We start from the raw sequence: 144,179 nt of genomic DNA, 5'->3' as shown, positions 1-144,179 counted from the left end.
CTGGCATCCAACCCTTGATTTCAGCTCAGGTCATGAACTCACAATTCAAGCCCCCGCATTGGGCTCTGCAGTGACAGCATGGAGACTGCTTGGGATTATCTTTCTCCTCTCTGCTCCTTTCCCACTCACGCTCCTCTCCCCTCTCTCTCAAAATAAATAAAAACAATTTAGAGGAAAAAAAAATAAAACACATTGATGGGTTAAAACATGGATGGTCAATATTTTGTATTAAAATATTTTTTAGTAGGAAAGGAATCCCAGAAAGTAAAGATTAATTGGGAAATCTACCAAGTAACAAAGCTAATAAAGACAAGACTAAAAGGAAACCATAGAGAAAAAAAAACAACATTAAAATGAAACAGGTAAGAAAAACATGTCAGAAAGACAATGGAAACATCTAAAACATCTAAAGAATGAAACCAAAAAAACCCTGCATAAAGATTCTCACCATTCGTGAAATTACTTGGACTCAGCGATTGAGTTATGGATCAATGACTATATAAAAAATAGAAAAGAAAAAAACTCATATAATTCTGCTATTTTATCGAGAATCCAGGAGAATGTGAATCTGCATCTAGACCAGCATTTTAAAGCAGACCACACTCTCTAAGAGGTCTGCAGCCCATCTGATGGGTATGTAGTCTGACCTGCCAGGCAAGTTCAGCCACAGGGTCACTGGCTAAAGAAGGATCAATAGTCCCATCCTCGGGGCCAGGGAGAGAGAGATGGTGGAGGGCTGGGGGTGGACAGGTACCCAAAAGTGCACGGTCTAAGGACACTGAAGAAAACACACATGCATAAGCTCATGGCCACCAGAGGGTCCTGAGTCCTTGACTACGGCTCCCTTCAGACACTGCAGTGCACTGGCTGCGGGTCAAGTTTGAGGTACAAAGAATAGGCTTCTTCCTTGAGACCTCCCGGGCAGAAAGCCTTTGTAATTGCAGATGGCCCAGCCTGAAAGAGCTCACGTAGGTTTTACGGCCGGGAGCTGGACCTTTACTCCAAAGTATAACTTTTATATTCTAGAATTTTGCGGAAGTTCACAACGTTATCATGTTTGTTATCATACTGAATCCACACAACAAGATGTAACTCCAACCAGTTTTCATACAAAGAAATCCTTGAGGTTAAATAACTTATGGCCACAGTGCTAGGGGACAGTCAAAATACGTCTAAAGTGAAATGATTTTGACAACCAAGTCAACGCTTTTCTGAGAATCTTCCGCAACATGCAGGTGCAATTTCTTCTCTGGTTCAAGACAGCATATAATAGTCAGGAAATAAATCTCATGAAGAAAAAGGCTTCAGATTCTGGTTCATGAAGTAAAATTCGGATTGAATATTTTTTGGCCTTTTCCATTACTTTTAGAGTCTTTTGAGTTTTATTAAGGTTGAGTCCCACCTGCTAAGAACAACTCTTTCACTTCTTGTATGGAACAGGAAGTTCTGAGAGTCTCAAGTGGCTTTCTGGGGGCCCCCAGCAAGATGACATCACACATGAGGCATTATTAGGAATTCTTCCTATGTGAATTAACAGGCTGATTCTTAGTACCTGCGCCTTTTGGGGAAAATCATGACATTGGACTTGAACTATGGAGGGTAAACTGACCTATATGTCTACTATCCAAGCTTTCAGTTTCTCGCTTTCAAATACTGGATTTCAAGACATATCAACCAGGCTTTAACCTACGGTGAGATTTGGTATGTGTCAAAGCTAGCTGGTCTGTTGCTGGAACTCATATTCCCAAGAGGAATCGGGATTGGGGACCGATGCTGTCAGCACATTAGTCGCAAGTGAGAGAACACTGAATTTCATTCCAAGTCGGAGGAAGTAATCCTGGTACCTCCTTATCCATTTTACTCATAAAACCAGGCAACAAGACTAACATGAGTAAATGTAAGTCATGGCTAATTCCAGATGTCTCCATGTTCTTCATAAAGATTACATTTGGAGGATAAAGTGGATTGCTATCATTAAATAAATGAATGAAAACAAGTTTTGGCCAATCGGGAAGAAATGATTAAGATCAGTTTTAAAATTCATCGATTATAAAAAATTATCCCCAAAAAGTAATAAATATATCTATTCCTTTGATTAAATAATTTAATTTCCTAAGATCTTATAATGAAATGATTAAAATGAGCACAAAATTTATGAACATGGATTTTTAATTCCATGTGATTTGTAATATCAAAGAAATGGAAACAACTTAAAGCTCCAGTAAAAGGAGAGTAATTAAACAGCTTATGCTATGTTTATAGAAAGAAATGTTAAAACCATTAAAATGACCTATTCAAATAATTTCCAAGGCATGAACAAATTGTATATGTGTAAAGTTACGTGATAAAACCATTTTTATTACATACGCATGTGTGTGCAATAGATTGTGAGTAATGATGGTTTTCTTGCTTAAATTCCATATTTTCTACAAGGGCTCCTTGTCACTTTCATCATCAGAAAAAATATAAATACTGTAATTAAAATATCTAAGAATTGCTGTCTGGGTTGCACATTACTTTTTCTTTGCACTTCATCTTCATTATTTCAGTGAGAGATTGCAATTACGAAACAAAAATTTTTTTTTCCCGCAGAAAATCATTCCTCAAACATCTCTTATCTGAAGACTAACCAAAACCTATTTTCCCTGTTTATTGATCTGGTCTTCTCTGTGTTTTCCTCCCTCCTCCCTTCTCTCTCTCTCTCTCTCTCTCTCTCTCTCTCTCTCTGTCTCTCTCCACCATGCTGAAGTTTTTCACCCACACTGCTGAAATCACTGCATGTGATGTAAACCTCTTTTTCATACCAGAAAATCTGAGGAAAGTCTGGTAAAAGAGCATCAAGTCAACTTCTTGGTTAGAACCTTTCTGCAAATCAGGATGTCAGTAAGACAACCTCATTTTGTGCTTTAGCTATTTCTACCCGAATCGTTTATGACACATGTAGTTACTGCCCTATTAGTTTGTTTTCATCTTCTCTATAATTTTTCTCTTCCACCATTATGAAAAGGTAGTCAGAACCTTTTTATTTCCTTTCCTCGGTGTCCATCACAGAACAAAATGGAACCTGATTCAAAAGGACGGAATACTTAAAGAGATGTGGGAGTTCTAAGGTAGAGAATTTAGGGTGGTATCTTTTAGAAGTCTGGGGAGGAAGAGGGTGTTAGTTCTGGTAAAAAGTTGGGAAATCGTAGAGATCAATGGACCTGGGCATCCTGCTGGGAGATGTTAAGACCTGTTGGGGTTAACTGCCTGGTGGATCTAGGACAATGAGGTCCAAGAAGCTTAGATTTTCAGGTATCTCACAGAATCTTGTCCCTCAAGCCTGACAGGGAGACAGTATGGCCCCCTGACCTATCTCACAGCGGTGGGACAGAAGGTACTTGAGTGCTGTAAACCCAGATAGATCAATCATGAGAGAGACCGCTCTAATATTTACGCATGTCTCAAGGCTTTGCCCTTTTGTATATCCTACCCATCTGGAGGGAGGAGGGGCAGATTTGAACTGAAATCATTTTAAAGAAAACAGAGACACCTTAAATGTTCCATATGTAAGTTTCTTGTTGGAGGTTCATACCTTCACAGAGAGAGCATAATATTCGTTGTGGCTTCATTTTTTAAAAATTATTATTAGCAGTAAGCCATTGTCACTGATTGCTCTGAGGAGGTCTATGGTAATGATAATTATAGGAGCCGATATATCCTTACATAGAGCTTTACAAAGCAAAGAAAAAAAAATACTCACTTTCACAGACCATTTGCTCCTCATAATAGCTTTGTCAGAAAATGAGGGATTGTTATCAACATTTTCTATCAGGAGAATGAGAACCAGAGCGGCTAATATGACTTGCAAATGGTAAGACTCTGGAAGATGCCAAAAAAGTGACAGCAACCCAAGGCTTTGGAACCCCATCTCGCCCAGCAGATCCAGGCCCGGGAACCATGGCTCTGTCTTGTCTTTCTAACTCTGAGGATAAACAGACCTTATGGAAACCGAGAGCTACACTTTTTCTTTACTTGCTTTGTGTCTGCTTTTCTGTCGAACTCACTTTGAGGACCAAAGACTTGGGATGCGGTTCCAGAAGCTAAGTGCAAATAGGAGACACAGAAATAGTCCAACCGCAAAGTTTCAGAAGGCGAGCTGAAGAAACAGATGGGCCGAATGAAGTATCTATCTAAAGAGATTGTGCCAGGAGGCACTAGGAAGAGGAAAGTTAGACCCAAAAGAAAAAAAAAAAAAAAAAAAAATCGAGGGGGCTAGGACATAAATGAGGACTTCAAGTCTGGGTGAACCAGCACATTCCATGACCAGACCCACAGCTTTCCAAAGATCCCATTTTTTCATCTGGAACACAGACTAATAGTAACTCATCCTGTGATTGTTCTCCATAGTTAGCAAGAGAAAAAGGATATAAACAACAAAACACCAAATTGTAAATTCTAAAACACTTGACAAATGAGAGTTAATTATTTCCTATCTGTTCATATACAAAATTCCAGAAAGACTGCAAACACTTTAGGTAGGGCAAGCATAACCTAAGGGAGAGAAAGCATCAAAATGCTAATCCCCAAATTGAAATTTTTAGAGCTGTGTATTTGCATATAGCCTAAAATCCCTTCGAAAATAGCTGGAATGTATTTAGTTACTTTTAAAAACCACATATTGAGTTGTTATTAATTTATTATAGATGAGGCAATGTTTTCCTTTCAAAAAGTTCTCTTCGCCACTGTGCCAAAGGCACCAGTAGAGAATTTAGAGTGTTTTATATTCCATAGAATATGCATAGCGGAATCAATAATAAATAGAATTTTCCACAGTATAGAGTGTGAGGCACTCACTCAGAGACGCTTACTCCTGCGGAGCTAAAAATACCTCAGTGACAAATTTCAGGAAAGAAAGGAAAAGAAGAGAATTCTGTGTTCATTACCCAAGGGTAGAACCCTGCCTGAATGGTCCACCGTGGCTCGATACTCCCTCTCAATAATGCTGAGCGTTAAAACCCCGACCTATTCCAGGGTACATCGCTATGACGCCCCTTCCCCAGTGCAGTGCATGGTTCATTTTCATGAATGATTCCTCCACGCTGAGGACTTCCACTTATTTCTCGAACAGTCCCGGTAACCAAAGACACATAAGTTTATTAATAAGATGAAAGGCTTATTGTACGAACAAATGTATTGCGTTTTTGAAAATCTTGGTGATGGGGCGCCTGGGTGGCGCAGTCGGTTAAGCGTCCGACTTCAGCCAGGTCACGATCTCGCGGTCCGGGAGTTCGAGCCCCGCGTCGGGCTCTGGGCTGATGGCTCAGAGCCTGGAGCCTGTTTCCGATTCTGTGTCTCCCTCTCTCTCTGCCCCTCCCCGTTCATACTCTGTCTCTCTCTGTCCCAAAAATAAATAAACGTTGAAAAAAAAAAATTAAAAAAAAAAAAAGAAAATCTTGGTGAGTAACTGCATGTGGATAACATCTCTATAATCAGTGAGCTGAGGGTCTGCTCCCATAAGGCTTGTCGGAGCATGGAAAAAAAAGCTGAACAGATTACAGTCCCAATGGCATCTTTTCATAGCATTTTGGCCTTTCCACATGAATAACCAAAGAAAAAGGAAATTAAAAGGAGACCACAGGACATTAAATCACGAAGCTAAAGAAACCTAACCGATGAAGCAATCAGGAAATTTTTTTTTTTTTGGTCTGTCAACATGAGGTAGACAGCATTTAAGGATTCTAAGATATGGCGAATACAGAATTGCAGCTTCTTTATAATCATTTGCGTAACCTATGTGGCCCTGATGATTTACAATGAAGACTGTCAAAATAAACTAAATGCTGCAGATTTTTTAATTTTTTTTATGTTTTTATTTATTTTTGAGACAGAGAGAGACAGAGCGTGAGCAGGGGAGGGACAGAGAGAGAGGGAGACACAGAATCCGAAGCAGGCTCCAGGCTCGGAGCTGTCAGCACAGGGCCCCACGGGGGGCTCGAACTCAGGGACCGTGAGATCATGACCTGAGCTGAAGTCGGACGCTTAACCCACTGAGCCACCCAGGTGCCCCCAAATGCTGCAGATTTTAATCTGACTGTGAAGTGTTAGCATATGAGGGGTTGATAGCAGGTAATGGCAAAAATACCTTCAGGACAATAAAAATCCAAGTGCTTATCCACCATAAGCCTCCAATCCTGAATGAAAATCTGCTGGTCAAGCGTGGCCACTGGAGCAGACAAAAACAACACAATGAAGAGCTTCCAGGTAGGTTTTAAATATCTGAGCTACGAAAAGAGAGGAACAAATTCATGAGGGTGTTAACAAAAAGAATTAGAGGTTATATAATTTATACATCGGGGAGACGTCTGGAGATGTGACGGTAGGAAAAAATTAGCCTCTAAAACTTTGGGGTTCAAGTCTTTCCTCAGCAGCACACTTAACGGGTGGCCTTGGAAAAGTCCTTTTATTTAGCTTTGATTTCCAACTATACCAAAGGAAGCTGATAAAATCTGCACTATCTATTTAAACCTGTTATTGACAACGTGACTTCAGAAAAGACACAGGGCATTTTACTGCACACAGATAATTCTCTTTAAGTAATTTTTTAAATTTATTTTGAGAGAGAGAGAGAGAACAAGCAGGGGAGGGGCAAAGAGAGAGAGAGAGAAGGAGAGAGAGAATCCCAAGCAGGCTCGATACTGTCAGCGCACAACTTGACATGGTGCTCAATCTCACAAACCTTGAGATCATGACCTGAGCCCAAATCAAGAGTCAGCCACCTTACCGACGGAGCCACCCAGGTGTCCCACAAATAAATAGTTCTATACTGTGTGTGTGTGTGTGTGCACAAATTATTAAATGCTGATCTCATGCTTAGGTCATTTTGTGTGTAGTATGACCCAATTTTGTAATTTCCAAGTATATTCCTATATCCGAAATGATTTAATTCTATTCATGCCTTGTGAAATTTCCAAGAATTAAATAAGAGGTTTTATATATGCACTGAGCTATCACTCTGGGAAAGAAAGACCTTCAAACCAAGTTAACTTCTTGCCTTAGGTCCAATCAGTTTAAAATTACATGTGCAGGTTGCCCTGTTGAAAAATGAGACCACAACTCTTCTACTTGGTAACACATGCTGAATTTAAAAAAAAAAAGGAAAAAATCCTAAATATTGGTGGATGAAGAGTGTATACTGGCAAATAGGGCTAAAAAAAAAGCACCTGAAATAATTTTCTAATTAACCTTAGAAGTCTTTGCTGTCATGAATATAAAACTAGATAGTACTCGTCTTCATCAACATGTAACTTTTATGTTATCTTCTAGAAAACTATTTGCCTTTCTAGGCCATTCTGTCTGAACCTGAATCCAGTTGGTTCATTTACTCATCAAAAATTCATTTACTCATTTTCCAAAGGTTATTTCTGTTATTCCTTTATACACATGCTTTTCTATTATTTTTCTCGTTTACCTGCTAATGCCCAACATTTGATATCATCCTTATTTTTTCTGGTTCTAATGTACCGTATACTACCCATCAACAAATAATGCTTGTTCTCTGCGCAAAGTAGATCCAGAATTAACCCTTGTCATCTCTCCATCTTGGAGATTATCATCATCTCTCACTTGGAGTTTGCAGCAGCCCCATCTGAAAGACTGTCCTTCTTGTCCCTGTACAGTATGTTCTCCATTCACAGTCAGAATGATCATTTCAAATTGAAGTCCTGTCACTCCTATGCTCTAAACCTTCCAGTGGGTTCCCATTTAAGCCACCCTTACTCTTGCCCTCGATCATTCTGCTGTAGCCACACCAGACTACCCGCTATGCCAAAACCTCACAAACACGCTCCCATGTGTCCCCCTCTGCCTGAAATGCTCTTTGCCAGCTACTTCTGTATCTCTATCCTTCATTTTCTTCGGGTCTTTGCTCAAAGTCACCTCCCCGATGGTATGTAAACTGATCAACAGATTTCAAATGACACCCTCCATTATTCTCTCTTCTCATTCTCTTCCTTATTTTTTTATTTTTCTCCTTAACACTTACCACTGCGTGATCTGTTGCGTGTCTTACTTATTTGCTAATTGTCATTCACCTCCTTCCCTTTTAGGGAAGTGAGGAAAAGGGTGTTTGTCTAATTGTTTTCATTGGTGTACCTCCTTCCCCCCGGTAGCTAGAAAACACCAGGCACCCAGGGCCAAGGATTCAAGGAACAAGCATTGAAAGAATGAATTTGTTTCAGACAACGGAAGGGAAAAATAAAGAGTCTAATTTCCTAGATCTAGGAACACAGGGACTGTTGTATGTGAAACAAAGATTCTATGGGGAGACTTGAGTAATTTACTTTCGGGGAAAAGTTTAGAGAAGTAGAAAGCACATTCATTTCTAATATTTAGCTTTTAAATCTTAGTGCATATCTGGCAGTAGATATGGATTTAGCAGGGGTCACATAGTGACATGTGCAGTGCTATTTTATAGTTGTTTGCTTCCAATATGACCCACCTTCATAGGGCAAGTAATGGGATTTGGCAGGCAGATGCGGAACCCTCAGACGGCATCGAGATCGTGTTGACGGTGAATGTGGGGTTTCTTACCCATACAACGGGAATGATCTCAGATTGCTTCTCAGTAAAATGAAGATCACATAACCAACGTTGCCACCTAGCATCGGTAGTGCAAATGTGAATCTATATACCATTTCAACAGATGCCACATCTCAGAAAAAGAAAATGACCGTAGGTTTGTCTTCCGGTTAGAACAGCAGGTGTTGGTCATAGCACCTCACAGTGTCACCGGAAGGATCGGGGAGGTTGATACGTATAAAGGGTCTAGAGCAGACAATACATAACGTAGACTCCAGCAACTTCGGATGCTAACTTTATTTGAGACATGTTAGAGTTTTAAAGGCTGATTTCTGTCTATAACGGAGAAAATGGAAGCAAAACATTAGAGCCCCCATCTCAAACAGTTTGAATCCCACAGCACAAGACCATCCTCTCCTCCTCATCGGGGGGAATTATTCTTAAGTGTAATTGTAATGATGTTGTAATCAAAGCAACTGAGGAGAGTTTGAAATAGAAAGGGATGGGTCCAGAAGATACTGCTCCATGAATATAGGATTCAGTAGAGAAAACAACAACAACAACAACAACAACAACAACAACAAACCAACACATGCCCGGTAACTGTGTCTGGGAAGGACATTATTAACTCTGACCAAGAAAACCCATACTCACATTTTGTATTCTAGAAACATAATTGGCATAGCTGGCAAAATGGGATGAAAAAGAACGATCCTGCTGGAGGCTTATTTTTACTTTCGCTGTAAAATCATACGGCATCACAGAATCTCTGCGCCATCTCATTATATAAGCAACTTGAACTATTTGATGTGAAGGACACACAGAGCAAGCAAGGGCCGAAGAACACAGCCTCTTCGTATTTTATCGAAAGGTGATTTGTAAATTGTCGAATCGGTAAGTATGAGCCTGAACTACACCTTCTCAAAAGCCCAGGTACTAGACAAGTCTGATTAAATGTGCCACTTCACAGATTTTGAAAGAAGTGGCTGGGTATTTTCCTTTTAATCTTGAGCGCTAGGCAATTTGGCAATTCTGTTTTAAAGTCCTTGGTTTAAAAGTCCAGTGAGTACTTTATTTCAGGTTTGGAAATACTCTTCTGTTGCAAATCCTGCGGTTTTCATAGATCTCACAGAAAACACAGCAAGAGTCCTGAGGTTGAAGGCATAAAAGCACAGCAACGTAGCTGAATTCACGGCCGTGTTTAAGAAAAATCAGGCCAGAATATCCATGAGATTGTTTTGAACCAGTAGGAAAGAATCTAACACTCTTACGGGGGGATTCATCGCAATTAGAGAGTCAATCACCACTTCCCGAAAGATTAGTGAGGAAAGATTCTGCTCAAAAAGGGACGGTGACTCTGCTTTTCTGAACAGATCTGATTTTGCCATTCTTCTGCTTAAAATCCTTTAGTGAGCTCCATTGATCACAGAGTAGTTTCCCTCCTTAGCCTGGACCCTTGTCTTCACACACTCCCGTCTGGTTTTTCCAGGGCCTCTTGGCCCAGATGTCAGAGGCACTCTACACTTACCACCCGGAGTACTTGTTACTAACCTACTGTGGCACATCCTTCCCATGTAACTTTGAAACGCTCACTTCCTCTGCCCGAAAGACATTGGGGTCCACTCTCTTGACCGGCAAACTGTATCACCATATGTGTTTTTGCCCGATTACATCCTTGCACATCCTCATATACAAAGTTCAGTCATTGCTCTTTCTAGAACATCTTCTCAAAGCTACATCTCCTTACCTCTGTAGGTTCTGTAGGATCTGCCAGGACCCTGCACCTCCTTCTAACTGGGTGCCCAAATGGAACAGTAAATGTTCATTTACCTGCCACCCTTGGGAGTACATCTCCTTTACGAAAAGTACTTTGTTTCTAGTCTTATTTGCAGTTTCAGTCTATAAATGCTTGATGCATCGTAAGTGCTCGAAATTGTTTGTTCCCCACCTGAGAAAAGAATACTTTTTGAATCACAAAAAGAAAGGTTTATATATGAAAACCATATTGCTTTTTGTAAAAAAATGTTTCTCCTTGCTAGAGACAGAGAGGTATTTTAATTATGGTCCTCCTTTCAATGATTTTCATAATCAAGCATTTGGGTATAATTTTGTGAAAGTACCAATGAGTCCACTGGACTTACTTAATTGTAATATAATAGTTCATCCTACTGAAGGCACCTTACTTTTCGCTGATGTGATAATGATGGTCTATTATGAGTCCATTAGGGTATTCCTTATGGAGCCAACACAGAAAACAAACGCTGTAATTTGCAGATTAATGTTTGGTTATGAAACAAAAGACTTATTCTTTCTTCCAAATGATCCTATCCTGTTTGGTATCTGTCATGGAGAATGGGACAATAGGGGAAGGACAAATATTACATGAAAGCCTAAAAGTGCCATCATAAGCAACACGGAATGCAGTCAGAAGCTCGACTGGGAGCCATTTCAAGTCTAGCTGATATTGGCTCCCTCTACTTCTTTGTGCCATGCCCTCTTCTAGATGAAATTTCTAGAGCTTCCCAGGACCTCATACCCGATATGGATGCTCACGGAAACAGCACAGGAAACTCATTTTTCCATTGAGTGCTAAAATTTGGCAGGAGGAAATTATTACCTGAAGGATCTAGTCTTCTGAGAATTAACCCCTAAGTTTGTTTTTCAAGGTGAAACTAAAACCAAAGTTAGTTTGAACTTTGAGTCCTGCAGTATGTGAAGATGGCCTGAGGAAGATCTTTGATGCACACAATAATCTTACAAAAAAAAAAAAAAAACAACACCCAAAAAGTCATTATTTGAACTAGAATAGCAGAGTATGGTCTGTCAGAGGCAGCCGTAGGAGGAAGGCTCAGTTCCTCAGATCACTAGAAATTCACTAGATACATTCACCTTCGTGTCCACACTGTCAAACAAACAGCACATAGACTGTTTTCCTTAAGTGGTTTCAGCTACGAAGAATATCTTCTACCTATCTGAATTCGATTTTATTTTCTTCATGGCCAAACTGAATTCTTCCCTGCCCTGTGGAAGTTTCCCTGACAAGCCCAGACCTTCAAAATATTTCTGTATTTAGAGATTATATCATGTAACTTGACACCTAATTACATTTATCATATTGTCATCTGAGGCCCCTTGAAAGCAAGGCCTAAATCTCAGTTTATTGCCAACTCTCCCATAATATTTCAAACACTATAAATAACATAGTTCTTAATAATATATATATACATATATATGTATGTGTATATATAGGTGTGTGTATATATATATATATATATATACACACACGATGACTGTTTTCTGAGTATTTGGAATTCAGTTAGTGGGTAGGAATCTACACTGCCACATCTATACCACATCTACACTGCCAATTTATACCCCTGGGATATTTTCATTAGCTTTCAAAAGTGAGTTGAAACAGATTATATAATTAACTAAATATTAAAGCAGAGTAAAGTTGTGAAATAGACATCAGCAACCACATGGAAGAATTTGGTTACTGAACTTGACGTTGAATACAGATCCTGAGTATCTGAAAAATAAAGAATACCGATTTAGCTTTAAGGAATCTCAAGCTTATCTGGAGAATAAAAATGTTTCATCATGCTAAGTGCTGTAAAAATATGACATGTGGGTACTTACATAGTTTTTAAAAAAATGTAAAATGCTTTCAGTTGCATTTTCAGATGATGCATATTTATTCTCCAAAAGGCTGTGCCTTATTGTAAACTGTTATTATTGATATCTAAAAGAATTCATGTCAATTGGATATTACTTATACCAAAATGGTGACTGAATGCCAATCCTCAGGAAGCCAGGAGAATATGGTTAATGCCTGCTGGTTTCTAATAACCTATTTTAATACAAGGCTTGAACGTAAAGGACAAACAGGGATAGATAATACATCTACCTTGGATTTGTTTTTCCTTCAATTACCTCCAATGAGCCTTCAAAAAGAACAAAATTACAGTCAACTCACGAATTAATTCTCTAAGGAACGTTTGAATGCTTTGTCCTATTGATTAATAGGGAATCATAAAATTCTCCATAACAATAGTTTAGAAGGAGTTCTTTGAGAAAGGTTAAGAGTATGACTTGGATGTTTACTCAAATAAAAAGGAAGAACGCATTCTAAATATACATTTAAAAATAAAAAAAAAGAGAGCGGTAAATGGAATGCAAAATATTAAAGTAGAATGTACCATGAGAACATAGAAAGTATTTCAAGAATGCTTAGAAAGACAGACATTAAGAAGTCAATCAATGTAATTCTTCTAACAAATAGCAAAGAAAATAAAGTCATTCCAACAAATGTAAAAAAAGAAGATTTTTTGCATAATTGAATATATACACACATACTTGTGTACATAAATGTGTATATTATAATAGGAATCAAATATTTCTTTTATATGTTTTAAAATATTTACCACTTTCATATATAATCATTAAAATGTAGAAAAGTCCCCACTAAATTCAGAAATAAAGATTTCCCACTCTCACTGAAGAAAAGTAAATTAGAAGTGCAAATGTTACAAAAAAAGGGAAAATAAGAAAACCCACAAAAAATGTTGTGAATGTTTAAGATAGTCAACTGAAAAACAAAGGAAATATATATAAAGATATATGATGTGGTTATATTAAAATCTTACATTTTGCCATCAAATATAAAAATGATAAAATACAAATATTTTAAATAAAATGTAAACATTTTAAATTAAACTAACTTTAAAAAATTAAGTTAAACTAGTGAAATTAAAATATTGTAAAATAAAGGATTTTAGAAAGCATACCTAAATGTGTTATAAATTAAAAAAAAACAACACATTAACATCTTCTCTACATATATGGAACAAAGAGGAAAATTCATCATATTAACTTTCATACCATGGATATATAGTCTGGTACCTTGTAATATTCAAAGTAAAAATTGTGAAGAAAGTTATAAGATTCATATATTTTAATAAAAAAGAAGCCAAAGATTAACTTATTATATCAGATATTAAGCTCAAGAGATGAGAAATGCATTGTCCCAGAATGTTGCTGGTAAAATATATCAAATGAGCAGAATACTAATACCCCCAAAAAAGCTCAGATGGCTTTAACATTTTTAATAAATTGAAGGTGACATTTCAATTCATTGGTGAAAGATGCTGTGTTTATTAAATGAGATTGGGAAATCTGGTTTACCATTTTGAAAAAGAAAAGTTAATTTTCAAGCCATTATTCACACCAAATTAAACCCTGCAATGGTTTTCTGCTTAAATGGGGAAAAATTAAGCACAATTACTTAAAGAATAATTTTAATTTGGCACTAGCTTTAAGACAGATAACGGGTGGAGGTTACAATCAACATTTTCCATGAAAGATCTGATATTTCTCCTTCTTGATGTTGAGTGATAATTATCAAAAAGGAAATCTATTATACTAAATGATGAAATGGATTTACTTTGGTAGACCTCTAAACCACACAGCCAGTAAGTTTAGGGAAGCACATAACAGATCCCCAAAGTATTATGGGGATTCCGAGACTGTGTAACGTCTATTTTCATTACAGTAAGTACAAGTGTGAAATGAGCCAAGTACAACCAGATTATGATATTACAGAGGGAAAGGAAATAGAACATAAAAAAATAATAACCTGAAATAGAGCAAAACAGGAGCCAACTCAGTCTTCCTTGGGGGGGGGGGCAGAAATCTGGAGAGGAATTTGTGGGGAATGGGGGTAGCTCACACACAAGGAGGAGACCACCACCAGGGAATGAACTTGGTTGGGGCCTAGGAGAGAAAACAAATATAGATGCGGAAACTTCTTGGGTCCTGCAGAGCCATTTTTCCGTGCCCTGCATTTGGTCATAGGCAATGTGGACCGCCTTATTACAGTGGGCGGGGCCGTGGCTGCTGCATGGAAATCCCAGCTGTGGGACTCACCATCATACGTTCTGGTCCAGCGTTAGAACTGGAAAGAGAAGAATGTGACTACCATAAAAGCCTATGTTTGCAAGCTGTGAAGCATAGCGTTTGTATTAGACAAATAGATACAGAGTGGTTTTAGAAAGGTTAAAGGGGATGGGACGTCTGGGTGGCCCAGCCGGTTAGGTGTCCGACTCTTGATTTCAGCTCAGGTCATGATCTCCCTCCCAGTTTGTCAGACCCAGGTGCCCCTCCCCTGCTCGTGCTCTCTCTCCCTCCCTCTCTCTCTCTCTCTCAAAATAAATAAATATTTTATTTTTATTTTTATTTATTTATTTATTTATTTTATTTATTTTTACTTATTTATTTATCAATCCAAAGATGGATTGATATTGAACTTTAGAAAAGACGTTCTAGCTTCCCTGTGGCGAAGGAGGCAAGGGATAAGAGATAGCAAGATCATGAAAGAAAAGAGAGCAATTAAGAGATGACCGCCATTATGTAAGTGAGAGTAAACATCACCTCTGCTGATGAAGGTGGAAACGCCATGAGAGGTAGAGATACATGTGGAAGATACAGATGTAGGTGTGGATACAGACAGGGATACGGATATACAGACACAGGTATCTGAAGGTCGTCTTTATTTTACTCGGTCCCTCAATTGGGTTCCACAGGAACAATCCCACCTTCTCTCCTTGAAACATTTTCTTTGTTTGGCTTCTCTTCATTATCCTACTTCACAAGCCATTCCTTTCCAATGTCTAGCTGCCCCCCCCTCCTCAACCGGACCTCTAAAACTTGGAGGACCTCGAGACTCAGTCCTTGCTTCTTTTCTTTTGTCAATCTCTGTTTCATCCCAAAACATCACACAAAGGCCCTTAGAGTTCAATAGCATCCGTGCGAGTGCTTATTTAACTCTGAGATGAAACTTTTTTCTTTTCTCATTGTTTCCCCCAATCTATCACAAACTGATACAACTGTATCACAAGCACCACACCTGACTACTATGTGATCTTGCTAGAGCCCAACAACACAAAGTTTAAGCAGTTACTGCCTTGGAGTGGCACTTGATATTTATAACAACAATCCCCTTATTGACAGCCCCACTCTGGATCTTTGCATGGACTGTACCTTCCACATAGGTCCTGACTCCGACCTCTCGTCACTGCCCCACCACTATGAACAGTCGAGGACACCTCCTTTGTTCGTAAGAACTGGGGCGATGACACGAAACTGACCCCCACCAATCCTTTGTCTTTCTCTGTCTCTTCTCCACAGAGCAATCCAGGAATATGTTGAGGACATAAATTATGCCATTCATCTGACTCACTCAAAACTTTCATGGCTGCCATCCTGCATGGAACCAAATCTAGAATCATTACCATGGCCAATAATTCCCTATATTATCTGACCCTTCGTTATGTCTGGCATCATTTTCTCACATTCAATTTCATAGCTTACTGTGCCTCAACCATCCCAAGCATATTCCCTGACGGACATTACACTTCCTATTTCCTTTATCTGGAATAGTTGTGCGTTTTACCGGTCTCATTTCTTCAACCACGTCAAATCTCTCCTAAAAAGTGACCTCCTTAGAGACAATTTCTAACCATCCTTCCTGTAAACTTTTTTTTAATGGTTATGAATTTTTGAGAGTGAGAGAGACAGAGTGAGCAGGGGACAGACAGAGAGAGAGGCGGGGAGACAGAATCCAAAGCTGGCTCCAGGCTCTGAGCTGTCAGCACAGACCCCAGCATGGGGCTTGAACCCATGAACCATGAGATCACTACCTGAGCTGAAGTCAGACCCTTAACCGACTGAGCTACCCAGGCACCCCTCTTACTAACCTTTCTAATAGTGAACCTTCACCATCTCTTTCCTTATCCACATTTCTTTTCCTCTCTAGCACTAACCAAGGCTTTGTTGTACATTCTGGTGTATGTAACTTCTTTAAAAAATTAACTGTTTCCTCCTACTGGAATATAAATTATTTGATAGGGTGACTATGCCTTACACACTGGTGCACTGTCATGCCAGAAAGAGTGTCTGGAGCAGTGCTAAATACGTGTTTGTTGAACCCTGACACATATTTTTAACACACAATGAGCTTAAGCACGTTTACATTGAAATCCCTGATGAAAAGGGGGACTAGATGGGGAAATGTTGGATCAAATTCATAAATAAGAATGAGAGCGTCGGGAACACGTGAGGGTTTAGGATCCAGAGCACAAAACTATTAGCTTCAGATGTAAACAGAAGGTGTAGAATATAGCAAGTGGGTAAGTGCTATAGGAGAAGGCTGCAAGAATCCTAGTCTGATAATTCATCAAGGTAGCAACTTATGTTTTTGTCAAAATTTTCTCCAAGTCCAGCCAGAGGTGGAAAGCTGGATTCATACAGCGTTAGAATTTTTCCAGCTCATGATGAGAGCAAGGAAGTGGAGCACAGCTGTGCAGAAACTGGAGGAAAAATGGTGACGTGAGAGACCAAATGTTGCGTAATTGTTGGGGAAAGGCTTGGTAGTGTTAGGGGCTGATTTTTTATCCCCTTCACCACCAAATTCATGTGTTGGAAGCCTAACCCCCAGGACCACAGAATGTGACTGTAGGTGTGGACAAGGTCTTTAAAGAACTGCTTAGGTTAGAATGATGTCACTATCATGGCGCCTGGGTGGCTTAGTCAGCTAAGTGTCTGACTCTTGATTTCAGCTCAGGTGATGATCTCAAGGTTCAGGAGTTCAAGCCCCATTGTCTGTGCTGACAGCACAGAGACTGCTTGGGATTCCCTCTCTCCCTGTCTCTCTGCCCCTCCCCCCACCCTCTCAAAAATAAATACACTCAAAAAAATGATGTCGTTTAGGACTGGCCCTAATCCAACATGACTGGTGTCCTCTTAAGAAGAGGACATTTGGACACAGACACACACAGGACAAAACCACACGCAGACACAGGAAGACAGTTATCTATACAGGCCTCAGAAAGAAAAGCCACCCTGCTAACACCATGATCTCAGAATTCTAGTTTCCAGAACTATGAGAAGGTAGATTTCTGTTGTTTAAACTACTTTGTTATAACAGCCCTAGCAAACTAAGACAAGTGGACTTATAAAACAAAACAAAACACAAACAGGAGGGTCAATGAACTGGGGATCCCTACATACTGGAGATCTATCATACTGGAAGTCAGTGAGAAAAGGAAATTCAGAGGTTATGAAAAGGAAGCTTTTTATCAGGATAACTGAAATAATCTCCTTGTAAGAATAAGGATAAAGATGTTTATTGGCTTTGATTTGCATTTGCATTTGCATTTCCCTGGTGATTACTGATGTTTAGCATCTTTTCATGTGTCTGTTGGCCATCTGTATGTCTTCTTTGAAAAATGTCGGTTCATGTCTTCTGCCCATTTTAATTGGATTATTTGAGGGATTTCTTTGGTGTTGAGTTGTGTAAGTTCTTCGTATGTTTTCAATACTAAGCCCTTACCAGATATGTTATTTGCAAATATCTTCTCTCATTTGGTGGGTTGTCTTTTTTGTTTTGTTGATAGTTTCCTTCACCGTGCAAAAGTTTTTCTCTTTGGTATAGCCTCAATAGTTTGGTTTTGCTTTTGTTTCCCTTGCCAAAGGAGACATATCTAGAAAAATGTTTCCATGGCTGATGTCAAAGTGATTACTCCCTATGTTTCCTTGTGGGAATTCCATTGTTTTGGGTTTCACATGCAGGTCTTTAATCCATTTTGAGTTTATTCTTGTGTACGTTGCAAGAAGGTGGTCCACTTTCACTTTCTTTTTTTCAATGTAACTATCGAGTTTTGCCAGCACCTATTTGTTGAATAGGCTGTCTTTTTCCCGTTGTATATTTTTTTCCTTCTTTGTGGTAGATTAATTGAGCATGTAATTGTAGGTTTATTTACGAGCTCTCTATTCTGTTCTATTGATCTATTTTTGTGTCAGCACCATGCAGTTTTGATTACTACAAGCCTGTAGTATATCTTGAAAATCTGGGATTGTGATACCTCCAGTTTTGTTCTTTTTCCAGGTTGCTTTGGGTATTCGGGCTTTTCGTGGTTCCACACAAATTTTAGGATTATTTAGGATTATTATTGGTTTTGTGAAAAATGCTGCTGGTATTTTGATAAGAATTGTATTAAATCTGGAGGTTACTTTGTGTAGTATGGACATTTTAACAATACTTAACATGCCAATCCATGAGCATGGGATAGCTTTCCATTGGTTTGGATCATCTTCAGTGTCTTTCATTAATGTTTTGTAGTTTTTGAAGTACAGGTCTTTCACCTCCTTGGTTAAGTTTATTTCTAGATATTTTATTATTTTTGGTGCCATTGTAAATGGGATTATTTCCTTAATTTCTCTTTCTGCAACTTTATTATTAGTGTATAGAAAGGCAACAGGTTCCTATATGTTGGGTAATGCATAAAATGACTGGATCACTATATTATACACCTGGAAGAAATAGAACGTTGTATTTAATTCTACTGGAATTAAATAAATAAAAATATTTTTAAATATATATGCTTATTGGGATGGCTATAGATAACAATACAAGGAACTGCCCACATGAACCCTAGTAACACAAAGGTGATGAAGGTACTCAGGAGAGAGAAATTCAGAGTAAGTTGTCAAGTTCTTCACTAAGAATTTGCTAAAAAGCTATTAAAAGGGGTGACATTAAGTGATATAAGCATTGTAAACATGACTATAATGTTTGCAACTGTTGAGTATTCACAAAGAACTTAAAGAAATTCAAGCGACAAATAAAACCCAGGTAAATAGTACAGACAATGAGAAACAAATAAAGTTTTGAATATTTAAAAAATCTCTTCAAATGTAGTTTTAAAAGTAGAAAATAGGGGCGCCTGGGTGGCGCAGTCGGTTAAGCGTCCGACTTCAGCCAGGTCACAATCTCACGGTCCGTGAGTTCGAGCCCCGCGTCGGGCTCTGGGCTGATGGCTGGGAGCCTGGAGCCTGTTTCCGATTCTGTGTCTCCCTCTCTCTCTGCCCCTCCCCCGTTCATGCTCTGTCTCTCTCTATCCCCAAAATAAATAAATGTTGGGGGCGCCTGGGTGGCGCAGTCGGTTAGGCGTCCGACTTCAGCCAGGTCACGATCTCGCGGTCCGTGAGTTCGAGCCCCGCGTCAGGCTCTGGGCTGATGGCTCGGAGCCTGGAGCCTGTTTCCGATTCTGTGTCTCCCTCTCTCTCTGCCCCTCCCCCGTTCATGCTCTGTCTCTCTCTGTCCCAAAAATAAATAAAAAACGTTGATAAATGTTGAAAAAAAAAAGTAGAAAATAAAAGATAGAAAAACAAAAAAGATTGTAAACAGAAATTCTAGAAAAAAAACCACAAAGAGCCAATAATCGTAGGGAGGTTCAAAAATCACTAGTAAAAGTTAAAATGATAAATTAAAATTATTAAATTATTAAAATTAAAATAATGAACTTATTCATTTATTTATTTATGTTTGTTTAATTATTTATGTTTAAATACCAGGGCTTGGAAGAAGAGGCACTTAACTTGACCTTTACTATTGATTTACTTTCCTCAATGCGGTCAGTTTGTTTTCTTACACAGAAATTACATTAACCAAATTATGACAAATGTATTTTAAAAGTAAACTGAGTTGGAAAAAAATTCATCCACTTATTTTTTTTTTTCAACATTTATTTATTTTTGCGACAGAGAGAGACAGAGCATGAACGGGGGAGGGGCAGAGAGAGAGGGAGACACAGAATCGGAAACAGGCTCCAGGCTCTGAGCCATCAGCCCAGAGCCCGACGCGGGGCTCGAACTCACGGACCGCGAGATCGTGACCTGGCTGAAGTCGGACGCTTAACCGACTGCGCCACCCAGGCGCCCCTTCATCCACTTATTTTTAATTCATAGGTCATGTAAGTTCATAGTTATTGGAATCTAGTTTCTTTTGAAAATAGTTTTCTTTTCAATATAGTGGTTGGTCCTGAAATATCAGCTTCCTTAAGTATCCCCTGGGGCACATACTTAAATTCCTGGAGCCAGTCCCCCTGTTCCTGATTGTATGGTTTTTAGATGGAACATTGTAAGAAGGACCACATTTTGAGCAACACAGAGGAATAGGAAATGATGCAACTTGTAGGCTATAGAAACAAAGGTAGAGCTTGATTCAAAGTTAGTCACATGCAGGGCTCCTGGGTGGTTCAGTCGGTTTGGTGTTTGACTTCGGCTCAGGTCATGATCTAGTGGTTCTAGTCCTTCTGGAGTTGGAGCCCCACCTCTGGTTCACTGCTTTCCGAGTAGAGCCGCTTTGGATCCTCTGCCCCCTCTCTCTGCCCCTTCCCCACTTGCACATGCACACTCTCTCTCTCTCTGTCTCAAAAATAGATAAACATGTTTTTTAAAGTATCTAAATGGTGTGCAAATTAATTTTCTGTTTGCATTGAGGAAGTATACTTACTGCTCGCCAGGGGCTAAGGAGTAGGGAAAAAAAGAGGAATAAATAAATAAATAATTGACGTAATTAATTAATTATACGGAGTCTAAGCAATAACAAAAGAATTCTAGGGGCGCCTGGGTGGCGCAGTCGGTTAAGCGTCCGACTTCAGCCAGGTCACGATCTCGCGGTCCGTGAGTTCGAGCCCCGCGTCGGGCTCTGGGCTGATGGCTCAGAGCCTGGAGCCTGTTTCCGATTCTGTGTCTCCCTCTCTCTCTGCCCCTCCCCCGTTCATGCTCTGTCTCTCTCTGTCCCAAAAATAAATAAACGTTGAAAAAAAAAAATTAAAAAAAAAAAAAAGAATTCTAAAATAACTGATTGCTTAAGAAACTTTTCATAGGCTGGAATTCTGCCTTACTAATCATTATTATTTATTGTTGCTATTCCTAACAAATAACTACTGAAGATCTTCTAAGTGTCAGACAGCATTTTAGTCACTAGGGACACATCAGAGTACAATGCGTCCAGATCCATGGCCTCATGGCCTCTTTCCTTCTTGAAGAGGGTAACAAACTGTAACTATAACAATAATTACGATGGAAAAAGAAAATGGAGCAAGATAAGGAGGATTTGGAATGTGAAGTGGTGATTGACATTTAAATAAGAAATCTTTTAAATAAATAATGATAAATCTTATGAAATAAGATATCTTATCTTTTAAATAAGATAAAAAGTAAATTTGATAAGTGCTTTGAAGATACCAAGGAGATCGGGCATGACCAAAGCAATAATGATACATTTGAGGGCAGGGAACTGCAGATTGCTATGATGAAACAATTACGTTTATCAGCATCATCTTAATATTCATATCTTAATACTCATGATTGAAGACGGGATGGTGGAGAAACTGAATACCAGGAGAATACTTTTTTTTATCACCTCTATTGAAATATTTTGAGAGAGAGAGAGAGAGAGCACGCGTGAGAGGGGCAGAAAGAGGGAGAGAGAGAGAGAGAGATAAAGAGAGAGAGGGGACCCCAAGCAGGCTCTGTTGCTGATAGCACAGACTGAAGGCTGGATCTCAAGAACTGTGAGATCACGACCTGAGCTGAAATCAAGAGTCGGAAGCTTAACCAACTGAGCCTCCCAGGCGCCCCACTGAAAGAACACTTTTAAAAGACTCCTTAGGTAAAAGGTAAATTCAGGTATATTGTAAGACTAATTGAACTCAAAAAAAGAGTCCAAAGGTTAAATAAGGACACTGTAATTATTCTTACTTAGGATAACATGATTAAGAACCAGGTAGGTAAGGTTTAGAATTCATCTTTTGGAAGAATATTTTTGGGAAGACCCCTCTGGCCATAACTTCCTCTTTGTTTCCTTTGTAGCCCATGATCTAAATTACCAGGATACTGGCTAATATTAAAATGCGAATTGGAGACACTCTATTTTAGTTTCTGGGTAGGACACTTGCAATCTAAAAATACTCAGAAGAAAAAAACACCCTTCCAGGAGTTCTCTAGAAGCTCTCTGGGACAGACATATTGGCACATCAGCAGGAACGTGATAAATGCAGAGATAGGAAAGATTTTAAGCCTAAAATCCCAGTGAGTTATCAGAAGTAACGGTTTTGGCCTTGGAAGATTCTGTATCCTTCACTGAACAGTACTTACTGGAAAGCAGACGAGGGTGAGAATTCAGTACCTGTTTTAGGTTCCAAATTAGCTTGTCAGACTTCAGTAAAACCAGCCTTCTCTGTGCCATTGGATTTCTACTGTGTGGTTTTCCTCCCACATGAAAATTCACAACTACAAAAACCCCAGGGAAAGATATCTGAAACTTTTCAAGGTAATATACAAAAGCCAGTATAGATGGGTCTGACTGAGCCAGGGGGAGGATGACAAAAATGTATGTAATCGTATAGATTTTTGCAAATGGTGGTAAAGTGTATGATTTTATTTAGTCCAAGTGAGGAAAGAAAGCTTTGAGCCATGTTAAGCACAGGAGTGATTTGATCTGATTTGCACAATTAAAAATTTATTCTGGATATTCTAAAAGAGTGGGTAGGAAGGGAGGCAGGCACGAAAGCAGTGAAACAGGGAGGGGTCATTACAGCCAGAGAGGGAAACAATGGCAGGTTTCCTAAGGCAGTGCACGTTGATGTGAGAAGGAGCAGTGTTTCAGCTCTACGTTCGAGGTGAAGTTCATAGGACTCGCTGATCGGACGCAGAGTGTGAAGGACAGAGTGAAAATCAGTCAGGCCCCCGGTTTTTGCCAAGCACGCGAGTGGCTGAGCATGGTATTTCTCTTTATCACAGACCAGATGCCCCGTGTCTTTTCAATCTTATTGAATGCTCCTAACAGACAGGCAGACCTGGAATTTATTAGCTTTGTGACCTTGAGAAAGTTACACGATCTCTGAATTTCAGGTTGCTTTTTTTTTTTGTAAAATTCAAATATCAAAATATTATTTACAGAGTTTCTGCAACTTAAAGGTGTGTGTGTGTGTGTGTGTGTGTGTGGTGCATCATATGAAAAATCTACTACTTTGCCCTGGAGTATCTTCCCGAATCCCAGGAAAACTGAGTGGGATGCTGCCACATGCCCTAGAATGTTTTCTGTGCAAAATGGGAAAACAGCAGCTCCCTCAGCAGGAGCAGGAAGCATCTGGGGATGCGGTTCAATTCCAGGTAAAGGTCGATCAACCTATGCAGGATGGTTGAAGTGAAGAAACAAAACAAAAAAACCCAAGACAAAACTAAATAAAAACAGTCTGTTGAGACTGCTGGGTAATTAGGAAAATATTTTAGTAAGGGGAGAGAAGGAAATAAAAATACATTCACCTCAAATGATCCAAATCTGCAAATGGATAAGCAATTTTTTTAAAGTTAAGCCTGTATAAAATGTTCAGCCAGTATAGATCAGTAGGAAGTGAAAAATGCTCGATACTTAGCCCATCTTAATTTTGAGAACTTCTGTTTTCACTCTTCTGGTGATTTGCTAATATGCATATTCACTCCATTTCTTCATGTTTTCCATTTTAAACCTACTTGTTTTCTCCCTGCTGTAAGATGACGAATTTTGATCACTTCCCCTGGTCTTGTTTTTCTCCCCTCAGCCACCTTGACTTTTAGAGAGTGTAATCGATTCCCTGTTTACAAAGGATAAGTAATTGAGCATCACTCATCATTGCTCATTTCTCCGCTTCCTTCTGCTGCTTAAACTCTTGGAGCTACACCGTTACGTCCACCACATAACAGTTTGCAGTATTTATTTCCACACTATAATTCTACTTTAACTTTTGGTGTTTGTCTCTATTTCAATCTTAAGAGCTGAAAATCAGTAAGTGGTATTTACGTTGTTAGAAATATGTGAATATCCCTCATGGCAATCGACGAGGCTCACAGGAAACCAGGGAGCCTTTCGTGGCAACGTTGTCTGGTAAAATATTTCCAAGTGTTAAGGTCATATGGCTTCTTCCTCTTCTCCATCACTTGCTCACCATCATGCCACCTTTGGGTTTCTCCAAATTTGAGCCATTGCTCTCTTATAATAATAGCATTTTTATATAGAGTTTCTAATTGCATTTGTTTTTGTTGAGAGATGAATTATAGGAGTACTTCGCTAAGACCATCACTTCCTGTTAATTGTTATTATTTGTTGAGGGAGAGATGAGCACAGAACCTGAGATTGATCTTCACTATTTCCATCATCTCGAGTCCACTGTCTCTGGGATCTAATATCTTCCAAAACCCGCCTTTTTTAAAAAAAAAAATTTGTACCCAGCCAAGGAGATATTTCTCCACTCAGGATAGGGTTGAGCCCTGGGACTCACATCCCATTTAGTGGTAAGACAGTAGTTGTTAGTGTGGATTGAAATGCTGCCATGCAGAAGATATAATAACATATTCTCAGATATCTGGTTCTAGAATACTCTGAGACCCATTCTAGCTGCCATGATAGCCTCAAAGTGATCACTGGCATATATCTTAATCTTGGACTTGCATCCAATTAAATGTTGTCACTAGGGGACACAAAATTTGAACCTTCTTTTTCTATAGTTCCTGAAGTTTCGGGCCTAATCATGATTCTGTAAAACAGTTATAATAGTTATCAGTTTTGTATTAAATGAACATAATGACGTACCTTCTTGACATCTCTCCATCTAACCTTAGCAAATCTTACGAGGCAAATGCCTGTTATCTTCACTTAGCAGATGAAGGAAACAAAGCACACAGATTTTCTCAACATCTCAAGGCACAGCCACAACATAAACCTAAAGTCTGGATCTATGTTTGATATACTTTCTACCTTATCATAGGGCTCTCTTTTCTTGGTAATGTGCTTTAGAAATTGAAGGCGTGGGATGTAATGTTCCCTGTCATGGGTGGATGGTCAAGCAAATGGTGAACCAAAATGTTACCAAGCAATGTTTCAATGTGAGATTTTGGGAGAAATTGTTATAAACAAATTGATGCCGGGGTCTGTGCTGTAGACCAAGATTTGATACGATGTTTATGTGCTCCCGATTCTGAAATTTTTGACATAGCATTCTCAAAATTGTGTTCCAAGGAGTATTTTTCCCTCGGGATAGAGAAATGTATGACTCCAAACAGGGTCTGTGTTTGAATGAATTTAGGGAACACGAGGTCAAAATAAGTTAAGTAGGTTTTTCACTACCAAACCTCCTGAAGCTACAAATGTATGCTAATATATGCTATGAATTTTCAAGTGTGAATGTGTGTGTGGGGGGGGGTATGAATAGAACAAAGTTTTTCCTTAATTATGTCACCATGGGACACTTTGTCCTCAGAACAGCATACTAGGCTAGTGGGGAACCCTCTTTGGGAACACTGCATCATATCCCACACCAAAAGATGACGTCCTAATGCAAGGATTAAATATCTTATGAGATATTCAAGATTACAAAAGAGAACATTCTCTATTCTCAGCCATAAAAATACAAGAAGGGAAGATATCCTCCAGGCCAATGGAGCTTCCAATAGTATACTTGCCTTTAGTAGTAGGTATAGAAAAAAATTTTCCGTTACAACATCACCCTCTTTAGACATGGACCATATTGAGGTTGTACAAAATCTTTTATATGTATTTGTAGACAATAATTTTATTTTCTAAAATTTTTTTTTACATTTATTTATTTTTGAGAGACAGAGAGAGACAGAGCACACGTGGGGAAGGGGCAGAGAGAGAGAAGGAGACACAGAATGCGAAGTAGGCTCCAGGCTCTGAGCTGTCAGGACAGACCCCGACGTGGGGCTCGGACTCACAAACCTCGAGATCATGACCTGAGCCGAAGATGGACGTTTAACCGACTGAGCCATCCAGGCACCCCAGACAGTAATTTTATTTTCTATTGGCATGATCACCTAGCAAGAACTTTCCAGTGTGTAGAGCCCAGGAAATGTTCATAAGGATGCAGAATTGTCTGAATTTAGTAAACAGGTTTGATCTTGAACATGGAAATTAACACAGTGGACTTGAGAGGCTTGGATGAGGGAAGCATTTGTCTTTCAGGTAGGGTGGTAATTGATCAAATAATCTGCTCTACGGGCCAGGGCACCGTGGGAAATTAGCATCTGCTAACAGATGATCTTCACCTGGAATGTGAACAGCTTAGTGAAGTATTTATTTGCAAGATTTTTAAGATATTAATTGAGGGTCTTTCTCAGATACTTAGCTGAAGGAGGTAAATGTATGTATGTCTTTTCTATCAAAAAAAATCCTTACAAAGAAATGCCATGTTTGTTCAGCAGGCAGAGCACATTCATTTTCTGTTTCAGTCTTAATGAGCACCCCTGATCTTCAAGGATTTCAGTGTTAAGAAGAAAGCATTGGATATATTCTATTAAAAAACAACGTAACTTTCAAAGCAAAGGCTTCTGATAGGGTAGATGGTTTGTCTACCATGGAGATGTTAAAAGAAAGCAAATGAGAGAATTTCCAAGAAAAATATAGAGTTAAAAAATTCCTCCCTATACAGAGAAAGACAGATACCATACGTTTTCACCCTTATGTGGATCCTGAGAAACTTAACAGAAGCCCATGGGGGAGGGGAAGAGGAAAAAAAAATAAAGAGGTTAGAGAGGGAGAGAGCCAAAGCATAAGACACTCTTAAAAACTGAGAACAAACTGAGGGTAGATGGGGGGTCGGGGGGAGGGGAGGGTGGGTGATGGGTATTGAGGAGGGCGCCTTTTGGGATGAGCACTGGGTGTTGTATGGAAACCAATTTGACAATAAATTTCACATTAAAAAAAAATTCCTCCCTACATACAAGATTGAAGTGGACGAGTAAAAGTTCAAACACAGCAGTTTAAGTCAAAGAAGGATATTATTTCCCCAGTTCCAAAATATGTATGAAAATAGAATGAAACTGAGAGTATGAAAAAGTATAGTATAAAATGTACCAATGGCAGGAAAACAGCACAGTATAAAAGAGTATGAATTACTATGAAAATAGCATATTGTCAGGCATTTTGCAAATAAAAGTGAAATAATAAAAATATGCACAGAAAATATTAGGCTATCGAGAATATTATTTCATTTCTACTAAAACAGTATTTTTCATTACTATATTTGAAGACTAGAGATACTCGTTTACAGTTACGGTAGGCTTTCTGAATATACGACTAATATGCACCCGTGAAACAAAAACGACAGAAAATAGGACATTACATAAGAGAAAACAAAATTAATTATCTCTATGATGACTACACACAACATACAAATCCATGCTTCACAGGTGTGTGTATGTTATAGCATATTTAGCTATACAATATTGCATATTTATATTCTATTATATACTTGTTTTTAGGTTTGTTATATTATAAGTATATATATTATAATATATATTATATATTATATTATATTATATTCTTTTATTAAGTTTATAGTACAACAAAAACTTGCCAGGGAAAGTAGTAGAAATGATTTTTGATGTTTTAAATTTTACTTTAAGCATTTTATCAGCCAGTAATATTTTCCTTACATTTCCTCTGAATAACTACTTCGTAGGCATTCATATGACATATGCAGTATGCATTCTATAATTCTCAGTTTGTTATGCATTTAAAATAGTTTTGAGCTTTCACTACTATATTTGATTATGACTTTTAAACTCTTCCGTACAAAATGTTGTGTACATCTACGATCATTTCGTTTTTTTATGTAACTCATGCTTTCTCTTATTAAACACTAGTACATATATGTGGTAAAATTTTATGTACAGATGAACATGAAAAAGAAGGAGAAATGGTTATAATTCCTGAGCTCAAGTTTGACCTTACATATTGTCAATGTGCTTCAATACTTTTACATATTACAAAAATGTGCAAACTACTTCAAGTTTGCTTTTGGAGAGTGTTTCTATATCATTTCATCTTCTGTATCATTCTCTCAACTTATTAGAAGGGATTCACATAATGACGATTCTTGTAAGCTTATTTGTGGCATAGGCCACTATGAATAAGCTATGTAATCTCTTTTGGTCTCACTTCATTCATCTGTAGAAAGGATACAATAGATCTTGATTATACTCTTTTCATCATGTTCATAAGAAAATTTATGTAGGTAACATTTATATTTATATGTTATATCAATCTATAATATAAGCATATGTATAGACGAATACTATATATATACACATACACACATGTATTCATATATATATATATGTGTATATATATATATATATACGTATATATATATGAATGGATGTAAAACACACACATTTACCAACATATATACTCTTAGCTTCTGAAAGGATATGCAAGAAACCATTAAGTGTTTGCCTTTAGGCATGGAATTTTTGCTGCTTAAATATTGTATGTAATTGTATCATTTTCATGTTTTTAATGTCAGTGGGACTTCTGAATTCTTAGAATCATGAGCCAAGTTAGTTTTCAAAACTTGCGTCTTTGTACTATTGGAATTGCAAATATTAATAAATATGTGGTTAAAAATATAAAAAGAAAACTATGGTCTAATCGTACAATTGTATTGTAAGACGACATCTCACCTACCATGCTTAGAGTCTCCTATTGTTTAGGATATTGACAAATCAGAGCACCTTCAAAGGAAGATTACCAAATTCTCTAGGGGTATAGAAATATCTCTTGCATGTAGAGAATGGCTAAAGAAGCAAGACTTAAGGAAACGTTGGGGAGGAGGAAGGAGTATTGATGGCCCTTATCAAATCCTAGAGGGCTATCCATTGGAAGATGGACTAAGGTGGCTATGTCTAGCTCAAAGGATTCATCTATATAATAACAGAGCCTACTCAAAGATTATATAGGGAGTCATTTTGGCATTAATCCATTCACTAATTCAGTCATGCAACACATACTTCTATGCCTGTCAGGAATACTCTACTAAAGTACAAGGGTATTTTTGAGAATAAGGCTGAAAATGTTCTGCTTTCAAAGTGCATCTTCAATGCCAGATAGAATATACATATACCTTGCCAGTCACAAAGTAGTAATGCCTCCCTGTCCCAGGATAAAAGAAGAGATGAAAACTCCATAAGCTTTTTATTATTATTATTATTACATTTTGTTTTCTTTTTGAGAGAACTGTAGAGTCACATGTAGTTGTTAAGAAATAATACCGAGAAATCCCATGCACTTTTTACCCTGTTTCCACAAGAGCAGCATCTTGTAAATCTATAGTACGATTCACAACCAATGTAACATGGATATTCAAAATCCCGAACAATCCCACCATAAGAGTCCCTCCCATTGACTTTGTAAAAACACACCCACCTCCCACCTCCTTCCTCCTTCAACCCTCACTAATCTGCCCTCTAGTTTTGCAGTTCTGTATTTTCAAAAATGGTATATAAGTGAAATCATACAGGATGTAACCTTTTCTTCATCTGAGAATGCCTTGATGTCCTCCTCATTTCTCTTTCCCTTTTTAATTTTTCTTTTTCTTTATTGAGAACAGTTGACACACACCACATCACGTTAGGTTCACGTGTGCACCACGGTGATTAGACAAGCCTATATGTTATGCTGTGCTCACCACAAGTGTAGCCGTCACCTGTCACATTGTTATGACAATATCATCGACTGTATTCTCTCCTCTGTATCTTTGTTTCCTTGCCTAACTTATTCCATAACTAGAAGCCTGCACCCCCCTCCCCTTCACCCATTTTCGCCCATCCCCTAACCCCTCTGGCAACCACCAGTTTGTTCTCTGTATTTATAGACCTGATTCTGCTTTTCATTTTGTTTATTCATTTGTGTTCTGTTGCTGTTGTTTTGTTTTTGAGATCCCACATTTAAGTGAAATCATATGGTATAGCGCACTTCAGCCCATATAGAATTCTAGATTTTTCAGCACTTGAAAAATGTCATGTCACCTCCTTATAACCGACCTTGCTTCTGATGAGAAACCTGTTGTCAGTCGAATTGGTTTCGCCCTATAGGTGAGGTGACATCCTCTTCTCAGGTAGATGAAAGGTCATCATCCTGGCATTGCCCCCATGGAAGAAGTCCAGTTTCCCCTCTCGGCCTTTACTGCTGCCTTCCATTGACAGGGGGAGGGCTCCTTGTTGGCGGGGCAAGGATGAAGGTTTTGGTTTTTTGTCACCCTGGCTGGAAAAGACAAGGATACCTTTCTACTTCTCCTCACATGGCCTTACGGAGAGCACAGGTGGGTAGATTCATTGCTGTTGTGTGCTGGTGAAAGTTTCTGCTTGGCCTCTTCTGACCTTCCTCCATGTTTCCCCATTACTGCCCGTTGGGGATGCAAGTCTAGGGTTCCCAAGTGGTCTCCACCAAGACTGCAGGACTGGGGCCTCGCTATCACCCAGGAGATCTGAAGGTTCTCACGCCCTACCTGGTCTACTTGGCTCCTGGTCAGAGCCTGGCGACGGGAATGGTGTTAGTCTAGGTTCCCCATTCAGTCTTTGCTGGCAGAAGTGGGCATCTGTCTACAGTGTGCCCTCGGTTGTTTGGTTAGAATAGAGCCATTGTTGTCTGTGTTTTATTCCTTTCCAGATGCCCCTTGCCTCACTCCATGGCTTGGCGATAGCAGGCGACTTTGGGGCCAGTGTGGCACATGCACCCTGGTAACATCCAGAAAGATGCTGGCTTCTCCTACCTTCAGGCCCAGACACGTGGGAAAAATGAAAACCAAAGAAAGTCACCCTTGTGTGTTCCTCTGTCCCCAAATCCCTGGCTGATCTGCCTTTCAGTGTCCTCTGAAACAGAGTTGTCTTGTGTTTGTTTTACATATAGTGTCCAGAGTTTTTATTTGTATAAAGTGGGAGAAATAGGGAAAAGTACTTCTCCATCATCCTGGAAGTTGAAATTAGCCGGCCTTTAATTCACTCAATTCTTTCTGCACAGAGCCTCTTAACCAGATGACTAATTTCTTACCTTAGCTTATATAGAAATGTGCATACTCAGTCCAAAATGGGGGATAGACTCTGATTTCACGTAGTGGAAATAGTATTTCTAAATTAAAAACATGAACAATTGGGAATGATTCTGAGCAACAAAATAATTATCAAATAAAATGAAGAGAGAGAAGAAACTTAGGAGTAAAGATGTCCTTCCTACAATTTTGCCTAGTCCATCCACCGACTTCCTGGGCTAGTCATAGATTCTGCCTGGATCCCAGTTTTCTTGTGAATAGACGACCTGTTGGTATATTGGTAGATGTGATTCTAAAAGCATGTCATAGGAGAAAGGACTGAAGCGTCAAAGAAGCAAGATGCATAATATTTTTCACTTATTTCTTATAAATGTATATATTTTCACAATATTTATTACATCTGTGTATGACGTACTTCATTACCCCAGGAGTCCGTTAAAACGGAATAGGTGGTACTTGTTGGCAAAGTTTTGCTAACATTCAAAAAATCTGCAGTAATTTTCAAAATCCCCATTTTCTCTGTCCAAAAACATTTTATGACTAAGCGTGACATTCTTATGTGTTTTTTATTTAATAGCTCCTACCAGTGTTATTTGCAATAAAGCCGACACAACCGGAAGTGAAGCAAATATAAGGTCTGTTATAATGAGTTTACTTTATCACCGGTTTCTCCTAATGGGATTATAGTCTATAAATGATGGTGTTACCATAGCAACATGATTTAAAAGCCACACTGGGCTGAAAAGGCAATAACAACACCTGTGTACCATCATTTTCTTGGGTAGTTTATATCATTTTTGGCCCAGCAAAATAAGAGGACATCAAAACAACAACCTATTGTTTCAATCATGATTTCCTGCAACATTCATTTCAGATTCGGCCATTTCTGCATTTGAACCGGTAAATTCCACGCAGAGGAGGGAAGGACAATGATTTTGGTCACTTCGCAGGGTTAACCCTGAGTAACGTCAAAAGCCAAACTTAATTAATGGAAAGATTAAATTTCCAAATGGAAAATGACAATACATGTTTTCTTAAATACATTTCAGAGTCCCTTTGCCTTATGAAAAATTAACTTAGTTCTGCACCTATTTCCGCTTAACATTCATATGAGCATGATGCAGTGGGGGATAAATTGTTTTGCTCTGATGAAATCAGAACAGTTTCTGTTAGATGTGCACTGGGTATTGGTTCAGAAAACAAGTTCCGCCTTCACCGTTAGGCCTCTGATGACAGAAAAAAAAAATTGGAAATCTTACCCTGGTATCTTTCACCTACGAGACGGGGTCAAGGAGCAAGTGTAGAGGCGGAGGGGAAAAGGATGTCAGCAAAAGCAATGTCCTCTCTAGCTCAGTCAGAGAATTTGAACCCGCTCGTTGTGTAAGTGCGGATGCTCTAGGGTTGCTGGGGCTCCTGACAGCGTCCGATTCTCAGGGGCTTAAGTGTGAGGATGTATTTCTTCTTTGGTTCCCTTCTGGGTCTTTGCTACTCGCCTGAGAGAGGAGTAGGGGTGGGCCCATTCACTCTCCAGGACCAGGCTGACCACTCTTTCTGGCCAAATAGCTCTGCTATTTGGAATGAAGGAAGTGATAAAAGCCCAAGAGAGAAAGAGAGAGAGAGAATGAAGAGGTGCATGCGGCTTTTAAATCTCTCTTCCCAGCAGTAACACCTGTTACTAATATTTCATTAGCCAGTGCAGGTGCCCGGATGAGTGATGCATCTCTGACATCCTTCCAGGAGTGAGACCTTTGTGGTTTCTTGCCCGGTTGTCCTTCTTCTTGGGATATTGGGAAGTCAGCCAGGAGTTTCTAAAACATGTATTTCCACCTCAGCTTGTCTCTTTTTCTTTATGTCACGGTTCAGTACACCCTCTGACCTGTGTACCCTGTTGGTCTCTGTCTCATGCTGACTAATCCCAGTTCACAATGATTTCTTAAGGTTTCTTCAGCCACGGCTATTGTGTTCATTGCAAGGGGAAGACAAATCTTAGGTAGAATTACTCAGAGAAAGAAAAAACATCTTCGCAAGGATATTTCTATGACACGTAATACTTCTGATCACATTTACTGCTACTCGGATCTCTGCCAAAGGTGGTTACGTTTGCCTAATTGTGTGAGCATCCTGATTTGGTCACTTGTGGGTTCCTAAAGCCTTACTTGACCTTGTGGAATGACCCCCTTCACTCTGCAGGAAGAAAACTTTCAGAGCCATTGCGCCTTCGGAATTGTCTATTGCTACAACGGCAATTCTCTCATTGCTGAAGTAGCTGGAGCTAAATCATCGACTTGTAATTTTTTGAAAGGAAAGTTTGACCCATTAAATTTTTTTAATGCTTATTTGTAGAGGTAACCTTTTTCGGAATTTTTTTTTAATGTTCATCTATTTTGGAGAGAGAGAGAGAGCGAGCGAGCAGGGAAGGGGGAGAGAGAGAGGGAGACACAGAATCTGAAGCAGGCTCCAGGCTCTGAGCTGTCAGCACAGAGCCTGATGGGGGCTCGAACCCAGGAACTGTGAGATCATGACCTGAGCCAAAGTCTGACGCTTAACCAAATGAGCCACCCAGGCGCCCCTATCTAGGTAACCTTTTTATCCATGCATCCTATCCCATTAGATGTTACACTCCTGAGGGCAAGGACTTGTTTTTAAACAAGTTTCAGGAGCAGTTGTGATTTAGATCTAAGTAAATGATTCTAGGGCAAGTTTGTGGTCTAAAATGAATTTTACAAGATTTTATAATTCTAAAAATCTGCTTAATATACTCTCTTGTGGAGCTATTTCATGCACGTGTGTGTGTGCGTGTGCTTTGTGTTATGGTATATGGCATAACTAAATATGCAGATACCTAGAAAATTATTTATGGTACTTTGCTTTCACTCCTAGGTTTGTTCCAGAACAACAGGATTGTGCCAATTCTTTTAAAACCTAGAGTTTTTAAACTATCAGTAAAATGTAACAAATTAAATTTTATTCAATATTTCATAAATGGGTGTGTATGAATGCAAAATGAAATCTCTGAAAAAAATACTACATACAATTAATATGAGAGAATGAGTTTTAAAAGACTACAATAATGGGGGAGTTTTCAATGGTTTTCCATATAATGGTTGTTTTAATATATATATATTTATATTTATTTATATGTTATTTATTATTATATAAATATATTATATTAAAATAATTATTATAATTATATATTACTATATATAATATATTATATATAATATATGTATTATTATAATTATTATATTATAGTGTATACATATATATATATATATTAAGAACTTCTTGTTGGATACTGCGTTGAGGTTTTCAAAAAATTTCCTAAAAATTGATGCTGAAATTTTCAGTCTTAAAGTCTTTAGAGAATTTAGTTGAGAGATGAGACTCAGCAAGGAGCAATGTGGGATTTCGTAATACGTGACATTCCAAGATCATTAAGTTTTCATTGGAGAATTAAACATTAACCAATAAACCTGAAGGTAAACTGTGAGGAATGGAAGAAGCCAATGTTGCTCTTCTATTTTAATAGAATTCTCTAGCAAGACATTAGGATTTGAAATACTTTAATTTAGATGGTCTCGTTAGTCACTGGAGATATCAAATACCAAATGCTAATTAGATCATAAGTTATAATAACTAGCTAGATGGAAATGCCAAAATATTAAAGGTTATTTAGTCATCTAGAAATGAGAATTTTCCCCCAGAAGACACACGATATATACTAATTTTCCCCCAAGAAGAAGAACTGAATTTAGAATGGTTTAATTTACAACAAGACTAGTTACCTTATATTGACAGGTAATAGAAAACTGCTATATACCATCATAAATATCCAACATGGTAAACGATTATGGCAATAATTGATATTTACTTCAAAGGAAGTTACTATTATTAACATATTTATTTATATATCCCTTTAAATATAAAAAATTATCCAAATTAATATATATGCATATATAGGACAATAATTGAGAGAATGAGGAATATTTTTAAAATACTTTTATTAATTTAAAATAACTCTTGTAATGTCAACTGACTAGAGACACATTTTATAGAGACCAGGGTTCCTTGATGCCTCTAATCAATATTACCTAGAAGTCATTTTAATAATAAGCAGAACTTATAAAAACATGTGCATTTATATGCTTTAGAAGCCTATTTTGCCTTCTGAAGTATATACACCTATTATAATATATTTACCTAGTAAATACTTTTGCTAGTGAGTTGGTAGACTTCCTATTTAATATAGTCATCAAAACCTTGCATGTGACTATTTTCTTTGCTAAATCCCAACTGAAATGTGTGTGTGTGTGTGTGTGTGTGTGTGTGCACGTGTGCATTCATGCTGGAAAAAAAGTGGATGAGGGCATTATTTGAAGTAGCACGGCTTATTAGGTGTGAAACGTAGCACAAGAAAAATATACTTAATTTCTCTAAGCCTCGATCCCTCATCTGTAAAATAAGGATCATCATATTATTTTGTCAAATCATTGTTATAAGAATTAATGTGGTAATGCATGCTAAGAACAGAGTCTCAAATAAAGTCATGATTCACCGCTAGTTATTATTTGTATTTTATCATCATCATTATTCATAGTCTAATACTTCGGTGACTTTCTGCATATTCTAACAGAGGAAAGCAGATTTTTAAAAGGGTCTATAGACTTCATGCCAACCAAGCAAACACTGAAGAAAAAACAGAAACAAAGCAGAAAGAGTGCATGGACATCACGTAAGAGGAAACACAGCAGAATCACATTGATTCTCTAGTTCCTCACCTGTAAGGTCAAAACCCTAAAGTGGGGAGTGCCTTATTCCGGTCTAAGTTTGGGGACAGGGAAAATCTCAATCATATCTGTTTTGTAAGATATGAAATTGGTGCACTCAGAACAGCATGTCTATGAATCCTCTCTCAACAGACAATCAAGCTGGAGGAAGAAATCAGTAGTACGCCCACCTAGAAAACTGTTACTCCCCTTCCTGGGAATTGCCAACTCAAATTAACATATATAAACCATTCAGCCCTGTTGAGAAGTTCCTATATTCCACCAGAAGGAGAAAACAGGTGAAAAACAATTGTAAAGGTCACTAATTCAAAACAACCCTACATCCCAAAAGAGCGTCTGGCATTACAAGCTATTGCAGTCAATAAAGACGTTGAGAGAGAAGTTCGATACAACCACTGAACTTCAGGAAGCACAAGGAAGAACTAGAAATGAGACCTGTTTTTAACTTGGGAAGGTTGTTACAGTGAGCAGGGACATGGCTGCAATGGGTTGATGGTGAGAGAAGTTGTTGATAATTATTAAAAAAATAATAATAATAGCAGAGCCTCGGTTAACCTCCGAAAACTACAGCCAATGTGAAAAGGTCAATGTTACAAACAACAGTGAAAATGAGTATTTGCAGGTTTTGATGTCTGTGTATTTCCTTTCTTCCTTTTGTTATTGTTCGTTTTATTCTGTTTTTCTTCAGCTTCTGTTTTGCCCTTTCCTTTTGCAATGTACCCAACAGGTATCTGGTGAATTCCACATGTTAAATTTCTTCTGCTTGAAATGCTTGAAGTTGTTTCTGTGTTAATCATGACCCTGATTGATACCCTCCTTGGTACCAGGAAGCAGACTTTCAAAGAGGGGATTCCTGATTAGTTAACGAAATGATTGAGAATAAATCCAAGCATAACCCAGTCAGTTGTCATTAGAAAATGGAATACTAGGGTAATTCACAATACGCAATAACATAACAATTAAATTTTCACCTGCATACATTTGACATAAAGTGCCCATTGAGAAAAAAACTGGGATACCAATTACTTGTTACCCTCAATTTTTATAATATTTTGACTATAAGCTTTTTGTGATGATCGTTTGCATCTGGTTAACTGAAAAGTTTATAAAAATCCCATAACAAGAACGAGCTCAAAGTATGGTCAGAAAATTACAGAGCTTCTACGGAATCCTCTAAAATAATACCATATTTGTAGTTCACATAGTGCAGACATAGCTAAAAATCCGACCACAAGTTTTATAGTGCATGTTTAAATTTTAAGTACCTATGGAATTCACAGGCTCACAAGTCTTATGTGTGAAAATTGTGGTGCTGATCAGGAAGATTTGCAAAGGAAAAAATTTGAAGCTCCAAATCCCCCTTGAGCCTCCCTCACCATGTCTGAATTAAATAGCTTGCTCTTGTCCTGTGATAACCTTATTTGAAGCAAATAATTTGTAAAGACATGTCTATTTTCCTCATAGTGACCCCTCCGACCCCCATCACTGTCTTCTGATTCTAATCGGAGGCAAATTCCAGCAAACTCAGGAGGGAAATATACAAAGTCTATACTAGGAAGAGCTCGAATAGCAAAAGAATTACAAAATCGTGTTCATTTATATTTGTAGAAATTTGGGGTATATGTTTGAAAATATATTCTAAGACACTGTGTCCAAGAAGTTATAATGTTGGCTTGGGATTGAATGGGTTTACATACTAGGGATTGCTAAGTTAAATGTTAGTGATATAGTTGGAAGTGTCTCTACCAGTTTGCTTAGTTGACTAGGACACGATTTCCTGTATTAAAAAAAGATGGGGGCACCTGGGTGGCTCAGTTGGTTGAGCGCCCGACTCTTGATTTCAGCTCAGGTCATGATCCCATGGTTGGTGAGATTGAGCCCGACGTCAGGCTCTGTGCTGATGGTGCAGAGCTTGCTTGGGATTCTCTCTCTCTCTCTCTCTCTCTCTGTCTGTCTCTAGCCCTCCCTAACTCACACAAGCATGTGCATGTGTGCACACACTCCCTCTCTCTCAAAATAAATAAACAAACTTAACTTAAAAGAACAAAAAAGACGGATGAGATCCCACCACTTTTGTGATGGGGGAAAGAGTTGGCGGAGAGAGAGAGAAAGAAAGGAATATTAAGTTTCAGGATAATAAGAATTTTAGGTTGGATTTGTCTTATGAGACCTACATACCCATCTGTCCATGTCCCATAGGAGGATTCAGAGGATCCTCCCGTAACAAAAGTAACAAAGAATGCATTAAGAAAGTGAAAAACAGCATCTTTGGAAACCATCGTGATGGCTGTCTTCTGTAGACTGGTGATGATGTTAAGAGATGCTGTCATTGAAGTCAGCTATCTCATTTTGATGCATTGATGGGATCCAGGAGTGGCAGAGGCCCCAAGTAGCTTTTAACTTCTAGATACAACACAGGACGAATGATGTCATAGGTAGCAAGGACAGGTACAGTTTGCTCGACCTAAAGGGATTATTAGCATTGGCAAACTGATTAAAGTGTCCCAAGAACTAAGAACTGAACATAAGAACGAGGAAATATATAGTGCTCTTTCAAAACCCTTCCTCACAAACACTTTTGGGTCTAAAATAGAGTTAAAGTTGTGGTAAACTTGTAACAGTTAAAAGGATGGCTTTACATTCAAGTTTCTGTTCGTTTTGTGTCACAAGCTGGTGTGATATCTACAGCTCTTATCACATACGTAGGAATATGGCTGTGACACACACTAGCCTCCACATCTTCAGTGGACCCTGGCACCTCATTGTTAAAACATGAATGCAACCTTTCTATTGGAATGGACAATCATGATAACCATCAAAAAGTTCAGAGAGCTTTTGGGAAATGACTGGATGTTCTTATCTACACACAAGAGACTCAATGATATTTCATATCAAACAGCTGAACCTAACACTAGAGGTCCATCGCAGCAGAACAAAGGCACTGAGATGTGGGCTGAAGTCAACCCTCTGTCACTCGTTTTCAGGGTCACTGAGCCTTTCTGAGGCACGATCTGAGTCAAATTCAGAGATTATAGGGATAGTTGTTTAAACTCAGCATCAACAGATCCAGATGCATTTGTTTCAAGTGGATATTTTCAGATGCCAAGTGTGGGTGCACAGATTTCCTCTTAGATTCTCAGGGAATACTTGTGCCCCATTTCTTCTGATTCTTCTCGCTGGTTTCTCAACTCTTATGGAGACGTAAGATTTTTGTTTGTTTGTTTTCACTTTTGGAGCCCAGTTAGCAAATACTGTAAAATGATCCGTTTGTGGACTGGATTTAATAAAGCACTGTTTTAATAAAGCACTGGGCGCCCGTGCCTAAAACAAAACAAAATTTGATAAACGGTGCACCAAACCACATACCATGTGTGTAAGTACATGGAATACACATTCCACAAGGCATGTAAGCGTCCCCCAGCCTCAAAGTCCAGAACATCTCTTTCTCACTGCATCAATTCCTAATTCTAGAAAGGAAATACAAAAAAAAAAACAAAACACACATACACACACAAAACACACACACACACACACACACACACACACTAAAGAAAGGAAATGCAAAATAATAATAAAATAAACCATCAGAACAACTAAAAACACCAGATACCAAGTCATCAATACACAATTTTTCAGGGTAGTAAAAAGCAGTTATTTTCCTTTCCCCCTCTATATATTTGAAAATACTATATTGTGTGTTAGTGTGTGTGTGTGTGTGTGTGTGTGTGTGTATGGATAGATATACATATGCATATACATGTATGTGCACATATATGCAAACTGATGTATGTGTGCATGTTTATACAGAGTATACAATTTATATTATAAATATAAAAAATTATTAAGATAAAACCTCCCGGGTAGCTTAAGTCTATATATGTTTTATATGAGGATACAATAGATATATTTATAAATATGTACTGACATATCTAGAAGCAAATAGCTCTTGAGTGTACATATGGTTAAGTAGCTAAAGCAAGATAGAATTATTTATTATGACAATTGCATTTATTGTCTATATGGTTGATGTTATAAGTAAATATCTATCTCTATCTATGTGGATGTGTATCCATCTTAGAAATGTATTTATTGAGCCCATAATATTCACCAGGTGACAGACTATACTGCAAGTTATCTTTGAAAGATAAGGATGAATACAGCATCCATCATTCTTGTGCTCAAAGAGCTCAGATTCCATGGAAGGTGAGGGGTTGGGGAAGGTCAAACAGAGAAAAAAATCACCGCACAGGGCAATGTGAGCCCTAGAAGTTGGAATAATAGAGTGCTTTCAGCACAATGGAAGATCACATATCCAATCTTCAAGGGATCAAAAGTAGAGTTGTATAATGTGTGATACTACAGTCAAGTCCTGGTGGAATGTATGTGCGATGTGTCTAGTCTTGAAAAGAAGTTTCTGTGTGTCTGGGTCTATGTGTGAATGCACAGACACAAGGACTTCAGCTAGATGGAAAGCTTTATCTCCATCATTTAACCCGTCCATTATGCCATCATGCGGGGCAGCTAAGCATGTGCTTGTACAAATGGGCTTGGTAATATAAACAACTTAATTGAAATGGCTGGTCCCAAGAAACTCATTGAGGAAGGATGATGCTTCCTGGTGGAGTTCAAGATAGCATAAAATGTATCAATGTTAAATCCTTGACATATGCAACTCTGTTCCCCTTGGTTTATGGCTCTTTTAGGAGATGCAATACCCATTTGCTTTTATCATTCCTCTGAAACTGCATTAGAGAAATTACAGGGTATTATCAAGATAAGAAAATAATTGCGTTTTAATTTGACATGAGAGTTTCTTTGGAGAATAGAGCGGAAATTGGATCAAGAAAACAGACCGAGAACACGTCTACCTACCTCCCACACAATATCATGAGAAATGACGGAAAGTGTACTTCATGAGAATTTAAATCCGCTATAAAGCTGGACAACAAAGAAGAAATTGCGATAGTGGGCCGGCCATTTTGAGGAATCTCTAAAAGATTGAAAGTATGATGAATGACACCTTTGGAGAAATAGGACCTAAGCAGGACTGAGCTGAAACCAGGTGCAGGAGACTGCTGTGCAGAGAAGCATGGATGGTTCCAGGCAATCTTCAGGCTCAGAGTGGGAGTGAATTCATGGAGCAAAGGAGGGAACCTGGGTATCCCTCTGGTGGTTTCCCATGAGACAGCCGTCAGGAAAGATGGGCTTTCTGGACACTGCCATCTTCCCACTTGCGGATATAGGGACCTTCACCTGCAGGATATAGGGACCCATGTGCTCTGACTAAAGCTGGGAGTATTTGTCTTCAAATTGGAGAGGCAGGGAGAGTGTCCCATTGAGTCTCCTATGACCACTAACCCCTGCGTTACGGCTAAAATCTCGAAGAACAAGCCACTTATAATTCTTATAATCAGAATCAACACGTAAAAAATAAATTGGGAAATATGAAATGCAAATATGAGCAAACAGCTGTTAATTTCAGAAACCAGAATGACAACGTTTTGCAAAAAGGGCATCTAAATAAATAGAGGAACGCCACGAGAAACAGTTGATAAACAGAATAATTAGAAGTGAGCATATACTTGAAACTAATATAATATTGTGTGTCAACTATACTTCAATCAAAAGGTTTTTAAAAATGCAACCTTAAAAAAACAGTGTGCCAAAGTATAGCCATACTTATATCAGACAAAATAGACTTCAAGCCAAATAGGGTAACAAGAGACAAAAAAGCCTATTATATAAATGATAAGGAGTCAATACATCAAGAAGATATAGCGATCAGAAATATATACACTCCCGACAAATTAAGCCCAAAGTAGCAGAAGGAAGGAAATAATATGGATCAGAGTGGAAATAAATGAAATAGAGACCAGAAAAAAACGATCGAATCAGTGAAACTAAAAGATAAACAAAATTGACAAACTCTTAGCTAGACTATCTAAGAAAAAAGTCAGGAGAACACATAGAGAAAAGTATAAATAAAAGAGGAGATATTAAAACTGATACTACAGAAATACACAAAATCATGAGACTATAATGAACAATTGCATGACCACAGATCACATATCCTAGAAAAAATAGGTACATTTCTAGAAACACACAACTCATTAAGACTAAATCAGAAAGAAATAGAAAATGTGAACAGACCCATTACAAGTAAAAAAATTGAATCAGTAATCAAAAAACTCCCAACACAGAAAACTCCAGAACAGACAGCTTCCCTGGAGAAGTCTATCAAATATTTAAAGAAGAATTAACATCAATCCTCCCCAAACTCTTCCAAAATATCAAGGAGGAGGGAACACTGCCAAACATCCAAACTCATCCCACAAGGTCAGCATAACTTTGATACCAAAACTAGATAAGGATGCGACAAGAGAAGAAAAGTATAGACTGTGACAGACATCAATACCACTTGATGAATACAGATGCAAAAATTCTCAACAATGTTAGCAAACAGAATTCGAGAACATATTGAAGGGATTGTACACCATGACCAGGTGGAATTTATTACTGGGATGCAAGAATAGTTCAACATAAACAAATCAATAAATGTAATATGTCACATCAATAAAATAAAAGACAAAAACCACACAATCATCTCAATAAATGCAGAAAAAGCATTTGACAAGATGCAACATCCTGTCATGATAAAACCCCTTAAAGGAGCATGGAAAGAACATACCTGAGCATAATAAAGACCATATAAAACAAGCTCACAGCTAACATTATAGTCATTGGAGAAAAACTAAGTGTTTTCCTTAAGATCAGGAACAAGACAAGGATGTCCTTTCTCACCACTCCTATTCAATATAGCACTGGAAGTTCTACCTAGAGCAATTAGGTGCAACAAAAAAAAAATAAAAGGCATCCAAACTGGGCAAGAAGAAGGAAACTTGTCATTATTTGCTGATGACGATCATATATAGAAATCTCAAAGAATTAGTAAAAGAACTGTTGGAGTTAATTAATAGTTTCACCAAAGTGTCAGGATACAAAATCAACATACAGAAATCTATCGCATTCCTTTACATTAATGATGAAGCAACTGAAAAAAATAAAGAAAACCATCTCATTCACAATAGTATCAAAAATAATAAAATGCTTATAAATAAATTTAACCAAAGAAGTGAAAGATCTGTAAAATGAAAACTACTAAACTTTCCTGAAAGAAACTGAGAAAGACACAAACAAATGGAAAGACATACCCTGTTCATGGATAGGAAGAATGGTTAGTGTTAAAATGGCCATGCTACTGCAAACCATCCACAGATTGGATGCAATCTCCGTCAAAATACTAAAGGCATTCTTCAAAGAAGTGGAAGAAAAGCCCAAAATTTATGTGAAACCACAAAGGACCCCCAATAGTCAAAGCATAGAGAAAAAAGAACAAAATTGACGGTACCATACTTCCAGATTTCAAACTATACTACAAAGACATAGTAATGAAAACACTATGTACTGGCACAAAAATAAACGCATTAACCAAGGGAACAGAAGAGAAAGCCTAAAATTAAACCCCAGCAGATACTCATATTCAACAAGGAGGCTAAGAATACCTAACAGGAGGGAAAGGATAGGCTCTTCAACAAACGATTATGGGAAAACTAGAGAAACACATGCAATTAAATTAGACCCCAATCTCATACCACTCATAAAAATTAATTCAAAGTTGATCAAATATTTAATAAGAGCTGATACCATAAAACTCCTAGAAGAAAACCTACAGAAGAAACTCACTGGTATTCACGATAATTTGAGGGGCATCATGCCAAGAGCACAAACCACAAAAGAAAAAATTAACAAATGGGACTATATCAAACTCAAATGCCTACACAAAGCAAAAGAAACAATTACCAAAATGAAAACACAACTTACAGAATAGGAGAAAATTTTTCCAAACCACATATTGGATGAGGGTTAATATCCAGAAAGTATAAAGAACTCAGTCAACTCAATAACCAAAAACAAACAATCTGAATTTAAGAAAATGGGTAGAAGAACTAGACATCAAGATGGCCAATGGACACATGGACAGATGCTCAACATCACTAATCATCAGGTAAATGCAAATCAAAACCATAGCGAGATATCACCTCACACCTGTTAGAATGGCTAGGCTCAAGAAGACAAGAGGCAACAGATGCTCCTGAGGACGTGTGGTGGGAATGTAAATTAGTCTGATCACTATGGTAAACATTTGGACGTTCCTCAAGAAATTGAAGTTTGATCCACCATACAATCTAGCAATTGCACTTCCTTTACGCACAAAGCAAATAAAAACTGGATTTTGATGAGATATATGCATTCCCACATTTGTCACAGCATTATTCCCAACAGCCAAGTTATGGAAACAACCCAAAGGCCCATGAAGGGATGAATGCATAAAAAAGATATGTTCCATATGCACAATGGAGTATTATCCAGCCACGAGAAAAGAAGATACCTCGCATTTGTTACGACATGGATGGACCTTGAGCACATTATGCTAAGCGAGGTAAGTCAGACAGAAAAAGACAAATCCCATATGTACGACTTATCCGTGTAATCTAAAAAAGTTAAATCCATAAAAACCAGAGAATAAAATGCTGGTTACCAATGGATGGGGGGGTGGATAAAAGTGATGGTATTTAAGGATACAAATTTGTAATGAGTATTAAATTCTGATGGAAAAGACACAGGACTTTAATCCAAGGACTCCATGCTGTGAATAGAAATGTGGATAGCAGCAGATAGTTACAGAGTATTTAACATATATAACCCTGGTGGTTGAGTTTCTTTAATAGAAGCATGAAAGCTTAATAACTTGAAAACCTGTTAAAGTCTTTTCATAGAGACCTAAGGCACAGTATAATGACTATAGACAAAATATTGTAATGTGATAAATATGGCTACATCAGCAATTATAATATAGACGTGTGTCAAAGTAATAGGCTGTATACCTTACATCTACACAATGTTATGCACCAAATTTGTTCAATAAAAAAGTGACCTTCCTGCATATTCACAGAGACAGAGAAAGACTATTACATTTCTGGAAAATAAATTAACGATCTTACAATATAAAAGTAGAAACATTGAAATTAAACAATTAAATAGGTTGCATAATAGCAAAAAAAGATAGAAAATGATTTGATGAAATGGCACACTGAGCTCAGTGATCATCCCTGAATAAAAAATGAAATAAATAAAGAAATGAAAATCAGACAGAAACAAATCTACAAACATAGAATGTACATCTGCAAGTTCCAACATGCGTATACTGTGAGTTCCCAAAGGATAAAACAGGGATATCGGTTAGAGAAAAATATATTGAACTAACACTCTCCATTGTTCAAAAGACATAAGAAAAAAATCTTAAAAGTAGCACGAAGTAAGAAAAAGAAATGACTCCTTAGAAACATTTGAGAAAGAATCAGAATATGATGAATTTTGAGAAAAATATAGTGCAATGTTCAACTTGTGAGTACAAATTTGTTTCAAGGTAGAACTAAAACAATAATAAAGACAAACTATGAATCAGGAAGGAAGGTAGAATTAGGAAAATTTCATACATTCCACACATCATAAACTTTACTATCCACGAGTTTTTCTAAAAAAATATTTCATATGTTTTATTGCATAAAGGTTTTATTTATAATTCAATTTTTATTTTTTTATTTTAAAAGCTAATCTTCATAAGCCAACTGAAATAACCAACTTGAAACTCTTCATAGTTATGGTAACAAATTTGGCTACTGACTAAATATAGGAGAGAATAAATATTATTCAAAAATGCTTTCATGGGTCCATGAGCAAAAGTGTTGAAAGACTACTTACTGCCACAGAGAGGGCAAGTCTTATGTAAATAAAATCCAATACGTCCTCCATTGTTCCTTCCGCTGACACATACTCTACCACCCCATTTTAGGGTACATGAGAGGTCTTACTGTCATTCAGAGGTTGGTGTCTTGGAGATTAGTAATAAGAATCAGTTTCGAATCAACCTTTATTCTGATGGAAAAGATATATTTAACATATATCACCCTGGTGGTTGAGTTTCTTTAATAGAAGCAGGAAAGTTGAATAACTTGAAAACCTGTTAAAGTCTTTTCAATAAATGCCAGGACGCAATGCCATCATCACCTCTTGGAGGTTGAATTTGCTTGTGATGGCATTTTAATGATTATTGTGTGTAAAGCCCTAGGGTTTTTGGAGAATACAAAACAAGTTCTGTGAGCTTCCACAACCTGTTATTCCATTTTCCCAGCCTCCAAAAGAAAGGCAATTTGTGCATTTCATACTGTAAGATGTGACTCTGGCCAAGTTTTCCATGATCTTGCAGATAAAGATCGTGACGTTTCTCTCAAGGTTGATACGTGTCTATGTATTTTCAGAAGCAAAATAGACTCAACATTTTAATTTCACGACAACCTACATAAGCCCCAAAAGATCTGTTCTTTCATTCCTGAAAATAACTTCTTTCAGTTGCTATATCTTCAAATGATAAGTCTAGATTCCAAATTGTGAAGATTTGATATTGTTAAGACATCCCAATGTGACTTATAGATTCAATGCAATTCTTTCTTGCTTGCTTCTTTCTTTCTTTTTCTCTCTCTTTCTTTCTCTTTCTTTTTCTTTCTTTCTTTCTTTCTTTTTTTCTTCCTTTCTTTATTATTTTTTAAAAAATTTACATCCAAGTTCATTAGCATATAGTACTATAATGATTTCAGGTGTAGATTCCAGTGATTCATCCTCTATGTATAACACCCAGTGCTCATTCCAACAAGTGTCTTCCTTAATGCCCCTTACCCATTTAGCCCATCTCCCCACCCACTACCACTCAGCAACCCTTAGTTTGTTTCTATATTTAAGAGTCTCTTATGTCTTGTCCCCCTTTTTGTTTTTATAGTATTTTTGCTTCCCTTCCCTTATGTTCATGTTTTTTATCTTAAATTCCACATATGAGTGAAGTCATATATTTATCTTTCTCTGACTAATTTCACTTAGCATAACACCCTCTAGTTCCATCCACGTAGTTGCAAATGGCAAGATTTCATTCTTTCTGATTGCCGAGTAATACTCCAGTGTGTGTGTGTGTGTGTGTGTGTGTGTGTGTGTGTGTATACACCACATCTTCTTTATCAATTCCTCTGTTGATGGGCATTTGGGCTCTCTCCATGCTTTGGCTATTGTCGATAGTGCTGCTATAAACATTGGGGTACATGTGCCCCTTCAAAATAGCGCATCTATATCCCTTGGATAATTACCTAGTTGTGCAATTGCTGGGTTGTAGGGTAGTTCTATTTTTAACTTATTGAGGAACCTCCATACTGTTTTCTGGAGTGGCTGCACCAGCTTGCACTCTAACCAGCAATGCAGAAGAGATCCTCTTTCTCCGCATCCTCACCAACATCTGTTGTTGCCCAGGTTGTTAATTTTAACCATTCTGACAGGTATGAAGTGATATCTCATTGTGGTTTTAATTTGTGTTTCCCTGATGATGAAAGATGTTGAGCATTTTTTCATGTATCCATTAGCCATCTGGATGTATTCTTGTGGAACATGTCTATTCATGTCTTTTGCCCATTTCTTCACTAGATGACTTGTTTTGGGAGTGTTGAGTTTGATAAGTCCTTTATAGATTTTGGATACTAACCTTTTATCTGATATGGCATTTGAAATATCTTCCCCCATTCCATTGGTTGCCTTTTAGTTTTGCTGATTGTTTCCTTCACTGTTCAGAAGCTTTTTATCTTGATGAGGCCCCAATAGTTCATTTCTGCTTTTGTTTCCTTTGCTTCCAGAAATGTGTTGAGTAAGAGGTTGCTGCAGCCAAGGTCAGAGAGGTTTTTGCCTGCTTTATCCTCGAGGATTTTGATGGCTTGCTGTCTTACATTGAGGTTTTTCATCCATTTTGAGTTTATTTTTGTGTATGGTGTAAGAAAGTGGTCCAGGTTCACTCTTCTGCATGTCGCTGTCCAGTTTTCCAAACCCCATTTGCTGAAGAGACTGTCTTTATTCCATTGGATATTCTTTCCTGCTTTGTCAAAGATTAGTTGGCCTTACATTTGTGGGTCCATTTCTGGGTTCTCTATTCTGTTTCATTGATCTGAGTGTCTGTTCTTGTGTCAGTACCATACTGTCTTGATGATTACAGCTTTGTAGTATAGCTTGAGGTCTGGGATTGTGATGCTTCCTGCTTTGGTTTTCTTTTTAAGGATTGCTTTGGCTATTCGGGGTCTTTTCTGGTTCCATACAAATTTTAGGATTGTTTGTTCTAGCTGTGTGAAGAATGCTGGTGTTATTTTGATAGGGATTACATTGAATATGTAGATTGCTTTTAGGTAGTGTTGACATTTGACAATATTTGTTCTTCCAATCCATGAGGATGGAATGTTCTTTTTTTGTGTCCTCTTCAAATTCTTTCATAAGCTTTCTATAGTTATCAGTGTATAGATTTTTCACCTCTTTGGTTAGGTTTATTTGTAGGTTTTTATGGTTTTTGGTGCAATTGTAAATGGGATCAATTCCTTGATTTCTCTTTCTGTTGCTTCATTATTGGTGCAATAATGCACAATAATGCAACCAATTTCTGTGCATTGATTTTATATCCTGCGACTTTGTTGAATGCATGGATCAGTTCTAGCAGTTTTTGATGGAATCTTTTGGGTTTTCCACATAGAGTGTCATATCATCTGCAAAGAGTGAAAGTTTGACTTCCTCCTTGCTGATTTGGATGTCTTTTATTCCTTTGTGTTGTCTGATTGCTGAGGCTAAGACTTCCAACACTACATTGAACAACAGTGGTGAGAGTGGACATCCCTGTCATGTCCCTCATCTCAGGGGGAAAGCTCTCAGTGTTTCCCCATTGAGGATGATATTAGAGGTGAGCTTTCATATATGGTTTTATGATCTCGAGGTATGCTCCTTCTATTCCTACTTTCTTGAGGGTTTTTATTAAGAAAGGATGCTGTATTTTGTCAAATGCTTTCTCTGCATCTATTGAGAGGATCATATGGTTCTTGTCCTTTCTTTTATTGATGTGATGAAGCACATTAATTGTTTTGCAGATATTGAACCAACCCTGCATCCCAGGTATAAATCCCACTTTGTTGTGGTGAATAAGTCTTTTAATGTATTGTCGGGTCCTGTCGGCTAGTATCTTGAGGATTTTTGCATCTGTGTTCATCAGGGAAATTGGTCTGTAGTTCTTTTTAGTGGGGTCTTTGTCTGGTTTTGGAATCAAGGTAATTCTGGCTTCATAGAATGAGTTTGGAAGTTTTCCTCCCTTCTATTTTTTGGAACAGCTTCAAAAGAATAGGTGTTAATTCTTTAAATGTTTGGTAGAATTCCCCTGGAAAGCCATCCTGCCCTGGAGTCTTTTGTTTTGTTTTGTTTTGGGCGGTAGGGGGGAGATTTTTGATTATGAATTCGATGTCTTTACTGGTTATGGGCCTGTTCAAATTTTCTATTTCTTCATGTTTCAGTTTTGGTAGTAATTTATCCATTTCTTCAGATTGCCCAATTTATTGATGTATAGTTGCTCATAATATTCTCTTATTATTGTTTGTATTTCTGCAGTGTTGGTTGTGATCTCTAGATGCAATACAATTCTAATTAAAACCCCAGCGAGGTATTGTTTGAATATTGAAAAACTGATTCTAAAGTTTACATGGAAAAGCAAAAGACCCAAAATAGCCAAAATAATACTAAAGAAGAACAAGGTTGGAAAGACAGTACTGAACCTCAAGACTTACTATAAGGCTACAGTAATCAAGACAGTGTGGCATTGGAATAGATCCATGGAACACAATAGAGATCCTAGAAATGAATCCACACATATATAGTCTGTTGATTGTTGACAAAGGAGCAAAGGCAATCCAATGGAGAAAAGATCTTTTCAACCATTGATGTTGGAAAAACTGGTCATCCATATGGGGAATAAAAGAGAGTGAGAGAGATTTTGACACAGAGATTACACCGTTCACAAAAATTAACTCAAAAGGGACCAGAGACCTAAATGTAAACTCTAAAAGTATAAAATTTCTGTAAGATAACATAGGAGAAAACCTAAGAGAGTAGGCTAGGACTTTTTGGATATAACACCAAACACCTGATCTATGAAAGCAATAATCGGTCGAGTTAAACTTCATTTAAAAATCTGTGTTTCGACAGATGATACTGTTAAGAGATTGAAAAGACAAGACATACAGAGTAGAAAAAATATTTGCAGAACATATATCTGATAAAATCCTTGCATCCAAAGTATGCAAATGACCCTTAAAGTCTCTTTGATATTTACTCAAATGATTTGGAAATGGATGTCCACACAAACCTGCACACTGTTTATAGCAGCTTTATTTATAGTTGCCAAAACTTGAGAGCAACCTAAATGTCCTTAAGTGAATAAATAAACTATAGTACATCCAGATAATGGAATATTATTCCTCAATAAAAAGAAAAAAATAGCTGTCAAGCCATGAAAGGACACGGGAGCACATTAAATGCATATTGCTAAAGGAAAACAAGCCAGTCTAAGAAGGCTACATATTGTATGGCTGTAACTATTTGACATTCTAGAAAAGGAAAAATTATAGAAACAGTAAAAAATATCAGCAGTTGGCAAGGGCTTGTGAGGAGGGAGGAAGGGATGAATAGTCCCGCACAGGGGTTTTGATGGCAGTGAAACTATTCTCTATGATACTGTGATGGAGAATACATGACATTATACATGTATAATGTCTTTACAACACAAAGAGTAAATCTAATAGAAACTATGGACTTCAGTTAATAATAATGTACCAACATAGATTCATCAATTATAACAAATATACCACACTAATGTAGGATGTTATTTATAGTGGGGTTTTATGGGAGTTCTGTACTTTTGGCTCAATTTTCTAAACACTTAACTTAGTTCCACAAAAATAAAGTATTAATTTTTTAAAAAAAGCTCATCATTTTATCAGAAAATCTGTTCCATTAATGTTGCAATAGCTTCAACCTCATTTAGAGGTTAGCTTGACTACCGATGAGTTCATAGAAAATCAATAGGACATAAGTCTTGCTCATGACATCTATAAACATTTGATGATTTTGAGATATTCAAAAAGTTAAGTTTGGAATCTGACCTTATAATAAATTTCCTGTAACTGAACGGTTTCAAGGTAAAATGTATTAATTTGCTTACTCTTTTGTCTCATGTACTTCCCTATTTTTGTTTCACTCAGCCATAAAAAAAGAATGAAACCTTTCCATTTCTAACAACACGGATGGGATAGAGAGTATTATGTTAAGCGAGATAAGTCAGTCAGAGAAAGACAAATATATGATTTCACTCCTATGTGAAATTTAGGAAACAAAACAGATGATCACGGTGGGGGGGGGAAGAAGAGAGAGAGGCAAACCATAAAACAGACTCTTAACTATAGAGAATATATGAGGGTTTCTGGAGGGGTGTCGGGTGGAAGGATGGGCCAAATGGGCAACGGACATTAAGGAGGGCACTTTCTGTGATGAGCACTAGATGTTAAATGTAAGTGATGAATCACTAAATTCTACACCTGAAATTAATATTACGCTATATGTTAACTAACTGGAATTTAAATAAAAACTTTAAATTTTGAAAAAGACTATTTTAAATATAGACTATTTAGCTTCTACTATATTTAGTTCCTACTATTTTATGTTGAATAATCTATATATTTGGAATATATATAAATAATACGTAATATATTTAATGCAAAATACACATACATGTAGAAAGCATATCCATATACCACATAAGGGTATACTTAGAGAGAAAGCACAGAAGGAACAAAATAAAAAGGGAGGAAGGGGAAGCTTAAACTACTTCAACAGAACATCTTAAAACACTGAACTTTTTAACATTTCTGCGCTATAATTCAATGCAATGAAAGTGAAGTTAGAACATTCAAAAAAAATTTTTTTGGAGCTGTTGGCTCAACTTATGTTCATGGTTGAAAAGAAAACATATTCAGCCCTTCTTGGCTGTCTCTTGGACACAGGAACCATGAACTTCTCATGTAGCAGTTCCATGAGACCTATATCTACACGGGTCATAGGACTTCTTGCTGGCTGCTAAAATAGGGACACTGTTAGAAGTTAAGGGAGGGTCAGTGAGGGACTGTCTACTGAGAAGGCACTTTCTACCAAAGAACAACACAAGTCACTCCGTACTGAGTACACGGAGTTTTATTCAGGGTAACTTACCGGCAGGGGGATTACCTGGACTGACTATCCAGGCAGCTATGCTATTCTCTTCCCCCATTCTCTGCCCAGTCCAGAACTTAACCCACAGCTTTTGTAGCATGAGGGGCATGGGATGAGGTCAAAGGGTAGTTATCTAGAATGGTACCAAGCCTACCTGCAGCCGGTCAGGGCATACATTAACCTCCTTGGGGCCTGGGATGCATGGCTCCAAGGTCACTGTGCAGTCATGAAAAAGACGGAGGGCCAAAGATGAAGTCAGTGTCGTCAGCACCCCTACGGGGGCAATGGTGGATCCTCTCCTTGGCCCTGCACCCAGGGTTGCACCAGGGTAGTCATACCTGACTATTGCCCCTCCCGCTTTCTTTCCACTAGAACCAAAAAGTTCTGAGACCTCAAGGGCTATTGTTTCATCGCACATGGAGTCGTATCTATGGAACTTCGGTGTCCTGAGCACATCCCTGGAAAACCCGGAGTTACAAGACAACGTTCGAAGTCCAAGAGGAAGGATGATGTCGGCGCGATGCTTCGCAGCGTGGCTGTCAATTCCGCCTGAGATCTGCAATAATTCTTTGGCTCTATTTTACAAAAAAAGCCCGAGTCCGCTCTTCAAGTACTTTTTTCAACAAACTGATATTCACTAAACGTCTAGGAGGAAATAATCAATTTTTTAAAGAAATACAGCGACTTCGTTGTCAGACGGCAAACATTCCTTCTTACTAGCTATTCCTTTGCTGAACGCTGACAACCGGTGAGTCCCTTGTCATCACAGGCAATGGCCATTCCTCACAGTTCATGTTCCTTTGTATCTCTGCAGCTTTATGGCACAGATGACTCTACCTGTTTCTCAAAAGTTTCCATTGCCCTGTAAACCAAAACATCACAATCTTTTTGTCCTTGCCCTTCTTTATCCACGCTTTGTCTGCATTCTCCCATGGATTTGCCTCCCTCTGGCACCTAAGTAGAGGCACGCCATGTACTTCTGAAGTCTCCTCTGAACTCACAACAAAATTTACTCAGCCTTCCTTTTTGGCACTCATCAGTTTCTCCCGGTATAAGTCATTCTGTGTATAGTCCCTCCGAAGACTGTAAACTTTTTGAGGTCTTGAATTCGATTTATTTTACAATCATGGTGACCTCCAGGAAAACTGCCTGGGGCTGGGGGGGGGGGGTGGTGGCTAATAGAGCCTCTGTAAATATTTGTTTTTAATAAATGAATTCATTTATACAGCAACTCTGTACTAAATAAGTAGGGAGAGAACCATGAATTTAATAATGTAGTTATAACACAGAGGCCTTGTGTTCCCCAAGAGAAGGTCAATCTTCTCCCTGGCTCAGATGATTTAAAGCAGGAACAGAGTAGCTGTACCTCAGGAACCCCTCAGGGAAGAGAATATTGAACTCCTAACTGCTCAAGAAAACTAATCTAAAAGAAGTGACTTTATGGAGAATGAGTCTGATAGATGCACACCCCTTCGATCTTCTAATTCTCTGGATAATATGGGCAGAATAACATCAGACCATTAAAGAGATTGTGTTTGCCAAAATGTGTATTGATACTATGCTAGCTACCTATATTCAAGACGCTTGAAATACCTGTGCTGGGTAACTTATAGCTGTGTTTATACCTGGGCCTTAGTGAGGATGGCAATCATGATTTTGTGCAGTGGTCGATTCACGGTGACCAGCAGAAGAAACTTGAAAAGCGTCTCAAAACAAAGGAGGGGTGCTTTCCCTGAGCAAAGATTAGATTCAAATGTGTGGCACCCCGAGCAAAGCATGGAAGCTTTGAAGGGGTCGTTCACCTATCAGCTGGTTCTGGTTCACTTTCTACATTTTTTTCTCCCTTTATTTCAAACTTTCACTTCTTTCTCTAATTCTGCTCGAAACATTCCTCCTTATAAGGCACTTTGCCTTAGTTTCGAACAAGTCAGGTTATGAATAAATAAATACAACAACAGTAGACAAGCAAATGAGACCAAAATTGAATTTATTGTGTTGGGAAAATTTATATCCCTGAGAACTTTTGAAGGCATGTTAGGAAGATTTACATTTATAAAACTCTGCGCCCCCTCCTGGTATTTTTTTTAAAGCACTAACATCCAAGGGATGAATGTACCACTCATCCCAAATTATCTCCTTATCTTAAAGTAAGCATTGTTTTTCCCTTTTCCACATTTATATTTTGAGAAGTGAAATCTATGACTAACATCTTGAAAATAATGTGTTTAAAATAGCTGAAAACGACTTGGAAATATTTTGAATATACATTTCAAGGTCCATATTGCAGATAGATTTTTCCTTCCAGAAAACAGCATGTTTAATACTCCCGGTGGTCAGAGCTCTGTGTCTCTGTGAATCTGCTCCCTTTCATACACTCCAGCTGTGGTTTTAAGTCGAGGTTCTCTGGTGGTAACAACTCCACTGTTTGAATTTGAAAACCAGCTCCTTAAAAAAGGGGGGGGGGGATTTGGCAAAGATATTCTAATTAATGCTGTGAGACTTAACGCAGATTAGATTGCCTCTGGATGGGAGAACAGTAGATTCTTTAAAAAGTGAGCCAATTGTTTATTATTATTGAGTTAGTCCTATCTGAAAAAGAATTTGCCATCACTTTTCTTAGCCGGTACCCTGAGATTTTCAGTAGGAAAAATCTCTGAGGAGGAGACAACTTGAATAATTGGAGAATCTATTTTAAGAAAAGTCTATTTTAAGGAAAGGACAGTTCATCCATCCTCTTCTGGAAGCAGGAAATCATATGTGGGCAAAGGCTGCAACAGCATGTCAGGAGAGAGAGTGGTAGCCTGGCTTTGTCACTAATTAGCGATAGAAGTTGTTGAAATAAAGATTGTTACAGCCTGTCTTACTTTAGTGCGCTCTAGATGCCAGCACACTGATACAAGATTTGCATGTGTCATCTTATCTAATGATACAATAACCCTAAAAGACAAATATGCATCATATCCTGTAATCCTCACCATTACCCTAAGAATACGACATTATTATTGCACCCATTTTCAAATACGACAACGAAGAGTGAGTAAACCTATAGCGGTAGTTTACCACAAAGACCATGCTCTCGGTAACAAAAGTGCCTTTCTTTGCATTTCCTATCTGGTTCACCCACCTCCTTATCTACTGAGACCAAGTTAGAAACCTACCAGTTTTCTTAGGTTTCCCTTATGTTCATCACCTCCCCAAATCTCACCTCTCCACGTTCATGTCCTACCCAAACACCATTTTCCAGAAAATTACATAGCACCTGACTCATTGCCAACAGAATTTTCTCTTACTGAGTTCCGATCTCATCCTTTCTCTCTTTTAGGTTCTGTAATAGGTTCCATTATTAGTAAGATAATCACAAACATCTTCCCCTACATATATGTCCAATCATTTAGAACTATTCCTTCTACCCACTGTTCGACCTAGCCTAGAAGGAGTTCCTCTGTTGGCCCAGAAACTGCCAGACACATTCTGCCCACTTCTTTGGTGTGTCGGTTTTCTACCTCTACATAACAAATTATCAGAGATTTATTGGCTTAACATGAAATCCTTTGATTCGCTGGTGCTTTTTGGAGGTCAGAACTTCAGGCTGGCTCAGTTGGGTGCTCAGAATCTAAAGAGCAAATGAAGGTGCTCGCAAGGCTGCAATCCTTTCTGGAGATGCCAGGCAATAATCTGCTTCCAAGCTTACTCAGGTGGTTGGCAGAATTCAGCTCCTTCTGTTTGTTGGACTGAGATCCTTGGCCACCTCCCTCTTCTGTCTGACTTCCTCTTCTGCTGTATCTCCCTGACTTTAGCCTAGAGAAGTCTCTGTGTTTTAAGGCTCCTGTGATTGGGTAAGTCAAGTCAATCCAGGATGATCACCGTATGTTTAAGACCAAAACCTTTAATTCTAGCTGCAGACATCCCTTTGCAATGTGATAGAACATACCCACAGGTTTCAGAGACGAGGGCATGGACATCTTTGGGGGTTTCGCCTACCAACCACGCTCATGAGTTAGATGTATGTGTTGTCTCACCCCTCCTTCTTGAATTACAGAACCTCTTTCAGAATTCATCACAAATGGAAAGCCTTTTCAAACTTCTCAGGCAATTGCTTCTTCTATTCTGAGTAAGTGCCCGCTATATATGGAAAATAGAGCATTTAATTTTTCTAGTTCTTCATTTTCTTAAATAAAAAAAATGGGTATGTATGGTTAAGACCACATTTATCACTTTATATCTACAACTATACCATAAAAATCATCTCCCTGTATGATCTTAATAATATACTCTCTTTCAAAATTCCTTGGCTTCCTGATAATGTATTTGCTTCAGTAGATACATTATCTATTTGAATTTTTATGATGTCTATGAGATAAGTGTTATTATCCTCATTTTACAGATGAGGAAATTGGAGGCTCAGAGAGGTTAAGTGACTTGCTAAGGTCAAATATCAAGTAAGAAGTGAATCTCAAATATGAAGATATTAACTGAGATTACAGTTTATTCCATGCACTGTCTTCACATATGTTTTTCTTGCACCGAGTATAAATCCTATTGCAATTTCTGAATAATAGTAACGGTTGACCTAAAAGTAAGGTAACAAGGGAGAAAACTTGAAGAAGACATCATCAAACTGCTTTTCCACCGAATGAATGAGACATGGGCAAAAATCAATGGCAATTATTATTTATAAGGATTTTCTTAAAACAACTTTAAACATTTAGGTTTAACATGGAGGATAGAACATGTATATACTCACCTCTTTCTCACACCCGGATTCAAATGAAATAAAAGTTTAGAGTTCTCCAAAGGGGTAAGCCCATAAAGGTAAAGAAAATTGGAATCAGCAACAGATGGGACAGTTCAAGAAAACCCTGGACTCTAGAGAGAGAAGGGAATGGAAAAGTGTTGGTGGATAGAAGAACACAATTATGAGGGAACTACAAAAGAAGTAGAAAACACGTTGGGGCGCCTGGGTGGCTCAGTCGGTTAAGCATCGGACTTCGGCTCAGGTCACGATCTCACAGTCCGTGGGTTCGAGCCCCGCGTCGGGCTCTGTGCTGACCGCTCGGATCCTGGAACCTGCTTCGGATTCTGTGTCTCCGTCTCTCTCCGCCCCTCCCCCACTTGTGCTCGGTCTCTCTCTATCTGTAGACATAATAAATAAATAAATAAAATGTAAAAAAAAATCCTTAGAAGTAGAAAACGGGTCAAGAGAGTCCCTGGAGCCAGTGGATATGATGGGGAGCAGGGTGAGAAATAGGCTGGAAGATCATTCAGTCAAAAGTGAGTACCCAAATCAATACACTTCTCCATTTGCACAGCATGACTTTAACTCCCAAGTGGAGTCTCTTCACGGTACCAGCTGAGTCAGGCTAAAGCATCTACTGTGTCTATTGGTGACCCTGCGTTTGTCCCTTTCCCTACTGGCAGAATCCAACATAAACCTAGTTTCCAATGGAGAAATGTGGTTTGCAGAAACTCTTAGAATATGGAAGGGCGGCTTCGAGCTCAAAGAAGATAGCTTAATCACCAGCACATCTCCATGGGGATGCATTCTCCTCCTCCTCCTCCACTTTGGTGTAGGTTAAGGCTCTACTGTAATTAATTAGGACACTCAGAACCATGGCATTATTACCTAATAACTTCAAATATAGATTCTCTCTGAAAATGCCCTGGACCTCTTTCATCCAGGCTGGATCCCCTTTTACCCTCTCCAAAAGCCCAACATGACTATGCTTCTTTGGGTGCTACTTTTGGCTATACAGCTTCAGGGCAAGCCCTTCAACCAGGTCCCCTTCCTCTCTCATCTACCGGGGCTGCCTCAGAAGAGCTCCCTTGAGGGGTGCCAGGGGGCTCAGTCGGTTGAGCATCTGACTTCGCTCAGGTCATGATCTCGCAGTTCATGAGTTCGAGCCCCGCGTCGGGCTCTGTGCGGACAGCTAAGAGCCTGGAGCCTGCTTCGGATTCTGTGTCTCCCTCTCTCTCTGCCCCATCCCCACGCATGCTCTGTCTCTCTCTGTCTTAAAAATAAATAAAACATTAAAAAAATTTGTTTTCTTTAAAAAGAAGAGCTCCCTTGCTTTATATGCTGACTAGGTATTAGCTTACTGCCTGCCACATAGCACCCCAAAACAAGGCTTTGTTGACCAAAGGGCACCAAAAGCCATATTTAAAATTCTGAAAAGCTGCACTGTTCAACGAAAAATAAATATTTTTTTCATTCCATTAAGACAGATCCATCATTAGTCAAAATACTTTCCTTCTCTACCAGAAGGGGTGGTCACTTCTTAAATTTTCTGAAAGGCAATTCTTGGCTTTACAAAATTATTGCCATTTAGGCTTTTCTTTTTCCCTTCTAAGCATATTCAAGGACTTCTAATTATAAAACTAGGAAACCGAGTTGAATAGAATAATGTAAAGAAAAGCAAACAAAAGAATACTGACAGATAATGGAAGTCACTCATTTGTTGGAAGGGTTTGTTATACACTTTCACTCTGTTTATTACAAAGAACGAGGACTTACTATTATCACAAGCCTATTGTGGACATTGGCTATTTCTTCTTGGAGCCCATCCATCATTCCAACTGGCAAAGGACATGTATTATTGTCCATTCATTTCCTTTTTGAAGAGTTTTCCTTTTTAAAATTAGAAAATGGGCCAAATAAAGCTATGGCATAATATTCTACATAAAGGACCGTCTTCTTAATTACATTAAGGAATTTCTTCCCAGTCACATTAAAACCTGATTCACTCAGCATCTTTTCCTGGGAAACTTTTCCCCCAGCATCACTTTTTTAATTCATTTAACATCAATGATGATAGATATATAAAGGATAACCCTAATAAAGTATTCCTTGTAAGCTAAAATACCTTTGTGCTGACAAGGAGAGAGAAAATCATCTATTATAGTATTATCTTATTATGTTCTAATCATTTGAAAATTAATTATCTGTTTATGGCCCTTCTGGTTGTCCCTAACTGACACCACTAAAATAATGAAAGATTTTAAATGTTCGAGCTGTGTGAGACCCCCTCCCGCCAAGAGTCATCTACTCTATTATCTTGCTGAACAGATGAATAATCTACCCCCACAAATACGAGCAACTTGTCCAAATTCAAGTGATGATAGTGTTGGGACAAAATCCCCAGTTTTCATAATATCATTCAATGCCCTTCACAATATGCTACACCAAACCAAACATTTCTTTCTCAGACCACATTAGACAGCGTTCTTTCACTCTCAATTTATCACCCTAATGTGTATTTGAAAATGCAGACAATATCTGAATACCTAAAGCAATGTAGAGGATGAAACAGAATGAATAATTGAAAGCCATATATTTTGATACTGGGCTTTTGGCGGTTGTTCAAACATCTTCTCAAATAAAACTTGGTTCAAATTTTTTAATACATCACAGACCAAACTAGACTATGGCCACAAAATAATAAAAAGGAAAGCAAACATTTATTGAGTGTACCTGGTATACTCCATGCCTTACATAATTACCCACAGTTTTCAAAACTCTATGAGGTAATTATCATTATTCCACTTTGCTAATCGGAAAACCAACACTCGGATATGTTTATCCACACATCTAAGGTCACACAGTTTCTAGGCCGGAGCGCTGAGGTTTGAACCAACGACCTTGCGATAAAAATGCAATATATATTACGTTATACCATGCCTTCTCTCGTGAACTGTACAATACCCAAAGGAAAGTATCGCTGAATGAGGCATAAGGGACAAAAGGATCTAGTTGATTCAAAACACTGAATACCATACCTCTGGATAATGAGAGTTGAGTTGCATGGGTTGTACAAGTTGCTGCAAACACCTCTGCCTGCTAGGTTGGTAACCCAGAGTAATGGGAAGAGCTATGTTCTTCAAGACATATGTTTTCCACTTCTTACTGAGTTTAAATTCCACAAACATCTGTTGAGAACCTGCGGTGTGTCAGACTATTAGACTAAAGGGCTTACCTTAAAAAGCTGGATGAGACTCGATAGTTGTCCTAACAAAAAAATATGTGGTGGGTAGGTAAGGATGTCATGAGGATAGTCACAGGATGTCCCAGGACCAGAAAAGGATCTAAATATGCAGGGTAGAGTGAGATCATGAGAAATCACACTAAGGAACTTGGCCTTTGTCTTTGAGAAGCGAAGTCACAAAATGATCGTTCTTATTGCAGTGCTTGGGATAGACTGGATGGAACAGTTTGAATGAAGGGAGACAATAGAGAAGTTACTAAATCCACCCATGCCATCGAGGAGCACTCAGTGCTTCTCCTGATGGAGATATTCACAAAAGACTTGGATAAAAGTTCCTGTGACATAGAATGGATAAAAGACTCGGATAAAAATTCCTGTTACATGGATGCAACTGGAGGGTATTATGCTGAGTGAAATAAGTCAGTCAGAGGAAGACAGATATCACAGGTTTTCACTCATTTGTGGAACTTGAGAAACTTAAACAGAAGACCATGGGGTCAGGGAAGGGGGAAAAATAGCTACAAACAGAGAGGGAGGGAGGCAAACCGTAAGTGACGTAAACAAAAGGACAAACTGAGGGCTGATGGTGGGGGGAGAGGGGAAAATGGGTGACGGGCATTGAGGAGGGCACTTGTTACGATGAGCACTGGGTGCCGTATGTACACGATGAACTATGGGAAACTACCTCCAAAACCAGGAGCATACTATATACACTGTATGTTAGCCAACCTGACAATAAATTATATTTAAAAAAAAAAGTTACTGCTAAAACCACAGCTGTTTTTTAATTGTTGGCATTCAACTGGTAATCAAGATCATAAACTTTCTTGAGCTCATACACCATTTTACCCCCCTGAATCTCTTTTTTGAAAGACATGGAGCTCAGTCTGTGCAGGCTCTAAGGTACTGATCCAACTGTAGGACTAAATAATTTTATTAATGGCTGGAAATAGCACTTATTGTTTGAATTGCCTACCTTTTTACCATGAAAATCATTTATCTAGATCACTGTTATTTTGATTAGATATGCATATAGGCAGATAGAGCAAATTTACTAAATGGTATTCACTTTGATACCGATAATTATTTTTTCATAACAGGTCATATTTTTCTTAAAAATAATTTTTAGGTGAATTAATAGCGAATTATTGTTAGGTCTACTGGATGCTAGTTATTTCTGTGAGGTTTAAAAATATGAAATATATGAGATTTGGATGCTACAAGCAAGGGGACAAAGAAGACAATATGTAATGAATTTCGAATTTCTCAGGGTATGTGTTATGACAGTAGTTTGAGTCAAGGGCTGCTGGAGTAAAGTCAAAATGCCTGGTGGGTTTTTTTTTTTAATTTTTATTTTTTAATCTTTATTTTTGAGGGAGAAAGAGCGTGAGCAGAGGAGGGGCAAAGAGAGAGGGAGACAGAATCTGAAGCAGGCTCCAGGTTCTGAGCTGTCAGCACAGAGCCCAACGCGGGGCTCAAACTCACGAAAGCGAGTTCATGATCTGAGCCGAAGTGGGAAGCTTAACCAACTGAGTCATCCAGGTGCCCCCAAATGCCTGGGTGTTATTAGAAGAAAGCTTTACCGAGATGTCAAAGGAACTATATTTGGAAGAAAGAAAACAAAAGAAAGGGTGAAACTTATTCAAAATAGAGAAAGAACATGAACAAAAATTGCTGAAGAATCAAAGAACATGGCTTAAATGTGTAATGGAAAATGTTCCTTAAGGCAAGATCGGGGAGAATGTGCATCTCGGTCCTCTAGTAGATTAGAGCTGGAAAGGTAGATGAGGAGGAGATTACCAAGGGCCTTGTGTCCTCTTGCTTTGTGGCTTTAACCTCCGTTGGTGAAGGTTCACAGGGCACCTAAATGAAAGAGGGGACCGGGCTCAATATTGTCCCAATTATTCTCCCAGATCAACTAAATACACAGTGTTCTGCCTTTCTGCGTTCATAGAAGACTCGATCACTACAGAACCCCAAACACCCCTGGTGACATAACAAACAGGCCTGAGTGCTGTGCTCCTCTTAAGATAACGACATTATATCCCTTTAGGGAAGACAGGCATGGTAATGAAAACTAGGTTGCAGCAGGTCCTAAAATGCTAGATGCTCCTGACATCTAGGGATATCACAACAAGATTCAACGTCCCATTCAAGGTTGTTAAACAAACTCTCAACACGTGAGAAAGAATCATCAACAAAAGTTCATTGGACTTGCTGACACAAACAATCATTTTATTTTCCAAAGTTTCTCCTGTGAGATATACAAGTTTGCGCTGTTTTCCCTGGCGCCAAGAGTACTTCCAGGTTCACTTTCTCCGTAGAGATATGCATGGTGAGTGAGTTGTTGCTATCTTTAGACAGCGGGAACACTTTTGGACGCCACCATTGGACATCTTGGACTTCTGCACTGCATGTCTACTAAGACATACATATGTAGAGGAAAGTGACTAATGAGAGAGGAAATAATTCTCAGGTAACTGTCACCCAAAGTCACTTGTCTGTCTGGATTCCAAGCTCATAACATAGTCAGTTGGGGAAATAAAGGCACAATACCCACGTGGATCAAGGACAAGCATCCAAAAATTGCTATAAAGAATTATACTAGGGGGCTCCCGGGGCGGGGGGGGGGGGCGCTCAGTCGGTTGAGCGTCCAACTTCGGCTCATCTCGCGGTATGATCTCGCCATTCGTGTGTTCAGGACCCGCGTCGGGCTCTGGGCTGACAGCTCAGAGCCTGGAGCCTGCTTCGGATTCTGTGTCTCCCTCTCCCTCTGCCCCTCACCAGCTTGTGCTTTCTGTCTGTCTCAAAAAATAAATTAAAAAACATCCAAAAAAAGAATTAGACTACTTCTGAAGATTTGCCCTTGATAAAAGCAAGTCATGAGATGGCATGAAGGCAAACACCTTCATGTGTGCTATTCACATAGGAAGTGCTTTCAATACTTTCCTTGAGGAAAGATTATGTGCTGGAACAGCAAAATTAGCTTAGTAGCATAATTCTTCAACACTTTGGGACTTTGGAAATTACAGATGAGAAGCATGTGGAGGGAGACTATGCTAAATTTGGACACAGCCCACTTTTTCCAAATGTGTTGAAGGATATAAAAGTGTTGTCTTACAGATGGCAATTGTAAACAGCTTCTCGAATGAAGGGGTCTGGAATCACCAGTTTCCGAGGACGGCCTGGAGTGTTTCATTCCTTCCCTGCTCTCTGGCAACGGGATGGGAGTGCTGATCTCAGGCACCATTGCCTGCCTTGTGCTATTCTTAGCCTAATGTCAAGAATGCTAAGCTCATCAGAAGCTCCGAGTATTGGAAATGCTGAATTAGAGACCGACAACCTCTCCAACTCTGGCACATGAGTGACATTTATTTTAAGCCACTTTCCCTAAATATATTAGATGATGAACAGTGTGGTACCTGCCAGATGCACCATCTGGGATTCATCTCTTCTTTGTCTGTCTTCCCTTGGTTCTTTGGTTACAATTCTTGTTCTGCAATTCTTGTTCTTGTACGTGATTCCCCCAGTCATAAATCTCTGTGTCTGTCTCCTGCACTAGCCTGTGAACTTTTTGAAGCAGAGCCTAAGTCTTCTTCCTGTTGGTATTACCCCCACAAAGAAGACACCGCACATGTAACGAGTGCTTGCCGAATTGTGTTGACGCACATAATGGAAGTTCTTTAGAAGCTTTTCCCAATGATCTCAGGATGTGACTTGGATACGGCCCTGGGGAATGCTTAATACCAACCTCAGGGCTCTAATCACTTGTAGGAGCTCAACGGAGATCGTCCCAGTGACCAAGATAATTAATCTAAGTTTTCTCGGGCACCATTTGGTCAGTTCTCTGAGGCTCTTTCAGGTCATACTTCTTTTTTTAAGTTTATTTATTTATTTAGAGAGGAGGGGAAGGGCAAGGAGAAAGGAGGGAGAGAGCCCAATGTGGGGCTCAAACTCGCACACCATGAGATAATGACCTGAGCTGAAATCAAGAGTCTGACGCTTAAACGACTGAGCCACGCAGGCACCCCTCAGGTCATACTCTTTAAAACATAATGTTGGCTGTAAGCAATGTAGTTTTTCTGAACATGAAAGTCTGGTCTTTGAGGATCCAGGCTTTCTTAGCGGTGATGGTGGTTGGGGAGGAACCTCCCACCTTCTTCAATTACCAAAAGCATTTGGAATAACATATGACTTCTTCAAGGTCTGTTTGAAGTCTGCCACTAAACCCAGAAAACCCCTTGTCCTAGACTAATGCTGAAATTATTACAAAAGAAAACAAGGGTGGATAGTGAATCCAGGATGATAATTGTTTGTTTTTTTGCGTGAAAATCAAAATATAAAAGTAAAATTAAAAGTTACTCATGCAAAACATACCAAAAAAAAAAAAAAATGGAGTCACTCAGTGGAAACTTTCACTGGAAAGTCAGAAAGTGTCCCTAACATGCCATTAAGCTGATATTTGAACAAAAAGAACACACCAGATGTGGGAAGTTCAGAATAAAGAACAAGCAAGTAGTGACAACAAAGTCTACAGAAACCCTACTGTGGGCACCATCTTGGTGGGTTACAAGGGCAAAAAATATCATGGGACCAGATGATGGTGGCTGGCAAGTCGATCAGAGGCACAAAGGCGAATTGGGATGGTAGCTGAAACCATACCACAGAATCACATCACATCAGATTCTGCAAATCAAACTGCCCTCTATTTTCCTTCTAGAATATCTCAGGCTCCCAAATTGCTGCAGCCTGTGGAAAGTGGGTTCTAGCATTAGCAACAACCTTCCTGCATTGAACTATTAAACATCCTGAGAAAGAAGACCAGTTTGGGAGCAGCATGAATAACTAGAATGGAGACAGTCTAGAGAAGAACAGAGACAACTGAGATATCTCTCTAGAGACGTCTGCAGAAGGTCTTAGATATCTGAGCGCAGAATTCGCAGTGGGTTAAGGAACAAATGGAAGCCATCCTGAGAAGGTCATGGGTCTTGGCAGAGTCACTGCTGATCAGTGGGCCACCTGCTTGCCCAATCAATGCTGACCTGAGGGAGCGTTAATAGACCATTCAAGATGTGGTTTCTTCCCTGCAGAGACAGCTTTATTTTGGATGCAAATATATTTTACAAATATTGTGATCTAAAGACAGAAACTCCATCCCCATGAATGCAAAATTCAATCTGAAGAGTCTCTTAGGATAAACAAAAGACTCTGTGCTCCTTTTGACAAACCCAGAATCAGGGAAATTGAAAGCCTACCTACCCCCTTGGAAAATTAAATTCTGATTTAGTTAATGCTCTCCTCATGGCTGAAGTGGCTACTTAAGGAGAGATAATGACAGTGTAAGGATGTTTAATTGCTGCTTAATCAGTATCTCTATAGCTCCTGCTGGAAACAGTGTGTGTGTTGGGGAAGGGGCGGGTGGGGGGGGGTAGTTAAATTAGAAACTGAACGAAATTCCACGATCTCAACCCCGGAGAAAAACCTCACTTGTATGTAAGGCTCACAGACTTACATGGGTTGTAATCGACTCCTGGGAGCCCGTGTGCTTTTTGGCCTCTCAGAGAGCCGACTGGATGGGGCCGCTAGAAGTCAGGTAAGCAGCAGAGCCCATCAGCTTGGTAGAGCCTAACTCAAAGCTTGGGAGGCCAAGTCCAAAGCTGTCATCACTATCCCACACTGAACTCCCATAGGCAGAGAGAGAGAGGGAGACAGGCGATGTGAAGCCGGCTCCGCACTGACTTGCAGGTTTTTCTTCATTCTTCATCCAGCAGAAAACCTCTCTTGATGATGTCTGTTTGTCTATGGCCACTCTAGGATCCAGGCTAATACTGATGGTGACACAAAGCTGGCCAGAATTAAGGATGTAGCTGGAGGCTGAGCAAGGACTCTCTTCCCTACGCTTCTGTAATTGGCCAGCCAAGGCATTAGACCTGGGAATACTGGGAACATTCTCCACCGCCAAAGCTAAAGCTGACCTCGTCACCAGACACTGTTGGGCACTGTGGCCTTGTTCACTAGCCGAGCTCCAGCTTCCGGCACATGGCCTGGCACACGTGTAGACACACGGCAATGAGTTGTTGAATTAACTGCCATGCACGTCTCGACATCCCTAACATAGTTCGAGCAATTACATCACATTGGAGGGCTGTTGTGGTGGTTGTCGTTGTTTCCGTGATGCCCAGAACGAGACGAAACAGAGAGGAGCCTCCATATCATAACCACCTCCAGCCCAATGCATGGCGGCTCCTTGCTCTGCTGATACAGTTGTGAATAGAAGGCATTTGCCCTTTCCTTGCAGTGGCCCCTCTGGGATGAGAGGAAGAGGAAGCAAGAATCGACCAAGCAACGATCTCCTATTCAAGCTGGGCTCTTGAAGACCACAAGTGAGATATCTTCTGGAGGATTACGACCTGTCTCCGGCAGCCAGAGATCTGAGATCAGCGACAACTCGTGAATTCAGCCTGTTGGTGAAGACGTTTAACTGCTTAAGGATACTTCGTTCATCCTAAAATGTAGGGCTGACGAACAATAGCAATTTTTAGGTCAATCACAAACACTCGCAGCATCGCATCATGACAAGTGTGAGGGATTTTGAGATAAAATTCCCTTGTTTACAGGAAGCATGAAACAACTAAATACAGATCCGCTGGGCACACTCTCATAAGTATTTTCAGAAAGCAGCATGATATAACGTTCTAGACTCCTCTCCGTAAAAACAAGGTCCAATGCTATTCCAGATCTACTAAATCAGAATCTGCCTCGTAATAAGATCCCCAGGCAATTCAGGTGCATATTAAAGTTTCAGCGTGGCTGCTTTGGGTTCAGATTATTACCTCCAGCCGGGTGACTTTCAGAAAGCTGATTAATATTCCCTTGCCTCAGTTTCTTCATGGGAAAACTGCAGATGATAATTAAATTACCAACTTTAAATTAAATTCAGCTGAACGGACGATAAAAGGAGACAATGCCCAGACATTGCTCGAGTGAGATATTGCTCCAGAATCTTCTAAGTACCCAATATAGATCAAGTATTATTATCATTTGGCAAAAGAACATCTTTTAGTTCAAATTACTAAATCCAGGAAGGCTGTGGTTTTCTTTTTTTTATATGAAAGGAAAGGAAAGAATGTGTGAAATATAGGAGTTTTCCTCGAAGTATTCAGCTGAGGTAACACTTGTTTTCTTTGCCAGTACACGTAACGGAGGGTCTATGCTCCTTCCTGCCTCAGCAGTGGTCATGTTTCCCAGACATTTTAGGGCGGTTGCAGGATTTTCCCAAGCATGAGCTACCTTCTGTTTCTGCTTTGCACAGCTTGGAGCTCTAAATGTTCGGAAGTTCTGGTTTTGCCTGATGTGAGCAGGCTTTCTGCTTGGCCATGGCTGATGTAAGTGGCAGACTGTGGCAGGCCCTCCTGGTGCACTGCCCAGATCCCCTTTCCCAGACTGTTGTGTCCATCTCCAGGCTGCCCCCTTGCCCAGAAAATTCTCTTGGGTCAACAGAAGCTACTCAACAGCTGACTCCTTATCACCTCCCAAGGGGTAGCTCCTGACAATGAGTGAGTGGGCCAGGGGGATCAGAGTGCGACAGTTCATGCTTCCGAGCTCCTAGGACCAGGACACCTAGTCCTCAGGAAGCTCCTTCTCTTGCCCCACCCTGCCTCGCTCACCTCTGCTGCCCCTGGGGGCACTCCCACAATAAGTTACGGGAGCCAGAGCCCGCATCTGAGGAATCCCACCTAAGACAAGATGAGACAAGTCGGAAGGAACAAAGATGGAACTATGATGAGGAAAGAGACACAGTTGCCCAGGTCTCTCAGATAATTTAATGAAGAGTAGTCGCTATTCAGCACTGATATATGCTGTAATACATCCTCAAGATCTGTATGGTTAACTATTGGAAAATCAAAAAGGTCTTGTTTGATATGCAAGTTCAAATCAACGTATCTGTTGCATTTGTAAATACCTGCATTGAACTAAAGATACATATTCGGTTCTGTGGAGGTCCCCGGGTGACCCGTATTGATGTAAACACCCCAGTATTCTGGTGGGCTATGTCTTGCTAACATGGATTTGAAGGTGTGCTACTTTCCCGGGGGATTCTCATTGTTAGCAAAGGTCCCTATCACAACAGGCACTCCTCAAAGACCCCTTTATTCTTGTTGAATTAGGGCCATACTTGATCTTCTGAATTATTGGAAAAGGTCTAAATATTTAGCATATTTCGCCTATTGGCAAATGTTGCCAATAATATTCTCTCATTATCCACCTGGCTGTTGGTACCTTAAAGGAAAATTTCATCCCCTTTATTTATATAAGTCAGTACTGAGAATAATTCAGAGTATGTTGAAATTGCTTAAGAAAAGTAGGCGACAAGCTCAAATTCCAAAATTTTTAAATATTTTATAATAAAGACTCCAGGAAGACAATTTTTTCCACAGGAGATTTCTAATTCTTTTTAAAAAAATGTTTAATGTTTATTTATTTTTGAAAGAGTGAGACAGACAGAGCGTGAGCAGGGGAGGGGCAGAGAGAGAGGGAGACACAGAATCCGAAGCAGGCTCCAGGCTCTGAGCTGTCGGCACGGAGCCCGATGTGGGGCTCAACCTCGTGAACCACAAGATCATGACCTGAGCCGAAGTCAGACACTTACCAACTGAGCCACCCAGGCACCCCTCTAAAGTGTTTTTTAATGGTATGTGTTCTGAGCTCTCACAAAGACACTTATCTAGTGGCTAGTGGGAGAATTTTGTAAACATTCAAAGACTTGTTTTTCCTTAATGAAAACATTTAGCTAGAACATATATAGAAATAAGTTCTGCACTTAGCAAAAATTACACAGACCTGGCGAACTTGTTTCAAACCTGAGCTAGTACCTGACAAGAATAATTTGAATAATGTAACTGAAAATTCTTTACACAAGTCTGCACAAGAGTGTATTTGAAGAGCTATTTTCCTACATTATACTGAAAGGCTTTGTTTAGTTTTTTAATTTTATTTAAATCCAAGGTAGTTAACATATAGTGTAATAATGATTTCAAGAGCAGAATTTAGTGGTTCACCATTTACATACAACACCCAGTGCTCATCCCCACAAGTGCCCGCCTTAACGCCCATCACCCATTTAGCCCACCCCCCACCCAACACCCAGCCAGCAACCCTCAGTTTGTTCTCTATAGTCTCTTATGGCTTGCCTCCCTCCCTCTTTTATCTTATTTTTCCTTCCCTTCCCCTATGAATAGTTTTGAGAAATTACTCAGGAAATGTCAAAGTCATGTTGTAGATTTCGCGGCAGAAGGAATAAATGTACAAGGGCTCGGGGACGTGGTGGCTCACTAGGGCTGGTATCTCCGTGACTGCTTCCTGCTGCTTCCTGAAACATGAACTACTTTGAGGCCATCTGATTTATGATCTCTTGTCTTCACCCGGTAGCTTGTGGTTTTTTACATTTTTTTGGAAAAAGAAGTTTGTATCTCTGAGAGCCATATTTGTCTTTTTCTCTTTCTCTGTCTTTTTGAGGGAGGTAGGCAAGAGAAGCAAAAGTCGCTACCCCGAATTTTATGAAAAGAAAACCAAAAAAGATACAAAAAAAAATAGTAATCCTTAGCGCAAAATTCTTTGGACAAATTTACATTTTGGAGGTACCTTCTGAGCTCTTGCACTCTTTTCTTTTAGAGTCTCTAGATGTGTCCTGCTTCATGGAGAAGTTTATGGTTAGTGAGAAGAGACACTCTTAAATCTTCTTCCAGAGCACAAATAAGGCACAGGATTGGTTGTGTTTAAAAATATGTATATATTTTTTCTGGATGAACTTGCCGATCAGCTGTAAAATGACCCTATTGTGGAACGTTTATAGAGACACGATTTTTTTAACGGACTAAATACTGAAAGCAAACATTTTGTTTTCCCCTTTGCACTTCCGACTTTATTTGGTTGAAGGACCTCAGCAGTACATTTGACGCAATTCTTTCTAGACATACAGACTCGTTTGAAGCAACTTTAGAAATCCCAGATGCAACAGAAGGCTTCAAATCTCCAAGTCTTTGAGCTTTCCCAGAAGGTCACCATAGTTCCGTCTCCTTTTAAGGTCAGGGATCGCTCCTATCTGTACAAGGCCATCATCTGCTATACTGTGAGGCCAAGAGAGAATCATGTGAGTTGCCTGACAGTCCCTTCAGACAGTCAGCAAACACCCAACTAGCAAGGGACACTGAAGACATGAACGGAAGAAGCCGTATTCTAACACCCGACTTTGTGTTTTGAAGGAAGGAAGGTGCAAAGGAAAACAATGAACGTTTATTGAGTATACTCTACCAGGCATTCTGATTGTTTCTAAATATTTCCATTTCCTGGTGCTACTAACTGTGAAGGTATTTTGTCCATATTAGAAATAAAAAAAAAATTTGCAACCAAAGGAACATTTTCTACTTTTTGGTATCAGTTCAAAACGGAATATATGATAGTTTGAAACTGGCATTTTTGCGTTGCTATGGCAAAGTGGATGACAAAACTTTGCTTCTGGTGGATCGTACTCGGACTTGTTTCAGGAAAAACTGTGAGGCAGATACATATGTATCTTCATATATTTAGATTTTCCCACTTTCTCCTTATTGTTTCCTTTCTCACCCCCTGAAAGATATAAGGGGGGGATACTGATTTATAGATATATCGATATATCAATATAGATATATAGCGATATATAGATACATATCTATATATGTGTATATAGGTGTGTGTGTGTGTGTGTGTGTGTATAGACAGAGAGAGAGAGAGACAGAGAGAGACTTTAAGGAGATTATTGTGGAGCAGAATTGCCTTTGTAATTAACCAAAATAACATCTCGAGGCCAAGCATACAACCAGATCCTGGCAGGGTAGAGCAGACACAAAGAAAAAGAAAAAGGTTGTACAAATTTCACCCTATGTTGCTCCAAAGACTTCCTTAGTCCTTCCCTTGGTCTATCATGAAAGTCAGTGCGAGCACCCTTCAACCCGAAGCCTCACGTTGTGCAAGACTTCTCTTATTCCCCCCAGTAGCAGCTTCCATTTGTCTATTTCCAACAGACGCCCAAACCTGATCACTTTTCCCCGTCCCCACCCCCTCACCTTGTCCAACCCTCTATTTCTGCCCTGTGGGTCCAACAGGGCCTAACTGACCTCCTAAGCCTGTGTTTCTCCTTCTTAGGATCTGTTTTCTATGTCATCGGAATGACCGTTTTAAAACTGATTATCGATTACCTTGCACTCCTGGTTAAAGCCTCCAGATGACATTCCCTAATAGCCTTGGATTACAATCTTTTCTCCTTTTCCTCAATGTCCCTCCATGACCCGGATCCTGGTTACCTGCCCTCTGTTCTACCTCTGTCACTCCACCCGAACCCCTCGTGTCCAATTTCCCCATTTTTCTTGAATGTGCCAAGTATATTTTTCCCGATTTTCTTTACATGTAGTTCACTCTGGGAGTGATTTTCACACATGTGCTTACTTTACTAGATTGATATTCAAATATTGCCTATTTAGAAAAGGGAGTCTATCTTACAAACTAAAATGGTCCCTTGCCCTCAGCCTTTCTAAACCTGCTTTATAAGACCTGTATTTAATTTTTCTTCTTAGCACTAATATTTATCAGAAATTACAATACACGTTAATCCATTTATTTTTGTTCTTTGTCTATTTTCTCAACTAAACATACATACATTCAAGGCACGGACTTTGTGTTAGTTACGAGGTACATGATACAAGGTACACATTCAATAGATCATTTGAATGGATAAAATGCTTTTATGGAATGTACATAAGCAAATGAATTCTTATTTATGAAACATTTTTTTAAACTCTAAAGAAATAACTAATCAGCTTAAGTAAATTCCATCTAACAAGTATTCTTCATAAATCAGATTGCTTTTATTAGCAATAGATGTCTACCTTCTAACTTCAACCAATATGAACCAGGTGGAGGGCATTTCCGGTTTGTCCCCTTTACATTAAGTGGTACCCTTATGACTAGAAGGCCAGCTGACACTTTTTACTGTTTGGAGGCTTCACGCACCAGAAAATGTGGCCCACTCAGTGTTTTATTTCTTTACGCTTCTTAGTCATTTTCAGCCTGGTGAGTCCTCATGTTAATAGCACACGAATGAAAACAATATTTCTTAGACTTTTAGAAATGGCCAGGGCTTTGACATCATCCAATCAAACTCCGTCAGCATAGAGTTACTGGTATTACCCCCACCCTTATTGGGAGGACAGACCGGATTTAGAAAAAAAGCGAATGCGTTGTTTATGGTCCCCCAAATCATTAGTAGTAAAGATGGGACTAGAATCAGTTTTCCTGGTTCCTACTCTAGTGCCCTTCATCTCCTTCCCACGTTCCCAGACACGTGTCACACACTTTATCGATGATACGGATAAAACTGAGTACATAGCAGCCTTAGCTTAGTCAGTTCTACATTTTGTAAGATATTCCCAGAGCAGTTAAAATATTATCATAGAAAAATCTGAGTCGATATTTTTTGAGTTCTTACTCTATGCTAGACAAAGAAATTAGCACTTTATACACTCTAACTAAAAACTGGAACCATTTAAACGATGCCCCTAGTGCGCGCGCGCGCGCGCGCACACACACACACACACACACACACACACACACACAGAGCTTACTGTCTGCAGTAGCACAACTTTACCATTTCAGCATACTCTTCCCCAGACCAATAACTTGATTGTTCCTTACAGGATCTTCCAGAACAATCCATCCACTTTTCGATAAGAAGCTTCAATGGACAGTTTATGTCTCAGAACCCTGAACTGGCTGTTTCCACCCATCCTAAATGGTGTTATTGTGATCCACACCCAAAGTTGACTAAGCTCCTGCCTTCAACCAGACTTCAAGTTCTCCATATATGATGAGATACTACCCCACCTCCCTGGAGGTGCTGTTCTCTCTTTCCACATGATCAATAAACTTAGTTTTGGCTCATCAGTTGATCATATTAGTGATGTTTGGGAAGCTGCTATTGGACGTACATCATTACATTCTCATAAAATCCAAGGCAGGTATAATTATCTATCTAAATAGATGAGGAAACAGAGGCATGAAAAGGTAAGGAATTTGTCCAAGCACATGGTACCAGTGACACAGCTAAAACGTAAATCAGGTCGTCTCCAGAAAGCATGCTCCTGAGGACCGTTGGGTTCCCCATCACTCTGTAACAACCCAGCTAATCTGGATGGAGTTAATTCTGTTCAGCTGAAACCAGCCGCTACCTCATTAAAACATGAGAGTAAATTTTAGCATTTCAGTATTTTTATTCCAAGTTTCAGAAAGACGTTACGTCAGAATCCTGACAGTTAACTGATCAGTGTGCCCGAATGTTCGTGCCATGCACATGTTTTCCTTTGGCTGGGAGATCTGAAGCGAAAGACTCTGCCCTTCCTCAGGGATTCCTTGACCGACTCTGCTCCTGCTGGCTCATCATTTGCATTTCTGTCTGCCCCCCATCTTTATCATCAACCCCATCGTCTCATTTTCTCTTGACAGTGTGTATCACCAACATGGGAGGAGAAGAGTAGTACAGCCAGCAGTACTAGTCATCTTGATCAGTTGCTAGTATCCTGGAGAATCTCAGCCTTTGCCTCTTTGTGGCCCATGTAGAAGGGCACTCAGAGTTATGGAGGATTTGGACTGCATACAAGTAGCCTGTCGCCCGCTCTGTCTGTGAGCAAACACACGCACAGGGCAACCTCGCAAGGCTCAGCTGCTATTTACTTTGGGAGCAAATTCCAAGCTATGCAGAAACATGGTGAGTCTGAAGACCGGACATGGTAGCATAATGAACATGTTGTTAAGGGGACCTCTTTGTTACTGAGAAAAGAAGTCTGAATCCGGTTCTCATGTGTGTAAATATTGACGATATGTGTCGTCCCACTTTTCTTTTGGTGTCCTATTAAAAAGATAATTGCCAAGTTCCTATGTCAAGGAACTTAGTGGCTATGTTTGCTTCTAGAATTTTTATGTTTTCAGGTCTTACATTCAAGTCTAACTCATTCGGAGTTAATTTTTGCATATGCTGTAAGGTAGTGGCACAGTTTCATTATTTTGCATCTGTTGTCCAGTTTTCTCAGCACCATTTATTGAAGGACTATCCTTTCTTCATTATGTGTTCTTGGCTCCTTTGTCATAAAATAATTGACCATATAAGTGTGGATTTATTTCTGGGCTCTCTATTCTGTTCTATTGACCTAGGTGTATGTTTTTATGCTGATGCCACACTGTTTTAATTACTATAGCATTACAGTATAGTTTGAAATCAGAGAGTGTCGTGTCTCCAGTTTTGTTCCTATTTCCCAACATTACTTTGGATATTTGGGGTTTTGTTGTGATTCCACAAAAAATTTATGATTATTTGCTCTGTTTCTTTGAAAAATGTTATCGGAATTTTGATAAGGATTGCAATGAATCTATAGATGGCTTTTGGTAGTATGGTCCAATATTGATTCTTCCAATCCATGAGCACAGAACACGCTTCCATTTATTTGTGTCTTCAATTTCTTTCATTAATGTCTTGTGGTTTTCGACATACAGGTTTTTCACCTCCTTGGTTAAATTTATTCCTATGCATTTTATTCTTTCTGATGTAATTGTAAATGAGATTGTTGTCTTTATATCTCTCTCTCTGATGGTTTGTTTTCAGTGCACAGAAACACAACAGATCGTTATATATTGATTTTTTTATCCTGAAACTTTACTGAACCCGTTTATTACTTCTAACAGCTTTTTGGTGAAGCCTTTAGGGTTTTCTGTATGTAATATTATCACATCTGCAAACAGTGACAGTTTTATTTCTTCCGTTCCAATCTGGATGCCTTTTCTTCCTTTCTTTCTTTCTTTCTTTCTTTCTTTCTTTCTTTCTTTCTTTCTTTCTTTCTCACTCTCTTTCTCTTGTTATTTTTCTTTCTTCCTTCCTTTCTTTCTTTCTTTTATTTATTTTTGTTTGTTTGTTTGTTGCCTACTTGCTAGGACTTTCAATACTATGTTGAAGAAAAATGGCGAGAGTGGGGACCCTCGTCTTGTCTTTTCCTAATGTTAAAAGGAAGGCCTTTCAACACTTCACCACTCAGTATGATGTTAGCCAGGGGCTTGTCATATATGACCTTTATTATATCGAGAGATGTTCCCTCTATACCCACGTAGCATTCTTAGCGTCAATTCCAAATTTCCAAAACTGAGTGCCGAAGCGTTCTATAATCTTTTCAACTGCCCCTATATCAATAAAAATAAACTTACTTATTTATCCTTTAAAAATTAACCAAGCACCCTTGTTCTCTGTTATAAATGAGAAATGACTGTTGATTCTGTATGACTCATTATGAATATATTGGTAAAATTTTAGGCTTATTCATTTATTTTGAGAGAGAGAGAGAGAGAGCGTGCACACGAGTGGGGGAGGGGCAAAGAGAGAAGGAGAGAGAGAATCCCAAGCAGGCTCCATGTTGCCAGCATAGAGCCCGACATTGGGTTTGCTCTCACCACCATGAGTTCATGACCTGCGCTGAAATAAAGAGGTGGATGCTTAACCAACTGAGCCACCCAGGTGCCCCAAATATTTTTAAATGAAAAGTAACTACTGGTCACATCCCCCAGAGAAATTGTCCCCTAAGACTATAAAGAATCATGTAAAAGGATATTCCTTAGTGCACCATTAGCTATATAAAAAAAAGAAAACACTAGATAACCAGGCAAATGGAAAAGTTAAGCAGAACTGATACACAACCTGCACGGAATAAAACAGAGTACCGAAAGTAGAAAAAGCAACACACGTAAAGTGTCGAAAGTATAGTGTTATTTCAAAAAAGAAATAAGAAAACACAATCTACAGCATGATGTTATTTATGCAAAACTTTAGGCATAGATTTACAACCACGACCACACATTTTTCAAAGATAAATATCAGATATATTTGACTGTGCACTAGAGGAAAAGGTAAAAGAGAAAAGAGGAATCCACAGATGAAAGGGGCTAAAATATGAAAACAAAGATGAATAAGGTCAAATGGAGCTTGCCGGCCTTAATGATAATGATGTTCCAGAAACAAAGACACATAATGAAATCTGTGCTCCTGAGATGCTGAGATATTAAAATAAAACAAAGTAAAAGCAAAGTGAAAAAGGAACAAAAATGAAATAAAAACCAAGCCAGACAGAAAGAAACCAAACTCTGTTTGCATCTTGGGACAAACATTTGTGTGGGCTGGTGGGCTGGGAGCATCGCTTTCAAATAATCACCTGTAATTATTAGAAGCCGCAATGTAAGTTGACTGCACTTGCTTTCATGCTCCTTCAGTGCAGTCTTTCTGGAAACTGTCAGCTCTCCCTACAGAATATATTCAGAATCTGATCACTTGTCATTATCTTCTCCACTGCTTCCATCGCCTGCCATCTGGTCTTTTGCTCACAACTGTTTCCACTCTTGCCCCCTTGTAGTTTCTTCTCCAAAAAAAATAGATGGAAACAACCATGCCCCGATCATGTCACTTTTCTGCTCGAAACCCTCCAACGCTTCACATCTCCCCCAGAATAAAGTCTCCATCCTTGAGCTTAGCCTTCAAGGCCCTCCATTACCCCACTCCTTGCTTTCGACTTCGTCTTCTACCACGTTGCCCCCTTGCTTACCATATCCCATCTACAGTGACCTGAAACACACAGAGCATGCATGCTCCTGCCTCAGTGCCTTGGCCCTGGCTATGCCCTCTGCTGCAACAGTCTTCCATTACTTTACTCACTCCCTCGCTTATCGGTGATCTACTCTCAAATGCTACCTTATCAGAGAAGACTTTTCCGTCTACCTAAACCAAAATAACACCCTTCCTCATCATTGGCTCATTCCTTGCTTTGCTCTTTTTATTTCTTTTTAGCACTTGGCAACACCTGACATATTCTGCTTTCATCATTTCCCTCATTGGAGCTGCGAAAGAGGTTACTGTTCTGTCTACAGAACCTAGAACAATCTTGGGTTCGTGTTTGTGCACATAACGACAGAAGGAGTTCATCACTGTGATATTTTGACCTGACTAAAATGCAATGGAAAATAATTGAACAAGATAAGGCAATAATAATAACACAGCATTTGATAATATTTTGGAATTTAATACACAACCTCATTTGAGGTATGAGAGTTATGCCTCCTTTTATAAAAAAAAAAAAGTATTAAAGCAAACTGAGGCTCAGCAAACATCAGCCTTTGCCTAGCATTCCTCCGCTAGAAAAAGATAATTTTATTTTTAGGACTAAAGTTGGTGGGCTTTTCATTTTTAACCCTCTTCATTGAATGGCTATTCCTCAATGTATTTTCAAAGATTTCTCATCTGCCCCTGCGGTTCCTCATGTACGCCCAAATTAAGATTCTCTGAAAGTTTCATCTGTGTGAAAATGTGTGAAATGCCAGGCATGTGGTCTCACTCCTAAATAAAGATTCCACTTGAATAAATGTAACAACCAGTCATTATTTGCACCTTCACGATAGTTTTGAACTTGACAGGTCGGGGGGGGGGGGGGGAGTAGGTTGATCAGAGGGAAAAAAAGCTAGTAAGCTCAGCAGTATTTGAATCAAGCAGCTGCAAATTAATCATAAAATGCGGAGCTCGTTGCAAAGCTACAGCCTCACGCAGAAGACATAGCAAGACAGCTTTGCCAAGGGGCATGAATCAAGAACGTTCTTTAGGAGCTGGTTCCATAGGGGGATCATCCCTTCATAAAAATTATTTTAGTAAACAAACACATGGTGAAATAATTATGCTCCCTCACTACATAAAATACACTAGTCTCAAGCTTGTTCTGCAAGGAACAAGGAATTCTTTTACTGTAGTATTTCATGCCGTTTATGCAGCCACAAATAGATTGCACCGTTCTCCCTTTGGAACATAAGGGGAATCGGTAGGAAGAACACTCTGGTATGGGCTCTTAAATGCAAGCATTGCTAAGCCATCAGGACTAATTTTCTGCAGCTTCTGTCAGAATGCCAGGTACGTAGTAATGAGGTTCCGTGATATACAGCAGATACGGGATTCAAGCTAACTTTTCCTGCAGATTTTACGGAAGGTTTAGGGCGGTGCATAAAAGCATACAGCTTTATAGTGAGAAGATCCCTAACATCTCCCAAAAATGAAAACAGGATAGACATCCGATTCTATCTATGGAAGTGTCCAACTAGCTTTCTTCTTTGTTAGTGATCTTGCTTGGCAATTTAGGTAAATCTCCAGATTCGGTGTTTACCGAACTGAATTTTTACTTTCACCTCTGTGATTCCAGAGTGTGTATCTTTTGAAATCATACTCCCAGCATTAACTAAAGAGTTAGTTAGTCACTGGTTGTTGCCAGAGACTTTAGGTTGACACAGTAAGCAATATCTTGAAATGAACATAAAATTTGCAATGATGTGATGTGTGACTGCCGTAACTCAAGTTCCCAGTTGCACTGCCCTAATACCTAAATTTTGGTCCCGGCTCTCAAGGTTTCTTGTTACACCTGATCTTAATAATCTGCCAGCCTCCTGCCCACCCAACATACCTGAACCCAATGAGTTAAACCCAAGGAGTTACCTGGGCTCCAGAATCACCTCTGTATTCCAGAGTAGTGGAAACTTCCAAAATACCTTCCCCACTCAAAGCCTGAATTTCTGCACCTGTTAGACCCGAGGATCTTACAGGATTGCCCTCACCTCCTCCCTCTGAATCACCACGACTAGCCTTTGCTCAGTGTTATTCGGGAGATTGTCTGTGTCCTTAACCTTTTTTAAGCTTTACGTTAATTCCGTGCCTTCTCATCTCTTCTGTTTCTCCAGGAGTCACTCTCATGAAATTGCCTCCCACCACCCAATAAGGCCCGGAAGTCGGCTAGGGCAACCCCTGGACTCTATAGGCAGGGCTATGAACCCTAGATTGAGTTGCCAACTGAAAATCCTGGCTCCCAACTTACCTGCCTCCAAACTCCTCCATGCCTCAGTCTCCTCACCTCTAAAACGATAGATGTTTCAACTTATCGTGTTTCCAAGAACTAAATGGGACAACAGTCACAAAGAACATAGGAGAATACTTACCAGAGAGTAAGTATTGATACTTGATAAAAGAAACACGCTTTTAATCTGACCCAAATACTCTTAATTTAGAAAGTCATGCCTTCGGACAGTTATTAATCTTTCATACTTCATTCCTTCTAAAGTAAAATATCTATTGCATAATTTATTGAACTGATATCAAAGGGAAGGAAGAAGTCTAAATCCCATGAGTCCCACGAATGATTTCATATATCCTATACTTTATTTTTGCTTGTATTTTTTGTTTCTATACTACGAAAAAAAATGTTTTCACCAATTTACCCCTGCTACCAGAACTGGAGACACGTGGGTATTCTGGATACAGTTCAAACTTTGTTTACGTGCACACCGTGAAACTTTGCCTGTAATATCATTTCAAGGGTATACTCCTTGTTCTTTCTACTAGGTTACAAACTCATCGAAAATAAATGCGAAGTTCTTCAACTTCTCTAACATTTGTCACCGATGAGTTGGGGATCAATTATTCTTATGAGCTTTTCAAATTGGACTGTTGGAAAAGTTCAGTGAAGTGGAACTGATTACTGCCAACATTACATTTAATGAGACTATATAGCTGCATATTCAAAACCTGTAAATGACTTCTTCCTGAGAATTCAGACTTGCGTAGCCTTGTCCGAAGTTCCTCCTTCTTGGGTGAGCTATTCTGAAGCTTTATATACCTCTGATCTGTAACAAGTAATTCCGTCTGAAGAAAGAATACATTGTTCAGAGAAGAGAGAGCCACTTTAACAGCAAGCAAGTCCAAATGCAAGTTGAGTATTTTTAGTTGATGATGGAGATACCATCCAGGCTCAAACACTGCAGCAACCATTTGGGGCCATACGAAAGACGTGTAAATGGAGGAAATTTGTCAGAAGAGACTATTGCCAACAATCAGTATTTATGAAGCATCTACAATTGGCCTTATTTAGACACTCAACTGGAATAACAAAAAATATTGACAGATCTCTGTCTTCATGGAGATTTCAGTAGGGAGAGGGAGACAAACATAATTGAGCGTGGCAATCATTTATTATTTTTTAAATGGAGCGAGGTAATATTTATCAAGTGCTCACTACGTACGAAGCCTTGACTTGGTATTTTGGATACAAAGGCAAATTAAGATGCAGTCCCTTTTGTCAAGGACTTAGCCATTTAACAGAGGAGATAAACAGAAACAGGGAGACAACTGCCATTCTATGAGTACGGGTCTAATTGTTTCTCAAATGCTCATTATGTACCAGAGACCCTGCTAAGTCTTTACAGAAGGGTTCTCATCAATCGTGTGCTCTTGCTACTTTGCTGTGTGTACCTACAATTAGACTCGGAGCCCCCAGAGTGAACAGCTACTGAGGACATAGCTCACCAGACTCAAAGGCTAACAAAGGAGACACAGAAGCGTTCTAGCTTTTAATAATGTGAATGTTGGCCTTATGTCCACACCATATCAAGATTCTGCATTTCTCTAAAAAGCACATTCATAAAGTTGAGTCAACGAACTACCCTTTCTTACTCATTCTCATTCTCCTCTTTCCCCCCACCCCCCAACTTCAAAGAGGAGATACCTTGATGAAGAGTCTCTCCTGGCCCAAAAAGGCAGACATAAAACCCAGGTATTACCATAAACCACTTTTGGACCAAGTCATGTCAAATATTATAATTAAGTTAATTTTGGGAATCACCCTGTACCTAAATCTTCTCAGAAAAATAAAGTTAAGGGGCAACTGGGTGGCTCGGTTGGTTATCTCCCAACACTTGATTTAGGCCCAGGTCATGATCTCATGGTTCATGGGATCGAGCCCCCCATCGGGCTCTACGCTGACGGCACAGAGCCTGCTGGGGATTCTCTCTCGGCCTCTCTCTCTCTCTCAAAAGAAATAAATAAACTTAAAAAAAAGAAATTTAAAGATAAAAGAACATTGAGAATGTCTATTTTACTCTTGTGGGTGTGCAGAGCTGGAAAGAGCCTCACCTCTGCTTTTACAACAACAGAAGAGCTAGACACAGTGAGCTTATGAATTTTCCTGTAACTATGAGAGCTGAGGTCACAGGGCAATCAAAAACTCCAGAGTGAAAAGTGTCTGCAGGAGGAGGGGGTGAAGTGCAACCATTGTCTTACTTGGGGTTGATGAAACCATTCACTGCTAGGAAAAGCTTAGCCAGAGTGGCTGGAAAATTATTAAGAGACAAGGCGTGCAAAGACCAGAGAAATCCTCGTGGCTATAGTGATTAGGGAGTATGCACCCTCCTGTAGGCTCTTTCTTCGTGAATCCCACAAGGTACTTACAGAAAAGATTAAAGTCTTAAGAAATATCCCCTTTGGGGGGTGGGGGAGGGAGGTTGTCTGTGTGGCTCGGTTGGTTAAGCATCCGACTTATGCCCAGGTCATGATCTCGCAGTTTGTGAGTTCGAGCCCCGTGTCGGGCTCTGTGCTGACAGCTCAGAGCCTAGACCCTGCTTCACATAATGTGTCTCTCTGCCTCTGTGCCCTTCCCGGGCTCGTGCGCTGTCCGTCTGTCTGTCTGTCTGTCTCTCTCAAGAATGAATAAACTTGAACAAAAATTTAAAAGTTAGATGAATTTCAAAGTTCAGTATCCTTACATAAAGTTTTCATGAAATACAATCACATTCATTTACATATTGTATGTGGCTGTTTTGGTGCTACAACAAGAGAGCTGGTTATGATGGAGACCACACAGACCGGAAAGCCTAAAACATTTACTATTTGGCTACTCACATAAAAGGCTTTCCAACCTCTGCTCAACCAGGAAAGGTGCACACCTACAAGATCACATGGGTAATTTCCTCAGAGACATATAAATGATAAGAAATCAAATGGACATGTTAAAAGAGAGAAACAGTAACAGAGATAAAGGATGCCTTTGATGAACTCATCAATCGTAGCTGAGGAAACATCAGTGAACTGCAAGACAGTTACTATAAATTACTCAAACTGAAATAAAAAGAATAAAATAAGCAAAAAAATCCAAACAGAGCACCCAAGAGCTGTGTTAGGCAGTCTAATGTCTGCAAATTCAGATCCCAGGACTAGAAGAAAGAAGAGTGTAAAACAAATATATGAAGAAATGAAGAAGCAATGGCTGAATGTTTAAATACTATACGGGGGCGCCTGGGTGGTTCAGTCAGTTGGGCATCCGACTTCGGCTCAGGTCATGATCTCCCAGCTCGTGAGTTCGAGCCCCGCGTCGGGCTCTGTGCTGACAGCTCAGAGCCTGGAACCTGGTTCAGATTCTGTGTCTCCCTCTCTCTGCCCCTTCCCCGCTCCTGCTCTGTCTTTCTCTGTCTCTCAAAAATGAACAAATGTTAAATACTATGGACACCAAACCCGAGGTCCAAGATATGACACTCAGAGAAATCCAAGCAGAATAAATACAACATGCACGTGCATGCACACACACACACACACACACACACACACGCAAACTGCTAAAATCAAAAGATTAAAAAAATCTTGAAGGCAGCCAGAGATAAAAGCTACATTAGGGGGAAAAAATGAAGTATAATAGATGTCTCATCAGAAACCACGTAAGCTAGAAAACAACGGAATAATATCACTTTTTCTTTTTTCCAGAAAGAAAAAAAATGTCAGTCTTGAATTTGCATCCAGTGAAACTGTTTCATAACTAATGTAGAAATAAATATTTTTCCCAAACAAAACTGAGGACATTGATGGACAGAAGACCTACTTTACAAAAAAATACATTACGTAATATTATTCGGACCAAAGGAGTGTGGTATCAGAAAAAATTAATCTACACAAAAATTGAAGTGCAATAAATGAGGGGAAATAACACATTTTTGTTACTTAATATTTAATACGTAACTCACTGTCAAGCAAAATTAATAGCAATGTGCTGTATGCTTACAGCATATGAAAAACCGAAATATGTGTCAAGAATATCCCAGACGATAAAAGAAAGTAACTGGGAATATATTTCTGTTAAGGCCTTTACACATCAAGTCTACATTATAATTTGAAGATATTCTCCAATTAATTAAAGATGGATATTGTAAATCCTAGGGAATATCACTGAAAAAATCAATAAGAAGTATATGTCAACACAAAAGATAAAATTGAATTGCAAAAAAATGTGCAGCTAATCAAAGACAAGGTAGGAAAAGAGAGACAGAGAAAACAGAAGAGACAATCAAATAGAAAATAACTACTGAGATGGTATACTTTAATCCAAACAGATCACTAACTACATTAAATTTTAGTGGCCTACGGACACCTGGGTGGCTTAGTTGGTTAAGCGTCCAACTTCGCCTCAGGTCATGATCTCATGGCTTGTGGGTTCGAGCCCCACATCGATCTCTGCTGACAGCTCAGAGCCTGGAGCCTGTTTTGGATTCTGTGTCTCCCTCTCTCTCTCTCTGCCCCTCCTCCACCCATGCGCTCTCGCTCTCTCTCTCTCTCTCTCTCAAAAATAAATAAAATATTTTTAAAAATTTTAGAAAATTTAGTGGCCTAAAATCCTACTTATTTCAGACACTGTCAGATCAGATTTTAAAATGCAATCAACCATACATCATTTACAATAAATTAAATTAATTAAAAATACATTGATTATAAGTAAATGGTTAGAAAATATACACAACACTAACTAAAAGAAAACCAGAGTGACTATATAAATCTCAGAAGAAAAAAAAACAGATGTAAGGAATAAGGACATAAAAGGGGATGGTAATGATAAAAATGTCAGTGAACTGGAAGATAAAACAATGGAATTTACCCAATCTGAGCAACAGAGAGAAAATCAGTTGGAAATAAAAATGAGCAGAGCCTCTGAGATCCATAAGACTATAATGAAAAATCTAACATTCCTGTCCTCAAGGTTCTAGAAAGAGAGGAGGAGGTGAAACAAAAAAGGTACTAACAAAATAATGCCTGAAAAATTCCCAAATTTGACAAAAGGCTGAGTAAATTGCAGATAGGAAAAACTCAAATTTTTTTTTAAATCTAAAAAAAAAAGCACACCAACTGACATAAGAATCAAACTTTTGAAAAGAAAAACTAAAGTAAAAATTTTGGAAGCAATGAGAGAGAAACGACACTTTAACTATAGAAGAAACGCAACTCTAGTAAGAGCATACGCCTTGTCAGCAACCATGGAGACTGGAAGGAAATGGCACAAAATTTGTCAAGTGAAGAGAAAAAAGAACTGTCAAGTCAAAATTGTAAAGCAGTGAAAGTATCTTTCAGGAATTAAGGGCAAATCAAGATATTCTCAGATGAGCAAAACTAAATTTGTTTCTAAGAAGAACTACCCTAAAAGAATGACTGAAGGAAGGTTTCTAAAAAGGAAAGAAAGTGATAAGAGAAGGGATCTGAGAACATCAGGAAAGGAGAAAGAATGATAGAAAAAAAATTTTTAAATATGGATAAAGTCCATATTCGTCCTCCTAAACTATTTGACAGTTAAAATAATAGGTGTAACACTTAGATGCGATTCTAAATGTAATTGTATGTAGAGCAGTATTAAATATAATTATATTATAAATAAAGTAAATATTTAAGGAACTTTTATTATACGGGAGCATAAGCAGACCCAAAAGTAGGTAAGATTTCTACACTTCACTCAAACAGGTACAGTAGTGACATCAGTAGACTGTGGTAAGTTTTATGTATTTAATATAATACTTACAGAAATCATTTTAAAAGAGATACAAAGGAATATATTCAAAACAAAATAGGCAAATTAAAAGGGAACTCTTAAAACTGATGAATCCCCACAGAGAAGCATGAAAGAGAACAGATAAAAAACACAACAACAACAACAACAAAAACAACACAAAAATGCAAGACTTAAACTCTAATATATCCAAAAATACAAGACTTAAACTCCATTATATCCGTAAATTTAGAAAATGAAAATTTTCTCCATAATTAAAGGCAGAAATTGACAATTCAAAGCAGAAATTGACCAGGTAGATAAAAATATGACCCAACTATATGCTATCTACAAGAAACTCCCTTCAAGTATAATGATACAAGCAGGTTGAAAGTAAAAGAATGGAAAAAGCTGTGTATTGAAAATATTAATCAAATGAAAGCAGGAATAGTTATATTATTATCAGATAGAGGAAACTCAGAGCCAAGAAAACTACCAGAGCCAGAGAGACCCCTACCAAATGGTGGGAGGCAAGTAGGTATAACTAAAAGTGTATCATGACAGATCTCTGTGGTTATGGAAATGTTTTGTATCTTGACTATATCAATGTCAATACCCTGGGTATGGTGTTGTACTATAATTTTACAAGATGTTACCATTGGGGGAAAGTGGGTAAAAGCACATGAAATCTCTAGGCATTATTTCCTACAACTGTATATGAATGTATAATTATCTCATAATAAAAAGTTTCATTTTAAAGTAATGAGCAAAAGATATGAACAGATACTTCACAAAAGAACAAATACGGATGACAAATAAATATATGAAAAATGTTTAAAATAGTTATTATAAAATGTAAATTAAAATACAATGAGATCTTACAAGTATTGGAATGGCAGAGAGAGAGAAGGGAAGGGAAAGGAAGAGGGCTGGAAAACAAGAAAAAATCCTTATGATTAATACTGTTGAGAGCATAGAGTAACTGAAATCTTATACACCGTTGAGGAAATTTGTAATGGTACTGCTACTTTGGAAAACAGTTTGAAGGTTTCATACATTTAAATATATGTCTACTATGTGATTCAGCAATCTCACTCTTAAGTATCTTTCCAAAAAAAAAAAAATGAAAACTTACTCTCATAAAAAATAGTACACAAATGTTATAACAATTTTTTAATAAACTCTCAAAACCGAAAACAACCCAGATAATTTTCAAGGAGCGAATGGGTGAATAAATGTCGGTACATCCACACAATGGGATACTATTATAGATAAAAAGGAATCTAGTATTGATTCATGTAACAACATAGATGAAACGTGAATACTTTTTGGTAAGTGAAAGTAAGAAGAACCAAAATGTTACATATTATATCATTCTACTTAGATGGCTTTCTGGAAAGAACAAAACCGCATGGATGGAAAATAGGTCCCTGTTGCCAGTTGTTGGGTTGACTACAAAAGGGCACCTTGGGGAAGCATAGGAGGAGATGGGACTTATTATTATTATTATTATTATTATTATTATTTTAATATTTATTTATTTTGAGAGAAAGAGAGAAAGTGGGGAAGGGGCAGAGAGAAAAGAATCCCAAGCAGGTTCCGCACTGTCATTGCAGAGCCCAACATGGGGCTCAAACTCACCAACCATGAGACCATGACCTGAGCTGAAATCAAGACTTGGATGCTCAACTGACTGAGCAACTCAGGCGCCCCAGGAACTTTGTTTTAAAAGAAAAATGCTGGCGCTCATACAAATTTATACCAAAAATAGTGAGTTGTACCATACATACATTTTAAAATAGCAACCATAATGCAGGGAAACTGAAGGTACCCTGTAACCAATGAATCTTAAATGTATGAGAAAATGCATAAACCACACTGAAGTGGGCAGGGGGAAGAGGAAGTGACCTAATTAACTTTAGAGAACAGCATTTTGACTGGACGTTGTAAAGGTGAAGACAAAAAAGTTAACAGTGCATCAATATTGTGATCTAGATGGTAAATTTGTTTTCAGAGATGTATGAGTTAGCAATATTCTAGGGTATAACAGAATTGCACATATAAGCAAATATAGCACAGATAATTCGAACCAGGTTTTTCATTGTCAGAAAAAAAAAACAGATTATAAATAAAGGAAGGGGGAAAGCTAGAGCCCTCTAATGCTAGATTGGACTCAGAATTATGGCTATAAAAGTTACACACACACACACACACACACATTCACACACGCATATGCTTTCATGTGTCTGCTGAGTGGGTCTAGAAGCAATGACATCCTATTATTAATGAATGCACTCAACAGCTGGGTCTTGCATTCTAAATACTTTTCAAAAAAGGGCCAGAGGGCACCTGGGTGGCTCAGTTGGTTAAACTACTGACTCTTGATTTTGGCTCAGGTCATGATCTCACAGTTCATGGATTCAAGCCCTACATCAGGCTCCACACTAAAGGCTCGGGATTCTCTCTCTCTCTCTCTCTCTCTCTCTCTCTCCCTCCCTCTCCTCTCTGCCCCGCTCCTGCTCATGCTGTGTCTTTCTCAAAAATAAATAAATAAACTTAAAAAAGGCGGGGGGTGGGGTGCAGAGCTTCTTGATAAGGTAATAGATTCTGACAATCAGGCAGGAAAAGCCCAAGAGAAGTTTGAACTATTGCTGGTGCCAGATTATTAGAGGAAAAGGAAAGAGAAAAAGAAAAACTGGAAAGGAAGGAGAAAATGAGGCATATGAAAAACAAACAAACAAAAAACACAGGACTCAACCTGAAAAAGGGTCCAATAGCCAAATCAGGGATAATTTAAGAAAAATGTAGCAATAAATTATAACAAAAAGAATAAAGGAAACATTCATGAACCCATACTGTGAAAGAAAGAAAGAAAGAAAGAAAGAAAGAAAGAAAGAAAGAAAGAGGGAAGGGAGGGAGGAAGAAACGAAGGAAGGAAGGAAAGATCATCTTCAAGACAGATTTCAATGATTCAGTGTAGAAAGAAGGAAGAAAACAGAAATGCACGTTTAGAACACCATAATTAGTAACTGCTGCACTCAGGCCCCATGCTAAAACTAAGCAGATAAAAGTATAAGGAGAAAAGGGATATTTGCAGTCTCACAATATCCCCCCCCCATATGTATTAATTACAAAGGGAAAACAGGAACTCTAGTGGAAAAGAAGTATAGCAAAGACCACCTTAACCATGTGACCAAATTTAACACCATCAGGAATGAGACATATCAATGTAATGCACCCCCTGGCACAATGTATTAAGAAGAACATATTGCATCCATTGAATAATTCTCAATAAAGCATAACTTTGATCATAACACTCACAAATCGAGGGACATTCACCAAAATAAAGGACGTGTTTCCTGAAAATCTTTTAGGTAAGAGAGAGTGAGAAATTTTCAGTTTGGAGGAGACTAAGAAGTCCTAATGACTAACTGCAATGTGGGTTTTACATTTAACCTTAGAAGAGAAAAAAATGTTAGTGGAAAAGCTGGTGAAATCAGCATCATTTTCACAGAATGTGAAAGTCAAATGCATGATGTAAACGTGCAAAAAAAAGTGCAAACTTGGTGAATTTTCTCAAGAGTGGAGATCCTGATTCAATTGGAGCCACGGAGTCTTAGCTCTTTACTAGATCGGTGTTCGTACCTAAATTGAATTGATAGCTCAATGTTGGCCTATGAACCAATTTGAAACCAAGGCTTCGTAATCTGCCGAGTCTTATGACCAGGTCCCTCATCGTACATTCTGATGCTGGTCAGATGGACGGTAGTCAATAATTGCACTAACAACAAGTGTGTAATGAACTTTGTTTTCATAGCCCAACTGGCTTCAAATCCCAATTTTTCCCATGGCAAAATAGCGTGACCATACTATTTTGACCCTACATAGTCTTCCTTCTCACACCTGTCGGCATACTGTCATGAAATCGCATGTTCAAAGTCGAGGGTGGGTGGTTAACTTTTGCTAATTTTATCAAAGTCTCACTAAGGCAAAGGCACTTGTTAGCATGGACTCACACTAAACCAATGACACAATCTCAGGTAGTTAAAATAAATTCCTTTATGTAAATACAAGCTGAGATTCATCAGTGAATAGAAGTATGTGGCTCGTGGAAAGGAAAGAAGATTTGGATAAGACAAATGTTTAAACTGGCCTAGATTTTTCATATTCAAAAAAGTTGGGGCACCTGGGTGATTCAGTCGGTTAAGCCTCGGACTCTTGATTTCAGCTCAGGTCATGATCTCACAGTTCGTGAGTTCAAGAACTGCATCGCGCTGACAGTGTGGGGTCTGCTTGGGATTCTCTCTCTCTCTCAAAATAAATAAATAAACTTTAAAGACTAATAAAATAAAAATAATATGTATGACATTTTTAAGAAAAGCACACAAAAGAACTGTAGAACAGAATGGATTATCTATATTGTCAATATATCAGAAGACACCCCCATCTGTATCCTCTCTAAATCATTTCCCATCCCTTCTCCCCAGTGTTATAGGATATTTTTATTTCTAACACTATAATTTATTCTTGTCTGCCTATGTAAATTGTAATAAAGGAGATACACACACACACACACACACACACACACACTGCATATATAAAACGTATTTGCTTGTGGCTGACTCATTGCACCTACATATATCTGTAGTTCATTCAGTTTCATTTTTCTCTACTATTCCAATGCATAGATATACCACAATTGACTTATCCATTACACCCTTGGTGGATATTTGGGTAGTGTTCAGTTTTCATCTACTAATATTGTATGGGTCTGCTCAATTTTGTACTTATCTCTTAGTATACAGGGAAGCCTACAATCTTGTCATTCATCACAATTGTTTATTTAATTAATTAAAGGATTAACTTATCAGGATTCTCAAAGGCCTATGAAAAATTTAAACATACACTTTGAATGAAATATATATATGAAAACGTTTGCCACTTTTGTTATCATCCTCCACACACGCAGAGTAACATAGTAGATGTTATCAATTTCCGGTGTGTCGGCAATATGAATTGAGAAAAATAAGTTCGTAACATCTCTTAGCTTCCCATCTGTCCATAAAGAGCATCCAGAAAACTTTTTGATGTCTTTTTACATGTTTCTCCTTGCAATTAAGCTCACGTTTTACTCCAGTCTAAAATTCTACAAAAATTTTGTTGTGTACTCTTGGCTATAAAACACGCATCAATTATTATCACCAAACAAGCCGAATTAAAAAAGACTTGTATCCATTTTCACCTCACTTCTTTTCAAACGTGTTGCTCAGGGGGGTCACATTGGATGAGGACAGAAAGAATCTGACAGTTACGAGCCTGCTTCCTTATTAAGAAAACTGTAACCTTAAAGTTCTTTAATACTAACATTATTGACAATTCTAGGGATCCTGTCATTTAATATTACTGTAAATAATAGTAATAACATGAAAAGAAAACCACGTTTACCTGTTAGGAAACCTCAGTTTTTATCCCTCAATTGTATCTAACACCTAATGACTGCATCCTACGGAGTGAATAGCACGCTTCCGTAAGAACTAATTGAGCAAATCACCAGTGAATCACATGAGATCAAATAGTATTGATTCCCAGTTAGCCATGTGACAGAATCAATTGCTTCTGCTGTATCTGGAAAAGCTGGAAGGTGTCACTATTTCCTCATTGACGATATACAACATAGGAATGCCAACAGAAATAACAACTCTGTTCTGGGCTTGCATGAATTGCAGGACATCAAATAATTTATGTGTAGCTCAGTTTCTGGGTTGAGGTTAGCCACACAAATGACAGCTTCTAGTGAGGTAAAGCGGTTCCTTAGTTTAGAATTTCCCAATTTGGACTCCCTCAAATCGTGTTGTATAATATACCCCAAGAAACAAACACCCAAAGGCATATGAACTTGTGAAATTTTGTGCGTAGAGCCACTTGCGATTCTTTGACGTAATAAATAGTATGGGAAGTCCTGAAGTAAAGAAGCCAGGCTTACATCTATGCCTGGGCTGATCCATAAAGACACTGATTTGCACCAGGTTGTGGTAGCTGTAAGGTCTACCTATATAAAATAGTGATATTCTCCTATTTTCTGACTCCACCCTTTCCTTACTTAAAAGAGAGTGGGCTTTTCTGTTCTGTGGTTCAGCTTCTTGGTAACCCCAAAGGTTGGTTTCATCTTTACTGGTCCTGAGCTACCTTGGAAGGGGAAGTAACAGAGGTTGTTTGGAAGGTGGAGGACGGACGAGTACACAACTCTATGAAAAAGCCTAAACTCACAGGGAGAAAAGCGTACTGGCTACATTAGGGACGGCCTACAACAGAAAGGCGGGCTACAGAACACAGGGGTCCCTGCAGCATACCCGGAACAGGGAGCACAGAGCAGAAATAAAGTCTAGATGCTGACCGAGGGGTGGTAAGCTGAAGGGCATCGGTGACCGTGGCAGGCCCAAGTGTGAGAACCTCTAGAAAATTTGCTGGGTTATAGAAGCATAAGAGGTTACTATAAAATCAACAGGAACAGGAATGACACTTTAAAACACAACTCAGATTGGATTTTCTGCCAGTTTTAGTAGATGAGGGCCAAGCTGGATTTAATTCGATGTGGGACGGATAGGACTCAAAGCAAACGTGATTATTAATGACCTTCCCCTGTACTGGTTTCAGGCACTTTTCCCACTTAGTAGATATTTGTTGCTTTTTGCCACGTTTCCTTTCTTATTTTATTGTACTTTATTCTAAGGCTCACCTCATCCTTCCAAATTTATGTCATAGGTGTTTGGTACAAATGCTTGGCTGTGCATGCATTTTTGAAAAATATGCACTGTTGTTTTGAATACGTGTGTGCGTTTTAATTTCACGTATGCATTACTGCACAATAAATCTTGTTCTTATTCATAACTTTTTTTTACTCAAAAATATGCTGTTATGATCCATTTTTATGATGGTGTGTCCCTGTAATTTGTTTTTGACTGCTGCAGAGTATACCGTAGAAGCATCTGTCATCTTTCGTACGTTTATTACTCTAGTCACCTCCAACTCCCTCACTACCACAAATAATGCAGTGTCGAAAAATCCTTCTACATGTCCCCAAAAGGACACATATTCGATCTTGCTTGGGTGGATTTCAGGTAATAAGGCATATGAGAACCTAATGTTACTAAATACCATGTCACTAAGTGATTAACATCAGAAGTCTATTACAAGTTCCTATTTCCCAACATCCTGTCAACATTTGCAATAAGTGAGGTTTTATTAGTTGCCAAACTGATCTTTTTTACTGTTTAGTTACTGTTTCTCTGATTAATATGAGAGGATGTCTTTACATGCTCACTTGTCATTCTGGTGTCCTCCCTTCTAAATAGTCCCAATCATTTTATATACGTGGGCGGGGGGAGGAGGGAGGAATGAGGATGTGCGCTTGGATGTGAGTTACACATTTCTTACAGTGATTTTCAATGCTTCTTTGAATATTATTCAATGTGAATCAATAGTTTCTGTATATTTAGTGTTTGTGTTTTATTTATGAATACATTTTCCATCCTTAGGTCCTAAAGATATTCCTTAACATATTTATTATATTAGTTTTGCAATGTCAGTTCCCCAATTTTTGGCCTAAGAAGGAATAAAACACTGTTTTTCTCAATATAGTGTCTCAGTTTTCCCAATACCTTCTGTTTATAATGTTTACTCACTGGTTTGTGTTCCCAACTCTATAATATGTCGTGTTCCATACGCATTTTTGAGAGGTTCTCTAATCTGTTCCATTAGTCTGTTTTATGTTATCACATCACTGCCATCCCTTGAAAATACTTTGGCTCTAAGAGTGTCTTTAACGTTGCAAAGATGGATTTCACCTTTCATTTTTGATTTTTAAAAACTGTTTAGCTTCTATAGAAATCTTCTTCTACATAAACTTAAGAAAAAGTAATCAAATTCCTCAATAAAACTTTTGAAATCTGGAATCTAAATTGAGTTTGTAGATTCACTTAATGTAAATTAACATTTTTATAATCTTAAGTCATCTGTTCCATGAATGAGGTATTTCTTCACATTTTTCTAAGATTTTCTCCCTGTGAATTCAAAGTGTATATTTAAATTTTTCATAGACCCTTGAGAATCCTGGTAAGTTAATTCTTTAATTAATTAATTAATAGTTTTGTTTTATTTCAAACTACATCACATTTTTAACTAAACTTTTCATTTATTTTTGTTGGTATATAGAAATGCTATTGATTTTTGAAATTTGTTCTTTTTGGACTCTCTTATTGATTATATCATTTGTATGTGGAGTCTGTTGAGGTTTCTATGTAGGTGATCATATTTTCTGCTACAAATGAGGGTTTTATTTCTTCCTTTCTCAACTTATTCTTTCAGTTAATTTATTTATGGGCATTCATTTTGTTTTTTCTTGTCCTATTGCATTGGTTGGTACCTGCAAACCTATATTGAGCAGTAACAATGACAACAAAATTGTCAGCTTTTCATTGTTAAAGCAGATACACCCAAAGATTTATATAAAGTAAGATGTATGTTGAAGGTTTTGATCTATAACTTTCAAATTTAGGAAGTTGTCTTCTATTTGTAGTTTTCCAATCATTTTTATCTTAGCAAATGCTAAACAATATTAAATGTGTCTTCCAAATCTATTGAGATAAATTGTTTTCTTTTTATATAGTAAAGTACACTAATACACTTTTTTCTGTTAAATTGTTCCTTCTGTTCCTGGGAAAGACTGTTCTATATAAAATATTAATTAATATTTTAATTCGGTCATACCCTTTATTTACAATTTCTGGCTTTATGCTAATAAATTATCTTGGCTTATCCCTTATTTACTTTTGGAATCCAGTTTATATTTAGCCTTACAAAATTAGAAGAGAAGATTTCTCTCTTTTTCTTTCTTAAAATAGCTTATATAAGATGGGGATTAACTATATGTGTATATGGAGAGGGATTGATAATATTCTGATTTTTAAAAATTTTTTACTGCATATATATATATATATATAGAGAGAGAGAGAGAGAGAGAAAGAGAGAGAGCAAGAGAGAGAGAGAGAGAACGAGTGGGGGAGAGGGACAAAGAGAGAGAGAGAGGGAATCTTAATAAGGCTCCATGCTCAGTCCAGAGCCCAACACAGGCTTGATCCCACGACCCTGGGATCATGATCTGCAGAAATCAAGACTTCAGTGTTCAAACTCCTGAGCCACCCCGTCGCCCCCTGTTTTTTTAATATTTAATTTTCTATTGAAATTATCTATTTCTTTATCATCAATGTGGAAATTATGCATTTTTCCAGAAACATTTCATCTAGATTTTAAAATATATTAACATATACCTATTGACGGTGATATTTTACTATATTTCAAATATTCTCATTGTACTCTTCATTCTTCTTTTTGTATGCTCAGTCTTTCCAGAGGTGTGCATCTTATCGTTATCTTTAAAGAATGAGCATGTGATATTGACCTGTTACTCCCTTTAACTTAAGAATAATGCCCCAAGGTGCCTAGGTGGCTCAGTAAATTAAGCGCGCCTTCTCTTGATTTTAGCTCGGGTCATAATCTCACAGTTCGTGAGACTGAGCCTTACACTGAGCTCAATGCTAAAGCATGGAGCCTGCCTGGGATCTCTTCTCTCCTTCTTTTTCTGTCCCTCCCCTGATTGTTCTCTCTCTCTCTCTCTCTCTCAAAGTAAATAAATAAATAAGTAAATAAATAAATAAATAAACTTAAAAAAAAGTATGCCTCTTTGTCCTTTAAAAATACCCCTTTAAAAATCGATGTTGTTTCATATTTAAACTACTAACCCAAATTTTGCAGTTACATTTTTCTGTATAACTTTTTTCTTTCGTTTATTCTCAGGCTTTTCTGCACTTTTACTTTAAATATTTAAAGACATATAAAATATATGTGTGTGTGTGTGTGTGTGTGTGTGTGTGTGTCTAATGGACCTGATTTTATTGGATCATTTTACATTTAATTTAAAACCCTTAGGGCGACTGTGTGGCTCAATCAACTAAGGATCCGACCCTTGATTTTGGCTCAGGTCATGATCTCACCATTGGTGAGTTCAAGCCCCCCATTGGACTCCACACTCACAATGTGGACCCTGCTTGAGATTCTCTCTCCTCTCTCTCTCTGACCCTCCCCTTGCTCTCTCTCTCTCTCTCTCTCTCAAAATAAATAAATAAACTTAAAAAAAAATAAGGGGCACCTGGGTGAGTAAGTCAGTTAAGTATCCATCTCTTGGTTTTAGTTCAGGTCATGATCTCACTGTCCTGAGATCAAGCCCGCATCAGGCTCGTGCTGAACATGAAGCCTGCTTAGGATTCTCTCTCTCCCTCTTCCCCACTCACATGCTCTCTCTCTAAAATAAATAAATATTTCAAAAATTAAAAATAAATACAAATTAAAAATAAAATAAATTTAAAAATAAACTATCTTTTGATCAGTGAGTTAATCCCATATATATTTATATTTATTATAACCGATAAATTTGAATATATTTTAGGTACTTCATTTCATTTTGTTTTTACTAACAATAATTTTTCATGGATTTTTTTTTCTCTGCCTTTCTTTTCAAGATTGAAGTCATTCTACTTGTGACCCTCCATAAATTATTTAAGACCTATATTTTTTATTTAACCATATAAATTAAGATAATCAAGCCTTATATTTTCCTCCTCAGAATTAGAAGCTCGGAACAAGTCTTCCAGTATTTCTGGTGTTGTAATCTACTAGAAAGTATTATTAGACCCCTGGGGTAAATGTATGAGGATACTCCCACTTTCAGCTGGAAATCTTTCTTCAGGGACTGGCCACACCAGCCCCTGCCACCTCTCCTGGAGGGCAGAGATACCATACTCTCAGACACATGCTAACCATTCACGCATAACCAATGGGCTACGCACTATTCTAGAATACTCTCACCTCCGTCTCCCTAACCTCTAATCACTGCCATCCTGGTATCATCTGGGATTCTGGTTGCCTCAGGAGCTAGTGCCGGGCTAGTGCTTTTGTTATTTTTTTTGCACTAAGAGGGTTACCAGTGCCACCTGTAGGGAAATGGGGTGGAGGGTAAGGGAAGTGTTCCCCTAAAACATGAAGCATGCCCCCTGCCTCTCCAGGCCTTAATGAAGGTGTTCTTCCCGTCAGAGAAGCAGTTTCCCACATACTTGGCCCTAAACCTTCTACAGACCCAAGTTTATTCAATTTTCTTGTTAGTTTTGCTTATTGAAAGTTGAGTTCAATCAAGGGCATGAGCACATAGTTTGCAAACTTTCAAAAACCGGGAACCTTTTCAAGGCCCATATGCTCTTTGTACTTTGTGAATTCCCATTCTTCCTAATGTATCACTAAAAATGTATGCCCAGTAAAGTTTCATTTATTGGCTGATTTTTCTCTTTTGGAACTCGGTTCCCAAAAAAGAATAACAAAGTGAAAATAATAACTTGACTATCATTGTCTCCTGTGAAAGACACCTTGAACATCGGGGTCTGCGGAAAAGAAAATCAGTGGGATAATATGTAAAACGGATTAATTGCTGATAGAGTAAGAGACCCAGGCAGTTAGTGCAATGCATGCATCACACACGATCATAAACATTAGGGTGTCTAATAAACACTTAGTGAAAACAGTTACCTCTTGACTATTTGTGTCAAATCTACTCTTTATAGAAGATCCAATAAATTGGATCTCTTTGTAACATCGCACAACACCTTTTAGACTCTTTGCCTACACCACCATCCCAAAATAGGAAACTGTAGGGTTTGGTTTTTGTTGTTGTTGTTGTTTGTTTTTAATTAACATTGCCATTGATTCCTTTCCTATTCAAAAAAGAAAACATTTTGCCTTTGATCTGGCAAATGAAAATTACTGGTAACTCAGCTCTTGGCTTCCGCTAGACTGTCTAGTTATTATAGACAGTTATTACATCATGACCTTCATTAGCTAACACTTCACCAAACTTGACATCTTTACTATAACTTAGGTCATGTTTTCTTCCTATTAAAGGCATTTCTCCTACTTCCACAGCTATTCCAGGCAAAACTGTGTCCTAGTCTCTGTTAAGATGTTAGATATTTCATATGAGTTGCCTGATAAATGTACCATTTTCTCTGGCCCTCACTTCTCTGTCAAAGAAGCCATTTAACAGAATAATTATACCAAGTATAGAGTAAAATGAATAGAGAATTCCAGACGTCAATTTACAGGCTATGGATAGAGTATAAATTATAAACTACATGTAGAAATTGGGTTTATTCTCTTGGAAACATGCATATTGTTTATTAAATGAAAAGACTGCTTTCAGACAAAGCATTGAGAGTCTTAACACATTTTCATTCAGTGTCTTAGACAAATCAGGCTTCCTTTTTTAAAATGTTTTAATGTTTGTTTATTTTTCAGAGAGAGAGAGAGAGAGAGGGTGAGTGGGAGAGGGGTAGAGACAGAGGGAGACATAGAATCTGAAGCAGGTTCCAGGCTCTGATCTGCCAACACAGGGCCTGACGAGGGGCTTGAACCCACAAAATGTGAGAACATGACCTGAGCCAAAGTCAGACGTTTAACTGACTGATCCTCCCAAGTGTCCAGATAATTCAGGCTTCTAGAACAATAATATCGTAGGGGTGCCTGAGTGGCTCAGTTGGTTAAGGGTCCAAGTCTTGATTTTGGCTCAGGTCACGATCTCACAGTTTGTGAGGGCTGGACCCCACATTGAGCCTGGAGCCTGGTTAAGATTCTCTTTCTCTCCCCCTCTACCCTCTCCCCCACTCATGATCATTCTGTCTCCAATAAACAATAAAAATAAATGAAAAATAAAAAATAGACCTCCTCTAAAAAGCTCTCACCCTCCAATATTCTCTTTTAAAGAATCTATTATACTCATGTTTATTTGATGAATTGCTTACCGGTTTTCCATTCTCCCGCCCTCACAGCCCTCTCAGACACTTTAGCAATTCTAACTTTAGAAAGACATGAGCAAGGTTTCCAGGAACTTATCATAATGTTCAGCACACAGTAGGTACTAGTTAATATTTGTTGAATCCATAAATAAATGAATATATAACTAGCCTCTGAGTCCTCTATAAGTGGACATTTTCTTCTACAGTAATAATAACTAGGACACGGTTTTTGGTTGTCCCAAAGTCAAAACTAGGAAGAAAACTCTCAGCCCAAATATGAAAATGGGAAGATGCTTTCGCCAGGGAGAGAGAGGATCTTTATTTTAAGGATATATCGAACTATCGTGTAGGCTCTGTCCGGGTCATAGCTTCCGACGTGAATTACAACCAATGACCGGAGTTGGAAACCTATTCTCTCCACTGCCATCCATCTCGAAAAATCCCTACAGATCAGTTCTCTTATGTGCATGTGGTTCTTCACAAGTTATGGAAGGCATGGGATCCAAGGGCAGCCCCTTAGGGTATTCATTTCAATCATGAACCTCAAGTCAATCTACAAAAGTGGACTGCTCTGTCTATACAGGAGAGCTATGCGGAATGAACTTGGTGGCCTGTAGACACAGGTCACAAGAGTGAACTCTCTCACCACATATATGCCACCCAGTCAGCAGATTTGGCTTCTCCTGACGCCGCTCTCCTTGCCTTCTCCCTGTGTTCTCACTTGGTCTCCCTCTGTGCACGAGTGTCCCTAGCGTCTCAGTCTAATCTCCTCTTCTTACAAGGACACCAGTCAGAACCATTTCGTTTTAACATAATCACCGCTTTCTCAAGGCTCTATCTCCAAATACAGTCACATTCTGAGGTAGTGGGGTTAAGGCCTCAACACGTGAATTTTGAGGGGAGACAACTCTGCCCACAAAAGAGAGAAAGCAGTCATCTCGTCGCCCAAGTGTACACAACAGTACTTAGCTGGTTCCGTTCCCTGCTTGCTGTGCCTTGCTGGCATCCTGTCTTCCGTATCATCGTCCACACCCCATGAAGCTGATCTAACAGACAAACTCCTATGAATTTCAAAGGGGGGGTCTTCCCCTTAGAAGAGCTCTACAGGATGCGGGGGAGACATGGGTAGACTGGATTAGCCTAGGATTTCAAACAAAGCTTCTAGCACTCCCACAGCTACATTTCCTTCTTGTTGACTCTCATCAACCCTCATCAGAAAACTCCCAACTTCTTTGGCTGAAACACCCCAAAGTTCACCCCAGAGCCCGGTCATTATCATGGCCATACTCAAAAGCCCTATTTGGAGGCACCCCGCGTGTGACCTTCATAAGGACCTTGAGGGGATGCCGCTTGTAACAGGCCAGCAGAAAACTCTGGTTCAGCTCAGAGGTTCCCAGGGCACTCAGGCTCTCCGCACCCCAAATGTGGCAAGAGTCCCGTCGGCCTTTGGGAGCACTGGCCCACCAAAGTAGTAGGCAGGTAAAAGCAGGTTTTTCTGCAGTTTAAACCAAGCAGCCCCCTCACAGACCTCGTGATTGTCAGCAAAGCTGTTACTCCATCAGGAAAAGTGGAGGATACTTTTTTATTAAAAACTACTATCATCATTATGGCTTATAAGCTGCAGGACAAGGTCAGTTCAAGGGTCAGGTATACTTCGTTAGAAGAAAGTGTTTTTTTAGATAAGTATTTTCTCTTCATAGAAAATCATTTTAAGAAAACAAAACATCAAATAGGCTTTGTTAGGTGAAGATATAAAATGTTATTAAATTACAATCATATTAGAGGAGGGACTTTTACCCTTGGCCTTGCACTGAAATAAGTTAAGTGTTGAATGAATATGAGTATGCGGCATGGTAATGAGGAGTTTTGGAAAATGCACTTCTGTTTTCCAAACGCCAGATTAATCAAGAGAATTCTAGAATGATGTTTTACTAATTAACCAATTAACTTTTTTCATTTACTAATTTAATTTGCTGATTAATGTGATGGGCAGTTTTCGTCTATCTTATCGTTGCTTTGTTTTGTTTTGTTCCCAATCCACCATGGCCTGATATTTTGGTAAAATGCAATGTAAATGAATTATTAGAAAAATGAAATAAAAAAAACAAAGATAAATAAACCACAAACCCCATTTGGTTTCATCACTAGACTAAACAGACATTAAATTACTTTGCCTCCAAAGTTTCTAACTGCTTACTTTCAGTTTCTGTAGTCATCTTCCTGTGCACTGGTGACAGAGAATTCACATGGTTGGAAAAATATGACAGTTATGATTTCAGAATAGATGACCTCAGTCCAGCCAGCTGAAGCTCAGGTTGCAAGGAAACATAGTTTGACAACCACTGCTAAAGCACTAAATGTGTCAGGCATATATCAACAATTCTGAAAAGAATTATCTTTAAAACATACAGTTTTGTAAGGCTCAGTCTTTTGTTTTAAATTTTTGTGTTTGGTTGTTTTTACTTTTCATTGCAAACACATTGAAGATACCATTTTTGTGTTATTTCATTTTTTTTATAATATTGCTCTTTTTTAATGTTTACTTCTTTCTTTTGGAGAGAGAGATAGAGAGAGAGAGACAGAGAGACAGAGAATGAGTGGGGGAGGGGCAGAAGAGAATCCTAAACAGGCTCCTCATTGCCGGTGCAGAGCCCGATGCGGGCTCGAACTCACAAACCCCAAGGTCATGACCTGAGCCAAAACCAAGAGTTGGACACTTACCCAACTGAGCCACCCAGGCACCCCAGTTTTATTACAAAAAAGCAGTTCTAATTTGAGTGATTTTTACTGATTTTATTTTTGTTTATTAAAAAAAAAATCACTTCCGGGCACTCAGGTGGCTCAGTTGGTTGAACGTCCAACTTCAGCTCAGGCCATGATCTCGCGGTTCGTGAGTTCAAGCCCCACGTCGGGCCTGCTGCTGTCAGCCTGTCAGTGCAGAGCCTATTTTGGATCCTCTGTCCCCTCTCTCTGCCTCTCCCTCACTCGTGCTCTCCCCAAAACAAATAAATGCTTAAATAAATGTTTCTGAATCACTTCAATCTGAATTCACACACCTAATAGATGTCCATGCTTTATGGTCTTTAAAGGCAACAATTGGCCTGCAAAGTTGTTTAGATTAGGTGAGAAAAAATGAGTGATTTTATCTGACCTTCATAAACAATTTAATACGAAAGAATAAATTAATGGAAGCCTGGATGGATGGATGGATGGATGGATACTGTGTTTAGACATTCTAATTTTTCTACAAACCAGAAACTGCTCCTCTCCTAGATGCCCTTCAAACTGAAAAAAGCAGGAACAATCAGATAAGATCTTAGCGTGACTCATAACTCCCTATAGGCTATCTAATTCTGACCTCCAATCCTCATTCACACTTGAATTTGGGGAGTGAATTACAGGGAAGTCTACAACCTATGACCACCACAACAGGACCACGCACATCTCCCTCAGAGCACTCCGAGAACGTGCCTCTTTTTCTGACATACCTAATAAAAAATCGGCTGCACTGAATTGCCATGGTGTTTAGTTCTGAAAAAGCACTAGACACAACTTTCACAAACTTGCTGGAACTAAAATAGATAAGCGTCCACCCTACCACTTACCGTGAATGCTTTTCTACCAGAAATCTCTGCAACATTGCATTTCCAGAACAAAGAGACTGTGTGAAGGTTATACAATGACAAAGAGTGTGTATTGCATGGCTTGAGTGAATCATCCTAGTCCCTCTGATCGCATTAAAGCCTGTGCATACACACCACCGCATCAATACTGAAGCAGACGTTTCAAAACCAGATGAATGGCATTCGTCCAGTTGAGGGCGGTTTACTTTCTGGCTCCCATTCAAATGACAGAAAGAGCTTTCTGTCCAAATCTGTGCTTAGAAACTGATGGAGACCTAGTAGCAACAGCTTCAGGGCTGTAGCTAATTTCCCTGTGTTTGAGTTCTCTTCATTCCATCCCTCTCAAGCAGCGTTTTGTCTCCAGGGGCTGTTTAAATTCGAGTTCTGCCTTTGTGATCGCTGCATTAAGACGAAAGTCAGAACAGAATTTTGAAGGACTGTCTCCGGCAAAATCTAGAAGAGTAGCACGGTCTATTTTCTGTTTAAGGTTTGTAAAATGCCCTTCTGTGCAGAGAAGAGGCCTTCCTCTCGTCCTCTGGGTCTTCTGCGGTTCATTCCCAGGGCTTCTTGAGGCATGACACGCATCCTCGGCAGGTATGCGGCATTATTGTGGGGAGGGGTGGGGCGACAGAGGGCCAGTAATAAAGTTAAAAGATAGACATAACTTATTTTCCCATCTTTTTGGAGCTCCACTTGTATCCAACGGTAAGTAAATTTAGTGTTATTTCATGTAAAGATAAATACAGAGATATCAGGAAGTAGAATGGAAATTGCACATACATGATGATAAACATACAAGGGTTAAAAGTTTCCACCGTGCATAAGCTACTCCTGCTTCCAGGTTTCCCCTAGAATGCCTAGGATGCATCCTCATTTGTCTCTGCTTGTAGTGGAACATGATGAACGGATCTGCTATTCCTGCTGGAGAAAAGGTTCCTTGGGCTCTGAGGAGGTAACCATGGCTACGCATAAAATGATCCCCTGCAAACCAGGATTCGTAAACTGCAATTCTGGAAGCAGTCTTCGTTGTAATGTAGTACTTTTGAGGACTTCTTGCCCCAGGATTCCAATCTCATTGTACGTGCCACCGATACGATCCTGGTCTCACCCCCTCTATGTCATCTACTTCATTGGCCAACTGGTTTCCTCCAGGCTCTTTTACATACCTGGTGTCTTAATCTGCGTGGGCTTCCATACCCCACAGACTGAGTAGCTTAAACAACAGAAGTGTATTTCCTCATGGTTATGGGGGCTGGAAAGTCTAAGGTCAAGGTGTAGCTGGTGTCGCTCCCAGGGAAAGTTTTTGTTTGTTTGTTTGTCGTTTGTTTTTTCCTGATTTGCAGATGGTTGCCTTCTTCCTGGATCCTCACGTGATGGGTACAGACACAGACAGAGATAGAGAGAGACAGAAAAGTCTCTTCCTCTTCTTATAAGGCTCTTTATAAGGCCTGTCTCCAGAAATAGTCACTTGGAGGCTTAGGGCTTCAACATATGAATTATGGGGGAACACGATTCAGTCCATAGCACCTGTAAAGCTCCTCCAACCAAGACTCTTACTCATATTGAACAGTCAGGATTATAAATAGATGTTGCCATTGAGAGGCTGAGAGACACTCTTCCTCTTGAATACACAGTGCCCAAGAATGCCCCCCCCGCCACAAACACGTACCAAGGATGCGGCAGGGGCCATGTTGGAAAGAACTCAGTCTTGCTCTCCACAGTGAGACATCTTAGAAGGAACTCCTACAACATCAAATGATACTCCACACAATAATAAGGAAGACTAAGGTCAGAACAAGTCAAGCTACAACAGTGATTTGATACTGACCTCACTGACCAGTGCCCGCTACGGAAAGATTTTCGACATATATTAAGCGGGGGGAACAAGTGGGAAACGGTATGTAGCATATGACCTCTTTTACATAAAGAACATTTAGTAAATATACTCACATTAACAACAAATGTATGTTCACACACATATGACAGATTTTACAATATAGATAGATAGATGATAGCTAGGTAGATAGATCGATTGATAGAACTTCTAGAACAAGCCAGAAATTGTTAACTGTCATAAACTGAGGGGGAAAGAATGATCGGTATGAACACCAAGGCTTTTATTTTCCATTTCATTGGTTCACTTTCTGTTTAAGTGGTCTCAGCATGCACCTGTACTTAAATAATATATGATCTAAATGTTGAATAGCTAAGTAGATTTCTTGGTAGTGGATTTAGAGATTTTAGAAAATTTATACCATAATAAAATTTTGTACTATTAAAAATAAAAGTTAAAAGAAGTTTAAAGCCCTTTAAAAATCATTATTTAGGGGCGCCTGGGTGGCTCAGTCGGTTAAGCGGCCGACTTCGGCTCAGGTCATGATCTCGCGGTCCGTGAGTTCGAGCCCCGTGTCGGGCTCTGTGCTGACAGCTCAGAGCCCGGAGCCTGTTTCAGATTCTGTGTCTCCCTCTCTCTCTGACCCACCCCTGTTCATGCTCTGTCTCTCCCTGTCTCAAAAATAAATAAAATGTTAAAAAAATAAAAATTAAAATAATAAAAATCATTATTTAATATGAAGGTTCAACTGGGGAGATCAGTAAGGCTATGGCAGAAGGTTCTGAGGAACATTTCTCCCCCCACCCAACCCTCCAGGTCCCAACCCCCACCCCAGCCATGAGGCCACCTAGGTGAAACAGTGTGTGTGACAGGCCACAGAACCTGGAATAAAACCCTGGGGGCTCGAGTCCTGTTTCTACCACTGATAACAATATAAACGTACACATTTTAAACCATGGAACATTAATTTTCTCATTTGTAAGAGAGATATGATATCTGCCTTACAAAGCCCTGTGAATTTAAATGATAAAATATATGTGAAAACATTTTTCAAACCATAAAACAATACATAAATATTCTTTAAAATGAGTGAAACTGCATTGTAACAAGGACCTCATAATACTTAGTAATTAGATTTATCTCCTTGGTAGGACTGGAGATGGAACGTCTTCATCAGTTTTTCTCTTTTAAAAATGACAGTTTTAGGTCATCTGTGCTCTGAAAAGCCTGCGGAGAAGAAACAAAGGATGAAGCAGGAGGGAAGAAAGGAGGCAAGATTTGAAATTCTTTCCAAAAAAGAAAGAATGTATTGTTCTGACCAAAGAAACATTGCACTAGCTTTATCTCCTTGTATCAAATATTAATAGAAAAAACACCAGCAGATTTCTGAGTAGTGCCTGACGTATAGTAAGCATTTGGTACAATTTTTTTTTCGGTAGAGGTAATCAACTTCAGATGATAACAATTTGACTAACATGTTCATGGCATGAATGATCCTAAGCCTGCCATAATTGTATTAGGAGAAATCTCCGAACTGAGGTCAAGAGAAGCGAGCCGGTCCATGAGGGCCTGCCTTATTTTCGCTGTTCCCATTGGGGCCAGGAGACTGGGCATAAATGGACTGTAAGGTAGGAGAGCCCCCTGAATAGAAAGGATAATTAGTCATTAAACCAGGTAGAAACACAGTTCATATTAAACACAATACAATCTGCCAAAGTAAAAACTTCTTTCTTTCTCTTTAATAGAGACAAAGGGGAACACAGTGACAAAGATATAAAAAGGTATTTTTTCCCATTACAAAAAGAAAACTACTTTAAAATATACTATTCTGTCAGATCTCTCTCATGTCTCTTTCTAACCATACATAAAAACACTCATTTCATTGAGGATCGCCTATCTGATATTTCCCATTTTTTTTTCTCAGTTCTTCAGTAAGTTAAAAAGAAAAAAAAAAAGAACAATTGAAAATGTTTAAGTTATCTCCCTTAATTAAAAAAAAAAATTAAGTGGCGCCTGGGTGGCTCAGTCTGTTGAGCATCCGACTTCAGCTCAGGTCACAATCTCGCAGTTCATGAGTTCAAGCCCCACGTTGGGCTCTGTGCTGACAGCTCAGAGCCTGGAGCCAGCTTCACATTCTGTGTCTCCCTCCCCCGCTCTTACTCTGTCTCTCTCTCTCTCTCTCAAAAATAAATAAAACAAAAATATTTTTTTTAAATTATAAAACATATCAAACATTGAAATATGAAAAAAATAATAAAACACACACCCATATATAAAACACACATATTCAACATCTAGTAGAATTTTACCAAATTTTTTCCTTCTTATCTTTTAGGAAAAATATTGACCAATTCAACTTTTGATTTTATCTTTTCAATTTTTCTATTTGCTATCTTGTTTGTCTTTTATCTTTATTATCTTGATCTGGTTTTATTCTATTACTTTCAAACTTGTGGATTACTAATTTAGCTCATTAATTTATTATCTAGCCTTTTCTCTAGTGTATGCAGTTACTTTGTTTTTATTTAAATTCTAGATAGTTAACACAGTGTTATATTAGTTTCAGGTGTACAATATAATGATCCGACCCTTTCAACAACACCTGGTGCTCAACACAAGCACACTCCTTAAGCCCCATCACCTGTTTTACCCACTCCCCACCCAGCTCTCCTCTGATAGAGTCTCTTTCATGGGTTGCCTATTTTTACCTGCACTCATTTGTTTTGTTTCTTCAATTCCACATAGGAGGGAAATCATATGGTATTTGTCTTTCTCTAACTGGCTTATTTCACTTAGCATAATATTTTCTAGCTCCATCCATGTTGTTGCAAATGGCAAGATCTCATTATTTTTTATAGCTATTATCCATTATATATATATATATATACACACACACGTATATATATGTATATACATATACACACACATATATATGTGTATGTATATGTACATATGTATATATATAACATTATGTATATAATGTGTGTATATATGTATGTATATATGTATATATGTATATATGTATGTATATATGTATATATGTATATGTATATATGTCTATATAATATTATGTATATAATATTATATATGTATATATATGTATATGTATATATGTATATGTATACGTATATATGTATATATAATATGTATATATATGTATATATGTATATTAAAATATTATGTATATATATGTATATATGTATATATAATATTATGTATATAATATGTATATATATTTATGTATATGTATATATGTATATATATATATATAATATTATGTATATAATGTGTGTGACATACCACTTTTCTTTATCCATTCATCAGTCAATGGACATGTGAGCTGTTTCCATACTACGGCTATTGTAGATAACGATGCTATCAACATTAGGGTACAAATACTAATTTGAATTACTATTTTTATATTCTTCGGGTAAATACCTAGTAGTGCAATTGCGGTCATAGAGTAGTTCTATTTTTAACTTTTTGAGGAAACTCCACACTGTTTTCCACCGTGGCTGCACCAGTTTGCATTCCCACCAACAGGACAAGAAGGTTCCCTTTCTCCACGTCCTTGCCAATACCTGTTGTTTCCTGTGTTATTGGTTTTAGCCATTCTGACAGGTGTGAGGAGACATCTCATCGTGGCTTTGATTTGCATTTCCCTGATGATGAGTGACACTGAGCATCTTTTCATGTGTCTATTGGCCATCTGGATGTCTTCTTTGGAAAAACGTCTGTTCATGTCTTCTGCCCATTTTTTAACTGTTTTATCTGTTTTTTGGGTGTTGAGTTTTATAAGCTATTTATATATTTAGGCTACTACCCCTTTATCAGGTATATCATTTGCAAATATCTTCTTCCATTCCTTAGGCTGCCTTTTAGCTTTATTGATTGTTTCCTTCACTGTGCAGAAGCTTTTCATTTTGATGCGGTCCCAGGAGTTTGTTTTTGTTTTTGTTTCCCTTGCCTCCAGAGACGTAAGAGGCTTCTACAGCAAATGTCAAAGAGGTTACTTTCTGTATTAGCCTGTAGGGTTTTCATGGCTTCAAGTCTCACATTTAGGTCTTGAATCCATTTTGAATTTATGTTTGTGTATGGAAATGGTCCCATTTCATTCTCTTTCATGTAGCCATCCAGTTTTTCCAACAGCATTTGTTGAAGAGACTGTCTTTTTCCCATTAGATATTCTTTCCTGCTTTGTCAGAGACCAATTGACCATATAGTTGTGCGTTCATTTCTGGATTTTCTTTTCTTGTCCATTGAGCTACATGTCTGCTTTTGTGCCAGTGTCATACTGTCTTGATCACTATTGCTTTGTAATACAACTTAAAGTTTGGAATTGTGATGCCTCTAGTTTGGCTTTTCTTTTTCAACATTGCTTTGGATTCGGGGTCTTTTGTGGTTCCATACAAATTTTAGGATTGTTTGTTCTACATCAGCGAAAAATGCTATTAGTATTTTGATAGAAATTACATTATGTGTGTAGATTCCTTTGGGTAGTATAGAAATTTTAACAATATTTGTTCTTGCAATCCATAAACATGGAATTTTTTTCTATTTCTTTGTATCATCTTCAATTTATTTGCATTTAGTTTATGAATTAAATAAAACTGCTTATGGGTTTTACATAAGTTGTTTTCATTGCAATTTTCTCTAAAATATTTGTAACATTAAGTATGATTTCTTCTTTCATCTACAAATTATTTGGATACACATAGGCATAATTTTCAATATATGATAGCTTTTTTTCTATTTCATTTTGATCTCTAATGTAATCTAATCCACTTGCAATATTAGTTTGTATGGTGTTGATTTGTTTATATCTATTTTCATATTTTCTTCCATGTAAACTTGAAAAGAGTCATACGAACAAAGACAAAGCAGTAATCAGAATATTCTAACACACAGAGACCTATGGCATTAGCTTATAGATCATGGTGTCCCTAGAAAAGAAACAGAAGGAAATCTACTAACTGTTTTTTTAATATTAAATATAATTTATTGTCAAATTGGTTTCCATACAACACCCAGTGCTCATCCCAACAGGTGCCCTCCTCAATGCCCATCACCCACTTTCCCCCTCTCCCCCACCCCCCATCCACCCTCAGTTTGTTCTCAGTATTTAAGAGTCTCTTATGGTTTGCTTCCCTCCCTCTCTGTAACTTCGTTTTTCCCCTTTCCCTCCCCCATGGTCTTCTGTTAAGTTTCTCAGGATCCACATATAAGTGAAAACATATGGTATCTGTCTTTCTCTGCCTGACTTATTTCACTTAGCATAACACTCTCCAGTTCCATCCACGTTGCTACAAATGGCCAGGTTTCATTCTTTCTCATTGCCAAGTAGTATTCCATTGTATATATAAACCACATCTTCTTTATCCATTCGTCAGTGGATGGACATCTAGGCTCTTTCCATAATTTGGCTATTGTTGAAAGTGCTGCTATAAACACTAGGGTACAAGTGGAAATCTACTAATTGTTACTTGATCTGTAAAAGCAAACCAGTTCCAGGTCTAGTGAACAGAAGTCTAATTTGAATAGCCAGAATGGAGAATTATAGCCCCTTGCAACCCTTGACTTGAGCCTATTTCCAGATTCAAATCCCCTTGAACTGAGGAGTACGGTCCATTTGAGGAAAGGGCCTGGAACACCACCAAAAATGTACAGTGCTAATCTTTTTCTTAGCTTTATTCAAAGGAAACTCAGGCCATTTACCAGGGTGACTGTGCTTTGGAGAAAGGCAACTAGACACTATCTTTGAACTGAGACTAATTCCAGGAGACACGGAATGCCACTGTGGTCCACCCGTCAGAGTGAGAGCATATGGAGGTCAGTCCATCAATGGCGCTTCAGCTCGATCCCCCTCAGAGTGATCCCACTGGGTCCCTAACACTATCCCGTGCGTATTTCCCCAGTCCTAGAATGTGTAATAGAATAGATCTACTCAGCCGCTGACAGAATCCCCACATTGGTTCTCTGATCTGTGCTGTGAAGGCTATTACAGTAGGAGAGGCCAAGTGGACAACATCAAAACCTACAAAAAAAGAAAAGGTAAAACAAAGGCAATACCATATTATTGGAGGAATCACCCAGATTTGGCCCCGCATTAAGGACTTAAAGATGCTGGAGTGGTGATTCCCACCACATTCTCATTCGCTCACCCATTTGACCCATGAGAAAACAGATGTATCCTGGGCCAAACCACGCTGAAATCTCATCTCTGCTCCTTGGAAGTCATGTGAGTGAGTTACATCATCTTTGAGGACTCTTTATCTTTAAAATGAAGCTAGTTACACTGTTGCACACAGTTAAATAATGAAAATAAAATAAAATGCCATCTAAAGAGTTGTCAATCAGTTAATGTTAACCAACCTTCTCCTTGAAAATGCTGATTATTGAGGGGTTTAGCATCATTCTCTATTTCTTCTACTGTTTTTTCCCTCCACTGGGCTCTTGTTCATTTATTCATTCATTTATCAAACATTTATAACCACTACATGTCAGACACCATGAAAAGCACCCAGAAAGCAATGATGGACAAGCCACGCTTAGTGTCTACAATCTTATAGTATTTGGCTAGCTAAGAAGATAGAGAAAATTTAACTAAAGTGCTATAAATATTACGAAGAAGAGTTGTAGAGGGCTTGGGGAACTTATAAACAGGTACCTACTCTAGTCTCAATGTTCAGAGAAGATCCTGGTGGATAGATAAATCAAAAAGAACAAACAGGCTTTGGCAAGGAAAAGGACCACAAAAGTCCAGTCAGATGAAACACATGTAGATATCCAGAAGGTGGAGACAATCTGGGGTATTCAAGGACCAAAGAGAAAGTCACTGTGACTGAACCAAAGGGAATTTGGGGTACAGAATTTTAGCCTACAGAAGTTGGAAGGGGCCAGATTAAGCCCCACCTTTCAAGCTTTTCTTAGGGTTTTGATCTTTATTCTGAGAAAATAAAAATGGAACACTACTGAAATGAAGAAAGTCAGCATTCTACTACCGGTTGCTTTAATAAACAGGAAGATTGTGTTTTATGGCATCAGGGTAAATTGATTAGGTATTAATTAATCATCTCTGTTTTCAGAATGTGAAATCAAAGTTTCCATCAGCTAAATACCATTCCCCCGAATCACACACACCTGCATCGTCCCATTATGAAATGAGCCTGAAGTGGCAAATGTCAAGGTCAAAAAGAAAAGCCCAAGTATGTTGCCTCATTTTTCAGGCTCCCATGATACTTGGCTGTCATCCCAGGACAAAACGTAGTCAGGCAAGTCACTTACAGCTCTGCCTGACCCAGAAGATCATGTAACTGACAAACTAGGAAATAAGTAATATCACAGGATGGCAGCTCCATATTTTAATGGTCTGCTTTTGCAGAACAAAGAAACAAGGGTCCCTCATTTTTAAGAGATTCTGTACTCACTGTCTCGACGTCTTCCAGGCAGATGTGCCTGCCTGAAAGTCTGGGTAACCAAATGAATAAATAATCAAAAATAAATGCAGACCCACAGCATCTACATCTGTTCAATAAGAGCATAATAGGTCATCTACACCAACCAAACAAGGTGAACTGTGGAGAACTGAGGACTTGCAGCCCAAAGATTTAGTTTCCAACTTTTCGCTCTGCTCCTTCCTATTTGTGTGACCTTGGGAAAAATCACCTGGCTTTTAAATTTTGTCAGTCGCCTTGGCAAAATGGGTCAAAGTATACTTAAATTATTATATATTTATAGAAACGTACATCCAGAAAGTTCTTAAGTGATCATTAAATCACTCAATGGATGAGGATCATGGGGCCAGCAAGAGTGAACTTCAACCCACAACTTTGACCTTGCCCTGCATATGGTTTCCAATATATCACACACTTATTAAATAAAAATAAGATAATGTTAGTCTTCCAGGAGCTTAACTTACCTTAGATCATCTCCTCGTTACAACAACCCGATGATATAATTATTACAATCCTTAATAATGAAGGATATTATTTATCCTTTAATACTAAAGGATAAAGAAATGGAAGATTATAAAGTTTAGGAAAACCACCCCAAATTATAAAGCGGAAAGATTCAGCTGTACTTTGAACTTAGGCCTTTATTTTATTTACTCCTTCTCCCTTAAGTTCCAAGCCACCAGAGAACCCATTGTGCATTCTTCTCTTCTTCGCCTCTACCTCTATGCCTGATTCTCTCCTCACATACACAAATGTATTTTGGAAGAACTTCAGTACTGCTCCTGGGCCCAGAACTCCCTACAGGAAGGCCTAGGGCTTGGTCCATGTGGAATATGCTGTAATTAAAGTCTCAAGGTTGAGCTCGTCAACTTCCTGATCTCAGTAAAACATTGAACACATCCCTAGAAAATAAACAAGCAGGAATTTGGTTCAAGTATGTATTTTGAAATATCATAAATAATTGAGGAGGACAGAGGGCAATGACTAAAATTAGCATCTGGCTAGGACTTTTCAACTCTCCCGCTTGTGTTAAACTGCCATGAGCCCCCACATGGTTTGTACCATTCGAGCAACAAGGAGGGAATTGATGAGTTTGAAATGATAAAAGGCTAGTCGTGCCTTAAACAACCTCTCCTGCCATCCTGCTCACCTACGCAGGGCAACATTCAAAGAGTAAAAACTAAAACCAGAAGATAGCCTATCACCATAACGTATAAAATTGTGGAATCACTATATTGCACACCTGAAACTAATATAACACTGTATGACAACTATACTGGAATTAAAACGTAAAACTTGGGGCGCCTGGGTGGCTCAGTCGGTCGGGCGACCGACTTCGGCTCAGGTCATGATCTCGCGGTCCGTGAGTTCGAGCCCCGCGTCGGGCTCTGTGCTGAGAGCTCAGAGCCTGGAGCCTGTTTCAGATTCTGTGTCTCCCTCTCTCTCTGACCTTCCCCCATTCATTCTCTGTCTCTCTCTGTCTCTAAAATGAATAAACGTTAAAAAAATTAAAAACAATAATAAAATGTAAAACTTAATAAAAAATAAAATAAATTAAAAAAGAAGAAGAAGAAGATTGTCTATGTCACCAGACACTAGGAGAAAGCTTCACTAATGGCAACAATAAAACAGGACTTAAGGGAAAAGAACTGCTGATCTAAACATACATTTGGCTCCAGAAGTGAAACGACTTTAACCAGCTGAAAGAAAGTAAGAAAACATTTTAAAGTCGGGTTTTCCTGAATGGAAATTTACATGCGGTAGACTTACTGAGAGGAGTTTTTAGGAGCAACACCTACAGGGAAATGAGAAAGACACGTTTGGCTTGGGGACGAAGTTTAACTGTGGTTTAGTTATCAGCCCTGAAGCGTGGGCAGTTCCACAGAGGCCTCCTCAACGGGGAGCAGGGGCCTTCGCACCCCCACACTGATCAGTCCCCAGGGAGTGTGCTTAACCTTGGATGGTTCGGTTCCCTTTGGCGATGGGTAATCCACAGGGAGGACCTTGCATCATCAGAGGCAGTGCTCCCAACAGCTGGGAGAGCATGTGTCTGTCCCGAAGGGAACATCAGGGACGTGCACCACAGCAATCGCTAATAAAACCCTTTCTTTTCCCATTTCTTGCTAAAAGCTTCCTGGCTCAGGCTTTACCAAATGGAAAAACTAGGAATGTACATTATTTTAGAGTCTGACTACATGCTTCTCCCCCTGTATCTCACCTATCTACATGGACTCAGAGACGATAAGCCCTTGAAAATAACAAATAAAAGGGCACTCCAGGGAAGTAGGGAAGTGATGTGTTAAATCTCTGGAGGCATAATTCCTAGAAAGAAAACATGTTATGAGTACGTAGAGTCATGATGGCTGCTGATTTTTTTTTAAATGTATGCACTAGTTCAGAGTTTAGATAAATCAACATAGGAGACACAGGGCTTTACTAGAGAAATCCTGTTAAATACCTGTAGTTGGACCAGAAACTATGCACAGTGATGTTCCCAAGCCATAGATCAGATAATGCGATAACCAGAGTCCAATTCAAAAAAAAAAAAAAAAAATAGAGGAGCCATAGCCACACATCTGCCTACAGGCTGGAAAACTCTACCTCTAGAGAGATGCACCCTCATTTTAAATAAGAGAATATATATATATACACACACACACACATACATATACATATACATATACATATACATATACACATATATAATGGGTATATGTTATGGGTATATATAATATTATATTATGGGTGTATATATATATTACGAAGATATATAATATTATGTCATGGGTATACATTATGGATACATATAACATAGATACACACACACACACACACACACACATAATATACACTTATATAGAAGAAGAGGCTGGGACTGGAAACTCTGACCTGGACACTAGAATAATATCTCTTAGTCTTATTTCCTGTCGTATGAGATTAAATTTTATAAATAAAATGAAAATCCACTTTACGTGGAAGAACTAGGATAAAATAACCAAGACATCGGGAATGACAAAAAAAGTATTTTAAAAAATGAAATAAAAAATACCGGCTAAAATTTTAAAAAGACAGCCCATATGACACAAACAATAGGATGTGTAACTAATGTGGCTAACAGATAAGAAAGCTTACCATAAGCATTGAGCATGGGAGGAGCATAGAGAGAGGGAGAGAGAGAATCCCAAGCAGGCTCTGCACTGTCCGCACAGAGCCCCAGGCAGGGCTTGAACTCACAAAACCGTAAGATCATGACCTGAGCCAAAACCAAGAGGTGGATGCTTAACCGGCTGAGCCAGCCAGGTCCCCCTGGCCTTGGAATCTCTAACCAAGCAAGCATGCGTGGAAAAATCAAGCCAATGATGTGTAACTCAAATATGAGGATGTCGTCAAAATGCAGAGCTGATGGTTTAGTTGAATCTGAGTCCAAGGGGCCGAGAGCCAGTAGAGTAGGTCTCATTCTAAGAGCAGAAGACAGATGTACCAGCTCACCCAGTCAGCCAGAAGGAACACCATTGCTAAAAATGAGTATATATTCATTAATTCATTCATTCCACATGTATTACAAAACGCATGCCGCCTACCAGGCACTGTACAAAAATTAACAAGACAGACAAAACTTCTTTCCTCGAGTAATCAGAGTGTCGCAAAATAGACAGACTGAGCAAAAACTCATGTTAAAAAGTGATTTCTATCATGACAGGGGAAGGAGAAAGTTATCAGTCATTCATTAGGACAAAAGCTCAGTGCCTCCGACAACAAATAGGCTTGGCACTCCTTCAGGTCTGGGCAGTGCTAACCCAATCTTTGCCAGCTGGAGGGGGTGGCTAGACCCGTGTCTCTCTTCCTCCGACAGACTTTTCACACGGTGGAGACAGGATCCAAGGGATTCGTGGGGAGCGGGAAAGTGCCAGGTGCGGAAGTAGCCTCTGTCATTTTTGCTACAATTGATCAGGCAAATCAAGTCACAGGTGCCACTCAGACTGAAGGGGCAGAGAAATCAACTCCATTCCTGGACTGGAGGAGCTGCAAAGCAACACTGTAAAGGGTTTGAAAAAAGGAGAGGTGAAGCATTGCCTCCAATTACGAAAAAAAACACTGAGGTGCAATTCACAGAACGTGAAATTAACCATTTTACAGTGAAGCCTTCAGTAGCATTTAGTATTTAGTACTTTCACAATGCCGTCCCATCACTACCTGTCTCTACTTCTGGAACATTTCCATTACCACCTGCACCCCCTCCAGAAGTGAAACTTTCAAACATTATGCCTTATCTTCCCTGTCCCTGCCCCTAGCCACCATTCATCTTTCCATCTCTAGGGACTCACGTATTATGGACATTTCTTTCACTTAGCACAATGCTGTCAAGGGTCACCCATGCTATAGCCTGTATAGGTCCTTTATTCCTTTTTTTTTTTTTTTTTTTTGGTGAATAATACTCCGTTATGTGTATATACTATATTTTATTTAATCACTCACTAGCTGATGAATATTTGAGTTGTTTCGACCTTCGGGCTATTGCATTACTATAAATATACATGCACATGTGTTTGTTTGAATACTTATCTGCTTTCAGTTTTTTGGAGTATATACCTAGGAATGGAATTTCTGAATCAAATGGTAATTCTGTTTAATTTTTGAGGGACCCCCCCACTGTGTTGCCCCCACTTTTGTAATCAAACAATCACAGAGAGAACAAAGGGACTCACAGCAGTTATTTACTTGTTCTACAGAGTCAGGGGAAAGTCACAGGACATAATGATATTTAAGCTGAATTATGAAGGATAACTGAGATTTGGCCGCGTGAAGTTATGGAAGGAGGAATGGCAGTGAGGAAAGAAAGTTCCAAGAAATATGAGCTGTGTGCTGTGAAAGGCGGCCTCTCCCTGAAGGCATTGTCTGCAAAGGACACAACTATATAGTATAGTGTATGGGCCACTCTAGTGGCCTAGACCCTCCTGGTAAATATCCTGAGCAAGCTAGTCTTCTCAAACTCTTAAATGAAGGAACAATGTTCTGGGGCTTGTTTATTTGTTTGTTTGTTTTTTGATGTTGCTGTTTGCAGTTCCTCCTAATCTACTGTAGATCAAGACTTTTGGAAAGTATTTGATCCGGCCGTGTTCCAATAAAACTATTACAAAAATAGGTGGTGGGGCACCTGGGTGGCTCAGTTGGTTAAGCGTCCGACTTCGGTTCAGGTCATGATCCCGTGGTTTGTGGGTTCAAGCCCCGCGTAGGGCTCTGAGCTATCAGCTCAGAGCCTGGAGCCTGCTTCGGATTCTCTGTCTCCCCCTCTGTCTGCCCCTCCCCTGCTCACACTCTGTCTTTCTCTCTCTCTCTCTCTCAAAAACAAAGATTAAGAAAAACCTAGGTGGTATAAGCAGCTTTGGCCCACAGTCCGCAGTTTTCCAAGATCACTCTATCCTTTTTTAATTAATTTTTTAAATGTTTCATTTGAACATAGTTGACCCCCAATGTTACATTAGTTTCAGGTGTACAACTTAGTGATCTGACGAGTTTGTACACGATGCTGTGCTCACCGTAAGTGCGGTGACAATCTGTCGAGTTACATCGCTTTTACAATAGCACTGCCCCTATTCCTTATGCTGTGCCTTTTCTTCCTGTGACTTACTCATTCCATCTCTGGAAGCCTGAGTCTCCCTCTCTCTCCTTCACCCATTTTGCCCAGCTCCCCACGCCCCTCCCTTCTGGTAATATCATTCACTTCTAGATCTTTGTTCTACCTGCTTCCATCAAAACTTCATACCCTTTGAAACACACGTCATTCTGACAGCTGACCTACTATCGTTCACCGCTCTCTGATTACTTTCCTTCAGGCTTTCGATGGAATTACAAACTGGCTCAGCAACTTCTTTAGCACCAACTACTCTTTCTACTATTTTTATCACTGCAGGAGCCCGAGCTTTTCAGTTCCCTGACCTCTTCAAAAGCAATGTTTTTTTCTTTGGAAACTCCTACTAAAGTCACTCACACTAATAGCCCAAACCTGCATATTCCTATCAACAATAGCATCACCTCTTTCCAAGCCTCAGAATCAAGAATTCTAATCTCAGATCACTCTTTTTGGTTTCTCCAGCTCACTTACCCTGGTCCCCTATTCCGACAATTTTTTATCCTCATTAAAACTATTCACACCCTGGCATGACCTCACATCTCTCTTTGCCCAGTGAGCAGTTTCTGGCTCAAAACTATAACCAGTACCTCGAACACACTCTTAATTCCTCTTCTCTTATTTCCATTCTGATGTAATTATCAGACAATAACCAACTATGAATAAAACTTAAGTGCCTGCTATATGGCATAGTTTTTTGTGTCAGTTCGACTTGGCTAAAGGATGCCCAAATGTCTGCTAAAACACTATTTCTGGGTGTGTCCGTGAGAGTGTCCCCAGAAGAGATCAGCATTTGAATCAGTACACCAAATAAAGATCTTTCTCACTAACTCTGGTGGGCATCACCCAAATCCCCTAATGGCCTGAATAGAACAAAAAAGGCAGAGGAAGGAAAGTGCTGGAGTCGAGACATCCATTTTCTGCCACCATTCAGCACCGGCATCCCTGGTTCTTGGGCGTTTGGGCTCAGAGTAAGATTTATCCCTCAGCCTTCCAGATTCTCAGGCCTTTGTACGTGGACTGAAATTATACCATCAGCTTTCCTGGCTCCCGGGCTCGCAGAGGACAGATCATGGGACTTCTTGGCCTCTGTAATCACATGAGCCAATTCCTGTAACAAATCTCTGTTCATATACGTCTCTGTTGTGCTGTTTCTCTGGAGATCCAGAGAAACAAATACACCTGCCTAAGATAAACACTCAAGGAGCTGAGAGTTGTTGGTGAAAATCCCCAAACGATGCTTACTGATCATTCTACTTTACATTTATAGCCCTCAAACTAGCACTGTCCAAAACACTGCTTTCTTTCCCTACAGACTCGCTGTACTTTTCTCCTTACGTCTTCTCCTTGCCCCAGCGCGCTCTCAACCATTGACCTCGCATCAGTCTTCATTCAAAAGCCACATTATTTATTTATTTAAACAGCTAAATTCAGGAGATAGAAGCGTAACTCTTCCCACCCCCCAATGTTTCCATCTTTCTCATCTTTGCCCTTATAATGTGTCTTCTCTTTCCTTACAGTGGGCAGTTCATCACGGTGGTTGAGGACATGGCCTCTATGGTAGGACACCTTGACCTGAAGCCCCAGCTCCCCCACTCAAGAGCTGTGTGAGTACCGAGGAGTGGCTCACCTCTTCTGCACCTCTATTTGCCCTCATTATACTCAAAAGAGTGATCAAAACGATCTCTCAAAGCATTTCTGGGGATTAACTGGGTTGACACTGTTCAAGTACTTAGAACAACCCCTATCAAATGGCAAGTGCTTAGTAAATGTTAGACCTAATTCCAATGCATTATTAAAATAAAGGGAGTGTCTGCTTTTATATAAAGCTAACGTCTCTTGTGTTTCAGATCTATGTCCGGATCACAATGAAAGCTGAAATGTAAGCAGGTTATGGCAACAGCTATATACAGGATGCTTGTGTGTATATACACACATATTGTGATATCATTGAAATAAACAGACGCCATTTCTGTCATGATGTTAAATTTCTAAATTACTGCCTTACCCTTTATATTTTGTACGTTTTTATGTTATGTGAGGGTTGGTTAAAAAATAAGCATGTTGGGGTGCCTCGGTGGCCCAGTTGGTTAGGCATCTGACTCTTGGCTTTGGCTCAGGTCATCATCTCACAGCTTCGTGGGGTCGAGTCCCACATCAGGCTCTGTGCTCGCAGTAAGGAGCCTGCTTAGGATTCTCCCTCTCCCTCTCTCTCTGCCCCTCCCTCACTCATGTTGTCTCTGCCTATCTCAAAGTAAATAAATAAACTCACAAAAAATAAGCATGTCATTTCTTGCCCTAAGATCTTGTATACTCCTATTATCTGATATTAAATGTGTTTTAAGAAAAGAAATATTGAAACAAACATGAGTCCAGATTTTGCTGGGCCTAAAACTTATACTTTTTAAAAAAATATATACACATACAATTAGGGGCGCCTGGGTGGCTCGGTCAGTTAAGCGTCCGACTTCGGCTCAGGTCACGATCTCGCGGTCCGTGAGTTCGAGCCCCGCGTCGGGCTCTGGGCTGACAGCTCAGAGCCTGGAGCCTGCTTCGGATTCTGTGTCTCCCTCTCTCTCTGCCCCCTCCCCTGCTCATGCTCTCAAAAATAAATAAAAACATTAAAAAAAAACTTTTAAATAAGTATACACACACAATTATAATATAAAATGAATTATAGGGCCTATGCAAGATGGTTAACCCTGCTGCTTAAGCTTCGTTGGCATCTCCGTTAATATCTTGAACCATCCTAAAATGAGGGTGTCGTTATCTCTTACATATTGACGTAGAAACACAAAGTAACTTGCATGGTTGCCTAGGTAACGAGTGGCCTAGCTGTCACATGTTCTCAGTCTCTTGGCTCTAGGACCGGTGTCCTTTGCCTCCACATCCAGCTTCTGGTGTCTTTATAGGGAGCAAGGAGGTTGGGATCCCAAAATCTGCCTCTTCTGTTCAACTTCCTCTGTCTCAATATTTGCCCACATCACGCGCATAAACGCCGCCCCCCCCCCCCCAGTTTTTCTGCCGCGACTGCTAGAGTTCATGTGGGGAAGCCTCTCATTCTCACTGGGTTCTGAGTCTCTGGGGAGCGTGTTGACCATTCAAACACGCAACCCCGGTGAGGATGTGATGATTACCGGGCAATCAATCCGTCCTCAAAGCCATAACCCTCAGCCAGGTGCCCTCAGATCTCCTACATCTTCCTCTGTCCTGTCATCCTACTCACGTACAGAAGGGGGGTCAGTAGTTGTGAGAATGCAGTGTTAGCCCCAAGCGGTGGGCATGTTAACACACGCTGGCACACGTGAACACTTCCCTGGCAACACAGGGAAGACCGCCCTGCAGGAGAGGAAGCAGAGAGCAATGAAAGTCAGATTGCCGAAGAGCAGTGCTGGTAAGAAGTCCGGAAGGCTGGAAGCAAGAGAACGTGTCTAAAGGATTAAGGCCAGGACGGCAAAGGAACAGGAATAGGTTCTCCAGGGAATGCATGCCAAAGATGTCATCGCAACCATACTGCCACACCGGGCGAGGAAGAAGCCATACATTCCTTCAAGGGCTGTACGCATACTTGGGATGTCCTTCATGGGACTGTGACTGTGTAGATCCATGGGGGGAGCGGGGAGGGGTGCACTGCTGATCTGGGAGACCTATCGTGTGACCGCAATAACATCAGTAGATGTTCTCTCATCATAATCCATGGCACGATGGTAAATCCATGGCTGAGTAAAAGGAGAGGAGAAATCTGAAAGGGTAGAACGGCTGATCTCAGAGACCACTGCGTTCCACAACCCTGAAGCCACTAATGGTTCACACTGCTTTGTTATTCTTTTATGTAAACGTAAATCCCTTAAGAGAAGAGTAATGTCTATTCCTTAATGTGCACCCAAATATAATTTTATGGGAGTAGCTCTTATGGGATTCAGAGTGATTCAGATCCTCTCTAATCGCCTCATTGGCCGTGGGCTATAAGTTACTTAACTTCTCTGCTCCTTTGTTTCCTCACCTATAAATTTCAAATTAGAGGTGTGGGGTTTAAGGAGGTACCCTACAGGGCAAACCTTGCGTACAGCTTGCTGCACAGAAATATTATCCGTTCCTGCCACCTCTCTTTAGGCCCCATCCCATAATTTACCATATTGCCTGCCCCCCCTTCCATTTTCTTCAAGCTTTCCGCATACATTTGCCTTTCTCAAAACTCTCTCGTCGTAAACGTGATGAGAAAGGTCACTGTAGCTCGATCGTCTACACATTCCTGATTTGAACACTGCTCCCAATATTCAAATGCCTCATTCATGCCTCATTAGCTCCATGAGGCTCCATCAGAGGGCACACATTTTAAAAGCATGCGGTGACCGCATTTGAACCAAGAAAGAGCTGCTGTGTGCCTACTTCTGGGCCAGGCGGTGCACTAGAAACTGGGGAGAGGAATACAGTCCTAAAATAGAATAGCTGCTTCCGAAGAATTCACAATCAGAGGAGGAGAGGCTATATGTTATAAATAAAAAGAGGGACCAGAAAGAATAGGCCCAAGGAGCAACGGCGGGGGAGTCAGTGTCTTGCTGAGACAAAAGGACAAATCAGTAATACAGGACCTGTCTTTATATGAAAAGTTTTATTTTTTTTATCGTTGATTTTATTTTTTTAACACTGCATGAAAATATTGTCTACCTCGATTACTGTTTTTTGTTCTTCTGAAGTCTTGCATATTTCATCAAGAACGTAATGGACTGAATCGTGTCTTCCCACACACGTACATTTTGAATGTGACTACGTTTGGCGATAGATAGGACCTTCATAAGGTTCAGTGAGGTCATAAGGAGGGCCCTCAACCAGTTAGACTACTGTCCTCGCAAGAGGAGGAGGGGACACCAGGGAACAGGCCATGCGAGGACACAGTGAGGAGGTGGCCATCTACAAGACAAAGAGAGAGGCCTCGGGAGAAACCAACGATGCCAACACCTTGACCTTGGACTCGTAGCCTCTAGAACTGCGAGCAATGATTTTCTGTTATTTAAGCCACCTCCTCTGTGGGTGGTATTTGGTTAGCAGACCGATGCGGAGGGTAAGAAGAGGTTTCATAAAAGAGGATTCATGTGACTTTAGTCTTAAAAATCAGAACCGTCTGGATGGTGAGCAAGTGAAAAGTCATTCTGGGTATTATAAGCATGGGATACAAATTGGAAAAGAGATCTGTGGGCAGAAGCAACGTCTTTGAGGGAACCTTTGGCTGCCAAACTTACAAGCCTGTGGAGCCGGGCACACATCAGGCTGAACTGGCCTTTGACACAGACTTCTAGATGTTGAAAGGTATATGAAATTCAAATTTCTGTGTCCATAAATAAAGCTTTATTGGAACACGGCCATGCTCACTTGTGCAAGTATTGTCTAGGGCTGCTTTTGTGCTACAACAACAGAGCTGACTATTTTAGACAGGTACCTTGTATATAAATAGATCCATTTTTCCAAGAGAATAAACACGACTCAAACACTGATGATGTGATTCTCTTAGAGCAAAACTCCAGGGTCCCCAATCCAGCGGTGAAAGCATTACCTAGCAGGACTTCACGACAAGCACTTCTGCTCTCCACCCCCACGCTGGATTGATCAAGGTGACTGAGGCCCAGCGGGATTTTTCTGGCCTTGACTGAAACCAGAAAAACCACCCAGGCTCTGCCATTTTTATTCCCACGAAGCATACCGCATATATATTTTCTGACACATGATCTTAGAAGAATCTCCAGTGGCTCCTAGGAAGAGGTAAGATCCACAAAGAGTAAAGGCGATGGGACCAGAGACAGCTGGCTGTAACTCTTCTCTTTGCTGAGCACTAGCAGTGAGGTTTCTGGTCAGTCACCTACTCCCTCTAGGCCCCACTTCCCCATAAATGAAATAAGGCTGAAAATAGCAACTTCTTCAATTTGCTGTGAGGATTAAATGAAATAATGTAAGTAATCGTCTCTACCTGGCACCAACTTTGGCATATGCGTGATTAGTTTGCTTTTTTATACAATTTTGGAAATCTCTGGCACCGAAGTAAAAAATTGACGATCCCTATATCTGAATGTATGTTCTAGAAATACAGCACAGCCTCTCTGACTTCTAGAAATGTCCTTCTGTGACTGTCTTAGCAGTTTAAATATTGTTAACGTTACGAAATGGAAGAGGCACAAAATAATCCATATTATTTTAAGCACATGTGCAGATATTATTATGTTAAAAAAATAGAAGAAAAGAAGTGCAGAGTACTTACAATTTATTAATTCATTTCTCTGGATGATAGAATGTTTTCAGGCTCTCTCTAAAGAAGGGAATAAAATTTTAGAATAACTAGGCACATTCCTTCCTTTTCAGGAGCTGTAAACCTCTCCAAAGAGAGGTACAAGTTTAGAGTGAGGAAGGGGAAAAGGAACAACAATGTGTGGTCTGGGCTTTCTGCCATTGAGGGGGAAATTGGCTTGGTGTTGTTTGTTTGTTTGTTTGTTTGTTTCCTAGCAACCTCCTCCAAACCCATTTCTTCATGATACCAGGGAAATGCCACTGGCGGCCAACTCTATACTCAGATTCTTTCACTGTGTCATCAGTTCTTTCCCTGCAGAAGTAGAAGGGTACGACACATTCCCTACAGCACGGGAGCACACTGTTCCAAACCCAAGAGTGACCCGGCATACCATCCAAGACCATATCCTTTCATGGTCGGAAGGAAAGTGAGGTATCACTGAGAGGTATCATCCAAGTTCAGCACTGGATGCCATGACAAAAGTAATGTCCCTTTCCCATGACCAATTCACGTAGGCACAATTTGTTTGGCACACAATTTTAAGCAATATACGCAACTCCCGACGCCCAACCATGAAGCCCAAGCATGGCTCATGGACCTCTCATGAAGAATTCTTTCCGTGGATAGTATTGAACAAGAATGGGAAGAGAAATGGAAATATCTCTGATCATCAAATTTCTCAAAACATTTTATCAAGGAAAAAAATCTGCCGAAAAGTGCCCTGTATTCTCAGCAACTATTTTTGCTTGGTTAATATTTTCAGAGATCCTGGCAGATGAGTAATTTACGTCCAGGTAAAATCCATCATTTCCACATACAGTGCATTTGTTAGTGTATCCAGGGCTCTGTGCTATCTTTTTGGTATACTGTATTTATTCTATCTAGAAGATATTTCAAACAGAATACATTTGGAACACTAGATAATTTAATAGTTGCTTCACGCTGAACGGATAAACTAAAAAGAGAAAAGTGTGTGGCAAAGATGTCATATAATAACATCCGTTCCTGGGGCACAACAATAAACTCATTTTTATTGAGTTGGGGTCATTGTTGCCAGCGCACTCGTTTTAAATAAATGTTGAAGTGTTCACAGATAAGAATTTTTAAAACATTAAATATGGTTCTCTGATAGGAACTTCTCTGTGGCTATTAAAATTGCACGATTATGATAATAACACGGAAAATAACATGAAAAAAAGGAACGTGCCAAATTGCATGCACAGAATGATTACCAAGATGAAGCGAAACATCACGTTATTAAAGGGGAAAGACCGCAAACAATACCCTAAACTATTATGTGTTATGCAATACATAGCAGGAAACTATTTTTGTATTGTTTTCCATTTACCAGTTTTCCCATGAGATGGTTTTGCCACATTGATACGGAAACAAAGATGTGTTGAAGAATAACCACGTTGGCAAGGGATACTAATTTTTTCCCTAGGCATAAAGACACACGGTCCTTCCTAACCACTTACCCCGTGCCAGGCCTGGGAGCAAGTGCATGTAAATGCTGCATACCTCCTTCAGTTCCAAAAAGCTCCTTAGGGAAAGTAATAATAAGGTTAGCCTCCACTGAAAATTGGAAGCTTAGACTCTGAGAGACTCACAAACCCAGTAAGAGAGAGTACTGGCAAAAATACACCCCTCTTTTTCCTCCACCACGTTTTTCGCGGTTTTGCAAACTAGTCATATATCCTACTTCGCAGTCAAGACCAGAGGGTTTTTTTCTGAGCGTGGACTGTATGACCTACAGAGGTAACACTGTCGTGGCCAGCGGAGGAAGGTGGGAGCGCGGGAGGTGGACAATATTTGAGACTCCTGAGTGTTTTTGCTTCTAGTATCCTTGGCAAGCTAAAGATGCGTAGATGCAGAAGGACCTGGCGTCACAACTACAATTCCAAGGTTGGCATTATAGCCGTAAGATAATTCTTGACACGGCGGAATCTATTTTTTATTTGCGTTTGTTTGTTTGCTTTCTGTTCCCCGAGATAGGGAGCCAGAGAAGAGTAAACACCGTCAGAATTACCGGGTGACCTGGATGTACCCAAAAGGTTAAGGGTGTTCGCATAGGTTTGCGGAGGGGCAAAACAGTGGGATAACTATAACTTTTGCAGAGGGACTTTTTAGATTCCTTTCTGAAGAGAGGTCTGTGGGATACTAAGGCTATAAGCACATTTGCATAACATCATATAAAATGCATAGATTTATTCATAAATCAACGTATGTCCAGCATAACTGTGAGGGAATGGCATTTGCAATACATTGCCCAGATGGCAATGTGACTTACTCATTTAGAGACCAAAGCATATTTGCAATGGCCAGGGAGCATGAGGGTCTGTAACCTTAGACAAGAAAAAAAAAATCAATATTTAACAATTGTTATCATCTGACTCTTCCTTTATTTGTCCCTAGGGTTATCCTTTCCTCTCAGTATTTTCCATAGGAGAGTACTTCAAGACCAGGCTTGGGAGAATTTAAAAGCCTTTGTGCAGAATGGAGCAGACACGCATCGTGTGGGGTACTCTCCCTCATGCCCTCCTCTTTGTAGGACTAAAAAATATGGAGAAAGTTTGAAATATCTGATGTTCTACAGGGCTGCTACCTAGGTCTGTCCCGTGGTTCCTGGGGGAAGAAAAATTGCAAAAGGAGAGAAAGAAAGAAAGAAAGAAAGAAAGAAAGAAAGAAAGAAAGAAAGAGGGAGGGAGGGGGGAGGGAGGGAGAGAGAGAAGGAAGGAAGGAAGGAAGGAAGGAAGGAAGGAAGGAAGGAAGGAAAGAAGGAAAGAAAGAAAGAAAGAAGGAAAGAAAGACAAACACACGAATAAAAGCGTCAGGGAGTATTTTATCACAGGAGAGCCATTTACTTGAAAACTGGAGCCTGTTTTTGCGAATCCCATGGATAATCAAGGCACAAACTTGCCAAGCCTCATTCTTCTCTCATAATAGGGACACAAGGAAGCATCATTGTCTGGCTGGCACATATGTGCCCACCACTTCCATTTATATTTGAGAAATAGTTTATCTTTTACTACAGTTCCCCCATTTTAATAAATTGCACATGTGGATTTTTCTCAGTTATTGTCCTATAATTCATTCCGGAAGTCCTCACTCTTTATCCTTGGGTACCCGCTGGCAGTGTTCTCTGTCTGGCCTTGTTTACTCCTCCATATGTCATCAGCATTAATCATTTTCTCATCGATTTTAGGGTGGTCTGGCTGCAAGACCTTAACTTCTGCTCCCCCTCCTGGCCCCTCATTTACTCTGCAGCTGCAAAGCGGAGCTCTACGCAGGGCGCGGGCCAACGCCACGTCTAGGAATTGGCATCATCGTAGGAAAACACAAAAAGGCCACGGCCAGGAGGACTCGCCTCCGCAATACGAAGGTTTTTCAGATAACTTCTGCCTGCAGCTGAGGTTCTTCCCGTGACTTTATTCCGTCATTTTGAGGAGTGGCGTGAAAGAGGATACAGGTGATATCTTCTGAATTCGATTCTGGCCCGTTTCGCAGACACAGCAAGATGAACGTGATGTGAACTTGATTTCCCACGAAACCAGCGGTGACGCATTCAGGCAGGAAACTCTGCACAGAGTCCTCTGGGTCGGAGTCTATGTTCTCATTAAACACGTAGTCACCGCTGTAGGAAGCTCTGGCACAAACTGTTGAAAGAATAAATTCCTTTCTACTTACCTTCATCAGCTGTTTCTTGACCTTGTTTGTTTCCATAAAAAAAGACTCTTCAGCATTTGGCCGGAGCGTCACGCAGGGGGCTCAGTCCATCTGCCCTTATCATTATGCTCCGACCAACCACGTCCCAAAGATTCCCCCCCGGGACACGTGTCCGTTTAGGTGTCCTGCTAAATGAGCACACACAAAAGTAGGATTTCTCCGGCAAATATGTTGAATGGTATATATTCCTCTCAGAGTTTAATGGGAACATTGCTATATGGAAAAATATGCCAACATACATGTAATAAATTCTTGACACGGTATTTATAATGCCCTATAAAACTAGTGTTCAAAGGCTACCACTCCATATTATTTGAGGGCCAAAATCAAAGTCCCTTTTGTAAATGAATGAGCGAATGAATGAGTTTCGCGCCCAGAGTAATCAAACCACGGTGACAGCTGTCAAGCAGACGTCTCCAGGGTTTTGCAATCAAGCCATGGTGCCTGACTTGCACTGTTAGTCGGGGTCGGTGATCACTTAGCGTGGAATGACTAAATGGATAAATGTGTGAGCCGACTCTAGCTTAGAAATGCGTACTTTCTGTGAAAGAAAGGTCTTTAGCTATTGGACTCATCACATTGAACTTTTACATGTATAAATAAATAAATAAATAAATAAATAAAACGAAACCAAAAAACAAACAACAAAAAAAGGCAAGTCCACGAGAAAAGAACAGTTCAACAGCATACCCTCACCTACTCAAATCACTTACCCCCTCTTTGGTTCCTAAGACACACTAAATTCCAAACTGTGTTTCAGAAAGTTTGTGCATCTTCTCCCAGATGAGTTCTGAGCACTTAGATCCGTCTTATTTTTAGTTACAGTTACAAAACTTCTTCGTGGGCAGGAACACTTTACAGTTTGGAGAGACCAAAGGCACCATTTCGCAGAAGTAACTAAGTCTTTGATTGTTCACAGGATTTGCCCAAGGAGAAATTCTTAAAGAGGTGCTCTGCACTTTTTCCTGTGTATACAGCAGTCCCTTGCTCATTTAATAAGGAGACTGACACATCAATTCCTTATATTTATACCAATACCTTTGTTACAAGCTACTTTAGGGACCTTTAGGTGGACCCACCTTTCAAGTCTAGTGTCTTAAGACTTAATACAAAGGAAATATTTCCTCACTCACTAATTAATTAGATTACTGTGTCACTTACTCAAAAGGACAACAGCAGTTGTACCTTGCAAAAGAAAACCAGGTAATGAGTAGCTGTCTGTAAGAGCCTGTGGGTTGAAGGTGAAAGTAAGCCACCAAGCCGGTGACAGACGCTTCCTCAGCTCTGTGTGACCTCACTTCGGACACCTTCAACCACGTGCTGACTCAAAAAGACACATCCAACTCTCAAAGTTTAAATTTACAGAATTAGAAAATAGTGATAAGGAAGTGGTTTCAATATTAGCATCAGAAAAAGCAAGTTTTTTGAATCAATATATTATGTGAAATAAGAGTGGTTATCTACTTTGATAAAAGGTAGAACGCATAATGACTATATGACTGAGAACAATATATAAGACAAAAATAGACATGTGGGAGAAATGGGCACGTTTACAATAACTGTAGCTTTTAATGTAAATGGTAATCTTTCAAAAAATTTTAAATTAAGTTAACATAGAGGTTTTTATAGAAAGGTAATTAATAATACTCATACAACGGTTAAATAGCACTTCCTCATGCACCATAAAAGCTATTTTGAAATTTTCTCAAAACATAACATAAATCATTTATATACAAGACCATAGGAAAATCTCAATAAATTCCAAGGACTAAAAATATGAAGGACATTTTCTCTGTCATAAAGCAAATAAAGCTAGGAATGAGTAGCAAAATTTTAACCAAAGAGTCACAGAAAAAAAGAAAAAGAGAGAGACAGCAGACAACTTTGAGGACTTTTACTTTCATTCTCACAACGTGAGTTAAAGAGAAAAGATTCGTGTATTTATAAAGTCAACCAAGGGGCGCCTGGGTGGCGCAGTCGGTTAAGCGTCCGACTTCAGCCAGGTCACGATCTCGCGGTCCGGGAGTTCGAGCCCCGCGTCAGGCTCTGGGCTGATGGCTCAGAGCCTGGAGCCTGTTTCCGATTCTGTGTCTCCCTCTCTCTCTGCCCCTCCCCCGTTCATTCTCTGTCCCAAAAATAAATAAACGTTGAAAAAAAAAATTTTAAAGTCAACGCAGATAGTTAAAAATAACCTGTCGTCAAAAAGGTGTATAAGGAAAAAAATCTGAGAGCTGGATAGAACAGTAGAGTTGATATTGCAGAAAACCACATCACTGGAATAGAAGGCAAACGGGGCAACAGCCTAGAATTTTCTAGAGAAAGCTAAAACATAAGAATCAGAGAAGAGGTAAGAGTTATGGAGGACAGCTGATAGATGTGACCGATCCAGACAGGCTAAAATCTTTAGATCTGATTCCCAACGAAAACTCTATGGTAATGAGAGCAGAGTCCTCCCTTACAACGATAAGGAATATTCTATTTATATGAACACCCAGTTCAAGTTAAAGGGCACAGTGCTAAAAGCATTACCAAAAACTCGGGAATGAAATGGAATTGTTTAACGTCACGACTATATGTAAGACTATTTACAATATTTTGAGGATTAAAGAAGAAAGTCAACATGTGCTCAAAAAGGAACATGTTAATTCTACCCGTGAGATTTCCTTCCACGTCATTTAAACTCCTACAGTCTCATGAGTGGGAGACTAAGTATGTGAGACCAAACTCCTTCCAGTTCAGTCACTTCTAGGCTTCAGTTTATGTATAGATAAGATAAGATAATGGGAATGAGCTAGATGATCTTTCATTCCTTTCCAGTGATCACTGTCAATAAGTCTGAAACAAAAGACCTGGGTATAGATGCCTACTTGACATGACACGTTGATGGTGACCATGCCATTTCTTCTCTAACAATAGCTAACATTTATTTACTGAGTGCATCTTATGTGCTAGACGTTATCCTCATAATTGAATCCTTCGAGCTGAGTAGCAGGTCTATTCCATTTTTTCTTTCTTTCTTTTTTATTTTTTAGGTAAAGAAACTGAGGCCCAAAGAAGTTAAGTAACTTGGCAAAAGTCACACAGCCCCAAGGTGTGAAAGCCGTGTGTCCGAACTTTGGTAGATGCCCAGAGGAGCCCCTGGTCTGAGCCACTAAGCAACTCTGCTGTTCTGTGGTGTTGTTTCTCAGGATTTTATTTTTAATTTGTTTAAGTTCATTCATTTATGTTGAGAGAGACTGAGAGAGTGCCCCCAAGGGAGCAGCGGGGGTGGGGGTGGGGAGGGGGGACAGAGGATCCTGAGGCTGGCTCCAGGTTTCGCGCCGACAGCAGAGAGCCCCATGCGGGACTTGAACCCACGAACCGTGAGACCATGACCCGAGCGGAAGTCAGATGCTTAACCGACTGAGCCACCCTGGCGCCCCTAATTCTTAGGATTTAAAACACTATCCTGTTTTTCTCTATACTGCCATAATCCCCACTAGCTATCTTTGCACAGGAACTTGTGACCCTTGTAGCCCTGGTTCTCTGTGGCTTTCTTCCTGGACCCTTTAAAACCACGTGGATCTGTGAGCTGCTTCGGCTTGAGTAAACAACATGGAGAGGTGGACCCATGGCCAGTAATTCTTTTGTGACTTGGCCCTCTTCCCTAGCACCCCCCCACCCCATTCAGAAAAGGAGGGGAAAAAAGGAGCTCAGTTTCCCAAACTGTGTTCTTCAGAACACTGAATGACATATAGCTTAAACTGATATTCTGTGTTAATAGCTGAGCTCCCTGTTCAATAAAATATATGTAAAATTCTGGATTATATAATATCCAATCCATTTCTTTCATAAGAAATTTCTCAAAACTTATCATGCTGTTATGTGCTGTGCAAGAGTTCTTGGCTGTTTTCTACAATAGAAACTTCATCTTATTTATTAGCAGAACACTTTGCAAAGTGCCGAATTAACCCAATTATTTGTTCGAATAATAGCGTCATCAGAATCGTGCATGAAAATCGGTAACGTGCTTCATTGGGAAGCTCCGACTCTTTGGGCATAATCAGAGCAGTAAATGGTGGAAGCAATGAAGCCGCCATTCCTGTGGCAGCCATGACAGGAGAGGAGCCATGTTTAAACAGTTCATCTCCATCTTTGTTTTTGAGAAGAAAGGAGGCACTGTTTTGGTTTGCGGAGTTCAGTCCTATATATTTGCTTCATCCTTTCGGACACAGACTATAGTTTATAACAAAGGGAGTCCAGGTTGCCTGAGAAGGCAATACAGGAAACACGACCTCCATGACGGTTAGGCCGCTGAAGCATGGGTGAGTCTGACTCGGGTGTGTATGTCAGCTTCTTAATTCCATTTCAGACTCTGCCTTCTCATCAGAGCTTGAAAGCAACCCCTGTCCATTTGTGGAATCAGGCGAGGTTTGGGTCCTTCCATTTATGTTGGATTGAAATGTTTCTTTCTCCTTCAGAGCATAGAGCTATTTATTATAATCCTGGATGCCTAACACCACAGAGCACATCATTCCTGGCTCGTTCGCAACGCCTGAGTAATACTGGTGATCAAACTTCTGAAAGCAGTCTGCAGTAGGTCTCGTCATCACCGACAGATCACAACGGAAAGTTGGAAAAATGGACTAAAGGCTAAAATAAAGTGTACATTTTCCCCGAATGGATCATATACAATAAAAGGGATACGTATGTGCATGTATATACACACATGTGTGCGTATATACACATGTGTAATAGGTATTCTGTATATACATACATTATATGTAGGCATATACATATACACATCTATCACATATTAAGGGGAATGGCAGATTGCAACTTTTGGATGCAGTCTAATATATTTTATTCTTAAATTCTTGAGTAAGATCGATAGACAAGAAATCAAATTAAATAAAGATTTTTCCCCCTTCTGGACCCTCTTGAACACTTTCCTTCCCCTTGTATCCCCACAGGTTTCCATTTTGATAAGTAGTGCAAATTACAAGCATATAACCAATTCACAGTTTCAATACAGGTGCTTTGGTAAAAATGAAAAGACCAGAAGGACTGATGAGTTTTTACTTGTTGGTAATGTTAGCATAGTCTGATATAATTCTCAAATTTTGCACTTTGTATCATTTTATACTTTTATACTTTATAACCTGTAAAAGTTATCATTTATTTTGAGGGTTTTGTTTTTAAAGCTGTGCTCCTGTACCTATCGCATTCGTTTTAACGGTTTTATCTCCTGCTTCCCTCTGGAGACGCCTAGAATGTCACACTCTGTTGGTTTCCTTGCTGGCTTTTTAGGCAACCAAGCTCCAAAACCTGCACTATTTTAGCATTTACTCCTGGGTGTTGTGTCCTAACGTGGCCTCAATTCTTAGCAGTTCCTTCTATCAGGAGTTGGAATTTGGGGATTTCAAGCCTTCGCCTCAAGAGACACTGTGTCCTTCCATCCTCCCTCTTTGAGATCCCTGCACCATTGCTGAGTAAAGAAACCAGAGTAGCTGGGGGATGAGTGTGGAACAGAGATTGGCCATCCCAGCTGAGCCATTTTAGACGTGCCAACCCTAAACTGATCTGTCCGCAGGGGCTTGAGTGAGACCCGGCCAAGGTCAGCATAGCCTCACCCAGAGATGCAGAATTACCTAGCAGAGCCCCGCACAAGTTGACAAACCCCAGAATTTTGAGTTCAATCTTTGCAACTGTTTTGGGGGGTGACGTGTTAAGCAGCAATAGCTAATCGGCACATTTCTTATTTCCTTTGTACTGTCACCTGTCACAGACTTATTATTTTCTTTGTTTACTTATGTATTAGTTGTTTCCCTGCAAAGGGAAGTCAGGTGCCTTCCTTGTCTCGTTCTGTGATGCACTCAAAACACTTAGTGACCGGACGGGCACATCGCAGGGGTTCAGTGAATAGTTGTCAAATTAGTAAACACGTGATTGGATGGATGAGTGTTTATAAATAGACTTTCTAAACGCACATAGATAAAAATGACTATTTCTACCAATTTTATCAGTGATAACTTTTATGCTCCCTAGCGTCATTTTTATGTGTATTTTTAAAACGCATCTCCTATTTTTGTTTTAGATTATTTTTCTACCATTACCAACTACTTTTTTGTCTTAGCATATTTCTACCATTTTCAATTGTGGATGTCCTTGAAATTTAAATAGCTCACGTTAAGTCTCTTTTACTTAAAAGAAACTCAGTCAAAATGAATATCCATTTTTCTATATGTATCTTAATTGCTTTATTCCACTAAATATATAACAATCATAACACGCTAGTGAAGTACGAGTAAAACTCAAAACCAGGGCCACCTGGGTGGCTCAGCCAGTTAAGCCTGGCTCTTAGCTTCAGCTCAAGTCATGATCTCACAGATTCATAGGTTCAAGCCCCACGTCGGGCTCTGTGCTGGCAGCATAGAGCCTACTTGGGATTCTGTCACTCCCTCTCTCTCTGTCCCTCCCCCACTCGCACTGCCTCTGTGTCTCTCAAAATAAACAAATAAACTTAAAAAAGATCAAAACCAAGAGAGAGAAATGTGCTCAACTAGAAAAAATATGTTCAGGGGCACCTGGATGGCTCAGTCAGTTAAGCGTCCGACTTTAGCTCAGGTCATGATCTCGAGTTCATGGGTTTGAGCCCCTCGTGGGGCTCTGTGCCGACAGCTCAGAGCCTGGAGCCTGCTTCGTATTCTATAGCTCTCTCCCTCTCTCCTCTCTCCTCTCTCTGTCTCTCTTTCTCTGCCCCTCCCCTGCTCACTCACTCTTTCTCTCTCTCTAAAAGAAATAAACATTAAAAAAACAGAAAAAATATGTTCAGCATGGTCTCAGAACCTCTTTAGTTGCTAAAGTTACTCTGTAAATTAGCTTCTGACTTTCCTGATGGCCCAAATAATAAGGAAAGATCATTTTTCTGTATCACAGAAAGAAAGAGTTCCGTTCCTGTTTCCTTGCTGGGAATTTGCTTTGCCTTTAGAGCTTCAGCCTCTAGTAATCGTCGTGATACAGAAGGAACCTTATAGCGGTTAACGTAGAGTGTCGAGGATCTCTTTCACTACCTCATTAAGCGGCTGCTGCCTGAAGCCCAATTAAGATATTTCATTTAGATTACTTGGAAAGCTCCCATCAGTGGGTTCCTTGTTACCTGCGATCCATGCAGAGTGGCTGGTTGCACTTCTCTTCACCCTCCACCATCAGGTACCACCCCTTGATGTATTTCTCCATCTTCAAATTATTGTCATAGTTCCAAGTTCACTGAAATGTTCTCTCTCTTCTTCTACAGCTTTATCCTTTCATAATATTTGACCCCTGGTTTTAGAGGGGCAGAAGCTTCGAGAAGTGAAGAGTTCCACTCCTTCTAACTCGAGTTCTGCCACAGTGCCTTTGCCAGGCATAAAGATGAAAAATGACTACCTTCCTTGTGGACCCCAGGGACTGTATTTCCCTGGTGTTTTAGTCCTGGTGTTGGGTGTTACGGCTTCTTATATAGAGTAGATGGCCAATGGAGTTATGTGAAGGAAACTCGCCTACATTGCTCTTTGACGTCCCTGTCCCCTGTCCTTGTCACCTGGTGTTTCTCCTGCCTGCAAATTCCTGTTCAAAAGTCAAAACCAGCTGACGTATCACCTCCTCATCTTTCCTGTTCACTCTTCTCATTCCCTCAGTACCTTCCACACACTTTCACCAGCAAACTTCGCACAGCGTACCATGACATACCCTGTGTGTGCTTACAGGTCTTGTGGACGTTGAATCCCTGATGACACGGACAACGTCTTACGCTTTTGTGTACTTTCCTCCATCTAGCACCGCTCCTGGCAACGGCGGGCCTTTCACAGGTGTCCATTTTTAATGGAATTTTATGCACTTCACTTGATATCCCTGGGCCTCGGTATATTATTTTTAAACAAAACTCTCTTAGTTTTGAAGCTTTTCTGTCTCTGCCCTTCCAGCTGTGTGACTTTGGACAAATTATCTAAATTTCCTGTGCTCATTACTTTTATCCTACAAAATGGGAAGAGTGATCACGTCAACTTTGTAGGGTCAGGCTAAAAAAATGGATGAGTTGAGTTATGGTTGATACTGAGCACAGTTAGCCAGCATGTACACATGTGAATACCATCGTCAGCATCATTTTCTGCCATGCTTATGCTCACACTAAGCAGTATGGGTAACTCTGTCTTAGCACTGATGACACTGGGCTGCCTGTTAATGTGTCTGTTACTCTCACTGAACAAGATAGAGCCTTCAATCAAGGATTTTGCCTGTCCACATGTATTTCCCAAGCCCCAAGATTAGTCACTAAATAGGTTTCTTATTTTAAAAAAATTTTTTTAATGTTTATTTATTTTTGAAGGAGAGAGAGACAGGGCATGAGTGGGGGAAGAGCAGAGAAAGAGGGAGACGCAGAATCCCAAACAGGCTCCAGGTTCTGAGCTGTCAGCACAGAGCCCGACATGGGGCTCGAACTCACAAACCGTGAGATGGTGACCTGAGTCAAAGTCGGACGCTTAACTGACTGAGCCGCCCAGGCGCCCCTAAATATGTTTCTCAATTAATGTTTATTGAAAAAATGGATTGAACAAATGGAAATATACATATTAACTCATTAGAAGACTTAAAGATGAGAGGACTATTTGGTCCCTTTCATGAGAGTGCATTTATAAAAAAAAAAAATACTGTCTATTTGGATTGGTATGTGTCATCTCCATTCACTGGATGTAGGACCAGGGTCATCATGACCCTAAGGTCACCTCCATTCATTGGATGTAGGACCAGGGTCATCATGACCCTAAGGCCATCTCCATTCATTGGATGTAGGACCAGGGTCATCATGACCCTAAGGTCATCTCCATTCACTGGAGGTAGGACCAGGGTCATCATGACCCTAAGGTCATCTCCATTCACTGGAGGTAGGACCAGGGTCATCATGACCCCAAGGGAGTCTTCCCCAAACCACCCACACTCAACATATTGTCTTCTATCAACAATATTACCTTTTATGTGTTAGAGCCCCAGGTACTGCTACTTTGGAGCAAAACAAGGGCTTCCACATGACAAAGTTCCCTTATGTGCCCCATTCTTCTTATAAAGGAGATGAACTGGGGAGAAGGTTTTGTGGTGGCATTATCCAACCTCAGTCCCATGTTCCTCTTACCTCATCTCCAGGATTTTGGAGAGAGGTGATGGAATTTGGCCCATTAGCTGGCAGGAAATCTGCTTCCCACTCGTATGTGACAGGTGGCTCCCAGACAGGTAGGCTGGTAGGGCCGGGCTTCCTTTCATGCTGTCAAGGAGCAGTGGCATCCTGCTGGTTGATAGCCACAGCCTCACCGTCATGTTCAAAGTCTCTCTTTCTTTTAATTCCCCTAGCCATGAATCTTTCAGGGATTTGCTCCTGTTGTGAACAAGGCTGTCGCAGTTGGCGAAGCTCTACTGTGGTCTGCTTATCCCGACGAAATGTATTTCCATCTGTGTGGGGCACCTGTCTCCATTCTGCCATCTGACTTGTCTTAGACCAGACACCCAGACTTCCCTCAGGGAAAGCAGGAAAGAGGCCCGGAATTAACCCCAGGCTTCTATTGGGGCTGATTCTGCACTTGTCTTTCAATCTCCTGCTTTTCGGATTTTAATGCGCTTCTAAATTGCCCGGGATGCTTGTTAAAAGGCAGACTCTAATTCACAAGTTCGGGTGCGGGCCTGAGATTCTGCATTGGTAACAAGTTCCCAGGGGATGCTGCTGTTGCTAGTCTGAGAGGGACACTTTGAGGAACAAGGCTTTAGTCGGTACATTTTAGAGGGTATTTTATCTCCTCCCGCTGGGCTCCCACGACACCCCAGCTGCGGTTTCCTCGGTGTGCTTGGGAGTGTTTTCCCAGCATTCCATTTAGCTATACGCTTTACCACCAGACACTGGCCTAACTCATCCCCCTAAGCATCAGTGGCTCAAAGGCTAAAAAGCGTACATTGAGTTAAATGGACGAAAAGGAGCATAACAAAACTCAAAGTAATGTACTCAGTAGTCAGCAAATCAATAGATTGATCAACAGACCAACCCTTACCCCATTTTATTTCATTCCTGATTTAATATTTTGTGCTGGTCCGAGCTTCTAGTAAGGGAAGGAAAAGGAAGAACGGCGATTAAGTCCACTAAATCCAATGCATTTCAACTTAACAAACCAATTATTGACCTCGGTGCTTTGGAGATGCCAAAGGGAACACGCACAACCTTTCCTTAAAAGGCTTTACAAGACGCCAGAGGGAATGGATGCTGATTTGTGAGTAGAAGGATGGGTAAAAGATATGTTCACAGATGATACTGCAGAATGGAATATGCTGAGTGCTACTACGTAGGCAAGGGGAGAAAAGACCTCAGTGTCTTGCTACTCCAAGTGGAGTCCATGTACCAGGAGTATCCATATCACCTGGGAACTTGATAGAAACAGCAATTCTTAGACCCTACCCTAGAGCTACCCAACCACAGTCTGGGGGGAGGTCAGCCATCTTCATTTTACCAAGACCACCAAGTGGCTGTGATTGGTATACAGAATAGTTTGAGAACCACCGATCTAGAAAGTGCTAAGCACTATCCACAGCCCGTGAAATGGGGTGAATGGACATTACAGAGTGCTATGCAATAGAAATAAATGTAATCCATATATGTAACTATCAATTTCCTAGTACTGCATGAACATATTTTAAGAGAAACAAGTATGATTATTTTTTAATGTATATCCAAGTTAGCGAAGATATAGTGTAATAATGATTTCAAGAATGGAATTCGGTGATTCATCACTTACATATAACACCGAAGGTCCATCCCAAGTGTCCTCCTTAATGCCCCTTGCGCATTTAGTCCATCCCCCCACCAACCCCCCCCCAGCAACCCTCAGTTTGTTCTCTGCATTTAAGAGTCTTTTATGTTTTGTCCCCTCCATGTTTTTATATTATTTTTGCTTCCCTTCCTTTATATTCATCTGTTTTGTATCTTAAATGCCGCAAATAAGTGAAGTCATATGATATCTGTCTTTTCTCTGATTGACTTATTTTGCTTAGCGTAATACCCCCTAGTTCCATCCATGTGGTTGCAAATGGCAAGATTTCATTCTTCCTGATTGTCAAGTAATATTCCATTGTATATATATACCACATCTTCTTTATCCATTCAACCATCAATAAACATTTGAGCTCTTTCCATACTTTGGCTATTGTTGATAGTGCTGCTATCAACATTGGGGTTCATGTGCCCCTTAGAAACAGCAACCTGTGTCCCTTGGGTAAATACTTAGTAGTGCAATTGCTGGGTCATAGGGTAGTTCGATTTTTAATTTTTTAAGAAACCTCTATACTTTTTTCCAGAGTGGCTGCACCAGTTTGCATTCCCACCAGCAGTGCAAAAGAGATCCTCTTTCTCCACATCCTTGACAACATCTGTTGTTGCCTGAATTCTCATTTTAGCCATTCTGACAGGTGTAAGGCAGTATGTCATTGTGGCTTTGACTTGTATTTCCCCGATGACGAGTGAGGTTGAGCATTTTTTCTTGTGTCGGTTGGCCATCTGGATGTCTTCTTTGGAGAAGTGTCTATTCATGTCTTTTGCCCATTTCTTCACTGGATTATTTGGGTGTTGAGTTTGATAAATTCTTTTCGATTTTGGATACCAACCCTTTATCTGATATGTCATTTGCAAATACCTTCTCCCATTCTGTCGGTTGCTTTTTAGTTTTGCTGATTGTTTCCTTCACTGTGCAGAAGCGTTTTATCTTGATGAGGCCCCAATAGTTCATTTCTGCTTTTGTTTCTCTTGCCACCAGAGACACGTCAAGTGAGAAGCTGCTGTGGCCGAGGCCAAAGAGGTTGTTGACTGTTTTCTCCTCTAGGATTTAAATGGCTTCCTGTCTTACATTTAGGTCTTTCATCCATTTTGAGTTCACTTTTTGTGTATGGTGTAAATTAAAATAGTTAATTTCTTCCACTTGTCACTGTCCAGTTTTCCTAACACCATTTGCTAAAGACACTGTCTTTTTTCCATTGGCTATTCTTTCCTCCTTTGTCAAAGACCAGGTGGCCATACGTTTGTGGGTCCATTTCTGGGTTCTCTATTCTGTTCCATTGATCTGAGTGTCTGTTCTTATGCCAGTACAATACTGTCTTGATGGTTACAGCTTTGTGATACAGCTTGAAGTCCAGGATTGTGATGTCTCTTTTTCAGGATAGCTTTGGATATTCAGGATCTTTTCGGGTTCCATACAAATTTTAGGAGTGTTTGTTCTAGCTCTGTGAAGAAGGCTGTGTTATTTTGATAGGGATTGCACTGAATATGTAGATTGCTTTGGTAGTATCGACATTTTCATAATATTTGTTTTTCCAGTCCATGAGCATGGAATGGTTGTCTATTTTTTGTGTCTTCTTCAACTTCTTTCATAAGGTTTCTATAGTTTTCAGTGTATAGATTTTTCACCTATTTGGTTAAGTTTATTATTTGGTTAGGTATTTTACGGTTTTGGTGCAATTATAAATGGGAATGATTCCTTGATTTCTCTTTCTGCTGCTTCATTACTGGTGTATAGAAATGCAACCAATTTTTGTACATTGATTTTATATCCTGTGACTTTGCTATCTCCCAACAAACAAGAGTCCAGGGCTGGATGGCTTTCCAGGGAAATTCTACAAAACATTTAAAGATGAGTTAACACTTATTCTTGTGAAGCTGTTCCAAAAATTAGAAATGGAAGGAAAACTTCCAAACTCATTCTATGAAGCCAGCATTACCTTGATTCCAAAACCAAACTAAGACCCCACTAAAAAGGAGAACTACAGACCAACTTCCTTGATGAACATGGATGCAAAAATCCTCAACAAGATACTAGCCAACAAGATCCAGCAATACATTAAAGGAATTATTCACCACGATCAAGTGAGATGTATTCCTCGGAGCAGGATTAGTTCAATGTCTGCAAATCAACCAATGTGATACATCACATTAATAAAAGAAAGGATAAGAATGACATGATCCTTTCAATAGATGCAGAGAAAGCATCTGACAAAATACAGCATCCTTTCTTGATTAAAAAACCCTCAAAAAGTAGGGACAGAAGGATCATACCTCAAGATCATAAAAGCCATATATGAAAGGCCCACCTCTAATATCATCCTCAATGGGGAAACACTGAAAGCTTTCCCCCTAAGGTCAAGAACACGACAGGGATCCTCTCTCTCCACTGGTATTCAACATAGTGTTGGACGTCCTAGCCTCAGCAATCAGACAACACAGAGAAATCAAAGTCATCCAAGTCGGCCAAGAGGAAGTCAAACTTTCATTCTTCACAGAAGACATGATACTCTATGTGAAAAACCCAAAAGACTCCACCAAAAAACTGCTACAACCGATCCATGCATTCAGAAAATATGATGAATTTTAATGATCTATTTTATTTAGCGCAATGTATCCAAACTATTGCCCAAATGTGATCAATGCAAAATTATTCATGAGTTTTACATTCATGCTTTTTTTTTGTAATAAATCTTTGAAATCCTGTGTTCATTGTGCACATACAGAACATCTGAATTCACACTCCTCCCACCGCACATGCTGGAAGCTCTCCGTGGAACTACATGGTAGTTTACCACATTGGCCAGTGCTGCTCTAGATGTTTCTATTTCAAGTGTGGTCCCCGGACCAACCAGCCTCAGAATCGCCTAGGATCTGAATCAGAATCTGCACTTCAACAAAATCTCCAGATAATTTGTGTGCGCTCTGCAACCCGGTCAACAATGCCTTTGAATGGATTGAAGTCCACATTATAGCAAAATATTCCTCCTCTTCCCACACGGCAACGACTTGCTAAATGAAGTAATTACAGTGGAACTTACTTCCCTTACCTCTACCCTGTGCCTCTCGGAGCTTCCTACCCTCTGATGAGTTGGCAATACAAAAGAGGGAAGACCAGAGTTTCAGCCGGTACAATCACAGACTGTTTGAGGACTCCCTGGGAGTCCAAAATTACCCGAATCCCCACAGCAATCCCCCTTCACCTTTTCCCTGCCAATTTTCTCAGGATTGCATGAACACATGACTATTACGTTCAGCATTAGCTGTTTTGAACAGAAAAGTTCCTAAGGTAGAAGTTCCTGAGATCAGGTAGTTGGTCTTGGAGGGAAAAGAATAAGGCAGAGTTCCGGAAAGGTCAATGAGAAAAGGAATCAGTTACGGAGCGGCCTATGGGGAAGACCGGTCACGCTGTAAACATGAATTAATCAATCAGGGAAGGAAAAGACATGAGGAGAAAGGAAAGAAGAAACCCGTACTGCCAGCCCGCAGAGTACGTTGACCAAGAAGTGACGGCATAAAGGGAGAAGATGAGACGTCGGAGTCATGCCTTCCTTCTGGACCATGGGTCAGAGTAGCGGGATGTGCTGTTTCTGAATGTGTAGGGGCTTTTGCCGAAGAGCCCGGCGAAAATCCCAACCCCTGGGGATGTAGCTCTAAGACAGTGAGCTAGCACATCTGAATATCCTATTATTGGTAGGGCGTGAGGCAGTGAAGGGAGAAGGGGTTATTCCTCGGGGATGGGTCAAAAGCAAGGTGTTTTAGGACTCATTCATAGAAGCACGTTTCAGCTCTGCTTTTTCACGCCCGGCCCAGGTTCTCCGGGAAATGCCAACAGACTGTGCTGGCAGTGTGCTTCTCGCCATTTGGATGCACATAAACCTAGCAGTAAAGGGCTGAGCGCAGACACAAGTTCAGCTACAGACGCGGCTTTGTGAATAGCCCAGTTAAGAACAGACACATATGGGGGAATTAGCCAATCCAGGTTTTCTGCTTTTTACTGTTTGTTCCAAGTACAGGTAGCAAAATCCTTTTAAAACCCCCTTAGCACGGTTTTAAAGTCACCCCAGGCTTACATTAAAAAAGTTTTTTGTTGTTATTCCAGGCGATGCCTTCTTAGGAAACAAATGATTTCTGTTATTACTGTTTAACACATTCCCAAGGCTCCAGCTCTCATTTGCGCTGCAGAAGTCACACTGAATTATTTCTCATTTTTCTCCCTTAAAGGGCCCAAAGTTATACACAACCAAACCGCACGGAACAAAACTTCCCGTAAGTGCTGGCCGCGCTGCAAAAAAGCAAGCGATGAGGACCCACAGACACAAAACAACTTCAGTTACATCCAGTGAGACCAATTTTGGCCTCACGCAGGCAGGCGTGTTTATTGGTCACGTGAAAGCTGCCGTGTTCAGAATGCAGCCCATGATTCCTCATACACACGATCTCATCGAGAGTCTCCGTGAGCAAAACGGATGAACGCATCTCTGAAAGATCTCCTTGCCCAATGCCTCTGAGGCTTGGAGGCTGGGATTTACTTCGGCTGCAAAACCACAGCCCAGGGAGGATCCAGGACACCAGGTGGGACGATCACCCAACAGTCTTTTCTTCGTAAGGACGGTCTTCACCATGACTTGCCTCTGGTCCAGGCTGTTAGACATTCCTGGCCAGCTCCCCCATGCCTCACACTCTTTTCTGTGCCTGCGGACACAGGCTTCAAACACCAGCTGTCACTTCAGACCCTGACTCAGAATGTCCCTTCCAGGCACCGGCACACGCGTACGCGTAGTGATTCACGCGGGTCCTGCCCACTCGAGGCGCCGCGAGCCTACCAGGGTGCAAGTGTGGGTTTGGCATTCTCTCCATCCCCCAAGTCTCAGAGCTCTCCCTTCTGGACCCTGCACTGCTTTGTGTCGTGAAGAGAATATATTTACGTTGTAAAGAGTTAGCAACAGCCCTTCGCACAGATGAAGAGAAAATTACAGAATCTTAGAGCTCCGCGGTCAGATGCGAGAAGCCTCATAAACTCCCATCCCATCCGACAGATAAATGAAACCCCTCCACAACTTGTTGGCGGAATCAATATAAATCAGTATGTGCGGCAGTACATTTTTCTCAAAGGACCTGGCCTTTGAGTAAGTGGGGAGACGTGTTCTCTAAAAGGCCGGAAGCATCTAGTGGAGACAGATCTGCCCCTCGAGCGGTGTGCAGCAATCCCAGGGGGGTGCTTCTCCAGGCGGTAACCCTCTCTCACGTGTCGACAACATGCCCCTGGGCTGAGCTTGGGTGGAAGTGTCTTCAAAGAAGATGGACAGAAACACAACTTTTTTCCCCCACTCTCCCTGCTCCAGGGGGAGTGAATCACAGCCTCGGACTGTGCCGTGAGTTTGTTAAGTCTGCCTTTGTGGGATTCGTGTGAGGAGACGGCATTGGGGGCCATAAGCCACTCAAGTGGCACGGGGACTGAGGCCGTGGGCCCACTCGAGTCAGAAGGCAGGTACCTGTGGGCCGACCATGGGCTAACGTCAACACCTCTGAGCCTCAACCTCCCCTCCCATATAATGGGTACATAACCCGGCTCCAGGGCAGTCATCTGGATGGCAGTAGATAGAACAACTATAAGGCACAAGACAAACACTAGCTGTGGCTATGAGCAGCAGGAAATATTCTTTGACAGTTACGGGCAGTAACAATCTCTTCTCCCGGGACAAAGCACTGAGACCCGGCCTCTCCGTGCTTGGTGAGGATGTCAACCATGAGCTCAGAGGGCCAAGCTTGATTCTGTCGTCTCCAGCTATAACGTCCTACGGACTGGGACACCGGTGGCTCAGTTGGTTACGCGTCCGACTTGGGCTCAGGTCGCGATCCCACAGTTTGTGAGTTTCAGCTCCGTGTCGGGCTCTATGCTGTCAGCTCGGAGCCTAGAGCCTGCTTTGGATTCTGCGTCTCCCTCTCTCTCTGTCCCTCCCCCACTCTCACTCTGGGTCTCTCTCTCTCAAAAATAAGAAAATATTAAAGTAATAATAATAATAATAACCTACAGCCCAAACCGGTCATCGCCCTGATACGCACTCTGAGCGAAGGAGGAGTTCAGAGGGAAATGGAGAGGAATCAACCCAATCTTGGGCCCATGACAAAGCAACCAACCAAAAGGCACAATGGCAGCATTTCCTTACTGGAGGGTGCATTCCCGAAGGGGGATCCGCACGCTCTTAGTAATATTCAAAGGTGCAAGGATAGATTTTAAAGGCAGATTCTCAAATGGAGAATACGATACGACATTTAATGAAAAAAATACAGTCTAACTGGGTAACCGATTTGTAAGTAATACGAAAGTGAAAAGAAAAGAGGGCTGCTTTAGCGTCAGGCAATTTGTGCACATTTTGATCCTCAATCCTTACGGCAACGTGGAGAGGAGACTATCATAGTCTTCATTTTACAGCTGAGGAAACTGACCAAGAGGAGAGCAGAAAGAGGAATCAAACACAGGGCTCCGAGGCTCATGTCGCCCCTGCAACACCACCCTTGACCCCAACACCGTACTCATCTTCGCCACGGAAGGCACAGAGAGATAAGTACCAAGCAGAACATAAACAGCACCCTACTAGAGGACGAATCGGAGAGACGAAGTCTTTCTCGATGCAGAGAAGTCTTTTTTTTTTTTTTTTAATGTTTGTTTATTTTTGAGACAGAGAGAGACAGAGCATGAGCAGCGAAGGGGCAGAGAGAGAAGGAGACCCAGAATCCGAAGCAGGCTCCAGGCTCCGAGCTGTCAGCACAGAGCCCGACGTGGGGCTCGAACTCACGAACTGTGAGATCGTGACCTGAGCCGAAGTCAGACGCTTAACCGACTGAGCCACCCAAGCGCCCCATCGATGCAGAGAAGTCTTTATGGAAATGACGGTGCTCACACAGGACCTTGAAGACAGCAGATACCTGGC

This window comes from Lynx rufus, unplaced genomic scaffold, assembly GCF_022079265.1.
Source record: "Lynx rufus isolate CCGP_SWC_20201006 ecotype Redwood Valley unplaced genomic scaffold, mLynRuf1.p SCAF_5, whole genome shotgun sequence".
Classification (NCBI taxonomy): Eukaryota; Metazoa; Chordata; class Mammalia; order Carnivora; family Felidae; genus Lynx; species Lynx rufus.
Note: the sequence above shows the minus strand (reverse complement) of the source record.